Raw genomic sequence first — 144,179 nt, forward strand, 5'->3', positions numbered from 1 at the left:
TGTCATTTCAACACGGTTGTTCTAAATAGTTTTCCCACCTTTACCTTCCAAACTCCAAAAACAACAACAACAACAACAACAACAACAACAACAACAACAACAACAACAGCAGAAGCAGCAGCAGCAGCAGCAACAGCAGCGAAACTCAATTCAGCCTCTCACAGTATATCCTACAGACAGAATTTGTGGGTGAGGCATCACACAAAGTGTCAGAAACATCTGTTCAATCTGTTTTGTGCTCCAGTGGACAGTATGCCAAGATCTCAGGGCACACGGCTCTAAAAATGAAACACTGACAAGGCTGTCACACTTGATAAAAGAGGGAACAATAATAATCCTGTTGAAACTGCCGAGCGAAAAGAAAAATGGAGTGGATGTGGAGCTTTGACTCGACACACACACCCACACACACACACACATGCCACTGAAATGTTTCAGATAACACAAAATAGATAATTGTGTGCCCTCCTCAGCCTCAGAGGTATTTCATGCTCCAGACAAACCACCCCTGCCGTTTGTCCTCTGAGGGGTGAAACACAGGGGGAGAGACAGTCTCACTGGCTCATGACAACACTGAGGAGTCCAGTCACCGCTGATAGAGTTCGCTAGGATGTGAGAAGAACTGTCTTCAGGCAACAAATGCAACAGTTCAAATACAAACTAGCCTCGGCCAACTGCTCGCTATTTGCCATCATGCCCTTAAAAGTTATAAATACAACTAATTAGTCTTCTTCAGGCCAACTAGAGGTAACGGCCTCCCCTCCGCACCCATCACCCCATGCCCACACACCCTACTCATGAGATCGGCATGAGTGCTTAATAAGTGCTAAAGCAGAAAGGAGAGGTATATAAAGCCCCTCTGAGGTTTCTCCATCTCACCACCCTTAGCTTTTCTTTATCGCTCCCTCGCTCACTCAAGGAGATTTTAATTGCTGAAAATTCAGCGAGGCAACGCAGAGGCCAAAAGATTGGTTTTTATAACATTTTTTATTTCTTGAATCATGAGTGAAAATTCCAAAACACAGTCTTCATGCGGAGAGCACGGCGGAGGTGGCCCCTGGTTCCCCCTGAGGAAATGGTGGCAGTCCAGCAGGCTTTTCAATCAGGATGTTGGCCTGCCGCCTTTCCTGGAGCCAGGGGACCCTCTGTGGATGGATGTGGATCGGGTCCAGAGGAGCTTGGCTGCCTGTTCCTGGCCAGGGTACATACCCGCTCCACTGTTTGTGCCCTACATCGCTGGGTTGATGCATCATCCCGGCCAGGAGATTAGCAAGGAGGAGTACAAGTGGAGGGTCAACCTGGACGTGGCTCACTTCTTTCCCTCAGAGATTTCTCTCGCCGTGAGAGACGGATTCCTGGAGGTCAGAGGTACCGAGCTTTTGGTGTCCAGTTCTGTTAATTAAACACTTCTAAAAAGTTCAATTTATTAGCATAGTCAATTAGTTTTTCCACACAAAATACTTTCTGCTAAAGTATTAATAATCTTATCATAATGTTATTATCTCTCGCAGAGTTATCTGAAAAGACTTCTCTCACAGTTCACAGAATACAAGCCCTTAAAACTAAACACTAATGGAAAGGAAAGTTGATTGAAACGAAATTAGAAAGCTGCTGAAATAAAGAGCTTGGGGAAAATCACAGCACTGTAGCAGAAATTAATTTCTGTGTTGAATGGTTTTTGCTGTGTCTTGATTCTTGTGTGTGTCCTCACATCGGTCCCCAGGGAGACACGAGGAGAGGCCAGACGAGCATGGATTTATTGCCAGATGTTTTACGAGGAAATACAGGTATGCAAAGTAAACACTGGTATTAACCTGCAAATATACAGTTTAAGCCATTCTAAACACCAGCCACCAACGCAGCACTGAGGGTCTGTTTTAGACAGGAGACTGGAACCGATGAGACAATATCAACAGACTCCTGTTGTTTTCAGACTCCCAGCTGAGATTGATGCAACCAAAATGACATCCACACTTTCTGTTGATGGCATCCTGACTGTGGAAGCTCCGGTTTCTCAAACCTCCATTCCTGCTGCCATCATCATTCCCATAAAGGTGAGCTTAACTATTTATTCACATTTAAGGCAGGATAAAAATATCTTCGTGTTTATGAGGTTTTATGGCTTCCATAACACATCTTCTTTTAGACTAGTGGAAAGAAAACATCCAGAACACATTTAAGGGTTTTTAGTTTTTTTTACTCTTTGTCTATTCTATAGACTTCGCCTAAATCATTAAAAGTTAGCAGCAGATAATGCCTCATTTGTATATTTCAAACATCCCAGAAAACTTTAAAAAAAGAATCATCTAAATGTAAGCAATCAGCTGAGGGAGTTGTATGGTGATATCTATTGAGATGTTTCCCTATTCCCCTGATTTACTTTAAAGACTGTTTTCTCAAAATTAGTTTTATTCTCAGACTCTGAGCCAGAAAATCTCCACTTCAGTAGCACTTACATCCACCAAACTTTCCAGTTTCATTTCTATCAATATTCTGTTTTTACAGAGAGGTTCTTTTTATTTAATTCCTAAAAAAACATGGCAACATTTGTTTTATGGTTGTTGACAGTATATTCTGATTCATGGAGATACAAAGAAATATCCCAAATTCCCTCTTTAAACCCTTGACTCTAATATGTCAATACAATGAAACAGGTATTTTGAACCTGGCTTATCCAATGATGGGATTCTCTTCTGGAGAAGCACGTATTTGAGAAGATCATCATTTGCATATTTGAACATAATATTTCAGAAAAACCCCCCCAAAAAAACAACCTTCATGTAAGTAATCAACTGGGGAAGTTTCATATTAGTTAAAATTATTTACCTCATTAGCGTCTATAGTTTGACATTTTGGAATGCTTATTTGATTTCTTGCCAAAGTTAACCACATTTCAACCATTCCCTTAATTGAGCTACAGATTTTCAAAACATGTTCTGAAAAATACCTGCTGATTGCATCCAACTAAATATCTCTCTTGAATTTCCTCTTATGAAAGGACTGGTATGTACATTATTGAAATGTTTTACTACATATACACAATACAGGTGGAGCTGGAGACAGCTGAAGAAAAACAGGAGAAAGAAGAAGCCGCTGATTCAGAACCAGATAGTTGCAGAGAACCAGAGGCTCGATGTTTCCCTTCTGCAGAGGACGACGGGGAAGTGCCTCCAGCAGAAGTCTCGGGTGATCAGGCCCACCCTGCCAGCACCACAGCTGGGACTCAGCAGAATGAAGAAAAGAGGGAAGAGGAGGAGGAGACCCACGAACAACCAGCTGAAGAGTCCCACCCTTCAGTGGCTTTAGATGGCGAAGGCACAGAGAGTCTTCAAGATGCTTCAAAGCACCAGGAAGCCCAGGAAATCCAAGAAAGCTCATACACAGATACATCCGAACTGCCAGAACACAAAGAACCAGCCGTGGATGTAGAGATCCAAGTAATGGCAGGCTCGGGGGGGGATGCTGAGGAGAACGCCCTCCTCGTGGAGCCGGAGCTGGGCAGCAGTCCACCGAGTGAGGTCCCGAGCCAGGAGCTGGAGGCCGCTGTCGTCAATCAAGAACACTCCAAGTAGAAAAATGTTGCACGCACCACATTTGAATAAAAAATACCGAAACAGCCCGCAAAGCTTGCCTTCGCACCACTCATACGCACGCAGGATTTTAGTAAACAGATAGCTATATATAACCACGCTTTGTTTGGAGCTCCAATAAAGCAGTAGCATGTGAAAATGTTCAATACTGTGTTGTGGTACTCATTTTTTCTTTGTTACTTCCCATCAATCTGAAAGACTGAGCGTGTGAATTTGCAATTGGTCATGAATAAGTGATCATAATAATCATTCACATTTCTGAATAAACACGAGTGAAGCTTTGAGAAAAGTCATTCATTATCATTCTGTTCAAATAGTTCTGACGTGAATCAGATTCTGAGTATACGTTTCAACAGCTGTACATTAGTCCCTTTACATAAGCAACTTTTCCTGATTGTGCTGTTGCCGTGGCAGCGATAGTTCACACATCATCTAACAGTAAGTAGAACCATTTATGTGACACAAAGTGAAGCCTTTAAACAGCCAAAACAATGGAGGCCTTTTGTAGCTTCCAAAGTTTGGAAACTTTTTTCCAAAACCGATCATCCCTCTTGATTCCAATACACCGAGCAGATTACATTATTTTGCATCACACAACAGAAAGGAACTGCCCCAATTCTTTTTTGGTTTTGTACTTTTTTTGGTCCGTGCGTTCGGCCCGATCCTGCAGCACAGCACGGCGCCAAACGCACCCAGCACTAAGCCCGACCGCTAATCTGCTGCCCAATGCCTTCTCTTATCCAACAATAACACCATGGGCTCCCCGGATCCCTGGTACCAGGCCAGAGAGTGGCACGGCTCTCAATAAAAGACACAGATGTTAAGACACACTGGGAGATTGGCTGGACATTGTTTTTTATTGCGTCAGCCAACATAAAAGACATCGACGGAAAAAAAAAAAGAAGGCGGGAAACAAACAAGTCGGGCCGTCCGCTCCAACAATCGTGCAGCCGCATACCTAGATGCTCAAATAGAAAAAGGAGAAAAATGCAAACCATGTTGCAAAACCTGGAGCACTTGAGCACACTCAGATTAATATTGAGAATGAATTGGCACATATTAAAGTATATTTACAATACACTTTGGTAGAAGTCAGTATCAGCTCGCACAATTCACCCCATAATTAAGCCACAAATGGTAACTTGCTTTTTGGTTTGGTTTTAAATGACATTCAATAACACAAAAGTTAAAACAACTGTAGAACTGAAGGAATTCAAGGCACTCAAGTAGATAAAGGCACATTTGTCTTCTTTTTTTTTTAACCAAAGAAATCACACACACACAATAGAAACTTCCACTAAATTAAAAGCACATAATACAAATTTGACAGTGTCACATTAACTTGTAATATATAATAATAATATATATAAAATGTATCATATTAAAGCTGCACAAGACAAGTTAACACACGGCTGAATCTGATTGAACATTTGTGATCGCTTAAAAAAAAAGAAAAAAAAAGAAAAAAAAAAGGTCATTCAAAAACACCTGCTGCAGATGTGAAGATATAAAGGTAACGAGAGGCAGCAGGAATGATAAAATGGAACATCAGTTCCTGTTTATCAAAGCAGCTGGTCTGTAATCATTTTGAAATAAAAAGACACCAATGGAGCAAAGGGGGATATAAACACCTTAAGCTTTGGGTTTTTCTGGAGATTTGGATTTCTGAGTTAACATTCAACAGGAAAGAGCTTTTGAACTTTTCCTTGTGCAGCTCCAATCTAACGGGACTTATCGAGTATATTTTACACATTTGTATTCAGGGTGTCTTACGACATGAAGCTGAAGGCCACACATTTCATATCAAACTTGAAATCAATGGTGCAGGATGATTTGTTATATGAGCGAGGAGATGGGGAGGGGGGGCGGGGGGGTTAGACTACAGGGGCCTCTTGGGGCTCCGCCTCCTGTGCGTCTCCACCCTGCGGGGAGCCCTCGTTGCTGAAGAGGTAATATGGAGGCGTCTGGCGAGCTTCGATGATGAGGACGCCCTCGGGGGACAGGGAGGCGAAAACGGTCACAGGGTCCACATCTACCGGGATCCTGATGAGAAGACATGAGAGGTGAGAAAGTTTATACGAGGGTTTGTTTATTTTTTTTTAATGCAGGGGTGGAAGTTTAAGGTGTTAAGCATGGCAGACATTTACTCGGTCCTCAGTTTGAAAGCATGAGTGGGAGCAACAAAATAAAAGGAGAGCGGCGAAGAGAAACAGCCTCGAGAAACACTTCACCTCCGCTTGGAGGTCACGCAACACTGTGACACTTTCCTCCTTAAGAGCTGCTGAGCAAACATTGCTAAATTCTGGGATTTGTTTTCATTGACAAAATACCAATAAATAGCCTGCAGTCGGATCTTAGTGCTGTATTTCTAGGAGAGAGAAAAAACTAAAAACGTATTCATCTTATCAGACCGAGGAGTTGAGCTGAAAATCTTCCAGCTCCAAGACGAGGGAGATAAAAACACCAAAATGGATCCAGATGTGAGGAAAAAAAATTACACCCGATTGAATTAATGAGAGCGTCTGTCTGCTGAAGTTTCACATCTGTAATTCCATCGGTGTATACTCCTCTAATCTGCTGCTCTCATCTGTCATAAAGGGCAACACCTAATTTTGTGCGTTTTTATTTTTATTACGTTTTTGTCACTTTTCATTCTCAAAGTGTTATATTTGCCAGAAAAGAGTGTCAGAATTGGCTTCCAGAACTTAGAGGAAGATCAGCCAGAGCTGCAGTATGTAAGGGTTTAATTAAAAACTGGATATCCGCTTTAGGAGAAAACATATTTAATGATGTTATAGTATCAAACTGATGGGTATTTGGTTATCAAGCTAATTTCAAGTTTCATCAGAATAATAACCATTTGATTTGGAACCAAAACCAAAACCTGCTGTAGAGGGAAACACAGAGATCCAGAGTCTGCTCTTTGACAGTGTGGCCTAATATGGGGATTGTGGGTTTTCTGTGTGAGCAGCCAAGTGTCTCTGGGAGTTAATATAAACATCAGGCTGCCCTGTTCAGATGAGGAAACAGTGGGTTCACCCTCTGTTTAATTAGAGTGGACCCTTCACTGGCTTCCCACTCCACCGAGAAATACAAGTCAGGCGAGACTGAAAACTTCACCACACAGAAGCAGACAGACAGAGAGGGCGATGGGGGTCAAGTCAGGTCTATTGGTGTTGCCAAATGTTATCATATCTTTGGCATCTACAGGTCCACTGGAACAACAATAACCTCCAGACTCAGTCTAAGTTCACAAAGCAAATGCGGAAAAACTCACAAAAAGCTAAGGAACACACGGAAATAAAACAAAAACTTGGAGACAGGAAAATTAAGTAGATGCCCCCAGGAGGGCAATAAGATAGGAAAAGGGCAATTACAAAAAAGAATAGACAACAAAACAATAATAGAGATAGTCTTAACAGTATGGTCAAAGTACATCCTATTTACTAGAAAGGGCAAAGACCTCCACAATGTTAACGGAAGTAAATGTATTTGTATGTCTGCCCTGTGATTCAGATCATCTCTAAAATCTAATGGGTTCTTTTTTAGCCCATACTAAAAATTTCATTCAGGTTCATAGCTCCGATTGCATCCCACTGTAGGGATAATGTGTACAATGTTTACCATAATTACACGTGTTGGCATGCTACAATTTGTCCTAATTATCACTAAAAGCTAAGTAAAGGCTTTAAAATTCACAAGAGGGGCATTTACAAACGTATTTCATGTTGTAGAACAAAACGTAAAAAAAAAACATTATTTCAGACATCTAACCAAAAACCCATTGACTTCCAGATGAGGAATTCAGCAAACATGAGCGCTAACGGTGTCCCGTTAGTGCTCTATACACAAGCCGACACATGTGTCAGTATCAAGTTGCCCCTTCTATAAAAAAGTAAAATCACTCAGCCGGCCCATTACGTGGGACTCCAGCAAAATCCTTATCCGTCCAGCTTGAGGAGTTTATTTACCTCTGGCAAGCGCACATTTTATCTCACACATTGATTTTGTACAGCTTCCAAAACACCATCCAATATGCTTTTCCCCCCCAGAGAGGCTGAGACAGACGGAGACAAGATAGCGAGACCAGACAGGGTGAGTGTGGACCCCAAACTGTGTGTTCCTGAGCTGGGGATTTCTAACTAACTCTGGAGCAAAACATAGTTAGTTAATAACCAACAGATTTAATGTTTAACAGAAAAGTCCTTGGGCCCTGCTGTGCTGTTTACTTTACATCGGTGTATCCCATGAATAATTGTGGGTCCCAGGAGTAGACTGGGAGCCTTCAGCTCTCAAGCTCCCCCTCCTGTGGAACCAGTCCCATTTAAGAGCAGGGTTAAGACTGCTTTTTGATGATGCTTATAGTCGGACCAGCTCAGAGCCGGCTAAGGGCCGGCTCAGGGGCATACTTTAATCTGCTGTCCCTCCTGCTCGTATCCGCAAGAACTTAGAGAAGAAGAAAAATAGTCTCAATTAATGCATATTTATTGTTAATAAATATTTATTGTTATTTACAGTGTGAATAAATGAGTTAACCCATCCAGTTCACCACTCACCCACTATAGGTGATCTTTCTCAATATTTAATACTGCATCAGTAGTTCTGGTAGATGCACAGTCACATGGATGCATTTAATTCCTCAATATCCAACACAAGAAAGAATCCTAATTGACTTTCTACTGGCACCTATTTCACTCGCGATACGGAAGATATTTTTAAATGCTGTTTTGGCCAACTTGAATTGCTTATTGTTATTATCAGAAGAAACAAGAGTGAAAACATTGTCGTGCTTCAATTAAAACTATACTTCCAGCTCTACAAACTAGTACTGTTGCTTCCTCTGTGCCATCGCCATAGAGGATTTGGGTATTGAGGTCAGTTATTTATATATAAACTCAGTTATTTATATATATATGACCCCCTTCTCTATATGTCCAGTCATTGGTTTTAGGTTTTGCAGAGCTGAGGAGCACAGGCCTGATCTGAGAGCTTTCCAATTAAAAAGCTTGTGACATGAACAACTTGCACAACTGCTTACTAATTAGCAGACAGGAAATTAGCAGAGCCGGAGTGACGCGCCCGCGACACGGCGATGTGCACCAGAGATCAGCAGCACCGCTGTTTGAAGTCTTCCCCCTGCCCAATTAAAGGCTGAGATCCGGGGTTGTGTAAAAACTCATGTGGCCCGTTTGTCTCACTACTTTCTTCAAGAATTCAGGTAACGCACGGTGAGTCTTTGATATACTAAGGGTCTTTTGTGAGTTAAATATTCCTTAAAAGTGGAGCTCTAACAGCATTTCAAGAGGATCTAGCTTAGAGGACATACCTTTGGGAGGAATACGACTTAATCAATGAAAAGATTTGCTCACAACCTCCTCCATCTCAGCCTAAGTTGCCGATTGATTGACAGATGGATGTCATGATATTATTGGTCGGTACTGATGTAAGCACACATCATATTTGGTTTTCCAGGAAGAAAAAGCGGTCTGATTTTTGGCTTACCAATACAACAAAATATATTTTTTTGTATTTCTTTCGGCATGCATTGTTAAACAGTTGCACAATATGACCGGGGATGTGATCTCAAAGGGTTATGGGGATTTGTCGATAAGGACGAGACCACAGTGGATTGGGACTTTGACACTGGAGGAAATAAAAAATGCCAGAAAAAGGTAAAGGGCTTCAAGGTTAGCTTCTGATTAACTAGAGTTTAGTTTTCAGTCCATGTTGTACACATCAGTATTCAGCTAGCAAAGTTAATACACGTAGAACTTCTCAGAACAACGGTTTACAGAAATTGCAATTACATTTAGGGCATTTAGCAGAAGCTAAATTATTGTTTTAAAAACCACTATAATATTAACGGAATGAGGGAAAGAAAAAAAGGCTATAGCGACAGAGAAGACACACAAAAAAAGATATCGGGAAAAATGACAAGATCCATAAAATTATAATTTTATATTATTATCTCTTCATTCATCATTTCCTACTCCGGGATTCAGATATGTTCAGAAGTATCCATCTCATTGTGGAATTGTTGGAAAGCACTGCTGTATATGATTCAGATATGAATCATGCGGCTTAAAGGGGTAAACTCTTCAACAATCAACAGATATTAAATATGTGACTAAAATATGGTTTGTGTCCATAATGTGCAGAAAGACAGCATGGAAAACATAAAGTGCAGCTCTGAGTCATCACTCATACTCACTGTATCTTCTTTGTGAAGTTCTTTGTCACTATGCCTCCTTCTTCCTGCTTCTCTTCATGTTTCCCTGTGAAGAAAAATACAAGTGAGTGAGAGGTGTAACTTTAAATTACCTCAGATAGTTCAACGACTGCAAGCCTCATAAATGTTGCATAAAACCCATCTGGATATCCTTTGAATGTATGGAGGAGCTGCATAAAAAAGGTGGCGACGACACACTGAGCTCAAAACACATTTCATTTGACAAACACAACTTTCCATTCAACCCCAACAGTGTGTTTTCACTTTGGGGCCACAGGCTGGGATGCAATGTTGAAATAATGAAACACCCTTTTCCTCCAAGAGTGATTCTGCAGAAAAACTTGTTGGTCTGGGGAGAAGAGCAAAGCCCCCCACCCCTCCCTCTATCTTCTCCTCCCTGCTCTGTTTATGGCCGTTGTCTCTCTCGGGTTTGCTAGCAGCTGCTCCGGGGCTGCTAAATATCACCGCCGCCAGCAGCTTGGCCTGCTCCACCCCTCAACCCCTGACTATGCTCTACTTTATACCCCCACGGTCACGTCTCCGCCTGCAGAAGGTGCTGGACTCCACCAGAGACCAAGGGCTGGACCGGTCCAGAGAGAGCTGCTAAGATCACCAGTGACGTCATACGGCTAGAATTCAAACCTCACCAGGACTTAAAACTGGTCCCATTTCATGAATAATGGAGGGTTGGCCAGAGGGCAGTCGTCCAACAAGATGCAGCCTCTCCTCTTACGACAGAGATGCCAAATTCCCGATGCTCTATGTAATGCTCACAATACTGAATGTTCTTACCGTGACCTTACCGTCATGCATAAAGGCTTTTCTGTCAAGGTCTCTGCAAGGACAGAGCTGCAGTTTTCACATTTGTACATACAGCTTTTTGATACTATTGTTGTGTGTGTGTGTGTGTGTGTGTTATGTCATGTTAAAGGTACACACTGATAATTCTGTCTATGGAGTGAGCACATAAGACGTGGTCATCCATCGGTTTGTGGACCGCTGTTGAAGCCTCGAGTTTGGCATTTGGCCAGTGAACTGAAAACACTGTGAAAGGGTTAAAGTTGTAAGACGAAGACACACACATTTGTGTTTGTCAGATCACTACTCCTCCGCTGTCCAAATATGTTCAGCATTATGTAACTATGTAAAACGTAGTTCTCAAACAAACTGATGATGTCACGATGATTATGTCCACTTCTTATATACAGCGTTTGGTCTGAACTAGGCCCATAAAAGCACCATTTATAACATCCATAGTGTAGAAACTATGTATTCTGAAATCCTTCAGTACGAAACTTTCGATATGATTCAGTAAAATTTGAATTTGACTGAATTTTGGCTCCGCTACTCAAACATTCTGTGTTAAACATTTGTTCCTGTTCCGAGCACCTCCAGCCAAGCTTCTATCACTCCCCGTGTCATGCTTTTAGAATGGAGGTCGAGTCTCGGCGGCAGGCAGGCCGGCCCAACTTAGCGCTGATTGAATGACCCAACTGGCATACCAACAATGTGCGTATAAAAAACTCAGGAGTCGGGGGGCCTGCCGTCCTAGGTGCCCTCCTCGACCCCCGGGCATCCCTGGAATTCATCCGTCTCTCAAGTTCCGATATGAGGAAGCGATTTCTGCAACTTACTCCCGTAATCAGTGACTGGGCTAGAACGTGACACCGGCAGAAGACAGAAGGGGCCGCTGGGTAAAAAGTGATCCAGAACATTCTCTCCAGCGTTTAGTGGCAGCTAGCGGCTTGTCTTCCTGTAAACAGAGACTGTTGTCACGGGCCATGCCTTAAATCTAAATCGAGCTCGTGGGCGACTGAGGGAGTGATTCTGCAGGAATCTGAAACAGGTGTCCAAGCTTGAGGATCTGCCTGCCAACGTGCAAGTCCCAGTCCCCAAAATCTGTTCAGCTCCTCCATATCAAGACTCATTAATGCCGAGACCACCACCGAGGCGTTCGTGGTTCTGCTGTCAGAGAGAAATTATATTTCTCCTCCAGGTTAGAGTGAGGATCTGGAGGGACATGATTTTGGCTGAACAGCTGTGTTTTTAATGGCTTTTACTTTTGCACAGATGTTGTTTTGTCCACAACTTTTAGGTCTCACATGATGGCTGTTTAAGATGTGTTGTCGATATGCGACTCCCTGATGAAAGGTTTATTAAAAATAACTATATTGAAGGGACAAGCAATGTTTTATAAATATTGAGTACAAATTTCCTCAATTAAATCCCATTCCCCCAAAAAAGGTGGTCAGATTTTCCAATTATTTAATTATTTTGTGACTATTTTAAATCATATCGTATTTAAACATCTATCTCCCTAAATGTATGTCTAAATGCTGTTTTATTCCAATTTCACACAGCTGGAGATATATTTATCGTTCAGTATTATCTGCCGAAGAAAAACCATCTTTAAAACAAAATATATCAGGTAAGATTTCCCAACACAATACTGAGAGCATGCCCTCAGTGTCAGTAATGGCAGTTGCAGCACTGCATTTATTTTTATTGTTCTCTTTTTAAAGTGTTTTTCACAAGCAGATGACATCTATTGCCAAATACATTTTGTTTCTATTCCATTTGATTTGTTTTCTGTGTAATTTGAGTTCAATTTAAGCTATTACTTCCATGCTGGTTTACTACTTGGCCGACTGTTAAAGGGCATTTGGACAGCATTTGCTGCTTTTAAATGTGGTCTATAAATAAAACTCAGCTGATGGTTGTTGCGGTGGGAAATTACCAGGTGGGTTCACTTTGACCTCCAGTCATGGATCCTCAACAAGTAAGAAGCTTTCCTTCCCCCCAAAGGCCCCGATCATCAGTTAACTCGATCATAGTAGGAGACAGATTTCGTCCCAACTCACCTGACACTTCTACAAATCCGTCTCTCGTTTTGACGCTTAACTCCTCTGGTTTGAAGCTGTGGACGTTCACGCAGACTTTCCAGGGCTCCCCCCCGGTGGTGGTGGGGGAGCTCCGGGAGGAGGGCTCGCCGTACCTGCTGGTGTACAGCGTGGGGCCTCCTCCCACGGACTGTCGCGAGGGGAAACCCGTGCGTAAACCGCTGCTGAAGGGCGACGTGCTGAGGCGCGTGCTGAGCCGGCCCGGCCGAGCCCAGCCCGGCCAGTCCATTGCCAAATCATCGGGGAAATTTGGCATCCCAAAGTCATCGTCCATAAACCGAGACCCGAGCTGCTCCCTGAACGGAGACTGCTCTCTGAACGGCGACTCCCCAAACGGATCCCTGGGAAACCTCTGCCGGTTCCCCATCGTGTAAAAGTCTCCCTCTGCCATGTCCAGCGGTGTTCAAACCCAGTTCAAGTTTTGCTGTTTTGGGACAAACAACCCCGAACCCCCCCCCTAAAAACACGATAAAACAAAAATAACTTTCTATGTGGCAAAACTTGATCTATGTTGGATTTTGCGCATTACCGATACGCAACAGGTTCGCCAGTTGTTCCAACAACAAACTGTCAAAGTGTACACAGCTTTTCCTGAAAAAGTGGATCCCTCCTGGCTGTGGGTTTTATACTGGGCGGTGATTTTCCCAGACGATGAGTCGGCACAGAGCAAGTGTCTGGAAAGTGCTGGGAGGATCCACTGCAAAAAATATCCGTCCAAGAAGTCAAACTTAGTCTTCACATATTTAAAAGTAGAGAATGTGATAGAAACAACGACCTTTTCTGCTCTAAATAATCTGTATCATATGTTAATCACTGTAAAAATAACTGTTTAAGGCTCATTTAAGATTAAATCACGTGTTGTTGTGGATATTTTTTGCAGCGCGGGCGCAACAGCTGACCAGAGACCAGCCTCCCCCTTTTGACCAAATTAAGTGAGTGTCCACATGTCACTCACACGGAGCTGGAGCGCCCTCCTCTCGGTGACTCACTGGCTTGTTTATAGAAAATAACGCAGAGCTCCGGGTCAACACTGATGTCACCGGACGGATAAAACAACACGGCTAAGAAGTCAACGCTGCGCGGGGGCTCCTGCGCTCACGTTACGGGAAAGAAGCGCGTCTGCACGACATAAACAAGACGTTTTATTCCGAACATGGTTTGTATAGAGCTTATTCTAAACACAGTGGAAGTTGATCTCATGGGGTGGGTCACGTGATTACAATGTGGCTTTCCCACTGACACAAGATCAAATGTGACAGGATGAAAAACCCAATATGCTCTGGAGACAGGGAGACTATGCATGACACTTTGACATCACTATTGCTATATGAGTTTTTGCAATTAAAACAACAACGATGTTTAGCATGACGACATCTAGACTCCAATGATTGATGCCTGACAGACACATTCTGTCATTCACACCTCTTCTCACAGGTCACTTCCATCTTAGCCACGCTAACAGTTTTAACATCCCACAAGGCCATTGATCTATACACGAATCAAATAATCACACCTCGTGTGTATAATCTATACAATGCAGATGCATATTTACACCACAGTAATTACATTTTACAAGAACCGATGTAAACTTGACATGATGGGGGAGAGGGCCGCTGTGGCCTGGGCGCCCATCCGGAAAGTTAATCGACTTGACAGCACAAATCTTCCACCGGCGACCCCGTCGTCACTGGTTGGTCATCAGTTTTTTAGTTTATGGATGACTTTTTTTTTTTTTTTTTGCCAAGTCCCTTCCTCTTCCAGCGTCACATTTCCCTCATTCGTCCAATTGAGTTGACATTCAGGGAAATAAACTGAGAGTATTGAGTGCATAGAGAGCAGTCTGTCACGCCTGGAGCAGATACACAGACAGGATGATGGATTTGAAATGATGGAGAAATATGACTCTCTTAATTATATGCAGAGGCAGCTTCAAACTCCCTTCGCGGATCCAAACTCTGGAGGCAAAGCATCTGAAGAAACAGTTTGACATTTGGGGAAAATTCTCTTGTTCACTTTCTTGCCGAGAGTTAGGGGAGACGATTGGATTAGAGCTCAAATCTAACGGTTAATATGAAATTATGACCAGCAGCCAATTCTAATCTGATTCAAGGTAAAAAACAAAATAATCCATGCACCAGCACCTCTAAAGCTCACAGCATGTTATATCTCGTTAGTTCAATCAAAAACAAAGTGTAAAATCAAAAGTTTGTGATTTTATGGAAGTTTTTATGACAGATTTTTTTAAATTTCGTTGCCGGACAGACAAACAGAGGCGACTTCCACTCACCTTGTACGTATTAAAACACATGAGATAGATTTTAATTAGTGAGCTTTGGAGGTGCTGGTGGGCAGATTTCATTACAATTTAACAGCTCGTTTCCTGTCTTTATGCTAAGCTACATTAGCCAGCTGCCGGGTGTTGCCTCATTTTTAGCAGTCATACATGAGAGTGGTATGAATCTTCTCATCTAACTCTTGACAAGAAAGCAATAAACATTCCCAACATGCTTTAAAAAAAGCCCAAAACAAAAAAACAAAACATTTCTTCCACTTTGAGGCCTATGAGTACCGTGGCTGAGCCTGATAGTAATTATCATTTCAAGAAAGCAAACAAATCACAGCAGTGTCATTATAACTACAAACTGACAGTGTTGCATAGAAAGATTGACCACTGAGGGACAGCAAACCAATAAATATTAAATAAGTTATATAGTTATAATAAATATGGATGGTGCTGCACAATTTCAAAACTTTACCTTTCGTTTGTCATATAATTCAAGAACAAAAACACTGTTGATTTATACGTTTGGTTCCAGTGTTGTAGCAAGAACATTATTCAAGTAAATCGAAATCTTTGAAATCACAAGAAACAAATAAAAACTAAAGACTCGGTACAGACAGGCCGGGATGACGGTTTACGCATTAAACAAGACAAGAAGTCCATTATATTTACTTTTCTTTTTCTCCGCAAAACAACTTCATTAGCTTTTATTTGCCACGAGTGTCCTGTGACATGTGGAGATGTTGTCCCCAGCTTCGACAGCTCTCTGCTGTGTAACATGGGCTGGCATTTCTATTGTTTCCCACTTGATCAGAGTATAAATTAACTTGACATTTGAGCTGACAGGCAGTTTGCTCGCATCAGGCTCCCCTCGCTTCATTTTCAGGAGGGAAGCATGTTTGTTCTCCACCTTGTGAAGTGCAGAGATCAGAGCAATAAACCTTTTCCTTATATTCCTGACAATGATCCCTCTGGAGCCATTTGTAAACCTCCCAGATCAAAACGGATCAAACGGGTCACATCAATCCTTCAACTTCTGGGGGCCAAAATCCACTACGTACACACCTGACAACGGGACAGAAAACGCACTCTTATGAAGTGTTACACTGGTGCATCTGCTCTTGCATTAGCCGACACATGCTGTATATTGGCCAAAAGAACCATCCATTTTTAAAATAAATATTAAGCATTAGCGTAACAGAATAATTTAATAGGAATTGCATGGACAAAAAATAAGGTCAAACACACTGTTTCTGTCTCATGTGCAGTTTCTCCTGTAAATATCGAAGGGATGAAGTCTCAGGGCGTCGTGAGAGTCCATGTGAGAGGACGCAGGGCAAAAACACAGACCGACAAACAAAACGACATTCAGTCGTGGGGGGGGGGGGGCATTTCTATTCAAGCGTCGTGACGAAGCGTGGAGATGCACACAGTCGATTGCTCCGACATCTGCTGCGGGAACGTGCCCCCTTCAGTGTGCTCTCGGAAACCCTAATGCCTGGTTTTGGTGCGTTTGATCAGCGAACTCCGACTCCGGCTGCGACTGCAGGTCCCGAAAATGGAGTTCCAGGATGAACTGCGGCTGTAGCTCCTGTAGGAGGAGTAGCTGTGGCTCCGGCTCCGGCTGATGCTGTGGATCGGGCTGCGGCTGCGACTGCGGGTGAAGAGGCTGCTCCAGGACGACACGCTGGTAGACCGGCTGCAGGAGGAGGGGCTGGGTCGGAAGTACGGGATGGGTCGCTTCCTGGCACTGTGGAGAGCCAGAGAGGTAAGTGGTGTGCGGCTGACATTAGGGTCATTAAAGCTGCAACGTGTTACTAAACCTTTAAGCTGCACTTATCGTTAGCTTTCAGATGAACAACGTGTCAAATGGCCAACTCTTTCCAGCAGCTTTACAGAGCAATTTATTGTTTCTGCCACGGCAGGAAACAGCTCACATAAATTCATTGCTCTGCATCGTTTGTAAATGTTGCATTAACAACTTGTTGTGCTGCCCCCTAGTGGCTAATTGTGCCGGAGAATCACAAATAAACGTTGCTACAGCTATGTGACCTAACAAATCTATCCACACATTCTGAAATATATAGTAAAAAAAAGGCTGCCCTCGTGGGCTTTGGCCCAACCGCCAAAATATGACTGTAAATATCTCACTTAATTAAAGCCTTAAAAGTTTTTTACAGGCATGTCCTGTAGGAACCAAAACAGTGAGCTGAAAGACACTAAAACGCTCTGTAGAGCCGATGGGAACTGCAGTCGGTGCCAATTCTTTGTGGGTTCATCCATGAACAACAAATATACAGACATCGAACAGTGCAGCTCTAAAGCAATATAGATGAGTGGAGACATAACTAGACAAACGCTGTTCTCTGTCATCTTTTTCTACTTTTGTGTTCTTTCATATTTCTGACTGTTTATCATTTGCTGCAATATGAAATGAAAGAAAAGTAAAGCTAACTACGTGGCAGGCAGGATCTGTTAAAAAAAAAGTCACACTTTGCTTGTTGTGTTTTCTTTTACATTTCCTGTGTTGCACCATCTGTTTCTCACTGCGGTGGCTTCAGAGCCGACGGTTATCTCATCCTCTGGCTGAATGCCATTTCAAGGTACGCAGCTCATCAACACGAGGAGAACGATTTCAGGGGGCTGGAGGGTGGGACCAGTAACTGAGCTGCCTGTAGGCACAATAATGCATATGTAAACGACCTGGCTGGGAGAAGCCCTACCTTGTGATTCTGCGTGCTTCCAGATGGCTCGGCGAGTCTCTCCTCCTCTTCTTCATAGGAGAGTAGGATTTGCGTCTTTGTCTCTTCCCACTAACCTTATGTGCATGCTTCACATCTGTCTCTCTGGAACTGTGCGTTCTCTTTCTGTCTCGTAGTCTGGGGAAGCAGACGCAACAAAGTGAACAATTAAACAGTGTGTAAACGGCGTGCTGGCTCGTGTGCACCGCCTGCGGAGGAGGCATCAGCAGCTGAAGCGTTTTTGTCCAATTCACCTGTCGGCGCTGTATCTGGAGTAGCTTCCTCTGGAGCTCAGGCTGGACACGCTGCCTCGCCGCCTCGGATCAGACGAATAACTCGGTGAACGCGAGTACGAGCTGGCAATGAAAAAAAAAGAAGACAATTAGCCCCCCTCCGAACTCAAGCAAAGCAGCAGCAGTGATGTTTCCATCAGATGCTCTAACTTCCTTGTATCATGACAGTTTTTGTTCATGAATGAATCCGTCTCTTCTGATCCACGTGTCCCAGTGGTGTTTTATCATACAATTATCAACATATCATTTGTTGTAATTTAAGTTCCCCTGGTAAGCAGTGATGCCACCTATATGTCGAGGGCTTTTATTGTGAAAGGAGCAGTATACGCTCCTGTTAATGTGGAGGCAATTCATAAATTCAAAGTAGTGACCGTCTGTGTTATGATGTTCTACTCACATTAATACATGGCGATCAATGGTGTGAATTGCAATAGTGGAGTTGTATTAACAGTAACGTGGGTATTACTGGATGTTAGCGTTACCATAGTTAACCCACCTGCAGGATGACAGCGACAGGCTCCGAGAGTAGCGCCCGGAGTATCTGGAATCCCCTGAGGATCTGCTCCGGCTGCTGGATGACCGGGTTTTCCGTCGCCTTCGAGATGACTTTCTCCTCCTCTGGGGGCCTCTGTGAATCTTTGGGGATTTCAGCACCTCTACCCGGCACCCCAGGGTTATCTGCTCTCTGTAAAGAAAAACATGTTTCTTGATTGATAAAGCCCAAACCGTATCCCCCCGTGTTGCTCTCCATTATTCTCACAGAGGAAGCAGAGCGTGGAAACAGAAGATAAACAGCTTGCAATGTTCCAATGGATTATTTATTGTGAACACAACATTACCTCTTGCCGTTTCCACTAAGAAGGCCTGCAGACAAGCCGTCCTCCACGTAAGGCTTGCACAGGGAAGCGTAGCTGGTCAAGGAGTTCCCTGAGTCGGAGGCATTGTCTCGGTCAGTGAACCTCAGCTTCTCTGGCGAGGCCAGACGTTTACAGCGGCTCCTCTTGGTGTCAGTGACACTCGCCTGAAAAATGGCAGTTTTGCTCGACGGCGGCGAGGATGTGTCATTCCCGGAATCGTAGTCGCGAGGGCCTTTGGTCTGGCTCGAGAAGTGCAGAGACCCTTTCCCGTGTAAGAGCTCGCTTCCGGGTTCGGATGACAAAATCTGCAAACAGACAAATGAGCTGCAGCTTAAAACCAAACGCGTGTCGATAAATGCAACCTGCAATCTGCTTTGATGCACTGTGAATACTCTAGTAACAAAAGGCACATTATTCCCTCAAAAACACAGAGAAGGGATTTCTTTTCTTTTTTTCTTTCTCAGGACAGAAAACTTGGAAAGGTAGAGACATCATGCAAATTTGAAGCATGCGATTTACCCCGAAAAGAAAGTCTGAGCTGAAGTCAAAGGAACCAAGAAGAAACAAATTGAGGCAAAGTAAGTCTAAACTAAAACAATTATATGAAAGAAAACAACAAAAGAGCAGAGAAGAAAGGAAAACTATGTGTGGAGGGATCTACCGGCTCTAACTCGAGTGAAGAGAAAGAAGAGTAAACAATAGCCCCATTGAAAAAGCCTCATTTAAAGAACATTGAACAAACATCACAAAATGGGTATTATGTAGAAATGAAAAGACTGCAGACAAAGAGAGACCCCATCAGTCTAAACTAAGAAAGCCCTCAGAATGGGACAGATGACTGTGCTCTTTCTCCTGTAAGAAGTAAATCATTTGCCTGCACCGACCTACAAGTAAAGCCCTAAATCTGCGGATAGCAGCGACTTACCAATCAAGATTTCCTCCTTAAGTAGGTAAGGTGTAAGAAAAAGGGAAGAGCGGGCAACATAAGTGCATCATTAGAGTTGTAAATTGCAAGAAAAAGACAATAACCCTCTCTTCAAACCCAGAGCCAGTTAGATTTAGAGCTTTTTCTTCCCTTAATGGTGCATTGTTTTGGGTTTTTAGGGAGCCAAACGTCCCAGAATACTTCAAACGTGTACTCGAATGTGAGCACAGCTACTACACATTAAAACTTGAACGGAAAAAGATAGCGACTGTCCGAGGACCACGGTTGATCAATCTTGTAAAATTGTAATCTGTCTTTATTTACTGATTATGATATTCAGACGTTTATCCGGTCCGTCCTCCCCAAGGTCCCCCATTATCTGGTCTAAAGTCCACACGGCAGACTGACCCTGAGGGAAATTTAAACAAGTTCTTCTTCTACCACTAGCATCATACTCAAGGGTAAAAGACTTCCCTAAAAAGAGAGACACGTTTTAATCAGAGACATTCTTCACTGTCACCTGAGATATTTTGATAAGACTTCCTTCAAATAAACATTTCAAACCCCCCTTTGGTTTCCAACACAAAACAAATTCACCAATTCATCAGTTAGATTTCGTTGTTTTTTTCTGTCCGGTCATACCTACCTTTCCCTTTTTGGCTTGCTTTTTGGGGGAAAGAAATATTAAGCAAAGATCATTCTGATTTTCCTTCGAAACCCGTAAAAAAAAAATTCCAACACCACTGAATAATTGTGATACAGTAAAACTTCCCCTCAGCAACCCGCCGTGGCGTCCTCCTGAAAGACTTTGGGACACTGAATGCAGGCATGCTTCAATATATGGACACATTTATTGAATTTCAATTAAAACCCTGCGGTGTGTAATTAAAAACATTTCTCTGTGCAATTAGCATAATTTAATGATTGCTGGAGAGAAATTAAACGTATTTCATGCTCCAATAAGCATGAGACAATGAGTTTAAGGACAGAGCTGTATTTATGAGGCCTCTTTGGGAGAGCGTCACTTTAAAAATAAGGAAAAACTGCAATAAACAGCTCGAAGCCATCAATAACAGTTTAAAGATGTTGGTTTTCCGTTGGTTTCATTTCGGCTGCAGGTCAGACCTGCAGATCTGATCAACTGACGCTGCTGGAAGTATAACATAAACCAGATGCAATGACCAGAGGCGACTGACAAGGGCTGAAGTAAAAAGGCCGTAGTTTTACTTATTTTATTCTATTAAAACCTGGCTGTGCAAGTTTTTGGATGTTTTATTACTTCAGTGTACGTTTTTTGGTCCGAAGTGGCAAGAAAATACGACGGCGTATTAGGGTCACTGTATATGACTTTGGTCATCCGATCGTGCCAGGACGCATAAACTGACAAAGAGATGGGAGACCACCGGATCTTGATCTGGATTAAGACACTTAGTTTTCGGGCCTCCTTACATACATTGTTGAAGAAGAGAGGTTGTGAATGCTGCTTGTGCTTAATTTTCTAAAAACCAGGTCTGCAAAAATGTCTCTCATCACGTGGGAAGAGAAGAGGAAGACCGGACTGTCTGAGTTGTGTTGATGCTGATGATAAAAACCCAAAATGTCTTGATTTTGCTGCTTCATAATAAAAATATTCCTAATATTAAACATATGAGGGGGACTTTTATTGTGAAGAATTTATCGGAAATGTGTCCATCCATCACCGAATTAGCCGATCAAGTCAACTAATACTGCAAAGAGGAAGCAAATATTACCACTTTTATTGTGAAGAATTTACAAGGCCACGCATTGAAAAGACAAGTGGAATTAATACACGTTCTTTTATAATAAACAAAACAAAATTCACTTCCTGAGCAGCGCTATAGTTTGTTACCATTGTGCTACGCCACAGATCTAACCACAGACGTATTACTATTATATTTAACTAAACTACCTTTACATAACAATACTTTCGGCTAAACACACAAAGCTGTAACCAATATTGACACTGAATATAAAAGTGTAGTGAGAAATTGCTCTGAAATATTTATTGTTGGTGTTCATATTCACTCATAAACTCTTCTTAAAACTCTTTTCTTTGGCTGGTTTTATGATTTTATGTGTATACGTGCATATTTTTTTTATCTTGTGCGGACAGTGCATTTTATTTATTTTATTTAATAGTATTACTTATTTTTGTACTATGTACTTTATCTTATTATTGTGTTCTCTATTTATTGTGTTTTATCTTGTTGTGCAGCACTTTGGAAACCTTGTGTTTGTTAAAATCGTGCTTTAAAAATAAAGTGGATTGGATTGGATATTCATGTGAATTTGTCATTTCATTTCTCAACAGCAGGCAACATGAGCATTCGAAAACACTATATTCACATTGCCATTATAAAGAGAATGTGCCATTTTTTCCAGCGGCATCATCATTATTATGGGGAGTCTTCTATGCCAAACACATGACACTGTCAGTTTTAAAAACAGGACAACAAGAACTGACAAAATGACTGCAAAATAAAGAATGCATAAAATGAGCTCAGAGTAAGGCCATGTTTAGCTTTTGGATTTAGGAAATATTGATCCTTTAGAGGAACGGCTAAATGGCTTTAGATGCATCATTTTGTGAAGAATACTGTGGAATTTGAATCTTAACAGTGAGCTAAAGAAGATTTTCTGAACCCATCTCACTGCTCTTTTACATGGCCATAGCTGAGAAACCAAACTGAACCAGTGGCGGCAGCGTTAAGAGTCCTGAAGTGTACTTACGGTAGCGGTTGAGAGGACGGAGCGATATTTTGGAGCCGTTTTACACACTGATTTGGTTGCAGGTCTCCACTTCATGTCCGTGTGGTCAAGCACTCCATTGGTTTCCTCGACTGCACCTGCCAGGCCTCCTAATGCCTGATGCACCACAGATTTCTGCAGATGGTGTCTGTGGGGGGAAAAAAATGCTGGATTTAGTTTTCATGACACAACATCATGATAGAAAACGATTATCAGTCACAGCCAATTTTGCACTTGAGAGAATGGGAAAAAAAAAAGCACATCGGCTCATTTTATGTCAATGAAATATCTGGATTTACTACGGCAGCATTTTATTTTCCGGTGTTTTTGTTTTGGCCACCTTGAAAAGGAATTGTAAACCTACAACCTAAATTCTACCTGGGAGGGTAATCTGTGACTGAATACAAGAATAGTTTAAAGAGCAATATATCTTGATTTCTATTGTGATTTCCTCAGATTTTTTTTGCGATAAGTTATTATTACAAAGTAAATGTTGATTGCACAATGTAGGCTAATGTATAGAATAACAGTCAGCATTAAGAATGGCTCCCTATATGCCTGGGAACAAGGAGGAGGAGGAGGAGGAGGAGGAGGAGGAGTAGGAGGAGGAGGAGGAGGAGGGAGCTTGAGTCTTTGCCTACATAAGTATAGTCGCAGACAGAAATGCTAAGTGAAAGCAAAGTGGTATCCTTTTAATAATAACACAGACGCTCCATAGTCTGAAGCAGGGTGGGAAACGCTTTATTGCCTCCCACTTTGCCAACGGCAGCGCTAACAGCTACACTCCTTCCCAAGGCAGCAGAAAATGGCAGACGTTAACTGTGGAAACTCTACCCAGGAAAAGAGCCCCGTTGACGGAGGAGATGAAGACGGCGGAGACGGAGAGTGATACTGTTCGGAACTAGATCAGATTAATACTTACTATCGGGTGTTTTCCTCTGCCTGCATTGAAAAGAATCGGAAATTGAACCTCAAGTGAAGTCCAAACTGAGATAAATCAAACTGATTTAAAAAATAACGATAGCCTTTTTTTGCATTATTGATTCCAATGCCTGAGCTTACGTATCAGCTGATACGGAGTGCAGATCTTATACCAGTGTGTTAAAAATAAAAGTATATATTTCCCTCTCTAAGATCTACTTTTCCTCCACACAACTGTATGTATTCAAGTATTTACAAGGTTTGAAATGTACATTTGTGCAGTCCTCATTTTTAATGAACAGAGCCTGAATGCATCGTAGTGTAACTCAACACATCCTTCAGACTTTAGCTTTAGGCCCACAAACTCGTGGATCCCTGATCCCTGAATCGTTTATGCTACGGGTATCGGAACGTCTCTACATGAGTCAAAGTTGACTAGCCAGTCATCATCCCAGGATGAATGATCACCACTGGAAGTGCCCAGTTATTCCACTAGTTAGAGATGCTGTCAACAGCTTGCGGTATGATCCATAAACCTGTGAAAAACAACATCCATCATCTTTCAAGTTTTCGCAGTACGTCATTATAATTGAGTGCATCGATCTGTGGAGTGAATGCGGGGCCACTTCCTGTGAAGCCGTGATAAGGGCCCGGCCGTGCCCGAGATCAGGAAGTCACCTCTGCCTTATCAGTCATCACTGTGGTGTGACCAGGCACTCGGCAGACACCTCCAGCTGATAAGATAAACTGAGGGAGTGAAAGGGGGAGGTGTGGGAGGGAGGGGTGGGTTCCTACCTGTCCTCTGTGGACGATTGGTATGAACTGTCCGATTCTGACCTCCGATAGCGTCGCCTCCGCCGAGAGTGAGTCCGTGAACTGGAGGAGGTGAGATGAGACACGAGGGGATGAGGAGCCGGGAGAACCACCATTCATCAATCAACAGGAAGCAACGTTTTTATAATGAATGAATCAATCATGTTATTTACCAGGTACAAATTCACCAGCGACTGATATGTAAGTATTTGCTGCTTCTCTCTGTTCTATACCATCATACATCTGTGGCTGTGCAGCTGATATGGTCTATGTTCACTATCTGTTTTGTGATGAGCTTAACTTTGTAATCATTGCTTTAATCCGTTGATTTATTTTGTAGATTACATTAGTTAGTTGGGGCTGCACGGTGGTGTAGTGGGTAGCACTCTCGCCTCACAGCAAGAGGGTCCTGGGTTCGATTCCCGGGTCGGCCCGGGTTCCTTCTGTGTGGAGTTTGTATGTTCTCCCCGTGTAAGCGTGGGTTCTCTCCGGGTTCTCCGGCTTCCTCCCACAGTCCAAAGACATGCAGGATGGGGATAGGTTAATTGGTGACTCTAAATTGCCCGTAGGTGTGAATGTGAGAGTGAATGGTTGTCTGTCTCTACATGTCGGCCCTGTGATAGACTGGCGGCCTGTCCAGGGTGTACCCTGCCTTCGCCCAATGACAGCTGGGATTGGCTCCAGCCCCCCCGCGACCCTAAATACAGGATAAGCGGTAGAAAATGGATGGATGGACATTAGTTAGTTTGGCACTTCCTACTAACAATTTGCCGAATCAGAACTTGTTGGTCTAGAGTCCAGGTTTACACCCAGCATTGTGATTTAATTTAATTCAAAATGTCAGACCTACTGTATTTCCTCCCTACTGGATTTACTTTTTTCTTCGTGTTTCAAATGCTCTCACTTTTAAAGTCAATTCAAATAGGTCTGGGGTTGTGATCACTCATGTTTTCACCCCAGCTGGAGAAACAATTGACAAGAGCAAGAGTATCATCTTCCTACATAGCTAGATATGTCTACCAAGGGATATAAACACTGCTTCAGAATAACATCTACACGTGTGGATGGGATCAATAATTACAAAAACAAGGTGTACATGTAATAAACCAGAATTATCAACCAATCAATGACTCCAGATAGTGGCTCTATTACCACGGCGTAATAGAGGAGAGAGCCGAAGTGAGCGGCAAAGCAGTGGTTTCTGGGAAGCAAGCAGCGGCCGAACTTGGCCTGGCGCTAACAAACAACGGCCTGCTCATCCAATTCGAATTCGTCGAATTCTAAAATGGTGCAGGATCACAGCATGAAATTGGTTTCTCTTTCACCCCTTTTTTCTCTCCCCTCTCTTTTGAGGCGCACGCTTTCAATCGGTTTCCCTCTTAAAACGCTTCGTTCACGCTTTGCTCGGACAAATAAAAGCCTGCACGTTTCTGTATTCACCCCTCGGAGGACTCTCTTGCCATCTTCCTCAGCCATGGGTGTGAGGAAGAGGAGGTGGGTGGAGGAGGGGTCAAAAGAAGCACATAGAGTACATCATTCTCATGCAACAATCACAGACTGACCTTTTCTTGTGCTTGCGCTCATCCTTCCTCTTGTGTTTTAAACGTGAAGAGCTGCTGGGATGGAAGAGAATAGAATCATGAGCCACACTAAGACAGATAAAGGATTTATTTCCAACTGACACAGTTAGAGATCTACCATATTTATTCTTTTAGAAAAACCTTGAATTCCTCATGCTGTACACATACCTGTGTTTTGACTTTTTAGACGTATACCTGCAATGGGAAGAGAAAAAAGAAGATGATTTCAGTCACCTAAAAATAGACGTTGTGCCATTGTGCCAATATTGTCGTAGTGAGCGAGAGCTACCTATGCCGCTTGCTTTTCTTGGAGCTCTTCTTCTTCTTCTTTTTCTTCTTCCTCAGTGGCGACAGGCTGCTGGAAGGAGACCTGAAGCCGGAGGACAAACAAACGTGAACTCCAGAGAGTGCCGAGCATCCTCCCGTACACCCCACTGTGTATTTATTTCAGGAACTGCAACAAAGGCATGCAACAATACACCTCACTGCGGAGTCATCTCATTTCGGGGGAACCAACCTTTTCCTTTTCCTCTTCCGTTCAGACTTTCTCTTCTTCTTCTTCCCCTTGAGCCGAGGGAAGAGTTCCTCATCAAAGGAGGGGCTGCGAGCAGAGACAGAGCAGAGGGGACACTTCTTTATTCAAGCGGGTGAAATCTCTGCAGCGAGGGTTACGGCTTCTGAATCCCAATATCTACATCTCACAGCGTATACTGAATCTGCTGAGCTGAACGTTAAAGGGTTAGTACACCCAAATTCCCCCAAACTTTATTTTCTCGCTTATCTCCAGAGTTATCTTACCATGGAGACGACTGTAGTTTTATTTATTAGGAGGAAAATGGAAACTCAACAGCCCGTGCGCGTCAGACACTTCTGCAGCTCATAATTTACGACCAATGCCAACGATCAGCAGCAACACAGGAAGTTGTGTGCCCGTTGAGTAAGGGTGTGACAGTCGAGCTGGTGGATCAGGGTGCAATAAATAATGTGCAATTTGTATTAACTTTAACCACGGTGGTTCACTGAAAACGGATGTCGGTGTGTTTTGCTTTCTGTTGCTTTTAAAAGCCTTTTAACCTACACTGTTGTATTGAGGCAAACATCTGGAAGGATCACACACGTGTATATATATATATATATATATATATATATATATATATATATATATATATATATATATATATATATACACAGGGTGCATCAAAAAACACAATTTTTGAATTTTGATATGGCTGGGTGCTAAAAGTGTTCCAATATATGTAGAAACAACATATGCAAAATATTTTTCCAGTACATGATGATTTAGGGGTGCCACCGCACATCTGTTTTTGTTGGATAAAGTGGTAAAGATATATATGTGTTGGGTATGTACACTCTTATTACATAATTACTACTATATAGTTATGTTTTTGTATATTTATTATTATATTTACATACTTAGAATGAAATGTAGTCATATTCATAGGTATTTGGTGCTCATTACATCTAGCTAATGTTAGCTAGCAACACTTAGCTACAGTTAGCTAGCTATGTTAGCCAAGCTATTAAGCTTAACATCAACAGTATTCTAGAGTAAACATTAGACTATCGTATTCTGAGTATTGATGTCTCATGTTTATTGAGAGTAGCATTGTAGTTGTTAAATTAAAGTATTAAACTTCGTTTTACAGCTCTAGAAGTGTGTTTTCCAGCCGTTAAAGATGACCTCTGACCTCTGATTGTACACGATAAGGTGAGACACATTATAATAGAAACTCAACACATATTAACATATGACACTGATATCAAATGTTCATTTATGATTTTTATTTTTTCATTAATGATTAGCCTAATTAATTTTTGATTCAGGGAAAAACCGGAGCACCCAGAGAAAAACCTGATGATGTTAGTTAATTAACTTGTAAGGCCAAATTAAAATATATATACAGTATATATATATATATTAGGGGTGTGACGATACACTCCGCTCACGAGACGAGACGAGACACGATATTGGGTTCACGAGAACGAGACGAGACGAGATTTTAAGAAAACTACAATGACAAAATATATGACTGGACCAACAGACTTTAATTTAACAGAGTTGCACATGCATTTTGAAATATTTTATTATAACTCTTTACATGCATGATGTAAGCATGATCTTTTAATCAACTTCTTCTTTCACAAATTTAAACTAAAACTAAAATTTAAAAGTTAAAATAAAATAAATAAAATATTTATTTTTCCCAAGTGTAAATATGTGCAAAACCAAATCAAAGTTCTACTTTGTCAATACAGAGTGCAAATAGTGCAAACGGAGCCTGACCAAGTATGTCATGAACAACATGCTGCAACTACAGCATCTTCAGCATCTCTGACATCGCAGCTGTCAAGTGTATCAATGCTTCGGGAGTTTTGTCTAATCTCTGGGCTGGTGATGCTGCTATGGCAGCTTGCTGCTCAGGGTAACGAGCCAGCATATCCAACGTGCCCGTGATTAACTTGTGTGATGGCAATTGTAGCCGTTTCTGCTTGGACATTTTCACCGCGGTAGCCGCTGAACTACGATGAAAAAAAGCAGTCACACGTCTCACCCACCCGAGTAAACGAGCGACGGCCACGTCCATATTACGTGCATTGTCGGTAACAATAAGCGATGCCGTGGTTGGGTTTTTTAAGCTCCCCGTCAGTAACAGCTGTCTGTATAGCTCACAAATCTCGCGAGACAGATTTTTAACGCAACAAGAAATATCGTCGACTTTAATCTCGTGGTACGAGATCTCGTCACACCCCTAATATATATATATATATATATATACACTCCCTGGACAGGTCGCCAGTCTATCACACGGCCGACATGTAGAGACAAACCATTCACGCTCACACCTACGGGCAATTTAGAGTCATCAATCAACCGATCCCCATCCTGCATGTCTTTGGACTGTGGGAGGAAGCCGGAGAACCCGGAGAGAACCCACGCTTACACGGGAAGAACATGCAAACTCCACACAGAAGGAACCCGGGATGTGTATGTATATATACAGTATATGCAAACAGCACCTACAGGCTGCACTGACATTTTACATGATTCTACTGTGTGAGGAATTCTCTTTCACAATTCACCTTCTCTGATTACGTGATACTTCTCTCTATTTGTTTCATGCCTAAAGTGAAACTCTCTCTATAAAAGTCCTTTTCTCTCCGGGACAGAATGGGTGGGCTAAAATAACCCACATGACTCATTGCCGGCATTGCATAGCTGCCCATAAATGCCTCCTGATTCCCCATCACGACACACAGCCGAATGTCCCGTACGAGATGATCCCATCACAACAGGAGGATGAAATCCTATCAACACTGGTGCGGAGAACAGATCAGATGTGGCAACACAGCCTCGCTTAGAGGAGATAGAGCTGCGACGCATCCCATCCACTGAGGTGAGAGAATGGAGTGCAGCCGGAACGTTTCTGCACGTCCGGTTCCATCGTGCCGACGTCTATTGTTTTTTTTTTTAAATAGGCTTTGATCCGTCTGTTGAACAGCTTGATTGTTGTCCAGAGGTCAATTTAATTTTCTCTTTAAAAATGACTGAATGAGCCTCTCAAGTGGAGGCCGACTGACTTTCATGGGAAGCAAAGACAGGTGGGAGTGAACGAGTGTGTAGGTGGATACATAGAAAAGGAGATGGGCAAGAAGGTGCTTTTGACTGCAACTCACCTTGCCTTTGATAATGAGGTTGAAAACAACGCCGTTTGGTGCAGACTTGACATGAATTTGCTCATAGGAGTGATGGAGTGTTTACATCATTACTGGTAGTAAACAAGGCAGAGGAGGAAGCTGGCATCGACACATGCCGCACGACTATTATTGCACCGACGTGCTAATTTACTCGCTTACCGACAATGAAATAAACATAGGGACGTGCATACTGAACTACATTGTGATTTAATAATTGAAGCCGATGGCGTGAATGAGGGATCGGTCCACTCGGTCATCACAGAAGCTGATGTGATGACTCTTCCCCCCCAAAAAACAGCAACGCATCCTTTCTCTGCCAGCCTTCTTTTGAAGACGTGATGTGTTGTACTGATTTTGCAGCTAAAGCAACGAGTCGATCAATCGGACGACAGAAAACGTATCTGCAACACCTCACTTTTTAAGTCTCTCTAACATAATAAGTTGCTGCTTTATTCACATCGTTCATTTGATGTCTCCGTGTTTTCAACAAATGTAGCAACATGAAGATGTCACAACGGCACTGTTTTCTGATCTTTTATGAACAAAAATATGCAGATCTAATCCAGTCAATAAAGGGTTGGTGATTTCATCCACAGTGGTGGATCGGTATGTTTCTAATACAGTTATATGATTTCATACTTAAAAAACATAAGCATTTCTGAATTACACGATAATTTAACTTTGCTTTGTCCAAGGCAGAATACAGTCAGACGTCTAACACATGGCGGCGGCGTCACACGCATTCATAAGCACCTTCATGTTTCCTGGAGGGGATTCCATTTGACTTTTCATGTTAAAAAATTCAAGGAAATGTGCCTTTACGGTGCACAAACAGGTGAGTGTGATCAGAAGTGATGCAGACAGTGACAAACTGCACTTCTGCTTGATATATGCGACCACAGAGCTCCGGAGACAATGTGCCTGTTTCATTGGATGCTGAAGACGATCTGGCAATAATAAATGGCCCTGCTTGGTGCAGTCGGCAGTTTGGGAGCATTAGGAACTGAAATGCATTAGGGCTGATTAGACCAACCAAGCCCAAGTACCCTCTCCAGGTAATGAGAACGCTTTGTCACTCATTAACACTTCCACCGTTCTGGCCTTGGAGAAAGGGAGCACAAGGCAAGCATTTGCATTTTTTTTCTTGCCAGCAGAAACGGTTTCTTTTGATGAGGCGGAGAGAGTAAAAGGGAGAAAGCAAGAGAGAGAATCAATTGCCAGCTTCACTGGGAATGGTGATGGTGCGAAACAATGGTGTATGAAAAAGGGACTTGGGGACATCTGATGAGAATATGCTCAACGATCAATGCAGCCTATTCTCCTGAAGAGCATTTTTGATTTTTCCCCAGCCGCAATCACGCAGAAATACCGAAATGTATACGTGAGGCTGCATCAGATACGCCGCTTTATAAATAAGACATCACATGCAGCGAGAACTGCATTGAAGTTTCTTCTGTTTTCAGGTAATTAAAGGTTTTCTCTGATTCGACGTAGTGTTGGGTTGGTACCCGAGATTAATGGATGAATCGGCATTCTTCATTACGACATGAAATATTCAAAGATATTCAAGGCTTTGACGGGGCCATCGAGCTGGAGCTCTAGTAAGAAGGTCATTGAAATGGAGGGTGGGTGACCACGACACAGGCTGACATACTTTCCTAAAACTTCATTATTCACTTGTGTTGTACTTTATGTTCATATTATTATCTAATGAACGATGAAGACACATTTCAAGGATTTTCCTTGTTATTGAAATGTAAACGGCTACAAAGTGTACAATAATCAGAAATTACAGCGAAATTAATTTGCTCATATGTAAATAAAAGAATGTAACTGTGGGACTATTCCTTATTCTATGGTCTATTAGGGATTTGTGTGGTAATGTATTTTTACAGTACATATATATATATATCAAATACTGATTTGAACGTTGATTACCATGGCAAGTATTTGGTTCATCCTTGACCTCATTCACATATTATTATTATTATTATGATTATTTATAGACGGGCTAACTGAGCCAGCACACAGCTCTCAGTCATGGACTCTCAGTCTCATGAAGTGTTTAGTTAAAATGCTCAAATATTAATTTGGTAAACCAGTCGGCCTGGTGATTGGCTGAAGTTAATCATTATGATTAATTAAGTTTGAATGGAACTAAAATGGTGCATTTCAGTGGCTCTCTCTCTGGTGAAGCAGGTTTGGTAATGACAGCCGGCGCCTGCTTCTAGAAGGGAGCTGGTGTCAGTGGACTTCTGGTCTCACGTTGTGCTGCCGGCCAATTAGGAAGATAAAAATCCAAAGAACAAATGGCGTTCTCAACAGAGGAGAGCTTTCTCAGGCAGCAACTCGGACTGCTTTGTACCTGAGACAAAGACTTCAGAAATGAATCTGCCTCATTAGCCACTTTTTTACTAAGTGGAGATGAATAAACAGAACATTTTCTCCTCGCTCTATTTTAATCCGTTTTTTGAGCCAGACGCATCTGTGGAGCTGTTTACGTCTTCTTGGTCATCGTCTGTTGTACTCGACTATCAGATCCTCCTCATTACAATCTCATAGGTAACACTGTCTTTTAGAGACGTGGACTTTGTGATTAGTGATCATCAGATAGAAGCAGTCAGAAAGTTGGAGGACTTGTGACGGTGTAGTCAAAAGCAATCTCTTTTAGAGCTCATTTAAAGTACGATGAATCACTTACAAGGCTTTGCATAGTCTGACACCAGAGTTGGAACCCCACGTCAGGTTCAATCTCAGCTTGACTATCATATATTATTTGTAAAAATTACTTTTTCGTGTCTAACAATGTCTTTGTTTATATATTTTTTTGGTTTGAATTGAGCATTTAAGGCTAAGTTCAAGCCAGACAACAGTCATGCGTAGGAAACGCAGCCTCTTCAGTGATTTCCATCAGACTCAGGGTCATCCGGAAGCCACACACAGCCGCATCATCCACATTGTGTTGGCTGACGCATTCGTCCAAGGACACATATCCAGGTAGATGACTTTGTAGCACGACGGACGTGATCCTGTTGTTTCTCCTGACATTGACGTGTCGATGTTAACACATTGCTGGTGCCTTGAAACCTCCTGATTCATAGAGGAACAGTATAAAAGAACAAACTGTGCAGTGTTTCATCATCTGATGCACACACCCAATTCACAATATTATCCTCATCTGTAAGTCGTGAGAAGAGTGCCTTCATGACCATTTTTAGTTTTATAGATGTGTTATCGAAAACATACAAATGTTAAATACCTGAGACCAAATAAATTCTCATTCTTTTAATTTCCCCTCATCTTAACAAAGAAAGCATTTCCACAAACAGAAATGTACGCTAGCCTTTCATATTCAATTGTCTTACAATAATCAGAACATTAAGAACACTCAGGCTCCCCCGTGTGGCCTAAAAGGTGTACTGCACATATAACTGTTAAAGACTATGTAAGAAATGTACCCTGAATACAGGATAAGCGGTAGACAATGGATGGATGGATGGGAGAAATTCTGCACATTTATTTGGCGACCGTTAGAAAATCTCCTGCGACCTGATGGCAGAAAAATAAGCCTTCGGTTTCAAACGTAACAACCACCGCGGATCTTTCTCCTTGTGCCTTTGTCATTCACAAAGCAGGAAAAATGATTATCACAAGCCGGCGTGTCGGCATTTTCTTCGCGCTCGCTGTTTAATTCAAAAACAAAGAGAGGCAGCCGCTGGGTAAAGTTCACCCGAGTGATTCATGTTTATGATCCTCTCTTACAACCTCAGATGCAGCTTCAGCCGTGTCTTACACATCGCTGGCTGCTTCTGCGTCGTGTAGCTGCAAAAAGGCTTTGAAGGTGTCAGATTAATTGAGAGTTTCCTTTTTCTTCTTTGAAATATATATTTGTCCATATCTGTTTTTTTACCACCTCGGGATAAGAAGCCTGAAAACTATTCACAGTATGAAGGAGACTTTTGATTCAAGGTGCTGTTGAGAAGAGAAGATCTGACGAACACAGTGTGGAATTCCTCACACTGTGTTTGTATTTCTCCACTGGGCCCGACCTGATAAGACTGTTTACGTTCCCCGCATCGGAATATAGAGATTAGCTCTGTTTTTCTCTCACAGAGAGTCAAGCCCTGGAGGACTGTTTGGTGTGCTGTTAAAATGCTTTATCATCATCGCTGAAATCTACAAAGGCACCCCCCTCCCCCCGCCCTAAAGAGTAATACAAACTATTCATCATCACAAATGTTCCACTATGATGAACAATCCTAAACTTTAAAAACCTTGATTTCTCGATTTCCTCTGACATCAGAAAACCCTCCTCTGGGTTTTTTGTAACGGCTAACTCACCTCCTGGCTCTGCGATGGCCGTGGTGTTTGCGTCCTTTCCCTTTAACGCAGCCGTTCCTGTCCGCCGTGTCCACCCGGGTGTCGGCCTCCTTCCTCTCCTCGGTCTTGAGCGGCTGGTAGGCTGCTGTCCCTAAGCTGTGAGGAAAGCAAAAAGAAGAAAAGAAGAATTGAGTTCTTTTTCCCTCTTCCCTCGTGCCTTCTCATGAGAACTTTCTAAAGTGATTTCTCCAGTTGTCCACACAGTTTACACTTCCATCATACAATAGTGGGGAGGATTTAGCATGCTTGGTTAGCCTTATTCCCTCTGGTCTGCTGGATATGTGTTTTATTCCCCTCCATTTATCCCTGCCAGCCATTCTCCGGGAAAATTGGAGGTCAGCCATTTACCGTTCAAACCGAGGCGTCAATTGAAATGTAGTTATTTACATGCTTCAGTTGCCCTGACATTTTTGGAGAATGGTGTTTTCTTTCTGGCGCTGGCAGACGGAGCCATGGGAGATGGTCATCAGAATAGTTGAAGTTGTCCTTGAACTTTTTCTGATAAAACACATCTGTGGTTATCAACATATATTGAAGTTACAATATGCAACAATATCCTATCCATTTTTTCACTTCCCAGTAGTTCCTCTTTAACAGAGGCCTGAAAGCAAAAGCAAGAAAAACTATAAATCACATACTCAAATTTTAACACCTTTTCTGCAGTTAGGCTAATTATGCCTGGCTTCCCAAAACCGATGCAACACTGCTATAAGACAGGTGTTTTCTAATTCAACCGTTTCCACCTGATCTGCCCCAAAAGTGTTAATTCACAAGTCAAACGTGTCTGCAGAACTAACGGCTAAATAAACTGAACGATGAGATGTGAGCACACAGTTCTAGCCCTTCTTATTATCCTCTGTTTTAGTCATGGGAGATTTGAGCGTAATTGCACATTCTCCTCTTCTTCGAGTGGCTCCCGTCTGATTGTAATGAGAAGATAATCAGAGCCGGAGATTAGGCCGTCAACACCGCCTTCCTCCTCCTCTTCCCCCCGGTGACGAGCAAGCTGTCGCTTTCCATCTTCCTCACCTTTGCTTTCCCCCGTGTCCCTCTGCAGAAGAGGGGGCAGCCCCCCCGGCAGGGAGCTAATCATGTAAAACGGCAGACCGGGTGCTCCGACATGGCAGAGTGTCTGAAAGGTGATCGGGGAGATAAAGACGGCCACCAGAAGGATGATTAGTCTGATCAAAAGGGACGAATGGGAAAGAAACCTTCACATATTCTGGTTCATGTTGTTGGAGACGCAAATAAAGGTTTGCTTGTGTGGGGCGTTCTTCACCACACAAACACAAGCCTGGTGAAGTGAAAAGAGAATGTCATCGTCGGCACCACGGTGACGAAGACTCGGGCACCTCTTTTTCTGATCACATGTACGCAGCAGCAAAGTGGCGGTCGATCAGTCGCCATTCAACGTTTTTCTTCTCGGCAAGGATTTACAAGTCTCTGATCACCTAATTTAAAACAGTGACCTTCTCTAATGGAAAATAATTTTCCAGACGCACTGATTTGGTCACACCGTTTTATTCTGCATACACCAACAATAAGCGCTGCATCTTGCCAACGCTACAGCCTGCCTGCCTCCACCCTCCACGCCTCCTCCTGTATTTGCATTTAGATGTATAGAAATGTCACTGTTTCTCACCACATGTTGTGCTGTTCATTGAATGAATATAACTACCTGACAACCTAATCAATCAACGAAGAATATGGAAACCGTTGGAAACCGTGCATAGGTGTCATTCCTTTAGCGGTAATAATGGAAGCCATCATTTGAATGTAATTTACTCTGTAGCTCACAGCTGTCCATCCTCAGCTATACTGCATCCAGTGGAGACGCTTCCTGTGAAGAGCTGAACAATAAGCAATTTATGTCCTTGGATAAAGAGGGTCCAAAGCTCCTTTAACTGGCCCCCATCATCTGCTTTTCTGTTTTGATTTGCTGTCACTCTAACAGCTGCTGTCGATGAGGTCTTAATGAAATAGATTTTTGCCAGCTCGGATGCACGTTCCCTTGATTTGGACCTGTAATACTTTACAAGCTATAAGCACCTGGATTTACCACGGCTGTTTGTATCTCTCTCCATCTCTCTCTCGCACACACAAGCATAGACAATCCTTTTAGTAGTCCTTCTTCAGCGATGGAACATATTTAAAGGGACAATTCAAAGCACCAAACTTGAAAAAACTTGAAATGAATGAAAATCCCCAACAATGACAAAGAACTCTGTCCTTCCCACTCCTTGACTTGTTGACCTGTCTCTCTCTCCTCGTAGGTGTCTCACTGTACACGTTGGCTTCGGGGCAGCTCCCTCGGCGAGGACTAAATCTGTCGCTGCGACTCAGAGCAGCGCTGTGACTAGCTCTCGTTTCCGTCTTTGTCACAGAGGGAGCGTCTCGCTGCTCGACAGGGGGCTCCTCGGCTCCGACATGCATGGCTGCTGTTCGCTGTCACGTGGATCGGTAACAAATGCTGACAGATGGTGCACAAAGCCACACTGCACACAGGAAGACGAGGTTTTTAAAAGAGGGCGAGGGAGTGGTTGTTACCTCTCTTTCCAAATGTGGATGCTTAGATGGGTGCAGTGCAGGGTGTGTGTGTGTGAGAGTGCGACTACTAGTACTAATTTTTCTATTACATTTTGAGTATTGCTGCCGTGGAAATGCCCAATTAATTTATTCAATTAACAAGGATATGCATTTTCTTGTTCCTCGGAGCTACAGCGCTCCTTCGTTGTTCAAAAAGGCCTCACCACTGAACTGAGTGACTACTCCTTTATTACGATGAACATGGGAACTGTAGTTTATTTTGAGTCCGTCCCAAATATACCATCCAGGTGCCCAAATCCGCAATTAAAAATACCCATTTATTTGTGTTTGAACATAATTCTTATTATAATTCCCACTATACACATTCTCATCGACTCAAGACATCTTTGTCGGCCAAAACAACCGATTAGGCCGCCCTATAACCTTTAAAATGTGTTCCATCAAACTGTCTGCTTGTCTGTTGAACTTCTAGTTATACTCATACAGCATCGACTGCCGGATCGTCATAGTTTGTGAACAGTTTCATTGTCCACACTCCGTTTACGTTGTCAAATTGAGATAAACTGTGACAATATCTGCCGGGAGGTGCTCTGCAATCTGGCAGCTGCTTTACACAACGCCGGCTCGCTGTGGGAGAACTCACAACATCAGCTGACATGGTACAGGTGTGCAAGAAGCACGCAGGCAGCCATTAAACCTAACCAGCAAAACAGTGCTAACACAGTCCCGATGTTTGCAATAAAAAAAAAAGAAGAGTGTAAAAATCAAACCAGCGATTAACGCAGATTGCATTCTCAGCTGCCTCAATTAAATTCTGCAAAACATGTTTTCTCCCGTCAAGTGTTTACTCGGAGCGGGTGAGGGGAACCTGCCTGACAGTTTGCTTCAGGAGGCTTTCTGGGATGTTTCAGTGTTTCAGTGACTCTAGAGCATCTGTGACCACAGTGCAACCTCCCCCCCCGCCTAACTTGTGTCTATAGAAGCCCCGCTGTGGGGCTGTTTTTTTCCCTCCTGTGTAAATCAGTGTACCATCACAACCTTTGTTTGGAAATGACCGAAATGATTGGTTTGAATTTTTTTGAAATGGGCTTTATATGTATACTGCCGTATTCTGCAAGGTAGAATTTCTGTTTTTGTCAGTGGAGTGTTGTGGCTTTGAAATTCCTTCTGAGGATTTTTTAGAGGTCTGAGAGGAAAAAAAAGACGTTAATACTTTTTTATCCTTATTTTCATTTTATGACCCTAAGAATGGAAAACATTGTAATCTGCTCAGACTATGATCAGTAGGCTACTGGTTTCAGTGGATGGATTTTGAGTGTAATCCTGATGATCAGTGGGAAACTTGAAGAATCTATATTGGTTGACCTTGAGTCATTTTGGTTGCCATGCCATCCTCACATGCCTGCTGATGGCTGAGAAGACTTGCGCCCAACAGAGCAGGTGAATAACAAATGGTGCTAAATGAGTTTGGGGACACACATGGAAGGATCAATACATCTGACCAGAAAACAACATCACTCAGAAGTCCTAACAACAAAAATGAAGGAGCCAAAGAAAATTAAATGTTTTCTTTATGTGGAGAAACTCAGACTCAATTATAACATTATGTCGAGAACACAAATCAAATACTTTCAAGCCAGTAATCGTCAAATAACGGACTGACATTAACTGCAGAACTCTTGAAAGAAACTTTACTTCTACATTAGTGGGAGAAACAAAAATCTGATTTCCTCGGAGTGTCATTCCTCTTTACAGCGGAGTGGCCCTCAGTCTAACAACCCAAACAGCCTGCTTATTCAAAGTGGAGGGTTGCCAAATTGTGCAAATTAGCACTTAAGGAGCTCTGTTCTAAGTTACAAGCTTGTAAACACGTCAAGGCTATCGGAGCTGATAATGGAGACTGAGGAAGGACTTGCATGACCTTCATGCTCTCAGGAGAAATTTGTGCAAGTGACAGTGAAGTGTGCAGAGCTGGGCTGCATTTATTTTATTTTTTAAATGCCCCCCCCCCCCCCATTTCCACAGATGATTTAAGAGTTTCTCCTCCACACTCGAGGTTCAGGGAGGATAATAAACCTTTCATTATCCCTGTCAGAGCCACCAGGAACAATTGATTATCGTTATTATAGGAGTGATGATAGTTGGGATAATTACCAAGGAAAGAGATGATCTACTACCACAATTAAAATCCAAACAGGGTGGTCCCGGGGTACTTTGCTTTAATTTACACTGAGAGTGTTTATCCAAGTTTTTAGACTCGAGATAGGAATAACTTTATCCCCGACAAAGGACACACGCGACACATTAAACCTAAACAGAGTGAATCTAACACTTCCCTCACAAGGCAAAACTGCTCAAACTTTTCAATGCAAGATGGAGACTATTGAGAGAAGTGTTATTGATTCAATGTTAAGAGATTTTGCGGCAAAACACTCAGCCGAAGAACTGCACAAAAACAGGTCGTGTGATCAAGCAGTCCCTGATCAATTAGGCACATAAACACAACATCCGACCGCTTGAACACGGAGGATTCCATTAAAGTGGCAGTCCGTAAGATTTGAGATGCGTTGCTTCTAGCGGCCTCTCTGGCAGTAGATGGAACTGCAGGCGAGCCTCTGGGACCGAACAGTATCAACTGCCTCTCATCTGCGTGATGCCTTCATATGCTCCACACTGAGAGCCTGTTCACACGAAAACGTTTTCAGTGCGTAAACGCAGAAGTCTTGTGCGTTTCGCCCTGCCGTCCATACGGATCCGGCATTTTTGCGGCGTGAAAACGCACTTTGTTGAAACCAGCTCTCAGGGTGGAAAAGAAAAAAACGGCACCCCTCCGTTTCGTTTTCGTGTGGACGGTGAAAACGAATACGCTGACGTCATCGGCCGCCCCTCGACCCTCGAGCCTGACTTCTTCCCCCGCGACGTCTCGTAACAACAACAACAACGGCGGCCTCCGTGCTCGTAGCAGATATTCTGCTCGTCTGTACGACGCCGTATCAGGGCCACTGTATGAAAAAAAAAACGGCGCCAAGAGAGGGGGGCGATATTTCGGGAAAAAAGTCGCAGATATGCTACTTTATTACCATGCTGACAAACAACCGCTAGCTAACTTCCCATGAATGTAGGCATTTATTTGTCTAATTAATCCATCCCAACGTGTGACAACGCCTTGTCAAGGTCCTTAGGGTGACGGCTGTTGATGCTTATTGTTGGTTTTATTTATACGGGCCAAATTGTCATCTTATGGGTGTTTATTGATCGGGTGGTTGGGCGAAGATTAGCCGTAACTCTCACGTGTTGCCATAGCAATGGCAAACATCCGGTCAAGCTCCCTCTCTTCTTCTGCGTTTTTGTAGCAGAAATAGCGTCGCATAAGGGCCTGGAATATGTACTACAGACTGAGTCGTTTTCAGTGGATTCGTCTGGACGCGGATTTTCTTGAAACGGCGCCAAGGCAAAACGGAGAACAAAAGTTTGTTTTGCTTCGTGTGGACGGGGCCTGAAAGGAGGTCCGTAGTTTTCCCTCGTTCGTGGTCACTTTGCTTCTTGATGACTTTCCTTCTTCACTTCCATTAGATTTTGTTTCTTTTTCTTGGGAGTGGAAGTTGAATGGTCTTCTTTCTCTGGCTGTTGATCCTCCATTGTGAGTCAGCAGTAATGAAATGTGCCCAGCTGTGCCGGTCAAAACACAAAAATGGTAAAAAAAAAAATGGTTAATGGCCTCATATATATAGCGCTTTTCTCCAAAGCGCTTTACAGGAATGACTGACATTTACCCATTCACTCACATATTCACTCACACATTCACACACCGACGGCGGAGTCAACCACGCAGGGCGACAGCCAGCTCGTCAGGAGCAATTGGGTGAGGTGTCTTGCTCAGGGACACCAGGCACTCAGCTTAGACTAGAGGGAGCCTGACTCAGCTGTTGGAAGTTACCGAAACGCAGCATACTTCCGTGAGTAGCAGACCAACCGCTGCTGACTGACGGAAAAAGAGTCACTCATTTTTAATTTTGCGCGGGAATGTCACCACAGACACGGAGATCCTATTTCTGGGCAAAGCAGCAAGTACAAGCACTTTCATTAGTGGGTCACATGATCAATCTCCATTGTTTTAACTCACTGTTTGATCGACAGTAACTTAAAAGACAATTAAAAGGATGCCACTTTAAAACTGTGCCACATTTAAATGAGCTCCTGCGTGAGTTCACACAAGTCAAATATAAGATATCTGGGTAACGGACACTGGTGTTGCCTTGCAATTAATCCAGCTGCTCTAGTGAAAACTGTTCTGGGGGCTGCTGTGTCCCCTGGAACAAGTCTGTTCATGTAAAGGTGTTGTTTCTTCTCTACGTGGGAAGAAAATCACCTCATGAACTCCCCCCCCCCCAGCAAGGGGAGTTTTTCTCCCAAACGTACGGAGATGGGTAATAGATTTTCTTTTCTTGTGTGTGTGACATTCCTCCTGCTAAAATAAATTGCAAGGATGGATGCAAATCCTATTGGGTCAGCCCTAAATTGGCTGCCTCTTCTTCCTTACAATGCATGATGGGAAGGCAGAATGATAGAAGTGAACATCAAAGATTTAATGGCTGTTCAGCCCCCGTCAGGAGGTATCAGTGGCTCCAGGCAATTTCCCGTCTTCGCTAGTTTGCTCCAAATGTAACATCCAACTTCAGCATTAAGCTTTGACAGTACATTAGGCTGTAATTGTGCAACGCCAGGAATGAGTCTTGTATTCTCCATTTTAATTTCAAGGTTCGTGATTTATCTATAAATGAATTCTCCATAAATGAATTCCCTCAGCAATTTGTATTGAAGGGCATCACATGTTTGCATCAAAGAGCAATGGTGGGAAGTAACGTTGTAGCCTACATTTGCTCAAGTAGGCCAGTACTTTACTTGAGAATTACATGTTGTGGTGTTTTATACACATACTCTGCTTCATTTCAGTGGAAAATAATCTTCATTTGTTCTTTTTACATAAAAACACACAAGCTTAAAAAAATATTGTGTTCAAGATATAAACAGTGTTTTCCAACATTTTGGGTTGTGACTGCTGACCAGAAAACAGTTTGAACCTCTCGTCACATGTCAGATCTCTGTAAGTTGTTAACAGTTCCCCCAAAGAAAGGTCGACCCTCTCAGCTTCTCAGTCAGCCTCCTTTTAATTCATGTTTGAGGCAAAAAACAGGTAAATGTATCCATCATTTCACAAAATGCAAGTATCTGTACAGAGCTTCTTCAAGTCAGTTCAGATTTACCTTGTGGCCCTCTGAAAGTGACTCGACGCCTAGGCTGGGAACCACCAGACTACACGACCTGACGTGCTCCACCCCGACCAGATACAACAGAATATATGATATTAGTATGAACAATTAATGTCATACTACAATGTCAGAGGAGAGTACCTGTGATACTATAAATACATTTGCTTTTTACTTAAAATACAGGACTTCTACTCGTGAATGAGTCATTTCATATAATGACATACTTTCACAGAAGGATCTGAATACTTCTCAAACCTGTGAAATCAATGTTATTTGTTGAAAACAGCGTGGATTCATTGATTGTACGTCCCGTGTATGGGCGATAATGTGGTATTGTGATTACATGCAGAACAACTGGCCCTGATTATTTCAATCAAAAAACCACTACATAGTCTTTCAATATTAAATAAGCTCGACATCCTCGCCCCGCTATCGGCCAATCAGCAATAGCGAGCCCTCTACCTTTCGAGCGGGCCAGCGTGCCGCCAGGCAGTGACTTTGACGACGAGTGAGGTTGGTTTATTCAATTATTGTGTCCTGATGATAAAATGGGAGCAACATAATGGCTTGATTAATTTCCTTATCACGGTGAGCACAAAGAGTAATTACAACCAAATCCACCGCTTGGCAAACCTCAACATCAATCAAATTAAAGCAGTCTCCACTCAGTCGCAATCACTTCCACACAGGACAAATGAGCCGATTGGCTCGGGCCGCCGCCTCCGGCTGCGGGAGTGTTTACCTAAGAGCTGCAACTCCAAGCAAAGGTCACGGCGGGTGATTAGAAAGCACGGAGCATGTCAGAAATCAGAACTTGTATGCACACTCATCATGCCAGTGTGACAGCGGCCGTGCACGACGTTAAAGCAGGCAACACCATCATGACAACATGACGACACGTCATAACGCACGAGCAGCTCCAATCACACGATCTAATCACGATACACACAGCGGGCTGTTCACGACGCTATGATTGTATTCTTGTAAATTCTCGCTGGTGTAACGTTACACGCGTGCATTTTCTCCACCAAATACATGTTTATATGTGGACACTAGACTCTTGCAAATATATTCTACCCACTTGCTAAAAGCACACAGAGACGTCTGTTTAGGTTGGATCTGCTCACGGAGCTTCCACCAAAATACATGCACACATTTAGAATAGGCCCAACTGCTCATTTTAAAGCCAGATAGCCACAGTTTGTGTCTCTTTTCCCATTTCCATTAAAATACAAAAATAAACAGTTAGAAGGTCATTTAACCAGCTACCACTGTTCTCACGGCATTTCCATCATCCTCAACAATCCTCTTCGACCCATCAGGAAGATTCTGTTTTTAATCTACTGCATGAAGGATGAAAAACAACAATTTTCCGAAACCTGTAATAATAACTAAAATAATAATAACTTTATTTATAAAGCACCATTCAAAAGCAAGTGCTTCAGAAGAGCCAAGAAACCAATGCAAAGTGCATTAAAATGCAAGATTAAATAAATGTGCCAGCACAAATGCAATAAAAGCACAGAATGAAACAATTTAAGAAAGTGCAGTCCTTCAAATAATGGCCACATCTACCGAGGTCTTTAGAGCCACGGAGACCTTGCACAGGATTTACAGGCTGTACTCACATGGAGCAAGTAAACAATACAGTCAAGGTCATCATTGCATTTTTAAAAATCTATTTGCACAAGCGTCCAATGTAGAGATGCTACAACTGGGGATCCTCTATGTGCAATCTTCTATCTGATGTAAGCGTTGCAGTGAATTTTGGAAATGTTCCAAAGATGAAGGGACAAGATTTGTACAACCTGCTCACTCTGTCAAATGTGACACGGAGATTTCTGCAATGAAGCGTTGACTGATGAGTCTGAACATATTTCAGCCTGCTTGCTTTTCACGGTTGTAAAAAAAAAAGAAAAAAAAAAGACATTTAAATCCCTCCCCATTGAAGCAGTCCACAGACAGCTGTTTAGTTCTCTGATACGGCTCTGATTAATAGCTATATTCTTTGATTCTGAAAAAGTACCCGTATGGTCCGTTATTCAGCCTTCCTCAGGCCAAGATGCTGCTGCGATGATCACCAGCAAATTTGGATGGTGCAAGCCTGTTTCATTCAGATTTGTATTAACTGTATTTTGTATCCGGTGATATACATAGAAAAATAGGCTACATATCGTGATTATTTATGAGAACCAAATCAATTCTAAGTAAAGTCACCCCCATCCAGCCCTAATGGAACGATCTGTTGTCTCATGACCACATTTACAGCCACTGCGACGTTTGGACTCCGAGATTTGGGATTTTAAGCAGTAGAATCCGGCTCCTCGGATTGAATAGACTACTAGTTGGATTCTGTAAATACCTTCACAACAATGGTAGGTGTTGTTAAAGACCTTCAGGTTTTTTTTTTTGGTGATCGCCCAGAATGAATATTTGGGCAAGTCAGAGTCTTAGAGAGTATATGAATCACACGCTTACTGAAACATTCATTTTAGCAAACAGACCTCACAAAGGTGTGGAAGTTCTGACATTGCTTGGTAAGAACTGTAGCTCATAAGTTTTATTCTGCACTGGCTGATATCCGGCAGCCCCCAACCCATCTGTTTCTCCCTCAACCTGTCTTTCTCTCTACGTTTTGGAATTGGACCCTTTATGTCCTGTGTGTGGATGTTTTATTGTAAAAAAAAAGAAAAGACCTCCGATAGTCCTTTTATGATATCCACAACCAGACATTTAAAACCAGTATAAAATACAGTAAACATAAAGAAAATATTGCCTAATAAGTTATTCAGTATGTGCTTCTGAAGTTGGGCATTTAATCTATCCTCCCTGCCAGCTCTGGCAGCAAGTATTACTTTTGTTACTTTATATAGACAGCCTGGGGCTCTGCTGGACCGGCTGGTGGCAACTCTTTCTATTTGCCGACTCTCTGCAGAGTTCAAAATCAAATCACGGTGCTCAGGTTCACGAGAGCAGTTAGAGTTGTGGTTCATTATCCGCTACAGGCTGAAAGAAGGCATCAAGGAGAGAAAGTGGAGCAACATTTGAATGGAGTAGAAAATGTCTTATTGGATGTCAAAGGCGGTCACACGTGCGTGTGTCGGTGCTGTCGCCGTGGTGATGTGCCGGAGTGTCGTGTCAGATTCGGGGGCAGCAGCACTTTCCCTGCGAATCGGAGGCAGGAGCCCCGAGGCTCCGACAAAGGTGGCAACATTCCCCGCGGCTGCCGCTTTACATTTTATTCCTGTCACAAGCCGCTTTAGCTCGTGAAGCACAATGTGAGGCGAAGTTCATTCTAGCGCGGCGCCGAGGCCGACGGAGCAATCAGCGGCAGTTCCAGTAGCAGGGGGGAGGGGAAAAAGAGGATTTTCATATAAAAAGTGTGCCCCCCAGCAGAAAGAAAACATGCACAGCAAAAGGTCGCCTGGCTCTTGATTAGCCCGGAAAACCTCGTGTGAATGTCAACACTGTGGTTCCTGCCATCATCGCCGAGCTGCCATCATCGCTGTCATCATCAGCAGCGGCGTTATGCCCTTTGTGCTCATAATCAACGGTGCAATTTCGGAGGCATTTAGAAGTGGAACAAGTCCGGTCGTCACACGCTCCTCTTAGCCCAGATTGTTAACGACAGAAGTGTTCCTCCTCGTTCACGCTTCATAAAACTTACGTGGGTATCACTTATTTACTTCCAAATCGAGTTAAAGAAGCGATTAGCGGTTCTTTGTATGAATGCGGAGGGAGGGACGGCATCGTTGGGTTTAATTAGCGGCTCACGAGGTGCACTTCCTCGTTGCACTTCTTTCCTGTGAGATTACTGAAGAGCCTCCTGCAGATGCTAATGTGGCTAATGTATGTGGAGTGCAGCGAGCAATAATCCTCGTGCTGTTTAATTAGCAGCACTATGGCACCAGAGATGAACAACACGCCGGGAGGAAAAAGGGCTGTGGATGAATGATTGGCAGAAGGCGTTCCTGCAGAATTTGACCATAGAAGAAGACAAGAAAGAGTCGAGCATTTGAAAAAGAAAGGAAGAAAAAAAGTTGGATCAGAGGAAATGAGCCTGCAAGTCTTTGCTGTGAAAGGAGTCTTATTTTTTCCCAATGGAATCTAATTTGCTCATTCAAACGGCAGCTGACAGATGGATCCGGGATTCAGGATTGGACATTTCATTTGTTCCATTTTTGGTTTTGCTTCTTTTTCCAAACTAAACAAGAATGACCAACTTTTGCAGCACACCTCTCTGAATAAATTGCAGGAACAGACAAAAAAAAATAAAACTGTCATCTGACTGAAACTTGACCGGCCAATTAAAACAAGCAATATTTACCAGCAATGGCAAAGAAGAGCAGAAATTGCTTTTTTTCCGTGACACTGAAGCTAATTTAAAATCAGCTTTGACGGACCACAAGCAATAGCTCTGTTGCATTAAGGACACTGTTTCCTCATTTCTGCCTCCAATTATCCACCATCACGGTTCCGTGCGGTTGCTCTGAAATCATTTACAGCATTAAGTTGAGGGTTATTTTCCACACACCTGTCTGGATGTGCATATCTGGACCCCTACTGTACACTTTCTATTTCAGCCTTAATGAGCTGCTGGAGTTCCACACTCATTTGTGTCAGTAAACATATCAGGTTTGCAGCCGGCCATGACAGGCGGAATGAAACTCAATGGGCCAATCGGCATCTTGGTGCAGGGCGAGAGAGAGAGAGAGAGAGAGAGAGAGAGAGAGAGGGAGAGAGAGAGAGAGGGAGAGAGAGAGAGAGGGAGAGAGAGGGAGAGAGACAGAGAGAGAGAGAGGGAGAGAGGGAGAGAGAGAGAGAGAGACAGAGAGAGAGAGAGAGAGCGAGAGAGAGAGACTCCTGACAGGATGCGGATATACGCTTGTAATTAGAGAAGCGGTCCAGGATGGACAAACATGTCCCCGTTCCCTTATTAGATAGTCAACGTCACTAGACGAAAAAAAGGACCAGCATGTAGAAAAAGGAGAATTCCCCCTCCCCTTCCTGTTGCTTTTCCTCACAATCAGTCAGGGAGGCTCGAAATTATGTAACATCTGGATTCCTAGATAACAACACGTTATCACGCTTTCCTTTCATGTCATGTCTACATCATCCCATATAAATATGTTTATAATAAATTAGGTCGCAGTCAGAAAATGACTCAACGGCGAGGTTGATGATTGGATTCATGGAATTCAATTTATTCTAAATTGTACCTCAAATTGAGCTGCCGACCCCTTTCTGGAGAATTTTTTTTTTAAACCAAGGAACTTGCTCAGGACATTTTTTCTTCCCCCAACAAGAACAAAAGCACCAAAAAAAAAAGTGAAATAAAAACAGTAACACTGAAGCTGCACAACATAAGACATAAATAGCATCAGGATTTCCCCCCCATGGTTCCACACCTGTCCTTTCCCCCTCACCTGAGCTCATCACAGTTTTCACACAATGCACTCTGTCTCATCATGGTGCTTTTGGCACGAACATGTGATACCTCCGCCTTTCTTCCCCACGTTTTCCTCACCCTGCCACCGAGCAGGAGCGCTCCACCAGCAGATGGAGGCGTCCAACCGATCCAGCAGATCTACCTTTTCTGCTGCCTTATAAGACTATCATCACAAGTAATCTGCAACTAACTCCCCACTGTCTTCATACGGCGGCATCAGACCTGCAGGCTTGTTCGCCTTCGTTCCCGCGCTGCTCTGACCTTCTGTCTCTGTCTATTTGAGTCTCGTCCAAGAAGCCGAGTCTTGGTTTTCTGTGAGTGGAGCTCCGCGGTCCCGTAACACCCGCTGTCTGTGGTGAATCAATGTCAAGACCTCCTCCCACGTCTGCTGCTACAGCCTGTGGGCTCTAATGCGGGCCACGGGTGTCATATCCTCCGTGTAATCTCTCTTTCTCCATCTTCCATCGTTTTTACTCTTTGCAAGAACAGCTCTGTGTCTTTTTGTTGAGTATGCCACATCAGATTCAGCAAATCAACGGCAATAATACCACATAAGGCTACAGGTTCAGACCTATATTTGCTTTATTTAAGTTCAGCTTTTGGAGATCCATAAAGGAAAGACTATCATTTTTAACAGCGTCGCCAGCACATTAAGGGACCTGCTGCAGACGAGGAAGAGGGCAAAATAACGAATGATGTTAATGCCGTGTCACCTGAGGGTCGCCCTGTCTCTGAAATAAAAATAAAAACGGGGGGAATGAATGAGAAGTTCACATTGATATTGTGTTGTTATACAACAGCATCAATAGTCAATTTAAATGCATGCTGATATTGTTGGGCTATATGAAGACATTTAGTATTATATTAGCCTATGAGCCCTTACCATAACCGGATAACAGGAGTTAGACTGCTGAGGGACGGTGATAAAAAGAGATTTTTAGCCACCTCCTCTTCCTTTAGGAGTCCATACAAAGGACGTTTCTGTTTGCACATAAGTAAAGAGCCGGGCAGATATTACGATATAACTATAAATACATAAATGTGTTACAGTGACATCACCACTTGGAAGAGAAGGCAAGATTTAAATCGAAGCGTTTCAAACTGTTCAGGAGCACAAACAAAAATACAACACAGGAAAGAGATGGAAAAGCATTATAGGTACTCTTTAAGAACTAATCATACAAGTGATTGTTACATAAGGCTCAGTGTGTCGAACTCTCAAACGCCACTCAGATCTGAGTCCAGTTTCTGACAAACCATATTCAATGTTTATGTTTCAATTATTACAATCTCACAGCAGCATCTCTGTTACTTTCCCACCACCACGTCCACCATACAGCCACACCATTTGAAGGGCGTGATCCACTGCTGACAGGCACTTATACTATATCCATGATGCTCCACATGACTGTGCCTTACAATCGCTACGAATCCCTGACATCCCATTCGCCATGCGACCCGGCATTCACATGTAAAAGACTCATCTCATAAATGGAGCAGGGCATGCAGAATGTAGCGACTACGGAGAGCAATCAAGACACCCGCAGAGTTCCCCGTCCTCCACCCTCCTCCCCCCCTCCATGCTAATCAGTGCGAGTGCTGCTGGCTGTCTGCTCGATTGGATCTCACTCAGACAGAAACGGCGTTAGACTGTAAAAAGATAAGCAGAGCGGTCTCCACAATATACTATAATCAGAGGTGGCATGATGGTCCAGTGAGCTTTTTATGCTACATAGACTTTATATATGAAGTCTGCAAGCCTCTCAGCTAACTGTGATTTCTCTTTGAGAGAGAGTCTTCTTTTAAGGGCTCTCTAGAAAGTAGAAGTTTTAATTTGTTCTTTGCCTATAAGCTATGATAAAGTTCAGCTGGACCTTGACTCTAGCTGGGGATCACGTTGTAAATGTTGAAGTTAAAACGATAAGTTAAATACATCAGTTTGAATTCTTCATCTTATGTGAGACTAAACTGAATATCTTTGTCGGTTGGTTTTACCTGAGAGCTACGCAATTGCGATGGACACTTTTTAAAACCGCTTTGCTACAATTCGTTGATTCAACAAGAAACCAATTGCCGATTAATTGATGAAATAAAACCAATTATTTTCAGCTCGATGGGTTCATTCACCATCTCGCATTCTTTATGCTTTATTTTTTTTAAAGCTGTAAAGATAGATGCCAGACGGAAATGTTTCCTAAGTATGGCCTCTCAATGAATCAAGATTTGTGTCGCAGTCCAACATCATGATTTAGGATGGTGTGACTGGGTTTGCATAACAAGTGTGTTAAATGACATTTTATTTACATTTGAAATTGTACCTTCATGCACAACATGGAAAAGATAATATGAAACAAGTCTCAAGTTTACAATTTAAATAAGCGTTCTTTTGCCTCTTTTATTGTGTAAATTATATCTCTTCACACTTTCTGTCAGTGTTTAACAATGCATCTCTTTGAGCGGAATGTTTTGCCACGTACTCAACCGTAACCTTCAATTCAAACCCGGTCTTTGAAAGAACATAAATACCTGTTCGCCACTGTTTATCATCAAGACCCAGGACTTTTTCACATCACCGTAAAAATCAAACAATGACATGCAGCAGATTTAATCCAAGCGGAAACGACACAGCCCCACCCCCCTGGAGGATTTCTAACCCCTCCTGGTCATAGCTGGAGGTGACCTCGGTCCATGTTGGTACACATAATTATCATTTCCCTACAGGGGGACGGCTGATCAATGAGAGAGTGACCTTCCCCTCCGTTCGCACCTTCTTCAAAGTCAGATAATAAATTGGTTCCTCTACCGTCCGTGTTATTTAGAGGGCTATCCGGAGGAGTCCATTACCGTTTTATGGAAAGGAGGTTCATTCAATTTGCCTGCGACCCAATAAGAAGTTCTGTATGGATGCACGGCCAGGGGCTCAAGGGCAAGTGAATTATTCCATTATCTTTAATGTGTGGGAAGACAAGCCGCTGTCAAGGTCCCGAGGGGATTTATTTAGTGACCTCTGTTCCTCAACAGGAAACAATGAGAGTAAATAATGAAGTCACCAATCGGCTCCCTCGTGCTTCTACGCTGCTGTGCTAATTGATTTAACATAATGCATTTCTCTATAAAACAAGTTTAATTTAGATTTTGACATCATTGTTATCACCTTTTTATTTCTTTGACATGCTGCCAACCAAATTAACACCTCTTATTTCGTAGCTGTTATAAATGAAATTTTGCTTGTATAATCGCCTTTTTAAAATGTATTTTACAAAATGTTTCTTTCCTTCTGCCCGTTTGTCGTGCTAAAATGAAAAAGATGAAAAGGTGTCATTTTTGTCCAGTCGTGTAAATGGCCGGTAACCCTCGTCTTCATTCCCTTTCTATTCCTGGTCGGAGGCTGATGTGAAGAACGTTAAAATCTTAATGACGTTTAATTGAAAAGCATCACAGCCACATGGCTTGAAAATGGTTTGCTTAATTAAAGAGTCTTCTTATATTTGGCTTAAACCTTATTAAAGGATAATCCCCCTCAAAGTCAAAGGTGGCGTTTAAAGGATTCACCATGCAGTGTAGTCAGGCTGCACATAATGTACTGTATTATAATGAGTGGAATAAATTGTGCAGTGGCGCCAACATATGGTATTGTAATGTTGCGTATTACTTAAAGTGAATGTAGGTTGTTGCGTCGTCCAGTTGATGATTATACAACAAACTGTGGGAAGGTTACTCATAAAAATCATTATTATTCATTTGTTTTACAAATTACACATTTATCCTTGAACACTATAATACTTAAAACAACACTTTCTGAACAAATTCCTCAGTTGAGTTATCTTGGCCACATTAATTTATTATGTTGTATTTGCCACATGAAATGGTGCCTCGGCTCTTTTCTCCTTAAAAATGAATATTTTATTTCATAACGGTTATATTAAATACCAAGTGGGACACCCTGATTTTAAGTGTAGATGAGAGAAATAGTTGAGACATGTTGGGAAATATGTGTTTGAGAGAAGAATGATGCCACACTCAGCGGTAGCGTGAGTAGCTAGTTAGCCAGAAAAATGCTTTATAAATGCAGGTCCATTACCACACAGCCAGCAACCAGTTAGCTTAGCTTACCATACAGGCTGGGGAACAGCTAGCACGGCTGCATCCAAAGGTCTTTAAGTTGCTGAAGGTCATTCTGGGTAATGTAGGAACACTCTACAAAATGAGTAGACATTCAGATGATTCTTAGTATTTTCCTTTATCATGACCAATGCGTTAAAGACCCGCCAGCTCAGTACAGCAACAACAACAGTTCTCTATTTCTAGTGCAACACTACTCGAGCTGAATAGGATAAACGCAGCAGGACGTGCAGTGTGTTGGCATACGGAGCATGTTGAGTCCTGATCTATTTTGAAATCTCCCTCTAAAGCATCACCGCTTCATAACGTAGGTAAACAGGCGTAATATTATAAATTGCATATTTTCTTATAATTTTCCACTGTGCAGGACATATTGGGAAATATGGTATGTTCAAAAAAAATTATAATCCCTCAAGGCATGTACGAGGCATCCGGCACAAATCCTGTCATCCGCTTTGAGTGTCGTCAGCTTCTTGACAGCATGTCTTTTGTCATTTCGCTGGCAAACGCAGCCGTTCTCCGAGTGAACACGAAGAGCAGCGCAGCCTGAGACGCGTGTTGTCACTGAAAACGACAGCACATTTTCCAGAGAGGAAATAATGGCGAGGGGAAGGGCAGAGTGGAAGTGACTCAGGAGTGGGGAGTCCGCTCTCTGTTCTCGGGGGAACTGGAGGAGACAGAGTTTAAAAGAAGGTGAGTCTGATCTTGCGGTGTTTTGAGCGGAAGCAGATTGAAGAGGCCTGATGGAGAGTGACTTAAGCCTTATTCACATGGGGCCACTTCAGTCGCAGGAAAGTATGTTGGGAGTTCTATGCAATTTATAAATTACCCTGTCAACCTCTGTATCCTTGACTACAAACATCAAAATATGCATGTTTTGATTTTGTGAAGCACAACTTTTTTCTCTCTCAGTTCACAATATTGGAAAAGGCAAAGCAGCCATTTAGGAGAAACATACTTTGTTTTCTGCAAGGTAGCCCCGCCCTAAAGCATACCTTGCTTTATGGTCTATTTAACTCTACACGGACCATAATTGATTGATTTGAAACTAGAGATTGTGACCTTAGACTCATGTTGACTGAGATAATACATCAAGTGAGAAGTAGGCTCATTTTCTCACCGACTTCCAGGCAATTTGAATTAGTTTTGCAACCAGAGGAGTCGCCTCCTGATGGCCAGTAGAGAGAATGCAAGTTTAAGGCACTTCAGCCTTGGCTTCAACAACAAGCAATCAATAATGTGTAGTTCACGTTGCAAATTAAAGGAAAATGTGTCAAAACAAGGCGGTAAAGATGTCAAACGGATGTATGATTACGCGCCGCAATGGCGACGCTGGTATTATTTTCACCTTGCAGGTTTGTGTGTAAGTCATCATGGTAAAATGTAGTCCAGGACACACCTACTGTATGGGGGAAGGGGCAAGCAGGGACCTTTTTTCCATTAAAGATATTTCATTATTGCTATTTATTTAAAATTGTTAATAACACACAACTAAGGCAATTTCATTTTAATGTATACTTCTCTAAGACACTGGTTTCTATATCAGTGGCAATTTTAGATGTAATTGTTTGGGATAGAGGAGAGTGATGATCTCTAATGAGGTTTTCCCATCATCCCACATCCTGTCCCTGTCATGCTCATGCGCTCTTGTAAAATAACCCTGTGACATGAGCTGCATATTTTTTCTGAGAAATCAGGTTTATCCAGCAGATATCTTGCTGTGTTAACACGACTTCTCTAATCCACTATTCCAACGACATAGATTGGGTTTCTCATTTACATGACAGTTAAGAAATCTGGTTGTGGCAAACAGCAACTTAATCAAGTGTATGAACATTCAATGTTGTTTTCCACCGCCGTCTCCGTCTTATATGATAGACGTTTTCAGCAGAATTATATTCTGTGGTTTTTTGTTCTTCAGATGTTGCAGGAAGGTGATGAGTCTGGAAAACTGGTTAGATGTAGGTGTCAAAATATATGTGGTTAAGATTGCGATTTTAGTTAAATGTTAATAAAGTAAAGAAGTCCTGTCTCATGCTAGTGACTTCTTTCCCCTAACCATAACCACGTGCTTTGTGCTCCTTCACATGACTATGAAAATTATGCACTAGCTGCTATACGAGCAGATTATTGTAGGGAAACAAATGAAACACGTTTGTTTGGCAGATATGATCAGTATAAACATTTAGTGACTTGGCAGATATAATAAATGTCTCCCAACATGTATTTGCAAATTATAGCAAACAATTCTAGGGGGACACGGTTGGAACAGAGCAATTGTCAATTTCAAAAGGAGAAAAATGCCACAGAATTTGATGTGCAATGGATTAGTATGACCAGTTTTTCTTCGATATGCCGCCAGGAATTTGACCTTAACTTTACAAATGACAGATTTGCACAGAATTAAGAGTGCCATAAATCTTTGGAAATTATTTCAGAACCGCCTCACGTCCCAGAGCAACATTGGTCCTGTGGAATTGGGAGCGAAGCTTTAGGAGCCGGGATTAGAGGCAATAGCGCACACGGTCGTCCACGGCGATGACCCGAAGGCTCAGACCGTACGCCGCCGACTGGCTTTCAGACTAGCCTCCTCCAATCTGACATCCCCTCACCTTGGCGGCTGTCAGTCAGTTAGCGCCGCAATCTGTCAGTCAGGCTGGACGACTGTCCTCTCACCTCGGAGTTTATGAGAAATGATAAGGTGTCTGTCGGATTATTCCTGCTTTCCAAAACCACATCGGCCCCTAATATCCCACCTCTCGTGGCCCATTCTCAACATGATGAGGTGTCATAAAAGGGCAGCGACGAGGCGATGGAGAGAAGGACGGCGGAGGACTTTGGGAGTAAATATGTCAATCACTCAAAGCGCTGAGAGCTTTTCTTCAAGAGGAGCCGAGGAGAGTCAACGAGGCGACTCTCTTCCCCTCGCAACGTCTCTACATCCAAAGCATTAAGATGTTCTGCTGCACCTGAATACATATCTGCTGCCGGATACTTATTATGCGGAATGAGTTTGAATAAAAATGTTTTCTTATCAACGCACGCACACAGTGGTTTTGATTTATGTGCACCACCTGTATTTCAAAAGCATTGCATTTCAAAAGCATTTTTCATCAGGATGAATAATGAGGCAAATGTGCAGAAAATAAAAAACCCACATTCTATTCTGCTGTTTGACTTTGACGTTGCTATCTCAGTGCATTAAGTTTGCCCTTTGGCCATCATGAGAAGGATTATGCCACCAGTCAGGATCTATTTATTTACGCAAATCATCACTTGATGGGCCGGCGCTCCCCCTACCTCGGCTGAATACTTCAAACAAGATCCTGCAGTCAAATTGTAGCTGGCAGCTCAATGTCCATCACACGGTATTGTGCTTGTGCTGTATTCTGCAATAGCAAGTACTGAAATCGTATCCCAATACATACTATGTAGGTTAATGTGGAAGTTGATTAGATGAGGCAGATTTTCTGTATCTTCTGTCTACAAGGCATCGTGAATATTGCAAACCTGCTTCCGTTCTATTTTAAATCTTTGCATTCTTTCCCAAAGGTTCCCTCGGTGCAATTAGAGAAAAGGGAAATCAAAAAGTCAAACTTCTGGCACAGCCTTAATAATTTAGTCTTCCACAGAAGTAGGAACTCATCTTGAGGAGGACAAAAGGCACTCGTGCCCTAGTCGGATCAAAGGCAAACCATTAATTCCGAGGCTCCTGTTGCAGTCAGATCTGGTGTTTTATTGGGACTGGAGTTCCTTAAACTGTCTTCAGAGTCAAAGAGAATGCTGAGACAAAGCAATTCTATTTCTCCTACAAGGGCACTGGTTAGCCCGAGTTTGATTTGAATGCCCCAAAATAACAGTTTAATTATGTGGCTATCGGAGAGTCTTTCATGTTTTTCCCACCGAATCAGGGCGACTGCGATAACCGATTCTTTCATCGAAGACGGGGGGGGGGGGGCCTTCCTCCATTTTAACAAAAGTGATAGGAAGCCACTGAAATGAGCTCATATGCCACAGACATTAATTATGTTTCTTATAATTAGGTAGAATATCCCCAGATCACCCTGATCCCTTCCAGATAAATTTAATTAGCGGACAAATTAAACGGCACATACAGTGTCCATATCTTTACAAAGCATTCCTTCTGAGGCTGCTCGATGTCTCAGTTTCTAATGTTTTACTGTCAAAGGTATGGTCAAAGACAAATCTTCCCCACAGCAGGCGAGGCGATAAAGCTGTATGTATAGTCGATTTCATCTCTCTGCTGTAATGACAAATTCTTTTTGAAGGGCCTTTTCCCCCCCACTAAGGGATTTCAGCTGAATCAAAACATGGAGCAATAGGACCATTTCACAGATGTATAACTCCATGTGATCATTACTGGACCTGAATACATAACGCATCACCTCTCCACGATCGGGAACAAGGCTGACTAAAGAGGACAAGCCTCGCCGACGGTACACAACTTCATAGATTCATTGATTATTTATGGATTCACAAGACAAACAAGACAACATGTTACAGTGAAACAAGGGCGCTCGATTCCCACGTGGTCTCAAGGTGCTGAAATCCAAGAATCAGAGGTGGGAAGTAAGGAAGTACTAATACTTTGTTACTGTACTTGAGAAGAATGTTTAGGTATTTGTAGTTTTAAAACAAATATCTGTACTTTCTACTCCTTACATTTTCAAAACAGACTAGTAACTTTATTTGAATGCATTTGAGGAGATTATCGATTCTTTTTTCTTATTAATATGATGCAAGTTTTCAGTTGGCTTAGCAAAAACAGCCAGTAAAAGTTTTTCATAGGGAAACCTTTTACTTTATACTTTGGGTACATTTCAGAACCTGTACTTTTTCTGAGCTGTGCATGGCTAAAAACAACACAGGCCCAACTTACAAAATGAAATGAATTAATCATCAACAATGAACACAACAACATGAAATGCATCACCTTCCTGCTAGTTCATCACCCTAAGCTCAAACTACTCCTTCACACTGACTGTTTAACGAAAGTCGGATGATGAAGGCTCCGGCTTAACTTAATTAAGGAAAGAAATAAGCAAAGCAGTGTTTGGGCAGTGTGTTGATGTCATGTAAAAATTATGACTTTCTTTAATGATTTTCTGTCGTCTGCAAATATGAAATTGCAAGGTAAGCCTTTACTTGAAGTCATAAGTTGAGAGATCATCCACTTATCGATAATAAAGAGGATCTCAGTGACCTAAAAATCCTGATGGCTAAGATATTCTCTTTTCTTTTATGATAAATAATGAAAAAAAAATAAAGCTGTACAATGAAAAAGTGGTGATCCCAGTTTGCTAAAAGGATCATATCTCCCATCTCGCCTCAGTGTGATCCGTCCCGACAGAACAGGAGATTTCTACTCCACTTCCTAGCATGTCCCTCTCACTCCGGGAACAGAGACAAACCTGTCAGCTCCATTTGTCCCGATCAGTTCTTGGTGGGAAGCGCCGGCTACTGGAACGTCACTGGGAATAACACTCACTCTTGGAAGTAGCACACTGGGAAGACGAGGCTTTCAGCAACAGCCTGCGTCCTCCGTGCACAGCTCCCGACCTACTACGCCCTCACTCGTTGACCTTGATGTTGACCTTTGCGTGGCAGCGTCTTCATCTGCTCAGAATGCCTGATCTATGTTCATCTGCTTCAGGGAGTGTGCACGCTGAAATGTGACCGGAGGCACAGCGAGGCGGCTGCTCACGTAGATGAGGAGCGGCACCGAGAGCATCCAGATAAAACTTGAACCCAAATATCAAGAAATTGTGTCACTTTTAAAGTGGAGGGAAAAGTTTCCATTATGCGATATCGTGGTACATTTGACTTTGTCAAGCTTTATAATTTAGACATGCTGCATAATAAAGAAATAATGTCAAGATCCGGTCAGCAGAAAGAGCGTCATGAAACAACCAGTGCTAAAGGTTTAGTGCTGTAGAATCACAGGGCAAATGGTAAATGGCCTCCTTTAGCGCTTTTCTCCAAAGTTCCACATTCACACACCGATGGCGGAGTCAACCACGCAGGGTGACATCCAGCTCGTCAGGAGCAATTAGGGTGAGGTGTCTTGCTCAGGGACACCAGGCACTCAGCTAGGAGGAGCCGGGGATCGAACCGGCAATCTTACTCTACCTCCTGAGCTAAACCCCCCCACAAGTTGGTAAACTACTCTAGCTAGCGAGCTTAGAGCTATAGCTACTAGCTTTTTAACCCCACACTTGCGTCTCATTCATTTCTGAGTACACACAACAAACACTCCAAACACAGGACAGGTGAGGCAGTAAGATGCACCTGCAAACACGTAGCAGCAAGCGCATCTCCGGTGTTACACGTTACCAAGCTGGCAACATGCTAGTGCTAGTCCGTTCCTATAGCATTGGTTTTCTTTGTCTTTTCTCTGTCCTGTGGCATTAAGTCCATTCTGACATTTTTGTTCTCAGGATAGCAAATTATTTCATTTGAGAAAGAGTTATTGAAGAGGGGGAACAAGCTCTCCAAGCTAGCTAGCTTACTAACTTTCAGCTAGTTTACCGCCATTTAGCAAGCCCATTAGCATTGCTCCTGTCTCACAACTGTTAACTAAAACCAAAGGAGGTAACACCTAAGTAAAGTTAGGTAAGGAAAGTTTAGTTTTTCACACTCTTGTTCACCTAGTTAGCCAGTATGAGGTGATTAACATCATAACTGAACAGAACTTCCATCCAAAGAATACATGTGTAACTTCAAGACTCCTTCATTGCTAAATGAATCCAACTCCAACACAACAAACCAATAAGTTGACAGACTGAACCAGGAAAATTCACATACAACATATCTGTGATAATATATGATAATGACTAACTGTGAAGGGCGCTTCACCGTCTGTGACACTGTGTGTCCTTGTTAAATTAAAAAGATTCCCCCGAGCGGCTATAACGGCACTAATGACGGTTGTTATATGCTGAGAGTGTCTTAATCGGGAGACACTGGTATTGATCAACAACCCTGTCAACCCCTCAGATATAATATAGTCATTTTACTGCTAAAAGGCAGTAAAAGTTTTATTATCGCTTTAAAAAAAAGCATGAACCCTGGCCGGTGGGTATATTTTCATGCTCATACCAGAACGTTAAACCACAAAAAGGGCTTCTTTATTTATGCCTGAACACTGAAAACAGGAAAAATAACATAACGAGGCCAAAGTGTTAGGAGTACTTAAGCAGAATCATAGGAGGCTTACTGGCATACATTGTTAATGTTGACATTATGTGATATATAAATATACATAACGATAGAAAAGGGCCAAAGGAACTTAAAACAAACCTTTCAGACTCTCAATGAAGCAGCCATTGCTTGATGCAATATCCCCACAATGTTTCTACATAGAGCCAATTACAAAGCATACCTGTCTTCCACCTGGTGTCAACCTTAAAGGTGTTATAGTTTTGGAACAGCTTGTCATTGCCTCCAGGCATTGTGACATTTTGTGTCAAGAAGCAACGGCAGAGGGAAGGGAGTAATGCCGCGGGCCAATTATTTCCTCCACTTCCATCTCCGACGCATGTGTGACATCCACACCGCTGCAGTTTGCACTCTTACCCCTGCGTCATCTATGCAAATTGAGGCAATTCCATATGAATGGCAGATCGTCCTCCTGAAAATGAGGATGGGCAGGAGGCGAAAATGAAATATGAAGGAGGAGGCCGAGACGTGGGAGCCAGTCAGCCTTGAAATGATTTAATTTCAGCGATGAGGAGTTGACTTTGATACGTTTGCATTTTAATAATGGACACTATCACCACTTCAGGGTTCCATTTACAATGAAGAAGCATACTTGGCGAAAAAGGAAAAAGACAAAAATTGAGACCAACTTCACAGTCTGTGATCGTCTGAAAAGGGATCGTCTGTGTATGTGTGTGAGAGAGAGAGAAACTATCGTAAACAAGATGCTCCTGTGACTTTTTTGGACTTTGGAGTTAAATTTGCTGCCAGGGGGAAACGGCTTCAGCCTATTATGTAGGATTTTTCAGATTTTCCAATATGCCAACTCCGGGGTGTGTATGCATATTTAATGAGGCCTTTGCCTCAGTGAAGGTTTTAGAGGGATTTCAGCCTCCTGTCATTATGAGTGATTATGCTTCTTCATGGCATATTCCAGTTGGATGTGGCAATAACTATCTGTCTATCCCCCAAAGCACCACTGATCTTATTATGATTATGACTTTTTTCAGCTGCATATTCAAGACTTGTCGCATTATATCATTTATGCCGTGGATCTCACAAACTCGGGGAGTTCGTCACGCAGGAAGCATTTGTTTATTGTTGTATGTGAGAGGGTGAGAATAACTTAGCTCTAATGGCTAACAACAGGTTTCTCTGCAGCAGGGGCCGGATTGGATGTGTTTTTCACACAAGAACACATTTCTCCACAAGATAAAATGTAAGAAACTAAACAAAGTTTGCACTGGCTGTGTCTGTCCTTTAACCTTATTGTGCACATGTTCTTCAGTGCTAAACAAACTCCACAATATCTCCTTTTGAGCTATGCAGCAGGAAGCAAAGTCCAGTGAAGTATCTGTGGCAACATGTGTCGCTGTGCGTTACAGAACCCCAGATAAAGTCAAGTAGCACGGACATTGCAGGGTCACAGCTCAGAGAGATGGAAAACTCTTAACTAGGGTTGAAAGACGAAAGCAACTGATTGTTGACAGTCCCTCGGAGTCTGTGTCAACCAAACTACAGGGGAAATATTTCCCTTTTTACAGGAGAAATCAGTGTCTTTACATTTCAGAGACGCGTCACGCGTCGATGACAAGTCCCGATGTCTCCATCTGTTATTTATTCTTGCGGAGTCTGCGCTTGGCAAACTGACAAAATCACACACACACACACACACACACACACACACACACATACATACACACACACACCAACAAGCAAACACAATGTACTATGTTAATGGACTTAAATGTCACGAGCCTTTGGAAATGTCAGTGCACTCGGTTTTAGCATAAAGTAAGTGCAACCAGGTGCAGAACAGATCCATACCATCCTGCATTTGTAAACGAGAAATTTCAATAAACAAGACAGTAACTTTCAAATGGCTAATGTTTTTCTCTCTGCTTATGATTAATGGAATTAAAGTATTTCAGGCGTTAAAACTTCAAACTCAAATTGTTTCACCTCTCTCCGCCATTGGAGCAGAACATTTCTCTTTACAGTGTGACAGATTACATTGTTACCTGTTTACTGAAGCCGACTGCACATCTACATCTTTACACACGGCTTTAATAAAACACGCTCTGTTGTCTAAGTGTCGGTGTCAATGCTGGAGTTGGAAAGGAGACTTCCTCAACTGCTTTCGTATAATCAGAAGCACTGACACTTTGTTTTATTTGGGTTGTACGGTGTCTCAGAGAGATTTATTCTGCATTTACACTTCACATTTACATTTACATTTACATTTCACGTTGGGTGTCAAAAGTGTTACATGCAAAACGCATGATGAGCTTGTAAAATACGATTCATCGTTAAGTGTGGAAATTGTTGACAGATGGAAATCTCGGAGCGAAATGAAGTAAAGATGGAGTCATTCGTGTAAATATGAATATGTTATGCAGTCACTGACATCTTAATAAACTTTATGCAGTATTTAATAGGAGATGTATTTAAAGTTCAGCTAAAATGAAAAAGTCACTCAGTTAAAGTCCCACACTGGGAACACATTCACATGTAATAGAAGAATGTGTGGGATATGTCGAGTCAAAGATACATCTCTAAAGATAAGATACCTGGATAATGTATCATACATGGATACAAATAACTACTCATGTTCAATGTAAACATTGTATTGTGGATATGAAGTGCAATGAAATGGATAGTAGTGTTGTTTAAGGAGTTGAATTCAAATAAAATACAATTCATTTATTTGACTATAAAAATGTCAGCGTTGGCAGTCGATGTCCAAAATGACCAGAAACAAGTCAAAATGACCTGTCAGATTGTCATCTTCATATTTGTAAGCAAAGTTTTTTCCCCCAAAACTGAAAAGTGATTTCTGGACTCAATGAAAACGCTGCAGATGAAAACGTGCTCCTCTGGATGTGACACTTCACAGCCGCCAGCAGCTCAAGAGGACGGCAGTGTTCGGACTCACTGAGGTGGACCATGAACTGGGAGCCGTGATCCCTGAGTGGAAATTTCACAGCAGCTTTGAGCTAATGTTTGGAGGGAAGGGTTAACTCTCGGCTCTCTGCTTTCATCTTCGAAAATGCTGCTGCTGCTCCTCGGCTCAGGAGGTATTATCGTGTTGGACCCCCACTATGGCGCAATGTGTGTCAGCCTCCGTACTGTATGTGCATCCCCATATGTGTTCGTATATAGGTACCTGCACATGCGAGCAGTTTGTGCACATGCGTTCGGTTGCATTTGAGTGCCGAATATCCTTGAAGAAGCAACGCAAGATGAAAATCCTCCAAAGTCCTCACTTCCTCAAGGGTCGTGGTGCTGAGGATTAAGGCTCAGGTTAAGGATTAAGGCTGTATATATACATATATATATATATACACATACATAAACACACACACACTGGCACGGCTTAGAAAGACCAACAGGTTTGAAAACATAAAATGTAGCACTATCTCTGCAGAATTAATATCAGATGTTCTTTCTTGTGACAAAGTGTCACTTTTCAGGCAATTACTTTTTTTTCAGTGCCACCGTTTCATAATCAGTTCTTCAAAAACGCCTAGCGGAACAAATCAAAGGTTGCCCATGTAATTATGATGGATTCAAACTGCTTCTAAAAGCCTCACGCTTTGCCAAGCCGCCTTTGTCACTCTTTCAAGTGCTGCTGTTGTTGTTATTCCGAGTTGAAGTCATTTCTATTCACGTTTTTATCAAGATTACATGAACACGTTTCATATCCATGCTTGCAGAAACACACAATGCACACAATCGCAATGTAACAACTGTAACACTATAACAAGCATCAATAAAAACAACAATGTTACGTAACAGGCATAAAATCTACATTTGCTTTTCCCACGGGACACGTCCAGCGGTCTCCTGGGTGAAAGTCCCTTAAAGGACACTCTCCCTTGTTATACTCATTACCAAATACCTTTATTCCTTGCAAGTGAGCTGAAAAACTGCAACGAGAAACAGATGTTGTATGTGCTAATATGTCGATTCTATTAAGGCATGTTCCTCTTCGATGCTAGCATGTTGATGCCTTCAGGGTTTTTGATGGACTCAACCACTGGATATGGTAATAATAATGCGTGTGTGTGTGTGTGCGCACAGAAGGATTCAGAGCAGATACTGACGCACCACCCTGATCAAGCACACAATGTTACATCTTTTCATCAAGTGTTTGTATAGGAACAAAAAAAGAAAGCGATTAAAATATCAAAGAGCCTTTTGAGCTCCTCATTCTCAGAGATCGGCTTATTGTTCCCCATGATGCTGAATCAAGCATCTATCACAAGTTAGCAATCAAGTGCAGCACATCTTCTCCCAGAATCAATGGGAAACGATGTCATTAGAGCTGAAGTATTACTCTCGTAGAAGGTTGAGCCTTTGTGACTCAGAAACATATTACATTATATATTAATAAGAATAAGATCACAACAAAGAGAGCACCACACTGTAGCAGTACATGGAATGGATTAGACTTTGTACAATAACACCCTGCCCGTCGTGCAGTTCGGCTATTGGAAGGGTGGAAGCTAATTGGAGGGCTGGCCTCTGCATGTTACCTTTGCTGTAAACTACATGACAGCATCGCTTCATTTCTACTCAAAAACAGCAAGTATTTGTGATAGCCTGTCTGGTGAGTGAAGTGAAGGACAGAAAAGGATTTTCTTCGTTACTCATTCAACGCACTGAAAGCGATAATTGACACCTCTAAATGATGTATATGTATAATGTATAAGTATATATATATATATATATATATATACATCGAAGAGGAACATGCCTTAATAGATATACCACACCAAAAATCAACCACACCAATATATATATATATATATATATATATATATATATATATATATATATATATATGCTGAATGCTATATGCTGAAGTGCCTTAAACTTACATTCTCTCTGCTGGCCATTAGGGGGGGGAAATTATTCAGATTTTACAGAAGTCTATGAGAGAATGAGCCTATTTCTAGGGATTTATTATCTTAGAAAACATCAGAAACATTGGTTTATGATCTATTACTACTTAATTATCCTAGAGTAACATTTTTTTAAATACAAGAATAGGAGTTCTTTACATAGCAAATACTTTTTGCTGCTATATTGACGTTCTGGATATCATAAGGAGAACCATTTAGTGCTCTATAAATAAACAATAAATATTATTGTTTATCTTGGATTTCATTACATGCACGACTACATGCTGTGACAGTATCATGAGACTCTGATTTGATTTAAATGGATTAGCTGTGCAGAAATCAAGGCCAAATATAAAAAAAAAATAAAAAATCAACCACACCAATTAGCATCTCTTTTATAGTTGCTATTCCCGTGACACACAAAATGCATCCTGCTGTAAAACATGCTGGAATGCTGCATTAAGCCACAGACACTGGTTTGATTTTAATGGATTGGCTACGCGGGGAATCGATATCGAATGTGAATCCATTGCGGTGATAAGTGGGATTCCTGCCTGGGGAGCCGGCGTCGCCGCGTACTCTCTTGTCAGCATGCCTCAGCAGACGCATCCTGGGCGCTCGGAGTATATGACACAGACACAGCGAGGGCGAGTTACCGCACACTGAACAGATACCGAGGGAAGGAAGGAGACAGATACTGATGTGGGGAGAGCAGTAAAGATACTCCATGAACAGAGGAGAACTGCACACAGAGAGACGTATAAGGTCTGTTACTAAATCATGTTTGTCATTCTCACAGAGGGGAAGGAGAATGAGATGATCCTTCCAAGGGGGCTCTGACTGCTACTCTGTGATGTTATTCAATCCATTTGTCCTCTAATCATTTATTCTCTGCTAAGATCAATATTATGTCTATATTCGTGTGTAAACGCAATAATGTTTTCCCACTTCAACCAGACACTTTCTCATCAATTTGGATTCTGGTCATACATACTGTAAACAAACCCCATATTGGCTTGTATTAACAAAAAATTAAAGGAAAAGTGTGACATTTTTACTGAAAACGTCCATTCATCACACTTTACAAGTTCAACTGCCATAATTACTGAAGTTCTCTTCATACACAGTTTTCCTTTGCAATGAGGGACACTTTGTTATGCAGAGTGGTAACTACTACAATACCCATGAGCCTCTGCAGTAGCAAATCCAAAAGTGTTTCTGTCTTTTGCTGCAGTAAAGAACAAACCATGCAACAGTCAAAGCCAAATGTAAAAAAAAAAATATCAATTTAAGCTGCATTATATTTTCAGTTTCACAACAGCATAATATTTATTATTATATAAGCAGTCAAGCAGCTTGGTGATTGGATATTTTGTTACAGGAATGGACCTTTGGGAGACTCCTCTTTGGTTCAACCAGGAGTGTTTTGTGCAGATCCAAGCAGAGTCACGTCACATTAACTTTTACTTCCAAAACAAAGGCTGACAAAAATAGCTTCTCCTATTCTATAACAGTCATTTCAGGTCTACTCACTTCCAGTTTTACCCCTAAATGACGTTTTTAAGATGATGTGGCCTGTTTACATCCTGTCTAATCTTGGGTATTGCTCTTTCAGATCTTGCTTAGCTCTGCATGGGACATTAACCAACGCTAATGTCCCGATTATCCTGAAAATATTGTGAATCACAATGTTATCCCGATAACCAAAATAACTATAAAACTGAAAACATCTTTTTCTTACAACACCGATAGAACAATTCTTTTGTATTAGTGAAAAGATCGTAAAGGACAAATAAAAGATAACGAGTAAAATTTAAAAAAATAGCAACATCGTGTGAGTGTTCTTTCTGCTAATTCCTTGAAGCCTTTTTTGAAAGAAAAAAAAATAACCCCGCTGTATATTTCACTTCTCCACCATGATAGCGAGCTAGACGGCTTCCTGTGTTTTTAATCGCCATCCAGTTCTAGCTGTATGTATGCAAAGATGTCCGCTATTAACTTGGTGAGTACAGTGGTGTTATTACTGACTTAATAGCCAGGTTTATGAAAATAACACCCAAGCTGTAATAGGCTACACCAAATTATCCTTTCATATAATGCAATGATTTTGACAGCGTATGCCGAGGTATTTTAACTGAAACTTTTACAGACAAGACATTACATTACAAACGTTCTACCGAGCTAAACGATCACATTAGGGACATAAAGGAAACTATGGGAACGGAGAAAGAAACAAGAAAGAAAAGAGGAGCTTAATGATTCTTTATGTGCCCTCAGAAGCCAAATGAGTCTTGCAGTCTTGTATAAAACAAGCAAATCATCGGTATGATTCCCATCTGTTGCCTCCGAAAGACACGCTCCATCCAGTATTGTATTACGGACCATTAAGTCCTCTGAGCCAGTTCCCTCAGCCTCCTCCTCATCAATCAATCAATCAATCAATCAATCAATCAATCAATCAATCAATCAATCAATCAATCAAACAATCAACCAGGCTACAGATGTATCCACCTCCATGTTAATGTGACATCTTTTCACTCCTCTTCCTTCTTCCTTAGTTTTCTTTTGAAAATCGTTTTTCCACACCACTGGAACCAAATGTATTCCCATTATTAACTGTTCTTTCCACTAACATGTTCTCATCAAGTTTTTTTTAAGATGATTTATAATCAGTTCATTACTTATTATTTAAGTAAAATAATTTCAAACAGCTGCCAGTCTTGAGAAAGTAATACATGCCTTTATTTTGTCAGCTGCCCGCCTCCAGCTCACTCAACCCAAAAATGTATTTTAAAAAAACCCTCACAAATCAGATCTCATCACTCCCATTCTTGCATCTTTGCATTGGCTCCCTGTGGGTTTGAGATTTGATTTGAAGATGTTGCTTTCAAAATGTAAGGGCTTTGCGTGTGCAGGCCCCTAGTTATTGTTGATATGTTAATCTCTTATGAGCCACTGAGATCTTCAGGCAAGGATCTCCTAATTGTTCCACACTTGCTTTGTTACCCGAGATGACCGGGGCCCCTCACCTTTGGAACTCCAGCCTCGGGATTTCAGGCTCGCCAACTACGTCACTTTTATCAGATAGCCTTTTTTCTGTCTGGATTAGGAATGTTGATAATGAACCTTTTAGCCATTTAAATGATCTTAAAAGACGGCGTTGTCACCAACTTCGAGGCTAAATCCCTTCACTCCAATTAGGAACTTGGTTTGAGTCTTGATGAGTAGCGGCATTAATTCACTGACAAATATCTCTGACAGTCAGGCAGACACAACAGACGACCCCAACCACAGCACCCTGCATGCAAGCCGTTATTTTGTGGGTTAAAAGTGAATGATCGGTTAATGAGGGTTGTTATTGGCTGGAAAAAATAAATTCTTAATGAGGATGCTTAGCCTGGATCCTCGTTTGGTGTTCCTTTTCTGCACACTTCATTGTGCTACTGTTGTGTTCTGAGTTGTACCACTAAATTATTCTTGTAATCTAATTAGTTTAGCATTTTTTACTGTTTACTCTGCTGGTTTTTACTGTTATTTGAAGCACTTTATATCCCTGTTTCGGCAAGTGCTACATAAATATCATGTTTATCGTCGTATATTATTAATTTGCTACAGCTCTGCAGTAAGTGTTCTTATAGTGATCTATTTTTGATGAGGCCATTTTGGAGATGTGCCGATTCGACCGTGCGGTCCTCGTAGAGGCTGCAGCTGGTTCGCACTGCGTTCTGTTCCAAGGTGTTCCCGTTATTTTGTCCACACCACTGTATATTCCCACCGGTGCTGTCAGTGTACAAGCCCCTGCAAAACCTTTTCCTCTCTTCCTCGTTAAACCAGCATCTGCTGAGGTAAGAGGCCTAAAACCCCCCAACACACACACACACACACACACACACACACACACACACACACTCCCCCTCCCTTTCAATGCATTCTCTTGGGCCTGCCATCTGCCACAGAGTTGGACAAGACCCCACTAACAGGGCACACACACACACACACACAAACCCCCTCATTTCAAACCCTCGCAGTAGCTGGAAAACATCTCCAGTACAGATGCACATGAATGCACACAACACACACACACACACACACACACACACACACACACACACACACAACCCAAAGTTAGCCAGGCTGCATATTTAATGAGGAGCCCCCCCCCCATGAACAAAACAGCTTGCAGGGTCATAATGGTTTCGAGCATAGCCCCACCCCGCTGCACAGAGCCAGTGAACTCCTCCCCTCCATTGTGTGACTGGCCTGAAGAGGAGAGGACGGGGAGGACGGAGAGGGGAGGACAGAGGGGGAACAACAAACTCTAATTACTCCTCTGTGGCTAACAGCAGCCTCCAGCTCTTCCCCCCTGTTTCAGGAGTAAAGAGAGCGAGAGAAGGAGGGTAATAGAAAGGAAGGATGAGGACAGCGCAAACAGGAATAAAAAGAAGCCCCGCACTGATTGAACATGAAACCTCTCCCTGTGGCTCCCCCCTGTCTCCTCTCGTCTCTCTCCCCCTCTGCTTGTTGTACATAATGCCCCCTCACTTCCACCGCAATTGTTCATCACCCCTCAGTTAACCACTGTGAATAATGATGTCTCCTCTTGGAGAGAAGGAGGCAGAGGAGCAAGCCGTAGGCCATGCATTCTGATGGTCTAAGCATTCCCCAGTTGCCCTCTGCTCGGGCAAAATAAACAGTGCAGCGGGGAGGGAGGGATGCCTGCACCTCCTCCTGCATTCATATTCTCTGGGAGTTGTGTTTGTTTGTTGTGTTCTACTCATTATTTACAATCTGTATCATCCATAAGTCCTTCTGTGTTTCGCCCTCCTGCAAATATGCAGGGAGGCAGGCCCCGAGAGGAGCAGCGGACGACGGAGACGCCCGCCATCGTCTTTGACAAACAGACCTGGGCAATTTGGCAACATTATGTCTGCTTTCTGGGGGGACGTTGGGTCTCGCCTGGCCCTGCCATGCTGCTGCCATCATCGTCACTGTCAGCCGGACGGAGCCCGTGGAGGGGCAGAGCCACTTGAGGAGAGCATCTTTCTAAAGCTGAAGAGACAGCTGGGCCCCGCTCCAGAGTCTCCAGCTATTTTCAAAAAGAGGCTGCTCAGTTTGTCATCCACATTGAAGTTCTTCTCTTTTGTGGATTTATTTGCACTGTTTCTTTTTTGTTTTTGTTTTTGCCAGTTTCCCCAAATAGATTTGAATCTATCGCCTGTACAGGGCTATGGTTGACTGATGGCTGCAGTCAAGATCACTGAGCTGGAGGGGGGCATATTTGGTTATATCCATCCAATAAAGTGTTATTTTTTGTCACATCCCACAAGCTAATAAAATATTTTATAACCAGGCCATGTGCAGCATTACGGTCCTGCTGAAATAGAACCCATTAAAGACACATTATCTGGTTCAGTGTGTTCCGCTGCCTGTGCCGATGTAGGATGAAATGGGCCATTCTAATCCTCATTAACATAGCTAATTTCACATAAGAGAAAGTTGATAGTGGGTGTCAAAACCATTCAAAGGTCACCCGAGCAAGCCGCATCATTTCATATGCAAATACGCGAGTGTACGCCTCCGAGAGTTGGCCTCGTCGCTGCTCTACCTGTGTGAACACATCATGACGAGCTCAGGGACATGCCTTTTCTCTGAGGTGTCATCGCCAGGGTTGTGCAGCGTTTGACGAGCTGGCACGGCGAGGCAGAGCAGTGTGTCACACAATGGATAAAGTTGTCAAAAGCCAGCAGGTGGAGAGAGGATGAAGAGGAGGAGAAAGGGCAGCAGATACTCATCCGTCCTCCCCTCTTTGGCCGTGAGTGCTACAGCTAACCCGGAGGGATGAAAGTGGAGGAACAAACATGTGACAAGTTGCTCCTTCAACAGGGAGGGAGGGGGCAAGTATGACATTAGCAGCATGAAGATGTCGTCACGTGACCATTCACCATGTGAATAACTGAACACACTCTTGGTGCCAGCTGCAGACGGGAGGGAAGCGGAGCTGCACAAATGTGGGTGTTTGGAGATAAATCAAACACCAGATCTATATTTTGAGTTGTTTGAGTCGGAAAGCATTGATCTGTGGGTCAAAATGTGTCAGTGTCCGCACACCACATTCAAATGTAGTCACGGAAATGCTCTTGAACCTATCTAAAATAATGACTTTTCAACTGGACGATAGTTGCTTTTGACTTGTAAATCACCTCAAGCCTGGTCTTATTGGATCTTCGGGAATGTCTTGACGCGTACACACAGAAATCATATGAATGTGACACAACAGATGATTTTGGCATATGGCATCACAACATTTAGAAAATTGCTGACAGACAAACATCCTTCTTGGCAATAACTTCACAACCGCTTGCTGATGTCTCGCAACTAAACAAGCCTGTAACTGAGAGATACTTCCTCAAAAACCAACAGCTCCACAATCTTTTAACACACACAAGATGTTTTTGTTCTTCGCTCGCGATTAAAAAGCAGAGGACTCACTTGGTCACCCTCCTGTGGGCGGTGATGCTGGCCACGATGACGCTCTCCGGTCTCGGGGTGGCCACAGCCTTGAAAGTCCCCTTCCAAAACTTCTCAAAGAGCTGCTTCTCTCCAAGATGCTGGAAGCCGACGGTGCCGCTCGGTGATCCCGGGGACGGAGAGGGGCCACAGGGGCCCGGCAGGAGCGAGCACGGGGGCTGCATCTGTGGTTCCTGGTCTCCAAACCCCAGAAGAATAAAGTGCTGCACACTGATGGAGAGACGCACAAGCTGGGGCTGGTTGTCAGGAGCTGTCCAAGTACTGAATCAAAGCGGCGCACAGCGCAACAACTGTTGTGCACCGACGTCTCCTCTCTCAGCAGCAGGTCAATGTGTCAGCGCGTCTGTCTGCTCCTCGCTCTCCAGCGTGGGGAGAGGGACAAAAGCTGACCCTCTCCAACCGGAGGCTGGGTATTGTTCTCCCAGATGAGGGAAGGAGGGGCGGGAGGGATTGGGCTTCTTTCTCTCCGCCTCTCCTCTTCTGTCACATCTGCTGCTTTTGGGGGGACGGGGTCGGAGTTGGGCAGTCGGAGCGCTGCTTTCTTTTTCTTTTTTTTTGGTTTCTCCTCCCGCGCGCTCCCGTCGGCAGCCTCACACAGAATTACACTCACGAGAGACGGAGCGTGTTTCCGTCCTGGAGTGAGGGAGACCAATTGTGGGTGTTTTTTCTCCCTGTTTGCCGGAGTGCAATGTTTTGGAGGAGAGAGATGACTGTACGTCTACGCGCGCGCCGGGCAGGTGTCCAAGGCAAGTGTCGCGGCGTGTCTGAGGGCAGGCGTGGACGCGCGCCGGAGAGCGTGCGAGTGCGAATGGACTGAGGAGCTCAGCTGAGAGCGGCTTGTTTTGTGTCTCTCAGGCTGTGACGTCAAAGTTGGGGGCTGGATGCGGGGAGAGGGGCAACTCCTGTCAACCCCTCTCTCTCTCTCTCTCTCTCTCTCTCTCTCTCTCTCCCTCTCTCTCTCTCTCCCCCCTTGAATCACTCCACTTTACCCTTGATTAGGTTCAATTCTCATCCTGCCATGTGCCGGCATCAGTTTCTCTGTCTCTCTTTGTCCGTTTCTTTTATTCGGTGTCTTTTTCTCTCTCACTCCCTTTCACTTCGTCCCTCCTTTTTCCTTTAGGAAAAAAACCTCTTCGTGCCTTCTATAATTAATTCCTTTCCATTTCTTTCTCCCAGTAAACACTAGAGCCACAACAATTAAGTCAAATAATCAATTATTCATCAACCGAAAATTCATGTGCGACAATTTTGCTCTTTGATTCATCTCGAGTCATTTTTTTAATTCTTTTTTTCCTCCAATGTGAGGATTTCTTCCCTTTTATCATTGTAAACTAGCATCCTTGCTAGTCAATCATGTATTTTTCTATTTTTTTTAAATATGATCAAAACAAGGTTTTGAAACCTGTTGCTTTTATCCTTATTATATCGTTGCATGTGCACTAGAGTATACACAGGGTAGACACAACATACTATATAATAATGAATTAATTCCTAAAGTTTTGACTTGACCTGCTTTTAGTGTCCTCATCTCTTTTGTGAGTGACAGAGCTCCATCCTATCAGTTACCGTTCTGTAATGTGTAATGTTGCTGTTCATTACTGCTTTGTGATCGAACGTTAACTGTCGAAAGAGCTCAAAACACAAACAACCTACAAAAAAATTAAGAGCACACAGTTGGACTTTCCCATCCAGTCTCATGAATAACTGAACATTTTCAGTTTCATGAATGTGTTTGCCATGATGGTAAGACATTGTAAGCTCTCCCACAGATGTGATTATTGATTTGTCTACATATTGTCTGCAGTATGTTGTAAACTCTGTCTTTCTCTCTTTCTTGTACTCTTCCCCTCCGAACACACACTCCATCAGCGTCTTGGACAAAGGGCTGAGTAAATTAGCATAACAAAAGGCCTGGCTCGGCGAGGACCAGCCAGAGCATGTGGCTGACACAAACCTCCCCCTCTGAGGGGTTTCAGCTTTTCCCTGACGTTGGATACCTCCTCTCCTCTCTCCTCAGTCTGCTCCAACACGACACATAACACGGAGCAACAGCTTGGCAATCTCCCCCCGCTCCCCAAACCTCCCTCTCCCCTCCCGTTCTCTTCTGTGTCTCGAATGCTGCGAATCATCTGCTGCTTGCAGTCGCTTTAACATGTGGGATGCTGCCTTGAGATCTCCAGAGGGGATTCTTGAGTACCACAGGGATACAACCTTGTTTAACGCTGCAACAGAAAGGCTGTGGGATATTTAAAAAGGATAAATACTACTCATAGACTTATAGACAATAAACCTAGCTGATTATGTAACGGCCTTCATGTAGCTTTTGTCTCAGTAACAAGCTTCCTGCACACGGGTAGTGGACATTCAAAAATAAGTTATGATTGCTTTCCAAAATGCAAATCTGTAATATTTTCTTAAAAATGTGCCTTTATATCACTGACTGAAACAAAAATAATTCCACACACTCAGTTCATGTCAGCTTTTACACAGCGTGTTCCCGAGGAGGGCTGGACTAATACATGTCTTTAATGTGCAGGACATCTCTGCAGCACGGCCATATTTAATCACAAATGGTGTTTTGACACTTATTATTCATAACAAATATTGAGCCCATATTGTGATATCGATAGAGTACTGTTTAATTGATCGACCTTCAGAGAGTCCACAGCATCCGCCATTTGTATGGTCATGTGTTAACATGGTTAAGGATGGTACTTTACTTAAATATTTCAATTTTATGCTACTTTGTACTTCTCCTTCAATAATCTTCAGAGGGAAGTATTGTACCTTTTTACTCTTTTCTACTCTACTTTTGCAAATGTTTTACTTTTAATCGCTCCCCCGGCGAAATTCACAAACCGATGTACACATTCATGCATCAATAATTCTAATTAAAAAATATGATAGCCTAAACATTATTCTGAAATGGACCATTCTACTTGAAACAGCTTAGTTCTACACTGTGTTATTACTATTTTAACTTTAATAATAAATATATTATCCGAAAAACTCTTCCACCACTGTAGGTATTAAATTAGAGCACACATTTGTCAAGTTGTGTGACTTTAATTATGGCTTCAGAAGAGCGATGTGAATACATTTTTACATCTCACTTAGTCCCGTAAATGATGAAATTCTGTGGAAACGGTCGCGTGATACAAGTCTTTAGATCGATTTATGATCCGTCCTTCACTCTGCTAAATGCTGATGGTAATTACATGTGCTCTGGATCAGTGGACCTTGTTTCTACAGGAAGAATCAGGATCCCCAAACAAGGTGTCACAACACCGTCTCCACACACTGAACAACATTGTCACGTGAACATTGTCAGTTGTAGGCATGGGTAGAAATTAATATCCCCCCACTAATAGGTATGCATGCAGACGTAGTGCCGTACCTTGTCTGGATTAATATTGCATATATTAGCTGATAACATGAATCCTTGATGTACAACAACGGCAGCCACTTAATGATAAGTGGCTGCTTCGTCAGTGTGCTTTGCATAACGATGGGGCAGAGGCACTCTGGAATCAAACCACAGGGCAGAGACGAGCGGGTGCCGCACAACACGGAAGGTTTCATTTGTGGTGGGGAATATCAAACAGCCGTTTTCTGCGGAGAGATGAATTCCTGGGTTATATTGGAGGGCTGCGCCGAGGGCAATGAGGTGGACTTTCTCCCGCTGAGTGTTTTTATGAAGTCATTCTGCTCGCGGTGGTTTTATATGGAAAGTTGAGCCGAAGGACACCGAGCGCTTGTTGAAAAAGACATGACACTGGAGGGACGATCATTTCATGTTTTAGCCTTGCTGGTTTTCACAGAGAGAATTCACCTGGTGACAGTAGCTGGATTTTGAAGTGGAACATGGAGTCACATACATGGAGTATAAAAGTACTATTAAATACTAGTTATCATAGTTGGTGTACTGCACTGTATATGTTTCTGTGGTAAAGACATCAATATAAACACCAAAGCTATAATCATTTCCAAGCCTATAGCTCTGCACACCACTGATGGCAGCATTAAGGTCGGGCCTTTAGTTTCTGTCATATCCACGAGGATCAGACATGAATTGGGGAATTGATAATTTACAATAAGATAAAGCCCAGCTTCCAGAAAGCATATCGGTTATGGTCGTGTCTAGATGGTAAGCTACAAATTAATCATTCAAGGTCAATGCCATCAGTTACTGACAGTTGGGCCAGCTAGCGTAGGTTGCTAAGTAACGTTAGCTTGTGAACTTGAAGTGTGAGGGTAATGAACACTGATCTCTTATCAGCTTTTTTAATTACGATTTAACCAAGACGCCCAACAGTAACTGTAATTGCAATACAGTATACTGGCCATTTTGTTGTTTAGCTGATAAACAACAACAGCTGAGCAAGAAGCACATCCATTCAAAATACATTACAAATTAGTTGATGCTTCTTATTTAAAGAAGCAGAATACATGAAATATTGTTGATGTTATTAAATGGCTTTGTTCTGTCGGATCTCAAGTTGACAGTAATTGCAGTTGTTAGCGCTGATGGATTCATATAGATTTTGTTTTTGAAAGTCGCAACTATATTCAAAGGGGAAAGGCAAATTGTTCAGGAATGTAATGTTCCTTTCTCTTGTTTAATTATAATCCAAGTCAATAGGTTTAGGCTACTTGTGTGCAACTTCTTTCACTGATGCATAATTTGAAAGTTATTTTTGTTTTTATGAAGGAAATAAAAGAAAAATAATAGGAAAGAAAAGCCTTAAAACCTTGAGCAGTGTCATTTCATAGCATTGTTCATTTCTTATTTCATTTTCTCTTTCATGATGCACACCTCCACATGACTCAACGTTGGTATTATCTGAGGATAAGCTGTCAGCACAGCATTCAGGACAGCCGAGCTTACTTTGTTAAAAAGTTTTGAACAGATAAGAAAGTAATAACTTTCCTTTGCTGCACTTTTCTACTGATACTGTATGTTTAGTTCCAAGTTCAGGATGTAGTTGTAAACTTTATAGTTCCACTAATAAGCCCCGGAAACCAAGAGAAATGTAAAAGTGAGAGAAATGTGCTGCAACTTTTGACAATTTCTGATGTCTCAACATTTGTGATTCATGTTGTGATTCATCAGATGCTCCTCTGGCTTGCTGACTTGTTTGCACTGGTTTGTTCGGAGCTGCTGGACATCCGTCTAAGTGATGAAAAAAAGCTGTACTTATTTCTAAGGTAAGTTGGGGAAAATTGGACAGATATCAATTTAAAGAAATTATGTATTCAGTGAATTCTGACAAGCATATTTTGTGAAGGCGAATATAGCATGCAAAATTCTATACAAATTGCCTTCAATAAAAATGTGCATATTTAAGAATTACGTTGGTGAAAAAAAGTGTGGGTGTTTCATGTGTGTCTTTTAAGTAGCCAATATGCAGTTAATATGCCTTCTTAAGCAGATCTCACATAATCTGATTCAAGAAGCTCACAGATGTCGGGTCTACAAATGTTTGATCCAAAAGAAATGTGGTTATCCTGCATCATGTACATGTGGATGATTTCTCAATGTAGGATTACCAAAATAAATAAATAAATACCGCACAGGCCACAACTGATCAATAATCTATTCTGTTTTTTTTTTATTATTCCTGTTTCCTTCAAAAACTTTAATCAATGTCTTGTCCCATTTATGTGCCAGACCGAACTGTTGTTCAAAGAGTGGCTTAAATCAATGAAAACTTTATCTGTGACCCATTTTTTTGAGCGTCAGTCAACTTCCTGGAGTTGCTGCTTCATACAAAATAAGAGAACGTACGTTGTTGGAAGAAGTTCTAAGATATTTTACTTTTTATCATAATGTAATCATCAAAATAGCATCAAAATATACTTAAATTACCAAAAAGTTAAAGTAATAATGCAAAATGTCTCTTTGCAGAATAATGTATATTGCGAGATTATAATAATTGGTGCATTATTGTTTTCATCACTTTAATGTTGCATAGGCATGGGCAGCATCAGGGTATTAAAAGTTATAAAGGGGTATAGACATCATAAAAATACAGATGCCACTCGTTCCATTAAACTGATACTGAGAAGATGCAGCTGATCTCGGTCAGTGGGACTAAGTTTAATTTAATTTAAATTTAATATAATGCGTTAGATGAGTCATCAACAACTTTGGTCCATTCGTGTTTTAGTAACGAGCTGCTGAATTCCGTCATATCACTTATACCTGTCACGGCTTTGCAGGAGCAAAGGAGTTCAGCACCTAAACACAGATACAAACAAAGGAACTATACAGTTTTATTAAATTAGAGGGTTGGAAAAACAAACTGAAGGAGGCCACAAAAGCAAAACATATCAAAACAGAATGAGAATAACCCAACAGAAATCAAAACTTACAATAGACAAAAAACATTGGGAACACACATCACTGGAGATATTCAGTGGGAGGACTGCAAGGACAGCACGGTGGTGAGCCGACATTAACAGACGAACCAGGCTGAGGTGAATTGGGAGAACAAGAGGCAAGGCTGACGAGACAACCAGACACAGCTGGGACACTGAACAAAGGAGGGAAACCGAACAGGAAGCACGACAACACAAGACAGAAGGATTACAAAATAAAACAGGAAACCAACAGCACAAGAGACAGAAACTACAAAACCAAGATCATGGCTGCGTTTCAAAAACAGTTTGAGTCGCCCTCGCTCACTTGCCCTCAGCCCTTGCTATGACGTCACACGGAGGCCACTTGGAGGGCGGAGGGAAAGTGGGCGGAGGGGGAGTGAAAGAGGTAAATGGAACACACCTGCCCTCGTTCACTAACAGCCCAGACAATCATGGATCAACCACACGTGTTGGAGTAGCGCTATACTGCCTATTCCAAATTACACAAAATATGCGGAGACTCATTTCATTGAGACGAAGACGTATTCTATGCTGGATGGCAATACGTCGGCTTATATACTTACACTTGTAAACGGTGGGCTCTGCCATAACTCTGCAACAGACAGTCTAATTGCACAATTTAAGAAAATGAATTAAATTTAATTCATTTTCTTCTTTCTTCTTCTTCCTTGGTGGTTAATAGACAGCAGACAATGGTGTTTGAGGTTCATTATCGCCACCGCATGGACATATTTTTCGTGCACCACTGCAATGCATTGTGGGTGATATACAGCTCTGAAGTGACCATCGTTGTTCACTCGATCACTCAGCCCTCAAGGGTCGATCTCACGGAGTTCACTTCAGCTGTTCAGGGAAATGGAACAGCCCTTAAGATGGCGGCGGGGATTCCCCCGAGGGCAAGTGCTTAGGGCAAGTGAGCGAGGGCGACTCAAACTGTTATTGAAACGCAGCTCATGACAATACCCCCGTGAAATGTCAGAAAGATGTGAAAAAATATGTTAAAGCTTGATGCTTTCAATTACTGAATATACATACATTCATAGTAAATACAGTGGGCCCTATAGTTTCGTAGCGCAGCGCAGGGTGGCGCAGGGTTCGACCGACGCAGCCTTGCGCACGGTCAGTTTGGCAGTTTGGTGGATCGCCTGCGCCAAGATGGGTATGGCGCCGCAGCAGGGGGAGGCGTCAGAGATTCAGCTTGGTGCAGCGGAAGTTTCGTGGCAAAAGGCCTCGCCGAGACTTCGCCGAAAGCACACCAGCTCCAACCTAGTCTACTCTTGGCGTACGGTGCAAGGCGCAAATAAAGTCCATTCATTCAAGGCGAATCACAGCTGGCGGAGTGGAAGTTTGGCTGACCTGCGGCAGTGCGTACACGTCACCGAGGCCTCACAGGCAGGTTTCCACAGTTCCAGGCACATTTAAATGCAATAAATAATCACAACAAACACTCTTTAATGCAACTAATTGAATCAACACGTGAATTTATATCTATATAGATTGTCCCGTCACATCTGACGTCAGATCAAAGGCGGATGGGCACGCTTAACGGAAACTCAGGACCAAAACATCTCCCTTTCTCTCTCTCCTGTATTTCATATCTATCCACTGCTAATAAAATGAGTCTATGCCTGAAAAAATCTTTCAAAAAAAATACAGCAGCGCGTGCCTGGTCTCGCGCCTCCGCAGTATGGAGAAACGCGCAACTTTGCCGCGAGCTGGAACCGGAGTTGGGGCTGCAGCTGGTCTGAGCGGCACGTGAGGTCCCGGTGTCCCGCTGTTCTGGTGTTGGACGGGGAATCCGGTGCAGCTGTGGAGCGCAGATGATGAGCTGTGTACCCTGACCCTGTTTTGTGATATACATGCCTAAAATGTGCCTACAATTTCTAAAGTGATATAATATCGGCATTATAATTATTATGACTTTACGCACGCACAGCGGCTGCTCTAAAGACAGATTCAGCAACTGCATAGCTTATTTCTCGCTTAAAATGTTTTCAGAAGTGAAGAGTCGATCGTCCAATCAGGTGCAGCCATGAAGTGTGCGCGTGATTGTATGAAGGAGAGCGCCTGTCAATCATCCTCTAGTGGCAGCCTGCCAAGCGTGCAATACTGGGAGCGTGCACCTGATTGGACGATCGCTTTCACAGCTGTCCTGTCTGCTCCGGAGTTCACGCAGACCAACATGGCGGCTCGTTTGGAAACTTTCTCTTATTCTACGAAAATTGTTCACCGAAAGGTGTTTCTGAAAACATTTTAAGCGAGAAATAAGCTATGCAGTTGCTGAATCTGTCTTTATTTCAGATCGACAACATTCAGTTTAGAAGATTTTCGCGAGGCGGCGAGTCGAGCCCGGCGCCTCTGATTAGCATAAAGTAGATTCGACTTCAACTTTATGCAAATGAGGAGCGGCCAACTCGCGCGCCGTCTCTCGACATTCGCCGCTACGCTACCAGAATGCATTGCACGGCTTTTCACATAGACAATGAATGGGACGCGGGGAAACACCGCTGCCTGTGGACACGTACCGCACGTACTAGGGAACGCTCGGGAACAGTCGCGAAAATCTGTTAAACTGAATGTTGTCGATCTTAAAATAAAGACAGATTCAGCAACTGCATAGCTTATTTCTCGTTTAAAATGTTTTCAGAAACACCTTTCGGAGAACTATTTTCATAGAATAAGAGAAAGTTTCCACACGAGCCGCCATGTTGGTCTGCGTGAACTCCGGAGCAGACAGGACAGCTGTGAAAGCGATCGTCCAATCAGGTGCAGCCATGAAGTGTGCGCGTGACTGTAGGAGAGCGCCTGTCAATCATCCTCTAGTGGCAGCCTGCCAAGCGTGCAATACTGGGAAGCGCCGCGTCCACTCGCACTGTAACGAATTGCTGTAAATTTAAGGTGGATTTACAACAGTATCCTACTGTATTTTATAATAATTGTAAAATACTGTTAAATTTTCATTCCTTGCATGTAAATTAACAGTTAAATCAGTAATTTAACAATAACAGTAGATAACTGAAATTTAACACCATAAAACAGTATTTATACTGAATTGCTGCAAATTTACAGTGGATTACAACAGTATCTTACTGTATTTTAAAATAAGTCTAAAATACTGTTAAATATTCATGCTTACATGTAAATTAACAGTTAATGCTCAGTTAAAAATAAGAAACTGTAATTTAACAGCATGAAACAGTATTTTCTGTCACGGAGACATGTGCCCTTCTCAAGTCCAGTCCATGTGTTCACCAGAGCAGGTAAAGTAAAATTATGCTTTTCTTCCAAAATTGATAGTGTCCAGTGTTGTTTTATCTGCATGATTATTGAACTGTTGACATTTCAGATGTTTCATTAGGTCTGTTTCATTAGTTCAGGTTGCTAAAAAAGGGCTAAGAAGCAAGCTCTGTAGCTAGCTTGAGCTCAATTAGCCATGGTCATTAGCCAGGTGTTGTGAGCAGTTAAAAACGTATTTTTAGTAAACTCTGTGTACACAAACAATGTTCTCACCTCGTGTTCATGTGTAGAGACCCTGGTGATACTACGAGCATAAGTTTCATGTTGTGATGAGCCTTCTTAGTGATTAAAAAATAGCAATTTTGATGCTAGCATAAGAGGGCCCTTGCACTCAATTGAAAATTAGCTTGCCCGAAAACGAAACTACGGTAAATCTTAAAAGTGAATCTTTCGTCGTAATTATGCATTTACATGAAGGTTTGACTCGTATACATTCACAAAAAAAATGTCTAGGTTGCTTTCAGGCAAGAGTTTAACTTGAACAGGCATTTGTTGAAATGACATCTTAGAGATTGTTCTGTTATTAAAGTTAATCTGCAATTTTGTGAAGATATAACTAACTTGTGTTAACTTGTGCTTTTATAGAACTTACTGTGCAACCACAAACATGAAGGGACGGGAGGACTTTCCAAAGGGACTGAGTAAGGACCTACAATCCCTCCATTAGTCTTTCTTATTTTTAAATTTTACCAGGTACGTTGTGTTGCTAATTTTATAAATTAATTTTTTTTCAGGCACTCATCATCGCTGACTGACGAGACCAGTCAAGTACTCCACATTCACTTTTCATTGTTCACATGCAAAAGACTTGTTTGTTTGCAATAAACTACAGCAATGTTATGGAATGTATATTCGCTTGTGTTCTATACCAGGGTTCCCGAACTTATTACTTAAAGTCTGCATCTGATTTTTATTCAAGTGAGAGGTCCGTGTCCACAGGTTGTCCTGCTACTTTTCTTCAGTTAGCACACACAGATGAACAGTGATAATTGCATGTTGTTGCTGAATGCGTTTCTGATCTGCTCTAAGCACTAGAAGACAAGACATTAGTAAAATACAAGAAAAGGACTTTTGGATGTTGACTGTTTGTCTAGATGAATGTGGTACGTCTGGGTATTTGAGAAGCCCTGCATACTTTGTTTTTAAATTGGTGCAAAAATAGCAGATTTTATAACACACTGGCATATACTGTAAAATAACCACAACCCCTACTGTCATGTACTGTAAACCAATATACGGTAATATACCGTTAAATAAATAATGGTAGATGCACTGAAAAATTACCATAACCCAGTTATCCTACTGTCATGTACTGTATATACTGTAAAAAACGGTAATATACCGTTAAAGTAAATAACAGTAGTTGCATTGTAAAAATAACAGGAAATTACTGGCGTCCCTGCTGCCAGTTATTTTACAGTGAAATTTGTTACAGTGCGCATTTAAAATCGCCCCTGTGGAAACTTGCAAAGTCGAGGCGGACACACCCCATCGGCGTGGCGCAGGTGCGCTGTGTGCTGACTGTGCCTGGTCTACGAAACTAGGGCCCATTGTGTTAACCTCTAATAATACAGCCACATCTATCTTGATTATTAATCTGAAAATCTGCAAAGTAACTGAAGTTATCAAATAAATGTAATAGAGCCAAAAAAGTACAGCATTTCCCTCCAAAATCATGTGGACTAGAAAAAAAGTAGGAAAAAAATGTGATAAATATACCAGAAAAAGTAATTTTTACTTTCCACCACTGCTTATGTTTGATTGTTAACAGCAAACACATTCTCACAACAATTGCTTAGAATAATGAAGCTTGTTTGGAGATCCAAAACTTCAAACTACTATGCCTTCAAAATAAAGTTCTGTCTTCACAGGAAGTTAAGTTTAACCTTCAAAACCACCCAGTTCAGTTGAGATAAACAGTGTGGTTGATGTTAACTTTACTGACAAACAAATGTTCCGAACGAAAACATTCAGAAAGTTGGTCCAGCAGTTTCAGGTGACACAGACAAGTCTCCTTCACGTTCTATATTATAAACCACAGATTACACAAACACATTTCAGGAAAAATCCAAGCATGCACCATCACAACTGCGTTGTTGGGCGGCTTCCAACAAAGACACCGGCTCTTCGACGGGTTTAACTCTTTACCCACAATCCCCCTCATTAACATGTAAACCCAGAATTCTCGGTGCTTTGGCTCAGGCTGCTCTACCCTGATAAGATATTTTCATTTCCAGGCGACTGCAATTTCGGAGAAGGTCGGACTCTATTGTGTGCCATGGCGCTGGGGGGCCAAGGTGCGAGGAGGACATCCGATTAAAGTGGATTGAACAAAGCAACACTGTTGGTATGTTTGTTCAAATGAGCATCCAAACGTATAAACAGGCTGATTGATTTCGCTAAGACAATAACATCAGTGCAAACTGACTGATGTAATATGTGCTTTATACTGAATCTTTCTAATGTCATATCACACTGAATATAAATGGATCCTCACCCCGGTTCTATCGCCCTATCAGCACCGCAGACAGAGGGGCCAAAGTGTCTCAGGTTGAGAGACGTTGGATAAAACGAGCAACGCAATCAGTCTGCAGTGTTATTACCCATCATGCTGCAGCTCACCGCCCCTGCTCTTCCCTCTGGGTGCACGACGAGATAAAACGCAGGTAATCCCAACCCAACTCTACATCGCAGTGCTGCTGCCGCCACAGAAATGTGGAGCTTAATACATGTTAAGTTAAGATACTGTGAAATTGCCCCGTTGTAATCTCTACAGTGTTTGGAATAACGCCGTTTAAAATAACGACGTTAGGTAACGCCGTTATTTTTTCGGTAACGGGGTAATCTAACTAATTACTGTTTCCGTCGTTACAACGCCGTTATCGTTACTGTACGTTAAATGCGGTGCGTTACTATGAATTGAATTTGTCGGTTGTCGGTTAAAAAACAAAAAAGTCAGGATCGTGTTCTGCTTGCGCGCCGCTCGTGCCTGGTCTCGGCAGCCTGTTGTCCGTGGAGAAACGTGCAAACTTGCCGCGAGCTGGAGCCGGAGTTGGGGCTGCTGCTGGTCTGAGCGGCGCGCGAGGGCCACGCGGGCCCCGGTGTCCCGCCGTTCTGGTGTTGGACGGGAATCCGGTGCAGCTGTGGAGCGCGGATGGTGAAGACGGTGGTGATGATGATGATGATGATGATGAACTGCCCCGCGGCTCGAGGCACCGGGGTCTCGCCGTCATTATGTCTACTGCTGTGCGCTCTGACCCTGTTTTGTATGACAGACACAGCGTCTCCCACTGTATAATTTATCCTCAAGTTTTAATTATTCCCGCATGCGAGGTGCGGAGAATGCGATCTCAATTATTATACACAAGACTACACGCTACGCGGCTATAGTAGTAGACTACAAGACTACAGTTTGCCATCTCATTACAAGAAAAATCAAAATTCTTTGAAATAAAGCAACTTTTTTTTTTTTACAGTAACGCAAATAGTTACTTTCCCTGGTAACTAGTTACTTTTATTATAAAGTAATTCAGTTACTAACTCAGTTACTTTTTGGAACAAGTAGTGAGTAACTATAACTAATTACTTTTTTAAAGTAACGTTCCCAACACTGAATCTCTACTTTCACCAATTAGCAAAGAACAAAGTTAAAAGATGCTCTTTTATGAAGGCAGTCATAAACATAACTCCTATATCCTCTTACTGAATACATTTTGATGGTTGTTGAGGGTTTTGAAGGTAAAACGACTTCATATAAAAGCACAGTGTGCTCAGACGTAACACCAGTGCACATAACATGCACAACAGAGCAACTAAACAACATCCTCTGTTCACATACAGCGATCTTCGTCCTATGTCTGACATAGGTTTACCAGATGTCCCGCTTTGTGCGGGACTGCACAGAATTTTCATCACATTTTCCGCATCCCGCATATTGAGATGATGTCCCACAATTTGATTGGCAGCTGTAGTTTTTTTATTTACGTCTGGCTTTTATCCAATGGCTGTGTAGAAAACAGAGAAGGCTGTCATTACCATCATTACGGGGCTGTTTGTTTGATGCTGATGCTGTCAATCAAACTGGGCACACGTTCGTTTCAGAGATTGCAAAAAAAATGTCCTGTGGTCGCACAAAAGCGGCGTCCATAGTTACAGATGTGCTTGCACCTGCCTCTGTAGAGACTTGTTTGAGAGAATTAAAAACACCAATAGTTCAGCTCCAAAGTGACAAAAACACACACGCCATTTTTTAACAGTTAGATATACATTATATCAAAATGTTAGACTCCCTCTAAGCATTGGTAATGTGTCCCACATTGTCCCACACAAACATAATCTTTGTCCCACATTTGGTTTGTTGGGATCTGGTCACCCTAGTCTGACATCTGCACACACTATCAGCAATCAATACATCTTGTCGCCCTGATAAGCAAAGATTGCCGACCAGGTAAACAAATTGAAAGAATCACTGCTGCCATTAAAATTAGATGATCGTCATTTTCTCAGTGGCATGGAATAACCTTTGCATACCGTGTATCTAATAATCACCAGCTGGAAGACATATTTCTCTCTTGACCAATCATGTTTGCAGAAATACTTTAGAAAAACATTGACTAATGCAGAATTAATTTAGTCCATTTTTGTTAAAGCTGGTAGCACTCGAAATGAAGAATGTCCCGTCGTCCAGGAGACAGTAAAAATAGCACCTGGGACACAGAGATACAGGACTAGGACAATAGGTCAGGAGAGAAACGAGTCATTCCAAATGAAATGATTACATTCCTGCATCATGGTTGAATCATCAAGCTGCCGGAGAGTCATTTTGTCCAGCACTGTGGTGGATGCTTCACCAACAGTAACAGACAAGGAGTCTATGTTCCCTCAGATTAATAATAAAATAAAGAATTTCCTGACCCTATTTTTCAAGGTATCAAAGTCAGAAATGTCAACACAACATCCAGACCCGGCTGCAGAAAAAAATTTAGGGGGGGCATTACATTTTTTCTGGGAGTTTTTCAACCTACATTTTATTTGCTTCAGGCAGAACAATGGCTTCGTGACCACTGCTACAGTGCGGAGAAGTCATTTTCCTCTTACAAAAAAGGGGCAGTTCATCCCAGAATCTAAAAAACAAACAAAATAGTGTAGTGCTGTGTCCATTTATGCAACTCAAGCATTTATTCAAGAAGACCGGCAACAAGGGTTGTGGCATGCAGATAGCACCATGCAGCTTCACTTCTACTGGAAACAGAAGCACTGATGTGAACCTGAACACTGAACTCATACCTAGCATGAATGTTTACTCCAGTGTTACGGTTGACTTCGGTGCTGACGTTTCCAGTAGAAGTGAATATCGCTGCTTCCTGCTCGCTCCCGTTCGCGTCGTCACTTCTTGTCCGCATATTTTCTGGGGAAAAATACGGACATCCATGCCGAACACCACAGCTAAATAACTTGTTAACTCAGTGACCAGCCTCCCCAACACCTGTAATTGGCCAGCTAGTTGCCTTGGTTCGTTGGTGGGATTGGTTGAATTGTATGATCGACAAACCGAGATAGGAATAGTAGAGCGTTGGCCACTCCGAGGTAAAAAACAAAACCCAAATCATTTAAACAGCTTCCAGCCCAGGGCGGGCACGGCTGACTCTGTGAGTGGTTATAATATAATAAGATTTATTAAAATCAGTAATAATGATCACAATCAATAACACTGCAATTAACAAAGCCTTATTACTTAACTACCTAACACACAAAGCTAAGCTAAACAAAGGAAGAGGCACGCGTGGAGTGCGTGTGTGTGTGTGTGTGTGTGTGTGTGTGTGTGTGTGTGTGTGTGTGTGTGTGTGTGTGAGAGAGAGAGAGATGGCCAGGCGTGACCACCAGATGGAGCTATTCATCACAGCGTTCAGGGGCGGAGCCACTGACGTCAGATGGAGTAGCGAGAGAGAGAGAGAGAGAGAGATATGGCCGGGCGCGACCACCAGATGGAGCTATTCCTCACAGCGTTCAGGGGCGCAGCCACTGACGTCGGATAGAATAGTGAGAGAGGGAGAGATGGCCGGTACAGCCACCAGATGGAGCTATGTCCTTAGCGTCCGGAGACGGAAACAGCTGGCGGAGGATACTTGTGGGGGCGGTGTATGTGTGCGTGTTAGCGGGACACAAACAAAGAGAGGGGGAGAATGCGCACGCAATATTCGAGGCTCAGGAGGCATGTTTCTATCACACGGGCGCTCGTGAATGAACTGGCGTTCGTTCAGCGGGACCCTGGTCCTTTAACTGATAGAAGATGCTTACTGAGCTCGCGAATATGGCTGAGGTTAGTCAAAAACACCGTTACAGAAATCAACCCAGCGGCGTGGGTACACAATCAGCCTTCGAATACAACAATACAGAAAGCCATGGACTCGGCGGTCCGTGATCAAAACTTAAAAAACGTTAACAAGAATTACAAGCATGTCCTACACTATCGAATCTCTGCTTCTGCCCAGACAAATAGCCTCTTACTTTGCATCGATGTGAGGTGTGTCGATGTGAGGTTTCCGTCCAGTGCGGTGATGGCATTTCTCGCTGCCGGCGACGGCTGAATCCGAGCGAGTTTGGGGCGTATAAGTTATCCTCCACGCGGATCAATTTAGTTGAATAAAAACAGTTAGTGTTTTCTCCCTTCTGCAGGCAACAATAAAATTGCGGGGCTCTGCGATTTAGTCAGCTGACTTCAGACAAGAACAGGTCGTAGAAGTTATCCGTTCTGCTGGCAGCTGGGACGAAGAAAGTGTTTTTCTTCCTTCCGCGGAGTAAACAGGAGAGTCGCGCGGTCGCGCGGTCGCGGCGGTCTCCTCACGATCCAAAATGATAAAAAAAAAGAAAAATAAAGCGAGTAAAGAAAAAGAGAGGGAAAACAGTCTGTTGCTCGTCCAGCGAGTTTGGGGGGAAAGACTGCAGCCTAGGACAAAGGAAAATGCTGCAGACGTAAAAGTTCACCTCCTGTTGTAACGTGTGTCACGGTGGAGAGAGGAAGTCCTTAAGGCAGCGTCGGTTTATATAGCTCACGGCTGCTCCCGGGGACCCCCTGGGGTACCTGTGGTTGTCAGCCAATAGGGCACCAGTTGTGTGACGTTGCACTTCGCACCTAGGTGCGAGGTGAAGCCAAAATGGCCATTGTAGTTTTTTATCTCCTTTGTTCCTTTGTTCTGACCGCATGTGAAGGCTTTTGTAGGCCGCATTGTGTAGTCCTAATGGTGAGGTCCCAACACCGCCCATGCCGCCGGGACTGACAACATCACACTGAATATGACGTTTTTTTGGGGGGCAAAAAGTATGTTAAGTAACACAAAGGACATAGTCTTAACAATGTCTGTTTTTATACACAATGGAAGAAAGGATCAAATATCGATATTTGTCAAGGTTTCGTATCAGAGTTAGAAATTCTGAGATATAGATATTCTGACAACGGGACATCCAACTGAATTACACGTTTTGGGGAAAAGCAAAAATAATGTTTTTCTAAAACTATCCAGCCATTTTTCTTCTCCACACAATGCAGCAAAAAAAAGCAATCCTAACAAATGAATGCCTTTGCTCTTATCGTTTATATGAACAGGTGCACTGGTAAGTGCTGAAATAATTGTGCTGCCAGACAAAAGTAAAAAGATTCCTGGGCTGCAATTCAAATGTTTCTCTTCTCCCTGGCATCTGCAGCTCCCTCTTATAAAGAATGACCACATATTCATTCTCTTTTACTGTTCAAAAGGTGATAGTGTTCTCATGCATATCCCATCATTACATACACTTAAATTACATCCATGAGCAAATAATTTAATATCGGTCAGATATCACGGTGAAAGAACAGAGAGCAAAACAGGGACAACAATCATGTCTCCTTCTGGCTCCTGTAGAGCAGACATGCATATATGTTCATGACTCAGGCAGGTGAAGAGCCGGTCAGGGGGGTGAGGGGAGGAGGAGACTCCCATCTTGCCAGATTAAATCACGCGTCTCTATCAGGGTTTATAAACCGTAGGTTTGGGCGGGTGGAGTCTGCGTAGATCTGTTCCCCCTCCCCCCTGGCCCTGAGGATAGAGAATAACCTTCATCCATGGTGATTGGGCGGCAGGACGCGGCACCTTACGCAGAGCCCCCAAAGAAAAGCGTAGGGTCACCTCGTGAGCTGTCATCAGGGCGGACGGCGGCCATGTGGTGAGGCTCAACCACAATTCACAGACCTTTGGCACAAAAAATATTTTTGTCCCTGTAAGGTTACATTAACAGCTGCTTTTTAATGTATGTATTTATTCTTAATTAACACTTAAATATTACAGCATACTTGCAGGTAATGGTATGAGAATATCTAACAGTCCAATTAATGAGGTATTGGATAGTGTTGTTTGTGACTTTTATACACAGATGCTACTCAGCATGGCCATAAAGTGCTCTGAAAGATAACCCCAGTACCTCTTGGCTGAGTCCTTTAGCTATAAATACAGTTGGCAGTTAAGAAAAGATGCTAGGTGAGGCCACACGTCTGTGCAAGGCAAGGCAATTTTATTTATATAGCCCCTTTCAACAACAAGGCAATTCAAAGTGCACAAAACATTAAAAGCATTGGAAAGACGCACATAAAAAATATAAAAACAAAAACAAACATTCAAACAAGTAGTAGTAGTAGATAGTGAGACTTGCTGCCCCCGAGGGACCTGCTGTGATCCCGGCCCAGGCTCTGTCACTCTCTTCCACTGTACCTCCAGTGTGTACTGGAGGTACAGTGGAAGGCTTTTGACTTTTCTGAGGAATAGTTTAATTGAGCAACATTAGTTAGCAAAGTTACAGAGCAACATTCATTTGGGTCAACATTCTCTCTTTTAGCTCTCATACACAACACAGGTCAGGCCAGTGTGTGACCGTGAGTACGAAATGAGAATTATTATCAAGCCGGTATGAATTTTTCAACACCAGCTGTCGGTCTGCCATTTGGTGCTGAGCAGGTTGAGCTTTTGCACTAAAAACAGCTGTGGCTCAAGAATAAGGGGGGCTGTGTTGCTGCAAATGTCCGTATTCTTTCATATCATGTAGTCCGACAGCCCATTCAAATATACAGTCAGCAATTCTGTTTGTTTGTTGGCTTTTGGAAGCATGTTTTTGTCACATCCGTGCAAACCCCCTCTCAAAGAGTCTGCAACACCCCGCAGACGCTGTGCAATCATTCACACGCTGCCGATAATCCTCGGGAATTCACGTCAATGAGATAAAATGAAAACGCTCACGCCATAAAAAGACGCCGAGGAGGCTTTTGAAACAAACAAACTGAACGAGCTTGAGCTGTGAATAAATAATCCTCGTTCTGCAGCATGCAAGTCCATTTAATTGCATTACTTATCAACTTGTCAGAAGAAATCCATAGCTGGACGGCAGAGGATTGGCCCACAACAAACACGCTCTCTTATGGGCCTCGGTTTCATAGCGGCTGCGTTTGGGAGGTGTTCGTCGGATTGAAAATGACTCGTGCATGTAGAGTAGAATGTGTTGATGGAAGATGAAGAGGGAGACAGAAGAGTGGCAGTGATGGTGAGAACGCACAGATGTAGTAAAATGCATTCAAGGTACATGAGAGGGAGGCGGGGACGGGGAGAAACAAGAAATACCTCCAGGCGATGCCTTTTTCAAGTCACTCCTTCTGGCGTTCGGAGTCGACCCTGTTCAGCATCTTTATAAACAGCAAAATCAATGAGGCTGCTGCTCTGACCCCAGGGCTGGACGAGTCCATCACTGATGAAACACGTTGGTCAGGGAGGGCATTGCTCCACAGTTTTCAGAGGGGATGTGTTTGAGTTAAGGGTTACACGGTATACTGATGGCAGAGAGGTACTGCAATAACCAGCCGTTAAAAGTGGTACAATGCAACATTTTATTAATACCGATGTACTTTAATATCAGGGCTGGAGGCTGATTCCTATGAGTTGGGTGGATATGCGACAGCAGGGCAGTCGCATGTGTGTGTTTGTGTGTGTGTGTGTGTGTGTGTGTTTGTGTGCGCGCCAACTAGAAGCATGAAGTCAACAAATGAGGTTAAAAGGAAGATTAAAGCAGGTCATGAAGCACTCACAGGGCCGTACAGTCCTGCTCTGAGCTGGTCTTTGTATCAGTATCAGCAGAAGTCTGTTAAAAAAAATAAAGAAAATAACGATGCGCTGTAACGTTGCTCTAGTAAATATTTCAATTTTTGAAAAAAATTCTCATTTGTACCGCCCAGCACAAATTTGCATCTACTTGTGTCTTTGCATTGACTTTCTATGCAAAACATTTGCAGAGCATTTGGTGTGAATGCATTCTTAAGGCAGGAACACACCGGCCAAACCGTTGGACGTCTGAAGCGTTTGGAGAGGCTCGGACGAGGTCGGGACCACATATGTTTGGTGTGTACAGCTGCGTCGGAAGCTTTCGGAGCCGCGCGGACGTTGTCTGATCAGACTGAGCATACGAAGTCTGAGGAGGTGGGCTGTTGGACGTCTGAGCCATTGGATACTCTGATTGGCGGTGTGCTAGCGAATCAGAGTATCCAATGGCGGTGTGTGGGCGGGGCGGAAGTGACGATGGTAAACAACAAACCACATAAATTACTCGTTCCCTACTGAGACGACGTCTTTGTAAAATAATGAGCCCGAGAGCACACAACGCGAGTGTCACCCTAGCCAGAGTCATCTTTCCAGAAATGCCAAGTATTTAGTCCACAAAGGTCTTCTCGAGTCGAACGAATACTGAACCAAGACTGTGTGTGCATTGTTTTTATCTGTACTCCGTTCCGTCATTTCCTGTTTTCCTGTTTTGGAGTACTGGCACGAGACTAGCGCCACCCGCTGTTAAGGAGGCTTATTGCATCTCGCGCAAGCAGCGCGCAGAACGTACACGCTGCTGTGTTGTCGGAAGCACGTCGAAGCGGTGTGTACAACGCAACTTTTCTGCCGAACGGGTCAGACGAGAGGCAACAGAGTGGGCGGAGAGTGGTCGGATAAGGCAGTTGGACGTCTGGGCGGTGTGTGGGGGCCTTAAGGGTCTAAGCCCCTGTTTGAGTTAAATGCTAACATCAGCACTTATTCAACCAATTATAAGGTGCAATTGTGCATTTTTTGTGGACTCACTGATGCTGCTGAAGAGCAGTGCACCGCCTGGTGCAGCTATAATTTAGTATTTAAAGCTATTTTACGACATATTCGGGTTATACATTACACAAACACCAATCGGTAATAGCCTGTAGATGCACATCACAGTGGGACACAAGCTTGTAAACAGTGAATAGGACTAGAAGTCAAAGACAGCAGTGGGAGCGCGGCGTGTATGTTTGTGTGTTGTGCCCGAGATGACACCTGACAGCACAAGGTAAATGTAGCTCCCTGACGAGCATGACAACCTTCGTCTAGAGGACAGCCAACAGCAGAGGTACAAAAGCAAAACAGAACCCGGCACATAAACACAATCTGAAGGCCTCAGCTTTGTTCTGCCATTCTCACGCTCCCCACAATACTCCTCCTACTTTCACAACTTCCCTCCTTGACATATAACGAGAACCACTCCCAATGATCGGACGGAAATCTGGGATTTATTTCTGCTTACGTGTCTAGAAAATAGACTCTTATGCAAGTGCTCCAGATTTAAAGTGCTCAGAGGGGCCGAGAGTCCGTATTGTGCCACTTCTGTGCACCGAAGGGAGGGAAAAAACAAAAGAAAAGGGGAAGATGATGATGACTTGACTGAAGCCACTCTAATTGATGGTTCCCTTGGCCTGAAGCGCGCGTGTGTGTGTGTGTGTGTGTCCGTCATTCAAGCGCACGCTCATTCTGTGCCGACCAAATCATTGTAATGGAGCTCTTACTCCAGGAGAACTCAATGGGTGAGGACACTCACTGAAGATGGCCCCAGAAGAAAAATCATTTGAAGGCAAATCGCTTTTATGTGAGGTTCCTCATTGAAATGCATTGACAATGTGGGCTTTTTGTTCCCCTCCATTCAAATAGCATAACATGCTCGACTTCGCTAATGGCATGACTGCTTGCAAAAAAGAATGATGTGTTCATCACGTTATCTTGGGGGAAAATCGGATTTGGGAGCCCAAAAGGTGTTCTCCAGCAGAGTGTTGTATTTCTGCTAAATAATACTTGGTTTTAGAAATGATGATGATGATGGTAGAATTTTTTTTTTGTTATCTTGTTTCAAGCAGCACTTACAAGAGGTATTCCTTTGTTTGCAACACAGAAGATTGCGAGTATTAAAGGCGATGATTTGGCACGTTCTTCATCAGCACTGAATAAAGACATTTCTTTTTTATGTATTGACTGCTGTCAATCATATACTAATATAATTTGATATGTGATCCTTGAGCATTTAATATGTTGTCTAAGAAAACAAAGAGACCATGGGCCCTAGTTTCGTGGCGCAGCGCAGGGTGGCGGAGCCGGTGTAATGCAAGTTTCGACCCGCGCAGCCTTGCGCCCGGTCAGTTTGGCAGTTTGGTGGATCGCCTGCGCCAAGATGGGTGTGGCGGCGCAGCAGGGGGAGGCGTCACAGATTCAGCTTGGCGTAGCGGAAGTTTCGTGGCAAAAAGCCTCGCCGAGACTGCGCTGAAAGCTCGCCAGCTCCAACCTGGTCTACTCTCGACGCAAGGCGCAAGGCGTAAATAAAGTCCATTCATTCAATGCGAATCACAGCTGGCGGAGTGGAAGTTTGGCGCAGTGCGCACACGTCACCGAGACCTCACAGGCAGGTTTCCACAGTTCCAGGCACATTTAAATGCAATACATAATCACAACAAACACTATTTAATGCAACTGATTGAATCAACACGTGAATTTATATCTATATAGATTGTCCCGTCACATCTGACGTCAGATCAAAGGCGGATGGCACGCGTAACGGAAACTCAGCCTCTCGGACCAAAACATCTCCCTCTCTCTCTCCTGTTTTTTATAATATCAGCATTGTTATTATTATGATATGCACGCACAGCGCGTACTGAGCACTGAACCTCCCCTAGGCAAGGCAAGGCAAGGCAACTTTATTTGTATAGCACATTTCATACACAAGGCAGACTCAAAGTGCTTCACATCATAAAACAAAGTGAGAAGAAAAAAAAAAAAAAAAAAAAAAAAAAATAGAAGAATTAAAAGAAAATAATAAAAATTTTAAAAATGCATTACAGAAAGAAAATAGAATAAAAACATATTTGCAATAATTAAAAACAGTGCAGACATTAAAAGATTTAGCAGAAAGCTATGGTGAACATAACAGTTTTCAGTCTAGTTTTAAAAGTTGTCAGAGTTGGGGCAAGTCTTACATCTTCAGGAAGTTTATTCCAGCCATTTGTTGCATAGTGACTAAATGATGCTCTCCCGTGATTGTTGTTTACTCTGGGAATCACTAACAGATTGGTCTCAGAAGATCTTAGTGGTCTAGAAGGCTTATGTAGTGGGAGCATATCAGTGATATACTTCGGTCCTAGACCATGTAGTGATTTATATGTGAGCAGGAGGATTTTGAAATCAATCCTCTGACATACAGGGAGCCAATGTAAGGATTTAAGAATTGGTGTAATGTGCTCACATTTTTTGGTCTTTGTAAGAACTCTAGCAGCAGCGTTCTGAACAAGCTGTAGCTGCCTGGCAGTTTTTTTCGGAAGACCTGCAAGGAGACCATTACAGTAGTCTAGCCTACTAGTAATAAAGGCATGTACAAGTTTTTCTAAGTCTTGAGCTGACATGAGCCCTCTAAGTCTTGCTACATTTTTTAGGTGATAGTAGGCTGATTTTGTTACTGATTTAACGTGACTGTCGAAATGTAAATCAGAATCCATAATAACCCCAAGATTTCTGGCTTTGTTTGAGGTTTTCAGGGACAGAGAGTGAAGGTGTTGAATTACTTTAAACCTTTCTTTTTTAGCACCAAAAACAATTATCTCAGTTTTGTCCTCATTTAGTTGTAGGAAGTTTTGGCACATCCAGTCTTTGACTTGCTCAATGCACTGGCACAGAAGATCTATGGGGCGATAGTCGTTTGGTGATAGTGCTACATAGATTTGGGTGTCATCGGCATAGCAATGGTGGTCAATGTTATTATTTTGCATGATTTGTCCTAGTGGGAGCATGTAGATGTTGAATAAAGTTGGCCCCAAGATTGAACCTTGGGGGACTCCACACGTTACATTGGTAGGTTCCGATACAAAGTCGCCAATGGAAACAAAATAGTTCCTATCTTGTAGATATGACTTGAACCAGTTTAAGACTGTGCCTGAGAGCCCCACCCAGTTTTCCAACCTGTCCAAGAGTATTGAGTGGTCGACAGTGTCAAATGCAGCACTGAGGTCTAATAGCATTAATATTGAAGTTTTGCCAGAGTCTGTGTTAAGACGGATGTCATTTACAACTTTAATAAGGGCCGTCTCGGTGCTATGAAAAGGTCGAAATCCTGACTGGAAGTTGTTGTGGCAGCCAGTTGAAGCCAGGAAGTGATTTAGTTGTTGGAGGACAACTTTCTCAATTATTTTACTTATGAAGGGTAGATTTGAAATTGGTCTGTAGTTGTTGATAATAGAGGCATCTAGGCTCCGCTTTTTTAGAAGAGGTTTAATGACTGCAGTTTTGAAGGCCTTTGGGAAATTGCCTGATTGAATGGAGTTATTAACTATTTGCAATACGTCTATTGATAGGCAGTCAAAAACATTCTTAAAAAAGTTGGTAGGTAAAGCATCAAGGCAGCAGGTGGATGATTTTAGATTTGTCACCGTTTCCACTAGAGTTTTAGAGTCTATGGCATTAAAGCTTGCCATCATTGCTGTGTTACTTTTGCCTGAACAGGGTGGTGATCCAACTTTTTTGTTTGAGATATTGATGGCGCGTCTGATGCCTTCAATTTTATTAGTATAAAAGAATGCAAACTCATTGCATTTCTGCGTGGAATGGAGTTTAGCTGGTATTTGTGTTGGGGGGTTGGTCAGTCTGTCAACAGTTGCAAATAGGGTTTTCGCCTTATTAGTGTTGTTGTTTATGATATTGGAGAAGTATGTTTCTCTCGCACTTTTTAAGACTAAATTGTAGGCCCGGAGGCTCTCTTTATAGATGTCATGGTGAATATGAAGTTTAGTACTCCGCCAGATTCGTTCAGCCTTCCTGCACTCTCTTCTCTGGGCTGTCACAACAGCAGCTTTTCCCCAGGGTGCCTTTTGCTTACCAGAAATTGTTTTAACCGTAGCAGGTGCAATGACATCTATGACATTCAGAATTTTGGAATTAAAGATGTTTACAAGATCATCAGCATGACATGGGTTTAGAGGTGGTAACGAGGAAATGGCATTTTTAAAGAGTACATTGGCATGTTCATTGATGTACCGCTTTTTGACCTTATTTGATTCTGTTTGTGTGTCAGGAATGAAAGAAATATTAAAGAAAACACAGAAGTGATCAGACAATGAAGGATCAGTCACAAAAACATCAGAAACATTGAGACCTTTTGTGATAATCAGGTCCAGGGTGTGTCCCTTACAATGAGTAGCCTCTTTCACATGTTGAGAAAGGTCAAATGTGTCTAGAATATTAAAAAGTTCTTTTGCACCCTTGTCATTCACATCATCAATATGAAAATTAAAGTCACCGGTTATAACTAGGCAGTCAAAATCAGTGGAGATGCTAGACAATAATTCAGTAAAATCATCGAAAAAATTTGACGAATATTTAGGTGGCCTGTAAATAATTAACAGGAGAACTCTGGGAGAGCATTTCAACACAGCACAAAGATATTCGAATGATGGAAAAACACCAAGGGACATCTGTTTCCCCTGAAATGTATTTTTAAATATAGCAGCAACCCCTCCACCTCTTTTCCCAGATCTACAAACATCAATAAAATTATAGTTGGGGGGTGCTGTCTCGATCAGAATGCTTGCACTGTTATTTTGTTCTAGCCATGTTTCAGTTAAAAACATAAAATCAAGTTTAGAAGTGGTAATAAAATCATTGACTAAAAATGATTTGTTATTAAGAGACCTTACATTTAGCAGACCCATCCTGATGGTGTTATTGACAGGCTTTGAGGTTGACTTTTATTTTGAGAGAACAGGAATGAGATTGTTTAGGTTAGCAGTGTGTTCAAGTTTCCCAATGTTTACTCTCTTAGTAGTCACAACAGGAATGCAGAAGGTGCCATGTTTTGATGTAGGCGACCTTGGGTCCAGCTGATAATGCGGTCTACTGCTGAACCCTTTTCTGTCTCAGTAATATTCAGGGCTGCTGTCAGGGTGGGGAGGGGGTGGCCAAAAGGGAAGAGTCTTGGAGGTCTTGGATTTTAGTGACTTAGTTGCAGCTTTGAGAGAGGGGGTCTTGGATTTTGGTGACTTCGTTGCAGCTTTGGAAGCAGGAGCTTTGGAAGCAGGAGAAAAACGCATTAAAGGTGAGGAGAGGAGCTCATTTGATTGGTGAAGATCTGAATCGGCTGTATTAATCCCAGTCCACGCCTCGTCTCCTCTTCCTCTCCCACTCACGCCTTCTTCTCCTCCCTCTTTCCCACTTGCGCGGGTGGGAGTGACGGGAGGTGTGCCTGCGCGAGCCTGCGCGGTGCACGAAACTTGCAAAGTCCAGGCGGACACACCCCGTCGGCGTGGCGCAGGTGTGCTGAGAGCTGACTGCGCCTGGTCTACGAAACTAGGGCCCCATGCCATTATTGTAAAAGTGTAACATTGTTGCTCCAAGCAGACATAAATAATCCTCCGATTAACACAGAAATACGTTGAAAAAAAATGATTATACAGAACTAAACTACAATCCAACAACGCCGTATTAGGGCCACTGTAGGACAAAAAATGGAGCCGAAAAATTCGCAAATTTGCTAGTTTAAAGTGGCAAATTTGCTAGTTTATTGCGATGCTAACAACCGGCATTTATGCTAGCTAACTTCCCATGAATGTCGCTTTTATATTTCTAATTAATTCTTCCCAACGTGTGACAACACTTTGTTAAGGTCTTTAGGGTGATGGCTGTTGATGGTTATTGTTGGTTAATTTTATATGGGCCAAATCGTCATCTTATGTGTGTTTATTGATCGGGTGGTTTGGCTAAGCTAGCAGTAGCTTTCATTTGTTGTCATAGCAACGGCAAACATCTGGGTCAAGCTACGTGTTTAATAAGGTGGAAATTTTAATTATTTCACAAGTAATGAACCTTATTATTTTATATTAACATTGAAGCCATCATTTCTCCTGCGATAATGATCTTTTCATTTGATTCTTGTAAAGTGTGTTTCACTACGGCTGAGACACATGATGAATTAAGCAGAGGCTAAATAAAACAGCCACAGTCGTATGTAATGGTGATGACGCTCACTGTGCTGGAGAATCTTGCAGATGCAACATGAATGCATAATTGCATTCTGTTCCTTTCATTGGTAGGTCCAATCAGTGTTGGAGCAAGCACAAATATCAGTATGTAAACAAGTGATTGAAGGCATATCTACGTCCATTTATGCTAACTGTGGGAGAGGAAATGAGGCCTGCGAATATACGTTGCATAATGTTTGAGATTTATAAAACAGAAATCGGTGTACTGATGAAAAGAATATGCACATTTATCTCTTTGTGCAACACAAACGCAGGTTTTAGCTGACCCCTAACTTAGCCAGTAGGCCTACCACTCTCTGACTAGACCTGCTAGATGGAGTCTGATTGGTATCCCCAAATTTTAGACCTGGCCATAAACTAAGATCCTAATGATATCTTTATGGTCGGTTTAATTTACAGCCGCCAGGTGGTTCACCAGGTAACACGAGGCATTGCTCCCCTGAACTATATCTTCTTACGGCACTTCTATGCAGGAATGCACATGAAATGCAGAGAAAAACATTACATTTGAAAATAAATAACCCCAAAAATGCACTGCCACTGAAACTTGACCTGACAAAACAACAGGCACCCAACTGGAAATCCAATACAAAGTTTGTTTGACCTGATACACTCAACGTGTTTCAGTAAATATTAACTGAATGGGAGCAGAAATGTTGCATGTTTGCAATAAAATGCCATGGGGCGATTTGAAGACAAGAAAATAAATAAACTCCAGTTCCTGTATCATAAAAACAAGGCAGTTTGATATTCCAATAAAAAATATGAATAAAACCCTCCTTGTTACAACGCTGATAGAATGCCACTTACATTACATTGCAGTGGCTCTGCATGGTACAGTGGTTTAACAACAAAGCTGAAGAACAAGAAAATGCATGTAGATGTGCCTGTTGCTGGTACAACTCAACGTCCCTCAACCTGTTGACCTCAACATGAAACGTTCTCCGACAGATTGAACAAATGGGACGTGATGTCAGCATATTCGAAGATAATAATAATCCTGCTTCAGATGCAAATTGTTTCCTGAATAGGTAAATGACAGAACACAGGAATAGAGGAGCCGTGCCTGACAACTCGAATGACAACTTGTACCATTTCAGATGATGGTGTTCTGGAGACGTCTACGTTCTTTTTGTATACCGTGTTGCAATCTAAAGTAAAGCTAGAAAAGTCAATAAAGACAGTTTGGAATTCATGACATGGTGATATGAGGTAAATGGCAAAGAATCTGTATTTTCTTCTGCACTTTGTGTTTTCTGATAACACATTTTTGGGTTATTCCTAAAATAAAGGTCAATCTGTTCCACATTTATGATGTTGAAAACAGAAGATCTATAAAATTAACTAAAAATCTGAGGTTTAATGTTTTAGTCAATTGCTCAATCAGTAGAGTTCATTTGTTTGGAGCGTGGCTAACAAATAACTGAAGACCAGCTCCTCCTGTTATTCTTGTCCGACACAAACTTACGTTCGATACATTTTTTGTCATTTTCTGCGATAGGTCTCAGATATGTCATTTCATGCACCCATATGCAGCTTGTGTGCCGTTATTCAAATGAACAAGATGTACTTGTACGAGTTCCAACACATTATGTTAAGAGCCACCCACGTTCTCACATCATATTTTATTTTTAGGTTATTACCTCTTCCAAGGAGGTGATTAAGAACCAGAAACAGATTAAAACCTTACTATTATCTATTTTTGAAAAAAGCAGCTTTCTGGTTCACGGTACACTGAAACTAATATAGTTTTTACAGCTGAAAGAAATGACTACAAGATGGACTGAATAACAGAACTACCTCGCGATATAATTCAATTCAAAACAACACAAACTACAGCTTTTAAAACTGTAGAGGAATCAGTACGTCTCCGATTTTATTCTTAAACTCAAAGCATTTGCCAGCTGGGGGAGACAAACAAACATATAGAGTACAACGATGACACATCACAACTGATCATAAAGTAATTTGAGGTTGTGAGTTTGATGAAGAAGCCACGTAGCTCGCTTGTTGAGCATTATAGCATCCATGTACCACATTAATCCCTCTATATCCCATAATGCCCTTTCAGGGCCGTGACAAATGAAAGCAATATTAAGAGAAGTGTGCAGCCATTTGCCTTCTTGCTTGATTTTCTCATCAGCAATTATATAAAATATATTTGGTTACATATCTTATTATGAAGCCAAATGCAAAGTGACAGTTATAGTGAAGGACATGTGGTGATGGTTAACTTGAATGAGGTTATAAAGGCATACAAAGACAGAATCATAAATATGGTTGACGACAGAATTTGCTATTAACTTTTTGTCTTTTTGTCTTCAAATCAAAGGAACCAAATAAACGGGCGCCTCCTCCCACTGAGATCTGATCTTCTTCATTTTGACGGCCTGTCAGTCTATAAACAAACATGTTATGTTCATTACATTGTCCTAGTGTTGCCAGTGTAATAATGACAAATAATGCCAACTCAGCTGGTTTGCATAACATCAAAAGCGGCTTAGGTTTGTGTACCGGGCCGGAATAAACCAACTCTAGCAGAAACCCTGCTGTCCGTATGACAAATCAAGACTGGGAAGTTGCATGAGGCCACATGTTTTTAATATTTTCAAAGGAGATCCAGACACTATTGTTTATACGAAGACAAGGAACTTTACTTAACATTAACTTGACTTGCTTGTTTTGCTGTGAACCAGCTCTATAGTGATTGGTTCAGAGGCGAAGTGGCGACCCGCTGAGCCTCACGTTGAAGCTGCATCAGTTGCCATGGGATTAATGATATGCTGTGGCTCCCCGAAAGAAAGAAAACACTGCCATTGTTGCACACTGTTCATTATAATTAGCTTTAGATTGCCTCTCTGTTCTGCGAGGGCATGAAGGAAATGGAGTGTTTCTGAGCAGCGTTGGAGATATCCTCACGGAAGGAACGCTTCAGTGTTAACTGCTTGTTTCGTGAGGCTTGAATTCAAAGAAACAATAAATATAATATATACACCAAGCTGTTGCAACAAACACAATAAACAGTGGGTTTAATGTCACAAATATATCCCGACTGTGACTCGGGGTGACACGGAAGCCACTTTCTTTCAAGCAAAGTAATAACACAAATAATTAATAAGCACAGCCTGCTCCTCACTGACTTCAGACATGATATGCTAGACTGTCAGAGACACTGAGCTTGCCGTGCTGTAAAGACATATTAAAGTCAAGAATGCACAGTGTGTAGGGAAAGCTATTGTCAAAGCACATCCATCCATGAAAGGCTCGACACAACCCTCACAGTTGTCATCATAACCAGTAAAAAGCTGTTGTTAGGGTGAAGTTTAAGGAGCATTTGAGGTGTGGAAAGGTAGCATGAAAAGAAGAGAAACATCTCCACTGTGTAAAGTACCATAGAAATGTACTCATCATTAGAGTCAACAATGACCTTGAAAGTGTTTATTTCTAAATAAATCAAAGAAGTGGCATCACAATTTTTATATTCCAAATGTTTTGTCTGCTTGCTTTAGGTATTTGCAGTGTGATCTTATGATGTCTTGATCGTGACGTCTCTAAATGTTCCAGACGTGTTTGCCTCTTCAACAAAAATAATGGACAGAAAAATACGTGTATGAAATCGACACAGCAGTACAGGGTGTTTACACTAATCACCATGACACTACTGATTAATTAGGGGGAAATATTTCGACCGCTCATGATACGAAATTGAAATTAAAAAATTGGCTAATGCAGGGTTTGAGCCAGAATTCACAACTGCAACAATGTAGATGAACATTTGATTTGTGAAATTCAGTGCTGGATAGTTGATGAACATTGACGATTGACCGCATCATAATCCTTAGGGTCACATGGTCCACTAGAGTGAATATGTGCAATATGTTCATGGGACGACTAAAACACTGGCTGTGTTACAGAGCGAAACTTCTCTTTACCTCACATGATAAGCTACAAATGTAATTCACGTTTAGTGATAGCTGTGACGACCGCTGGCGCCGTTTGTCATTTGAACCAGTGAAAGTGACAGAAGTGATTTCTTTAATAAAATATCCTCTGGGGAAAAAGCCTTATCTTTTTATGACTTTGAGCTCTCCCCAGGGACTACGGCAGCAGAAAAAGACTGCTTTTATCCTCATTTAACGCTCTAAAATCAAAACAAGGTCTGGGGGAGGCATCGAAGTAAGTTTGATAACAATCTTATCTTTCTGTACTAAAAATCTAAATCTAAATACATTAGTGAAGAAAATTAAACTCTATAGAATATAATATGAAACAGAACACATGAAACAAACTTTGATTGAGTTTTTGTATTTTTTCTACAGATGGACTGATCATGAAAAGCTATGCTTCTTCAATTCCTCTGTTATCGGCAGGATTTCCCCACGCAACACATTGCAAAATTATTTGCAGTCAAATTTGGCTTTTTTATTTCAATTATTATTTATTTTTTAAAGATGGAAAAGGTGTACTTTGTGCATGAACCTGCCTCTGAATGGCCGTGGCTCTCTTGCCCTTTTAAGTTTACTTTTCACTCTACTGAAAGTTATATACCGTTGATTGTTAAAAGGGAAACATATGCTGCCTGAAATGACAATACGTCCTAAATTAATCTATTCACAATGTTTCCAACTCATCCCACCCTCGCCTGCTTCAAACCTCAAGAATCAATGATCTCTACATTTTACTGGAAGATGAAAACACCAAGAATTAAACTGGCAACTCTCCTAAAAGCAAAGAAGCAAGGAGGACTTGAAGCATCACATTTCTACCATTACTCTACTTACTTCAATGCATTATTATATGGGTCCACCCCAACCAATAAGATGACACATGGTTAGACAAAGAACAAACAGCTGGCAAAGACATTTAGACTTCAGATTGACCATTTCTCAGCCCATCTACCAAACATTAACAAGAGCAGAAACTCTGACAGCCTGGTGGAGACTCCACAAAATCACAAACACCACTTTTGCCCCATCCTACACCCATCTGGAACAATCCTGAGTTTGAAGTTTAAGAAACTTAATTTCCATAAATGGACCCATAAAGGCATCCATACAACCTAGACCGTCCTCCCTCAACCTCAGAATTAGATAACATCCCAACTCCTCACCAAAATATACAATACAATATCACACTTGGACCAAAAACTACCCATACGTCAATAAAACGGGAATCAGAACTATCCATCACACCTGCCGACTTCTGGGACCAAATTTGCAAAAACATTAAGGGCCCTAGTTTCGTGGCGCAGCGCAGGGCTGCGCAGGGTGGCGGAGCCGGCGCAATGCAAGTTTCGACCCGCGCAGCCTTGCGCACCGTCAGTTTGGCAGTTTGGTGGATCGTCTGCGCCAAGATGGGTGTGGCGGCGCAGCAGGGGGAGGCGTCACAGATTCAGCTTGGCGTAGCGGAAGTTTCGTGGCAAAAAGCCTCGCCGAGACTGCGCTGAAAGCTCGCCAGCTCCAACCTGGTCTACTTTCGGTGCAAGGCGCAAGGCGTAAATAAAGTCCATTCATTCAATGCGAATCACAGCTGGCGGAGTGGAAGTTTGGCTGACGGCGTGCAGTGCGCACACGTCACCGAGACCTCACAGGCAGGTTTCCACCGTTCCAGGCACATTTAAATGCAATAAATAATCACAACAAACACTATTTAATGCAACTAATTGAATCAACACGTGAATTTATATCTATATATTGTCCCGTCACATCTGACGTCAGATCAAAGGCGGATGGCACGCGTAACGGAAACTCAGCCTCTCGGACCAAAACATCTCCCTCTCTCTCTCCTGTTTTTTTTAATATCGGCATTGTTATTATTATGATACGCACGCACAGCGCGTGATGCGCGTGGTGGGAGCAGCGGCGCTGCTTCTGTCATCGGGTTGTCAAGTGACGGAACTTGCACTGAACCTCCCCTATAGGTCCGTGTCCACAGGGGCGATTTTAAACGCGTGTGGACGCGCCGCTTCCCAGTATTGCACGCTTGGCAGGCTGCCACTAGAGGATGATTGACAGGCGCTCTCCTTTAAACAACTAATTTTTGCGAGCGTTCGCGAGCGTTCGCGAGCGTTCCCGAGGCGGCGAGTCGAGCCCGGCGCCTCTGATTAGCATAAAGTAGATTCGACTTCAACTTTAGGCAAATGAGGAGCGGCCAACTCGCGCGCCGTCTCTCGACATTCGCCGCGACGCTACCAGAATGCATTGCACAGCTTTTCACATAGACAATAGGCTTGTTTCGAATCAAGCATGCGCATGCATTTGCCTCGCAAAACAAGGCATTCTGGGAAAAAACATCACAAATGCTGGTGATAACTTCCCTTTGCGACATGTCACATGACTTTAAAAACTCGCGGTATCTCCAGGTACCTCCCTTCGCATGCTTTTCTCTGCAGATGGTCTGAAATAAGTGCGGACATAAGACACTCCCCTCAACGTTGCCCTAGTTGGTTAGAATTATCACGTGGTATTTCCCACGTGAGAAAATTCCTCAGCCTCCGTCAACAACGGGACTTCAAATGCCTCGGCTCGAGTTCGTCAGCGACGAAGAAAACCAGCGCCACTGGGCAGGCCATATTCTTTGTGCAAAGTCCGTGAAGTTTCCCCTAGCTAGTTTTTGTTATGTATACAATTATTAATAAAGTTAAAAAAAAAAAAAAAAAAAAAAAAAAAGCCCGTGAAGTGCACCTGTGTCCGACTTGACGTGGTGAGAACTTGGCGTGTTTATGACGAGTTCCGGCGGATCCTCTCAAGTCTTGTGCATGCATCGGCGCAAATGCATGCGATCCGAAACGCGCCCAATGAATGGGACGCGGGGAAACACCGCTGCCTGTGGACACGCACCTTAACGCATTAAAGGTGAGGAGAGGAGCTCATTTGATTGGTGAAGATCTGAATCAGCTGTATTAATCCCAGTCCACGCCTCGTCTCCTCCTCGTCTCCCACTCACGCCTTCTTCTCCTCCCTCTTTCCCACTTGCGCCGGTGGGCGAGACGGGAGGTGTGCCTGCACGAGCCTGCGCGGTGCACGAAACTTGCAAAGTCCAGGCGGACACACCCCGTCGGCGTGGCGCAGGTGCGCTGAAAGCTGACTGCGCCTGGTCTACGAAACTAGGGCCCTAAGTCTGAAAACGCCACCCTGCCACTCATCCATCCATCCATTTTCTATCGCTAATCCTGTATTCAGGGTCACATGGGGGGGGGGGGCTGGAGCCGATCCCAGCTGTCATTGGGCGAAGGCAGGGTACACCCTGGACAGGACGCCAGTCCATCACAGGGCCAACATGTAGAGACAAACAACCATTCACACTGACATTCATACCTACGGGCAATTTAGAGTCACCAATGAACCTATCCCCATCCTGCATGTCTTTGGACTGTGGGAGGAAGCCGGAGAACCCGGAGAGAACCCACGCTTACACGGGGAGAACATGCAAACTCCACACAGAAGGAGCCCGGGCCGACCCCTGCCACTCATTCAATACAAAATGCTTCACATAATTCACTACACTGGGCAAGTCATGTTTAAAATGGGAGACATTTCTTCACACTGCACTGAAAATAGCCAGGATAATGTCACGTCACCTGGCCCGCACACCCGTTCAGCCTTTTTTATGCTGTCAACGATTAACACTCATATTTCTTGTTTTCCAATCTATTTATTTGTTAATTTCCTCATCTCTTCCTTCTCTTCTTTGTGGATATCCCAATCTAAAACTGCCACCATATTATTTCTCTTAAATAAACCCAGCTATTATGTTGGGCCTGTTCCCTGCCCTGGCCCTGGCAGTGAGGGCTCCGTTCAGGGAGCTCCAATAAATCTGTCTGGAGCGGGTGACATGGGGAAGGTGTCAGGTTTTCATGTAGGGTAAAAAAGGGTTGGACCCAAATGCAGGCATACACAAAAAGATTTAAGGCAAAAATATTACTATCAAAACAAAGTTCAACTGAGGGAGGCCATGAGGGTAAAAAAACAACACTCAAACAGAAACACTTACTATAACCAAAAAAGGGAAGTGCAGCATGCAGGGTCACGAACAAACACAATGGCTGCGTTTCGGATCGCATGCATTTGCGCCGATGCATGCACGAGACTTGAGTGTTTCCGCCGGAACTCGTCATAAACACGTCAAGTTCCCACCATGTCAAGTCGGACACAGGTGCACTTCACGGACTTTTTTTTTTTTCACGGACTTTGCACAAAGAATATGGCCTGCCCAGTGGCGCTGGCTTTCTTCGTCGCTGACGAATTCGAGCCGAGGCATTTGAACTCCCCTTGTTGACGGAGGCTGAGGAATTTTCTCACATGGGAAATACCACGTGATAATTCTAACCAACTAGGGCAACGTTGAGGGGATACATACCCTCCTGTGTCGATCATGCTACGCCTGTTGAATTCTGAAGGGTGGTTGTTGCTGATCATGAATCATGATCTTGGCCAGCATTGGCAGACATTTTAAATAATTCTAATGTGCACATTAATTTCCACGTCCCACAGTGTCTTAGAAGCTTTTATAAAAGAGAGAGAGAGAGAGAGAGAGAGAGAGAGAGAGAGAGAGAGAGAGAGAGAGAGCTCCTGCCTGCTCAGCTCATTCCAATCTCCAAGCATAATTGCACGGCTCTAAATACAGATCCAGAAGGCTAGCAGGGTGCCTATTGTTCTCATAGATAATAACAGTGTTCTTATAAATATTCTTGTCCCTGACGCCCAGCGTGTTACAACGGAAATCGGATGGGGGGGGGGCTAAAGCAGACATATAGAGCAAAAGTTATTATGTTTGTTATCGTAAATTGTTGTAAATTGTTGTTACGACGCTGCAACACCAAGGGGAAAAACCAGTGTGTAATTTATTGCGGTAATAAAAGAAGCATCAAGAGATCTATAACTCCTATCCAATTTAACTGTGATTTTGAAGAAACTGCAACAATAGTATAACGGCATCTTCTCCTCTTCTGTCTACCTTAATTTACAATGGGTTATAATTGAAAATCAAATAAATTGCATTTATAGACACACGTAAATTGGCTGATCACAGAAAATATTCAACAGGAACCTCAAGTATTATAGCTCAGCACAAACACTGAAAAAAAAGAAAAGAAATGTAGAAGTAAAGCTGCTTTCTTTTCATCCTGACAATGCTGTTACGCTTTCATGGCAGTACCATTATTCTTTTAAACGACCAAATTAACATTACATGCATGTTGCATGTATTGGCTTTCTTTGTGAAAAGGAACAACTCTATCAGGCAGGTATTTCCTGTCTCTGCTGGCTTAGCTGTGCTTTGTCTGGCTGAAAACCAGAAACTGCACACTGCCATTATACCCCTGCCAAACCTGGCGAGATCAGGCTGAGACCAGGACTCAAGACCTGGCTGGCGACAGCCTCAATCAGTTTTATTTAACTCTCGAGGATAATTATCTTAAGGCACAGGCTTTAGGTATTCAGTATGTATTCATCCCATCCTCTTTTTATTCCCAATGTTAAATGTTAAATGATTATGGCTTCCTTAATTTTTTAGCTTAATTATACAGAGTATATAATCCTTTAAGTTAAAACGCTATTGATAACCTTTTCCTTAGAGTACTCAAGAGATTTACTATTAGAATTTCATGAAGTTGGGGCTCTCACAAGAGAGGGATAAACAAATAAATTGAAATTGCAGAGGCTGATATATCCTGAATTTTAGTCACTGATTCACACATTTCCCATAATGCAACCCAACAGTATCCAGACCATCCCAGTCTGAAAATAATTGCGATATCTGATATATCCCGATAATCATCAAAATATGCTTTAAATTCTGGCACTACAACATACCAGAATATAATAATATAAAATAAAACAATCATACTGGGTCACTTCACATTTTGTCAAATTCACAAATTCAAATAAACGCATTACAGACCATACCTTTGTTTTACCTAAATTCAACGAGCATGTGCTTATCTTCACTAGAGGAAACAATACATAGGAACAGGAACAGTCCTGGGAGCTACAAAGCCCTCAGCCACCTTTACCTGTTATTGCTGCCTACCTACACCCAGCTGAGTAAACAGGTCTAACAATCAGAAAAGAAAAGCCCATTCTGATGAAGTGCTTTGAGAAACTGGTTCTCCAACACATCAAAAACAACATCCCAGCTAGCCTGGACCCTCACCAGGGGCCTGTACTACGAAACAGGATTTGTGCTTAGCGAGGTAACTTAAGCGTTAACTCTGGGTTTTCCGTCCTACGACGCTGGTTAACTTCTTACCGGGGTAGATCGCCATGGTAACTTACGCTGTGGAGCTAACCTGCTCCGGAGCAGGTTATGTTCCTGATAAGAGATCAACGTGGAGAAACACACCGCCGACTGACCAATCAGCTGTCTTGGTGCGCGGATAAGAAAAAAAAAGAAGCTAGGTGGATCGTGAGAGGGTCTCGTAGAAGAACTATAGAGTGTACAGAGACCGGCAAAACCCTTTTTCTGTCCCTGACGATGTTTTATATGAGAGATACAGATTCTCATCGGAGGGAAAGATTTTTCTTTGTCAGCGTACAGCCTACTTACCACTTTGAATTATGTTTTTATATTTATTTGATTTGCTCCCAAGTCCGTTTTACACCGCCGGGATTGCAGCTGAAAGAATGAGGCTGATATTGTCATAAACCACGTTATAAGAATACATCCAAGCAACAAATTCATTATTTTAAAGTTATGTGTTCGGCCTTTTATTGCTGAAGGACATCATAAGAGTTAAAGGGACTAAAGAAAGAGTGACGACATGATTTAAAAGAGGACCGCAAAGCGGATTCGAACTGGGGCTGCTGCAAGGAGCCTCGTAACATGGCGTAACTCTACCACTGACCTATCAGCGAAGTTACTGTTGTACTCAAATCAGTCAGATCTTGTAGTGTCCTTATGATGGGGCAGTCATATTATACAACTATTAATACTATTATTACGACTTCCGCATTCACACAGTCGGCAAGTTTTTGCCAGCTGTCCTTCCTGCATTTGGCAAATGAAACTGTTGCCTTTTGCCTGCATTATATGTTTAACTTTTTCGTATTTCTGTATGAGTATGGTTCGCTCCTCGTACGTGAAATACGCCGCTCCGCTGCCGTAGACTGATCCATGTATGTGATTGGTCAAATGCTGCAAACGCCGCCTCTTTCATGTGCACGCGCTCATAGCTGGACAGGTAAAACCTGGGTTGAGTTAACGAGTTGATAACCAGCTTCGTGTGACCGCTTATCTCCGATTGCCTTTGTTAGGGTTACTTAAGCTGGATAACTGAAAGATACCCTGGGTATGTTGAACTTGCTTCGTAGTACAGGCCCCAGTTTGTATCTGCACGAACAGATCCACAGAGGAGGCCATCTCCACTGTCACACATCTTGAAAATAATAACATCTACATCCGAATGTTGTTTGTTGACTTCAGCTCAGCATTGGACAAAATCTCCCCCATGAAACTGATTGGTAAACTCTCTGCAACTGGTTATTAGACTTCTGCACAAACAAACAACAGGCAACCCGGATTGGCAGCCACATCTCCTCCACTCTAGTGTTGAACACCGGAGCCCCACAGGGCTGTGTGCTCGGCCCCCTCCTGTTCACGCTGTACAGCCACCACTTCATAAAGGCAGTAAACAATAAACAGTAAACTATCTGGCAGATTGGTCCCCAGACAACCATAGTGAGAGCTGGGAGCTGATTGTTGATTTTTTCTTTTTTGGGGGGGGGGCAGCAAAGACACACACACACACGCACACCCACACACACACACACACACACAAACCTACATAATTTGAGCTGAGGTGGAGCAAGTGAACAGTTTTAAGTTGCTGGGAATCAGAATCACACACAACCTGAGATGATCATCACTATGGGACGATATTAAAATTGAGTACCAGAATTATCCTGATCAAAATAACTGCGATTCATGGTATTATCTCGATAATTAAATTTTTTTTAATCCAGATCTGCAATAACATCTTATATTGTCCCACCGCTAGTCACCACACATCGGCATCCTGGTGAAGATTTTGTTTATTTCAAATTTTTCTTAAATGGGACCACAGACTAAATTGTTTTGTGCAAATTGTACAATGACAATAAATTGAACCTTAACATTGCAAATCACCTAGAAAATCAGAAACATTCACTGCATCTATGAAAGCAGCTGGCTGGTGATGTGGTTGTTGTTTTTTGCTTGTTGTTCCCGTTTTGTGACAGACTGAACCACTGATGTGAAAGAACGTGTTGCTTCTTTATTGGAAAGCTTAATGGTGTCTGTATTTCATGCAGTACAGGTAGAGGTATAAAGCGCGTCCCTGAAGCGAGCCCCCAACTGTGGTGCACAAAATGACTTTTTAAATGTTTCCAGTAATTGTTCTCACTTCACACAGAGAAGAAAAGCAAACATTTGTAAGAAAGAAAAAAAAAAAGCTGTGTCGCCTGAAAGGCAACTGCTGCCTTCTTTTCCCATCCGGAGTTTCTTTTGAGATCCTGAGGATAAAAAATGAGCCCGGATCCTGTCGTCTTGTCTCTGAGGACAACGATATAAAATGGCCCCTGGAAGGTGTTTATTCTTACAGGAACTCGTGCTGGATGAATCACCAAACACATTTTCTGGCCCCCATCTTCACACAGCAAGACACAAATTAATTAGTCAGCCCTTTCATTTCTGGCACTTTTCATCCCGGAGACGGTGTGGCCATAAAAGACGCAAAAGGTATACCACTGAGTTTGCATGAAAGATGAATGAGAGAGAAGAGAAAAATGTAAAATTACCACAAACGAACACAACAGACCTCCACTTAAAGTGAAAGGGGTTCAAGTTTCACAAAACAGTGCACCATAAGAGATAACTCCAGCAGTTTCTGAACAATGACCAGGTCCTGCCAAACAAGTGAGACATGCACTTCAACGCATTCTAACAATGATCCTAAAATAAATTCTGCAATTCCCTCTTTAGCTCTGTGCAAAAAACTTTCAATGACTAAATTATCTGGGTAGTTGACTGATGTTGAATTTCTAAATTTCATTTTAAACTGAGCTGCATGTTGAATCAGTAACGCTACGTCTAGTTCTATTTCCTCACTCCTACCATTATTCATCTTGGACAAATCAGGTAAATCTACAGGTCTCTACCAATCCAGTTACTGTGATTTATTGTTCCTTTGTTTTTCTCTTTTCTTGTAAAGGGTTTACTCCATTTCCTTTTTTCAATTAGTTTATTCAGTAACTGTTTTTTTTCTTCTTTTTATCTCTTTGGACACACACTACTAAAATAAAATTAAACGTTGTCTAAAACTTCTTAAGTAACTGCATAAACACCTTTTTTTTATAAATGACAAAAACTTTTTAACAAGGAAACAAAGGTTAATTGATCGAAAGCACCTGAAATCAGGCTCAACAACCCTCAACCCAGCCTGGATAAGCCAAATTTCCATTTTTTTCAGTTTTTTGAAAAATGTAAAATAGAAATACAAACTGGATAAGATAAGATAATATGTTATAAGTCCCAGAGTGAGGATCCAGCAAAAACAAATCACTCCAAGAGTCCATGGCCACATTTCAAAATCAATCTTTGGACATGTTTGTGAGATATCTTTCAATCAAATACAATTATTGCCAGATTTAATGACAATAAGTTAAGGCCTAGTATCGATAACATTAATCAACATTATTCAAGCATCCATCTATCTCAGCATTTATCTGAGATGACACAAGAAGGAATCTGAAACAGTCACAGAGGCTGCATTCATTTGTTCAGAGTTGTAAACATGTTGTGAATAACATCATATCCTGAAGATACAAATCTGAATATGAGGTGTATGAAATAATTTAAACACTTTCTTATTAATTCTCTTATTAATTTGGGGGTTTGGCACAAGTATATTCAGAGTCACAAGGATAAAAAAAAAAAAACAGTCCACTAATGAACACAGTTTGAATGTCAGAATGTAGAACAGGAGACTCATTAGCCAACATGACAAGAATGCAGCATTATGCAGAATGAATGGCAAAGATGGGAACGTTTCTCATGTTTACAACTGACAGCTGTTTGTGGTGTTGCTGGTCTGTCCTGAAATGATGGACTGGTTGGTGTGACGCATCCATGTTTGTTCGGTTTCCAGGCCAATTCCTTCTCGCTGCCAAGGTGTCCAATAAGGCAGCTTGGTCAGTGCTGCTTGGCGTCTGTCACCGGCATTTGTGTGTGATGCACACATGCATTATGGTTAGAACAACAGACATAGTATAAAGCAGAGGTCTAATCAGAGTAATTTAACAAAACCTATGTGGGAGTTCAGGAGCCTACATGATAAATATGCTGCATCACACATACTGTAGTCTCTATTTTTAACCCAGAATATTGAACTTCATATCCACAAAGTTGTAGAAAGTTTTGGAACAGAACTCACAGCAAACTGAACCTGAACATCAGCACATTGTATATCAGTGCTTTATGTATTACATCCTGCCAATCTTCTCCTATTCCTCATGAATTCTAAGAGAAGAGTGTTTGGAAATCTGTCGTTTAGTTGTACCTCGAGCCGTCACCGTGACAGTTCCTTGGCTTGGCGCCTGTTGAATTGGCAGAGGAACTTCATTGTTGTCCCAGTGCAAATCCCAGATAATGGGAAATGAGCATTTGCCCAGTTTGCTTAGCAGTTATCCTCCCCGGTAATGTGTTTGAGGAAGTGGGGACGGCAGGTGGCAAGTGACTATGACGCTTGATAATTGAACATTTTATGGACCAACTTCCTTTTTAATTTGAACATCCCACCGGCACCACAACCTTTTGTTGTCCATAATACCATCTTGGTGACCTGCCATTAATGACTTTAAATACAACAACACTCCACAGTTGTTGTTTTAAATAAACAGATGAATTAAGCATGGATGGTGTTTGCCATGGCAGGAAACGGCATCATTTACACAACTCTACCCAGTGGGGATTTAGTAGGAAAAAAAGAAGTATCGCAGCCACTCTGAACTAAAATTTGACACAAAATCACTCTTTTTTAAAAATCCGACAGAGATTAGGCAAATGTTTGCATCCACAATATTAACAGCCCACCTCCCCCACACTTCTACCTTGGCCAGCAGTGTGCATCACATTTGTGTCCTATATTATACAGACCCACCTTTTAATATTCACAAGGAATCCTCAGAGTGGATGCTTGGAAATAACTTTATTCAGACTCCAACTGCTGTATAATTCTAAATCTCAAAATGCAATTAACACAGGGGCCAGCCCTATTATTTCTTGGCAGTCGTAGAGTACTGCTCCGAAATGAGAAGATTGGCTGATACGAGGAGCCGTAAGATATCCTGTGTATATTAGGTGCGGTATTTACTGCTTGCACCTGGAATTGTGACTGCGGGGGAGGGGAGGGGAGGTCTACATTCCTGTTGCGGTCTATGGTGGTTGATTCATCTTCCTTCCTGAAGGGTTATGTGGTTGTCACCGAAGAGGAAATCATTATTGAGTTACCAGGAAGCATATATTGAGCCTAATTTAATGGTGTAATGCTGCTGAGCAGTGTGAAGCATGCAGATTGTTGGTTGTATGGTAGCTAGGCTGCATTTCATTTTCAAGTAATTATTTTCATAATGAAAATGTTATCATCATCCACTTAAATCCCCAAACTTCTGCTGCAAATGAGAAAAATATCCCATTCCCTTTAAAAGAAATACTGTATAGTTGATCCTACCTAGGGGGCAACATCCGGTTCTGAAAAGTGAAGCCAAAGCTGAAGCGCCTTAAACTTGCAAGAGCAGGTCCTCTTCACGGAGCAGGCCACCAGGTTTCAACAGTAGTTCAGGACGGACAAAACCAAGCACTGGACTCTAGATAGGGCCATTCACATTTTCGTGTTTTCACATTGGCCACCTTAGTCCGCTTGGCACGCAGGAGAATTAAGTTTCAGTTGTTTACCATCTGCAACGTTAGTGATCTTACAGTCTTGACCTTTAAATGAGGTCATGATTTTGTGTGTTTGCAGCTCTTCGGAGAGACAATTAAAATATAGTCGGTCAGAGAAAGCTGGACTAGCCCTTATTACATCTCTTATTCTCTTTGGAGTAATCCGATCATGCTTCCCAATTATGATTCCAAAATAACGAATCAAGAAAGAACAAAGCCATTACTCGCACCGAGACATACAACAGGTATGAATAGCAGCTGTGATGTGGTTGCTCACAGGCCAAAGAAAACCATTCGGGCCACAATTCACATTCATTCTCTCGCTACAAAATAGCTTGAGGCAAAATCTCAAATTAAATATAAATAACGACTGTGTCTTCTGGACAAAAACAATGGCAAAACAAGAGAGGGAGAGGGAGAGAGAGAGAGAGAGAGAGAGAGAGAGAGAGAGAGAGAGAGAGAGAGAGAGAGAGAGAGAGAGAGAGAGAGAGAGAGACTTCTTCTTCTTCTTTGTTTCCAAAGGTTTCATTACCACCAACTACTGGATTTCAATTCTAGTCTTACCTGCGTCCTTACATGCCTTTTCTTAGATTTAGCCCTGATTATTTCCATCTGCTGTACTCCCTCAGTTGGCCTCCCACGCTGCATGATTCCCTTTGCAAAGAAGACACTGCGGAAAAGCTCAACACGTTCTCACTCCAATGTGTCAAATAATGCAGCGTGGTCGGCTCCAAAGTTTCAACCTATGAGGCTCTACTTACCCCTCTAGCGTCACTTTTGTCACACCATGTCAATGTACGCTCGTTACATGCAGTGTCTTTTCAAAATACTTCCATCTTCACAAGAAGTTAGGTTAAGACAATAAAACCACTCAGTTAGGTTGAGGGACGGAGCTTGTTGACGTTAAGTTCACTGACCAATAGTGTATATTGAATAACGGTATGTGACACCAGCATGATTCAACATTTGATCTGGTTTTGCACACAAACAACAGTCTCTTTCACCCCAGCCCAGGGATTTCTAAGTAAGTGGTGTAGTTTGGCTCTGTGTGAGCCCTATCTTTCTTTTTTTTTTTTTTGCTTCATTTTTGGGTGAATTTTTGCAAAGCCGCATGTGAGTCCTCATGCCTGCCAGCTCGGCCCCTAACGGAGATAATTATCTTATCGCAACAACAAATTTAGTTGCTCATGATAACGTATTAATTATCTTGTAAACACAACATAGTCCCTGTCTAGATTACAAATGAACATTATAATTATCTCATCACCTAAATAAAAGGAATGTCCTCATCTGAAATGAAATCATTCATTAAGCTGTCTTATACGGGGAAATAACCACAATGTCAAATCCTTTATTGACCCCTGATTGATTAGAGCAATGGACTGCACAATGGCTGAAGTAGCAGTGACCATATCTAATTCTGACTTCTCTCCATCAGCAGGGATTTCATTGTCAGTGTCTGCAGTGTTTACTTTAGTAGGGCTCAGCCTCCCTGTTTCAACCAGCGTTCACTTCCATTCATGTTGAAACTGAAATTCACACAAGCTTGACTCAGCCAATCGTTGGCCTCCTTTATACTTTGGTTCGGCACTCTGAGCTATCAATCATAACAGAGCCAAGACAGCCATTGGGTTGAATGTTGTTACGCCTGGAAAAATAGTTCCTTACAAGAACTGAATTTTGAACTGGAATTTGAGCTAAGAGGGTTTTAATAACAAGGTGAGTTTAAACTATTGATAAACATTTTCAGGTACACTCTGTAACTTTAATGAATATGGACAAAATGTAAATAAATAAAACATCTCAAAAATCACGCAATTTTGCTAAACATGGTAGAGGTTTATGTAAGCTACATGCCGAGGTTGTCGATTGGACAATGGCATGTAGTAACACTGGTATGGTGCTTTAAGAAAGAAAGACTGACTAGTTATTCCCAAACTTTACTGATGTGTTTATATAAAGAGATAGAGATAGATAAGAGGATGATATAACATCTCATTAACTCATGATAGCAAGATAATTATCATATTCTCAGAACCAACATCCTTTCATCTCAATAAACCTGTTTTGTAATCTCGAGATAACATTTAATCATGATTCTGAGCCAACAAGATTTTTTTTAACGACTTCTATGCTAATTCAATTTCCAGAGTTTATACTTTATGTAAAAGCAGAATTGATATTGCTACACAAGCATCTGTCAGTATCTGATAGAGGGGAAACGTTCACCACAAACAGAAACAGGATTTGAAGGGAAAGAGAAGATAAGTGGACTGTAGGGATAAGCAGTCTATTTTGTTATTTCATCACACAAGCACATATCACACACACGGATGCACACAAACACACACACAAACACACAAGCTCATCATTTTCATTCAGCAGTGCAGAAACGGTGTTCTTTCCTATTAATTACAGAAGAGATAAGATGTCTCTCTGCCTTTAATTAAAATGGGAGGGTGCAGGGCCGTAGTCAGGGTTTAGAAATTAGTAAGGTCCAGAATTTTTTCTTTAATGGATGGAGGTTATTTACTGCATTTCTGGAAGAGCAAAAGTCATACCAAAAAGACAAGAGTGTGTGTGTTTGTGTGATGTTTGGTTGAAGAACACACTAACTACAGGCTGATAGGCTCCCTTGTGTTGATTTCCTGCATACATCATGGTCCCTCCACTTCTTCACTTCTTGGCTCACTGAACTTACATAAAATAAGAAAGACAGATGCAGAGACACATATATGATTAGTGCAAATGTGACAGGGACATCTTGGTATAATAATCTTCACAACATGCATTACCTTTTGGAGGGCTAGTTGGATCCTCCTGTGGCCAGAGTCACCCCACCGCCTGAGAACGCTCTCCTTGTCAATTTTCACTTTCCAGTGAACATACATAAGTGTACTGTGAGCCGTTCATTGGACATGCTGGCTCTGAGCCATGTTTTGAGCCTTCACAAGGCAGAGAATGACCTTTCGCAGGAACATGTTGTCACTGGAAGTGTTAGAAACATTTTCCACATTCATTTTATGTTGGGAAAGAAGGCCGTTTGTGTTGCTTGCAGAGTTTCAAAGCTGATGTAGGCAGGGACTCAATTTCCGAATGAAACTTGTGCCTCCAGCGTTTTATTTCCTGCTCCACTGTGTCTGGGTGACGTAGGTCTTCTCTGTACCACTCTACCAGCTCTTCCTCCCTTTCTTCCATCCACGTTTTGAGAGCTTTTGGTACCAGGTATGCTGCTAGCATCGCAGGTTCATTCCTTTGAGAGAACCTGGCATCAAGCTCACTAGTGATGTGGAATATGGAAGGATAAAATACATTTACCCTGTAGTGGTCTTCCAGTGACTCTGTGGGTACCTTAGGCCTGTAGTTCTGCTTCACAGATATTCTCTGCTTGGCTGGGACCATATCGACAGAGTTGGCCAGGGCTGTGGCCACCCCGGTGACCTCATAGCTGGCTACAGCCATGGGATGGTGGTTCAATATGAAATGCGTGGGTGAGTTTTAACCCTCATGAATATGCTCAGCTCTCTCCTAGCTTTAAAAGTTAACAATGTTAACCTGATATGGAAGCACTGGTCAATTACAGTAGTAATAGATTAAAGCATACAAAGGTGTTTAATAGACTGGAATCAAATGGAAATCTCTAGAACAGGTTATGACATTTTAAAATAGACCAGATCTGCTGTATGAAAATTACATTTGAAAAGCCTGAAATTACTTAACTAGGAATGTCAAATAATAAAAAAACTAATTTCACCTATGTTATATAAGATAACAAAATTGAAATGCTATTCAACAGTCCTGTGTTTCGAATGAAAGAGAGAACTTGTAATACCATATCTAAGTGCTTTTCCTCTGGCTACAGAAGATGAGTGGATCGGCTCACAACAGAAAGCATTCATCAGTGTTCAGTGGCACTGGAGTGGAAAGTCAGCACCAGTAAATAACGTCCTATTTCTTTAGGGGGGTGCACTTTCACATGTGAAAAGTGCAAAGTTTGGTGAATCAGTGGCCTCATTGCTGATTTGTTATTTTATTGTATTCTGTTAGCTGCTGCCAATACAATACGTTACATAAATTGCATTCTCCATATTTCACTTCTCAGTTTGAAGACTACATGTGGCTGCCATTTTTTAGGGTGGTGAAAAAAACTGCAGTTCTTTGAATGACCTGACTACAATGGCTGACTACAAAATCTGTCAACGATGACACTCAAAGAAAGTAGGATCACCAAAGTTATTAGTGTTAATCCTGAGGGAGAAATGAATGTCTCCAAATCTGATGGCTATCCACTCATTTCACTTAGTGGTACACGGAGCTTGACACAAACAAGACAATAAAAACCCAAATAAAGATCAATCAATCATTAAAAATCTGCTCAACAGATAAATTAAATTTTTTTCAACTTGAATTTATAATGTTCACCGGTATCATGTATAATAATTTTGGGGCAATGAAGGTTGCAGGAGTAGTTTTCTCTTCCGTTGTTCTTTTGTTCTTTTGTAAATGGTTCCCAGGGTGGGATGTCACACATGAAGAGTAAACAAGAGCAGGCTCACTTCACACTCTAGTTAGTTGTAGTGAAGGGCAAAGTTGACAGGGGGGGGTAATATTAAAATCAATCGCAGGTCTGAACTGATCGATCCGCCTCCCCTCCTCCCTCCACAGACACAGCAACTCATGCAGCAGTATGGATCAGCTGTCGTCGGGGAGATTTGTGGCCTTCTCTTTCTGTCTCTCTTGCAACCATCATCAATGAAAGTATGACGGCAGGACATTTTTTATGAGCACAGATGGCTCAGCTTTCATCCATATTTGTCTTAATAACTATTGACTTTATTGTGAGTCTCAGTTCATTTTTTCTCATTTTGCGATTTGACCAATAAAGCATCTACAGCAGGATATGATGAGATAAAAAACCTGCAGCTACAGGGGCCGATCACGTCGGGCCGCATCGCCCACAAAACCTCTGTTTTCCTACGGGCCATATTTGTGGACGGAGTCGCACCACTTGTCACTGTCACACTTGGACAGGCAGCCAATGAAAATAAGCAAGAGTCGGGCTTTACTTCACGAGTTCCTTCCCGTTTCCATGTCATAGATGTTACAGGTTAGCTATACAAATAAGACCATTTTATAATCTTCCATCACTGTGATTAAGGTTTAAGCACATGATATTCTCATTTAATATTGGTGAGTGATCGTCAACACTTAGTAGCAGGAAACAAACAGAGGTCTCAGTCCCACGCTCCGTTGACACAGCCATCCATCCCAACATCCTTCATGAGACCTTTCACAGCCGCGCTTTATTTCTTCCATTACCCTTTAGACACACACGGTTCCTGTCAAGCAAACGTAGGTCATTTTGGCATTCAAACAAATGACGTACTTGTCTAGTGAGGACGGTTTCCTTTCTAGTGACTGTCAGTCAGTGTAGATGTACAGTGGATGTCAACTATTTTACTGTTTCATAGAAAAAGAAGAATATAATTGCAGCTCAACCAAAGGCGTTTGAAGGAATAATCAAATAGGAGCGACATCAGAACCCACACCAGAAGTTATTATGACTGCCTGTCATCTGTGAATCTCGAATATCACTATATGAATGCAGTTGTGCTTATTTAATATCATATGCTTGATTTTAACAATGAAAAATGGGTTCAGGTTCAGATAGGAGCAGGTTGGGTCATACCTGTCATGGCTCATTCAATATTGTTTCTGATTAATAATATATTGTAAAATATATTATATTGCATAGTTTTCTATCCATCTATTCATATCAAAACATATATTAAGGCATTATTATCTGATTAAGATAGTGGTTCCCAGCAATTACACTGTATAAACATTTGGTTCAACACTAGAATTAATTAAATACATAAATAATGAAATACTTATTTTGCACATCAAAACACCTGTGGGGCGCCATAGCTGTTTTTTTTGTTTTGTTTTGCTGAAATCCCAAAAGCCTGAAGTTTTCGATATCCCTGTGTCTTCTGCTAAAGTATTTATTCCAAACAAACTCTGGATGTTCTTTCTGGAGTTGTAACATGCATCATTTCTGTTTAGCAGAGCAGCGTCTCTGAGAAACACCTCGTTTGATGAATTTAATCTGCACACTTCACACCAGGTACCGCAGTCGGTGTTAACTTTGCTCATTAAAAAAATATCAGTCATAAAACTCCAGCTTTGATTCAGACACATTGTCATGAAATAAGTGAAATGTTGGGATTTGTTCACAAGCTCTCCGCTGCTTCAAAACATTTACTCTATTTTCCACCCTCGGATACAGATTAGTTTCTCTGTGATCTTCTACCAACCACTGTGAGCTCAATGGGGCTTTGCAATGTCTGTCGTGCTTAAGAAGATATTGCAAACAGTGGGTGAAAAAAAATCCTTACAATGGCAGTGACTTTTTTTTTTTTTTTTTTTGCAGAAGAAGCTCTCCAGGAGTGAAAAAGCCAAAGATTTACTCTTAAAGGGACTCAGTGCCCTTGTGTGGGAGCGAGTTAGTCGTATCTTCGCGGCGAGTTCTTCGGGAGGAGATAAGGCGTCCTGCCTTTCCTAACGCCTCGTCTCTGACAGGACCTCCGGAGAACTGGAGTCAAATCTCAATCAGCCCTGCTGGCTGCTGGGAAATACCTGGGGAGAGGAAGAAAATCGATGCCTGGCCCGGTTTCCTGAACACCTAGGAGGTTTTTCATTTGATCTCTATCACTTCTCATTAACTTCAAAATATGTTTCAGAGACTTAACGTCGGCGAGGCGCCGTCCCCTTCGCTGAATCTCTCAAGGTGTCGCAGCTTGAATTCAAACAAGCTTTTGCATTTTCCTCAATCATGCAGCATCAACATCCCTGCTCCATCTCCCTTTTTGCTCCATCGGTGTACATTGAGATGCCAAATCCTTGACATTATATTAATCTTCCATTATTGAAATTGCTGCTGCTGAAAGCCAGGTTTTGCACCACGAGCACACCATCATCATAACAGAGAGGAAGAACTGTGAGGATTCGTGCAGAGCAAAGCGACAGGAACAGAGAAAGCGACCCTACTGTGAGAAGAGCAGCTGACACTTAACACAGGTCTGCATGTGGTTTCACACTTTTAATGGCAGGGTTTTGAGTAAACACGAGGTTACATGTGCTTTGTCGGGAATATGTCCACCCATATTCATTATAATGTTCAATAATGACACCATTACAATTACAACCCGTAAAAAGTTCTTTGTAGAAGTGAAACAGTGTCTTAATAATACCATCACTGTGTAAGAACCACACACACGTGGTTTCTAAAGGCCATTTATGAGTTTAATTTTCTTCCAGGTATGATTAATTCCCAGAATAGTTTAATCTGCTCTGACAGTGTAGATGCAGGCGTTTTAGCTCTTTACCACCGGTCAGGATCGTTCCCAGCAGAGCCAGGGGAGCTAACAGTCGAATCAACGTGTTGCAGGAAATGGTAATGTGGCATTTACTCAAATAATGAAACCCCCTCTAAAATCCACCACCACAATTTATGCAAATGACTTGTAAAAGCACACTTTAAAGAAGTAAATCCTTAAATAGCCGAATAAAGTCTTTTGTGAAGTGAGGGGAACAAAGCTGCCTGCCATTGCATCAACTGTGTGTGTGTGTGTGTGTGTGTGTGTGTGTGTGTGTGTGTGTGCGCGTGTGTGTATGGGGGTTAGTTATGTCTTCATACACACATACACACACACACACACACACAGAGTTACACACTGCAACACACGCTGTGAGTCTTTGCTGAAACTAATCCTGTTACAGCGTCTGGAAATGTGTCTGCACTCATGCACTGTAACCTTGATTTTGCTGAGACAGAGTTGCCCCGGTTACAAAATCAGCTTTTCCTTTTTTTTAACCTTTTTTTCTCTCTTTTTCTTTGTCCTTATTTTATCTACAAGTGGCATGCGGTTCTCATCACTGGGCATCCTTATCAATGGCTGTCCAGAGCCCCACCCCACTTACCATCCATGGCCCTGGGACCAAGTGCACCGGATGATTTCTCACACACACACACACACACACACACACACACACACACACACACACACACACACACACACACACACACACACACACACACACACACACACACACACACACTCGCACTCGCACACACACACACAGCCTCCATGGTTATGTGCCTATGAGAGGCTGAGGGGTTGAAATAAGGTGATGGGAAGACTTTGTGGTTGAAGGCTTTGCACCATTTCTCACCTTAATCGTTCAACTCAGCTGCAGCTGCACAGGAGTGCAACAATAAAACGATTCACGAGAGGTCACAATGAAATATCTACACCCAGTCACACTTGACAGCACACTCTTCACCACTTTGACAACATACATTTTGTATATTTCACGAAGAAAAAAATTGATTTATGCTGCAGGTCATGCAGAACCAAAAGTAAAAACAAGTTGAAACCCTTACAAATGAATGACCCTTAGAAATAACCTCGTCACCTTGAGACTTTGTTTTTCACGCATGCCCGTTTTTAACATATAAAAAAATGCATCCATTCTCCTATATAAAACTCTAAATAATTTGAGTAATATAATCCAGTTTGCAATTATCTTTTATAAAATATTTCCATTTAATAATAATAATAATAATAATAATGAATTTTATTTGTAATGCACTTTATATTGAGCAAACAATCTCAAAGTGCTACATAAAAAAAAGAAAAGTAAAAGTTAAAATTTGGAGAGAGAGCGTCTCTCCAAAGGAAACAACTAATGAAAGGCTTTTTTAAAAAGGTAGGTTTTTAGGCCTTTTTTTAAAAGTGTCCAGGGTCAGTGGTGCTCTCAGGTGGTCAGGGAGAGCATTCCAAAGACAGGGAGCGGCGTGACAGAAAGCTCTGTCTCCCATGGTTCGGAGTTTGGTCCTTGGGATCTGCAGGAGGTTTGCCTGACCGGAGCGGAGGTGTCGTGAAGTGGGCTGAGGGGTGATTAGCTCCTTCAGGTAAATAGGAGCATTACCATGGAGGCACTGGTGGGTCAGTAGGGAAACCTTGTATTCAATCCTGAATGGGACAGGGAGCCAGTGGAGGGATTTGAGAATTGGTGTGATGTGGTCAAATTTTCGTGTCCTTGTAAGGATCCGGGCAGCACAGTTTTGAATGTATTGGAGTTTTTGGATGTTTTTGTTGGAGATCCCGGCAAGAAGAGCATTACAGTAGTCCAGCCTGGTGGAGACAAAGGCATGGACGAGTTTTTCTGCATCTGGGAGAGAGAGAGTGATGGACGGAGTTTTGCAATGTTTTTTAGGTGGTAAAAAGAGTTTTTGCAAAGCTGTTTGATGTGAAGTTCAAAGGTCAGGTGGGGGTCCATTATTACACCAAGGTTGGTGACTGATGGAGAAAGGTGGATGTCGTGGCCAGCGAAGGTGATACTGGTAATGGTGGATGACCGGGTCTGATGTGGGGTGCCAATGAGAATGGCTTCAGTTTTTGAACTGTTAAGCTGCAGAAAATTCTCCTTCATCCACGCCTTTGTCTCCCCCAGGCAGGTGGTGAGTGTGGAAGATGGCAGGGTGTCAGAGGATGCTGGGTTGATTTTAAAATAAAGTTGGGTGTCATCAGCATAGCAATGGAAAGATATTCCATGCCGGCTGATGACACGGCCAAGGGGAAGCATGTAGACAGTGAAAAGGGTGGGTCCGAGGACTGACCCTTGGGGGACACCACAGGAGACGGGGAGTGTGTCTGACTTGGCTTCTCCCAGGGAGACGTATTCAGTTCTGTTAGTGAGATAGGAGGTAAACCAGTTGAGAGTTGAGTCAGATAGTCCGATGGTGGAGTGTAGGCGATGGAGGAGAATGTGGTGGTCAACCGTATCAAAAGCTGCAGTGAGATCAAGGAGAATGAGCAGGGATGGTGAGCCAGCATCAGCTGACATCAGTAGGTCGTTAGTGACCCTGGCCAGAGCAGTTTCCGTGCTGTGGCCAGGGCGGAAACCAGACTGAAATTTTTCAAACATGTTGTTTGTTTGAAGGTGGTCGTGAAGTTGGGCAGCAACTACCTTTTCCAGCACTTTTGAAAGGAACGGGAGATTTGAGATTGGTCTGTAGTTAGCAAGCACTTCCGGGTCAAGGCTGGGTTTTTTAAGGAGTGGCTTAATGACTGCAGTTTTCAGGACAGATGGGATGTGGCCAGTCTGGAGGGAGCAGTTTATGATTTTAGTAATCATGGGACTTATGGCAGAGGTGTGTGTTTTTATCAAAGCTGAAGGGAATGGGTCGAGGGCACAGGTAGAGGGTTTCATCTTCCTCATGATTTCCTCAGCCTCACGCTGTGTGATGTCCTGGAAGCAGCAGAGAGGTTGGGTCGTCCCAGGCTGAGGGCTGACAGTTGGGATTGTGGGGGCAGAGGGGGTGGAGAGGATGGCACGGATGTTATCTACCTTTGCCCTGAAGAAAAAGATGAAGTTGTTGCACTGCTCTAAACCCTTCGCCGACTATTACCTCATGCTTGTGCAGGTGTGCTGCCAGTCTGTGCATTACACTGTGTGATATAGTTTGTTTTTATTGAGGATGCATGTGCTTGAGAATTACTGACTATACTACATACTGTACATGAGACTAGGATTATAATGCACGCCATCCATGCCTCTTAGTGCATGTTCCTGTATGTGAGCGTTCCCCACTGACTGGCTCATGGTTGCCGGTTCGCCCTCAGGTAAAGACATTTTGGATTGAGGCCATACAACAAACTTTTACAATGTTTACAGAGATAAAAAGAATGTTAATGTTCTCATAGACTTCTGTGCAATCACACTTCTTTTTGTAACCAGTAGAGTCGACCCCTGATGGCCAGTAGAGAGAATGCAAAGTTAAAGGCACTTTAGCAATGGCGTTACATTTCAGAACCGGAGGTTGCCTGCAGGTTTTTCACATTGGCAGAAGAATATTTTTAGCATTTAAAGGCTGTTATACAACCTTACATTATACAAAGTGCTTCTCTGTGTGATTTTAGATGAATTTATTGTGGCTTTAAGAAAAAGGAAAAGTGCTTTTTGATTCCACATGCATATCAGGCTTTAGGTTGTATTGACAGATCCAATTTAATCTTACATTGTCATGCTTTTCCTTGAGCTGCTCATAGGATGGTATATATGCCTTCATGGTGTGACAATGAAATGCTCTGCGTGGAAGATGATGAGGGTAATGGATGTTGTGAAGTCAGAAAATCACTTCAGTAAGCTGAACACACACAAAGCATTATTTGCTTCTTTTTTTTCTTGAGCCTGTGAGTGTATAAATGCATTTCATGTACAGTAAAAGGCATGTCTATTCATATTTGAGCGTGGAAAAATGTGACATGCGACAGGCAGCGCTGTCACTTCTGGCTCAGATCCCTTGATCCCGTTCACCCTCCAGTCGTCTGACTGACAGCTCCTGTCGGTGGTGGGAGACACATGGAGGGTAGAGTATGTAGAACATCACTATATACAGTATCCTGTAGATACTCACTGTTGTTATGGTAATAATATATCAGATGGGTTGCCTTATTTTCAGTTTGTAAGAATCTTTTTTTGGTTCCGACAAAATAACAACTGTGTGCAGCCTAAATGTGCAGAAAAAGTCATGTATCAAATGTCAAACTCACAGAGATGCAGCAGCGTAAGGATCAGCTGTGGATTTCCAGCAGTGGAAGAGCAACGTGGGATATAAAGAGGGTGCATTACAAACTCCACCAATGGTTTCAAATGGTTTGCACTTCCTGTCTCCTCAGTGGGTGTGGTCATGGCGTGTTTACTTTCCCCCCGGTCCCCTTTCCCCACCTCATTTGGAAGTGTTGCATGGATAAAAGCAAAATTGTTATATTTGCATAACATATTCATATTTTCTGTTGCTAACATGAGATATTTGCTGCCAGATCTCACAAACATTACTGAGACTGAGAAAGAAAAATGCCATTTTAGTGTAAGAATGTTCTGAAGATATGTGGCTTGTGAAAAGTGGTGCAATGTTGGTTGGGTTCTGGTGCGACAATAAGGAGGAATTTATATTATTATTATTTTGCAAATATTGTTAAATACGTGTACAATATGACTAGGTTTTTAAAAAAGTTTTTCATTTCATCTCAACTGTGAACAACATTTTAGCTTCCACAGTATGGGCCCTGAAGGCCACTGAGAGGGGGAGTTTACCTACACTTAAAAGATTCAGTTAAGAGGAATTTTTATTCATATTTTTTGTGTTGAGAAAAACCTTCAATTCCTCCTTTCTCAATTTAATACAATCACAAGCTCTGCCAACGAGTGCTGATGAAGAGAGGCACCTACGTCTGTAAAAGATATCAGTAAAGTGCACACGCCATTATCACAACGCCAGCGCCTGTTTCCAGTGGATACCAAATTAAAATCAAGTGAAGCAGACGGGGGTTTGTACGCTCCGTCTTATACCCTCAACCTTCCCAAACCTTATCTATATATCCTAGTGTGACATTGTCAGAGAAAAGTCATGCAGGGGGAATAATAAAACCTCAGTCAACGGGGTCAAGAATTTGTCCGAAAACTATTTTGTTCCTGTAGAGATCAGAGGGAGTCATTTGCATTTGCTCTGAAAATGAAGAGACACCTTTTTATTTTCAATATCACCATGTCAATTGATGGCGGGGAAAAAAATGGAGAGAAGGAGATCTGGAGGACTATATGCATAAATTATATTTAGAAAATTGTGGGGTTCGATGGCATTTAATCAAATCTGAATCAAGTATTGAATTTTTCATATCCAAGTCCCTTCCGATTCCCTCTCATTGGATCGGACTGCTAAAAAGTGGGCTTGCCAAGAATGTAGCACGATATGGAGCTACAAAGGACTGTTGCGAAATCACACTGACCGATCAACGGATGAAACCGATTTTGAATATATTGTTAAATAAGTGCACAAAGTTACAAAGGATGTAATCTAAAATCTGTGATATCTGTGAATCTGGGTATTGACTCCCTTTTGGAGCCAGCCTCAAGTGGCCATTTGAAGAACTGCAGTTTCACTTTGGACACTTGTCACTGTTGTGACTCTTGTTCTGATATGAATAGATGACCATCAGAATATATACAAGTGTATATGGGATGAGCGCCAGAAAGCATAAAACTCAAAACACCCCGTCATAATTGATGGCACTTATATTAAAAATGCCTCTTTAACCATCCCCGGTCATATTGTACATCTTATTACAATTTACATTACCATCAGATTTTATATCAAAATCCTATCTTTTTCTTCCTGGAAAACAAAATATGAGGCATGCTTACATCAGCTAGTACCAGCCAATTTCAGCCAATAATATCATCTATCTAAGATTGTCTGTGAAGGTTCTTAGTCATCCAGTCATGGTAGTCCTTGAGTGCTTTTTTGTAGGCTACTGGACTTGCTTTAGGTTTATGAAGACGTTTCGGTCCCTTGAAACCATCTTTGATTATCCCCTAAATAACTAAAAGGCATCACACCGATGTCTTCTCCTCGGTGGAGGAGTGATCGATCCGTGCACGTCCCGTTTGCATGTGCTTGCTCCAGATGAATCTCACTCTGGGCAGCGCTGAGTTTTGATTAATGGTGGAGGTGATGGAGGATGATAGCCGGAAAGGCCGGAGAGGCGAGATGAGTCAGGGAACCCGCCAGTCTCTTCCCAAATGATGACATTTGATTTCTTTCTGGTGCCTTTTCTTTCAGCACGGCAACGATCGATAGCTCTCTTGTTCTCGCCTTCCTCACCGTCTCTTCCTCCCTTCTTTTCTCCCTCCCCGTGTGCGTGCACGCGCATTTTCATTTCAATCTCTCCGACTCTATTGAGTTCTCTCTTCTCATTGTTTTGTGTCTCACCTCTCCTTCCTCCTCGCCATCCCCTCGCTCCATCATCCCCGACTCTCGGCAGCACATATCGGTGGATAATTAATGATAATGGACGCTGCTCCCTGATGTGGGAATTCTGCAATCAGCCACTCTGTGTGACATATGCGGCCTTAATTTTCTCAGACTTGAATGCCCATAAAGATCATCAACAGCGAGGACACAGATAAACACTGCTAGCGAAGGGAGAGTGATTAATTCTAGTGTGAGACGACAAACCCATCAGCTACGGCGATTCACTGATTTCACTAAGATATTGGGGAAAAAAATTGTTGATCATGTGTCATTAAGGCATGACAAGAACATGAGACATTTGGGGATGTGATTTTCTTCTCAAAGCATCATCCATTACGCCAGATAATTTGTGGTGACTCACGTAGTCCTACGGGGACAGTGTATGAATTTATTAGGCGCTGATATTTTAGAAGCAGTATTCATCTTTTCACATGCATGAAAGCGTTCCGCCGTCGATATCATTATACACTCGGAGAGAAAACAGAGTTAACAAAGTGATGTAGTGAGCAATCATGGAGATGTGTCCCTCACCTAATTTAAGAAAGAGTTTTTTAATTTTCCAAAGTGAAAAACAATCCTCACAGTCCTTCCTTCTGATGAAGCATTTCCACAAGGGTTCGTAAAGAGACACATCTCAACAGGTTATGTCAGCACCATGCAAGTGTAATTATTTATAAATGAGATGTCTTTCTTATTTGTCTTGTTTCAAGCACAGGATGTCCTCATGTGTAATTAATAGATCAATGACCTTGATCTATTAAAGGTGTCCTAAGGAGCTTTCTTGTAAACAAACCAAGTGACTTTCCATTCAGTGTTTCTCATCAGAGCATCATGGTTTTTTCTATTTATTTCATAATGCGTCTAAACTACTGGTCACCCTTCATGTGTGGCTGTAGGTTCTACTAATAATTAACCCGATCGGCGTGGCCGGGGGCAATTGACATGCAGCATCAAAATGACATGCTGACCCACTTAATGAGCATTGGTGTCAGATGCCAAGAAGCACCGACCAAGCTGCATTATGGGACGCCTTGGCAGTGAGAACGGGTTGCACATTTCCTCCATGAGGCGTCACAGAAGGTCGGCCTGCAAAGGTCAGAGATGACAGCGGCTCAGGCTCTGACTCAGAGCTTAACCACCTTACTAGGCTTTGCCACTTCCAGAAGCCGTGGAATCACTGCAGGGAGAGCAGGCACAGCTCCGAGGTTAACAACGTGGTTATAGGTGGACGTGTACGCTGAGGAGACTTTTTTGTGTAGAGCAACTCACATTTTTTTTCACATCTGGACATATCCAAAGAAAAGTTTGGGCTTCATTGCTGGTTGAACCATCAACCCTATCTTCTCTCCCACCTAAACTACAGGCACTCACTTCCCCCTTCCCCCTCATTATTGTGTAAAGATGTTGTTTTAGTACATTGTTCTGCCTTAGGATTTAATTAGCTACTCCATACAAAAAGGCCTTCCCTTGCCTTTAGTAGATATGGGACATCACATCATTTAAAAATGACTCTGTGTTTTTATTTCAAGAGGATTTCGCCAGCCAGTTGCTTTTGTTTGGTCCGTCTGTGGAAGCAGATTCTTATTAGTGTAAGACGAGTGTGCCAGCCATGCAAGAGCTGCTGTTTCTGCAGCCAGGGGAAAAAAAGCTTGAGCACCGAGCAGAACAACAATCCAGGTCTCCATCCTGCTCCACTCCAGGTGACATCAAAGCCGGCTGCACTGCTTTTAATCTTCTGGGCTGGTCTTGTGAGGATCCGGTCCACCTGACCAGCCTGATGGTGTCATCCAACTGGAAATTGTGTCCCAGCGGACAGAAAGGAAGTGAGAGAGCTCTGGTTGGATACCTCTCCACTCTCTCCTCACACAAACTTCTTTTTGTCTTTTCTCTGTCATGCATCCTCAATCGCCTTGTCCCATTTTGTCTTTAATCTCCCTGTTTATCCCTCACACACACACACACACACACACACACACACACACACACACACACACACTCATGCACATCACTGGCAGAACACAACGTTGGACGTCTGATTGCCCATGGGAGGGAGAAGGAATATGTTTGTGTGACGCCACAATGGAATAATGGCAGCTAATCAGAGGCATCTGCTCCCTTATAGTGCCAGCCTCATCTCAACACAACACAAGCCAAACTGAAGAAAGAGTGAATAAATATCTGTATTTTTTCACCTCCAGAAAATAGAACCACCACATGGTCATCTCTGGCTTTTCCACTGATGTATTTTCTGTCTATTTTTTTTCTATGAAATGGAGCTTGCGTCCGCGCTGCCAGCCATCAAATCTTAAAACAAAACACGAAGCCTCAGGCAGGATGTTATTTCTGTCCGTGGCACCCGAAAACACACGTCCAGTTCCTAAGAAACTTCTGTTTTGTGAATGCTGTTGTCACTGTGTTTGTGATTTATCCACCTCCTGTGAAAGGTACAATCCTCCCCCTCGGTGCTCTCCAACCGAAGAAAAACATGTTGTCTGTGCTCAAGTGGAAATGTGGGATGAATGGGGAAAGAAGGCATCATTTGCTCGCCTCCCAGAGTCAGATAAGCAAAAGTGAGATAAACCACTCTTTGACTCTCAGGTGCTGCGCTTTATAATTGAACTAGTTTAGTTACAGACACTTAAGCAAAGGAATTGGGCATTTATTTTCATACTTAGTGAAGGCTCTGCAGTTGCAAAGATTCTGCTGGAAGAACTAATCCCACAGCATAAATCACACAAGGAAGGGTTTGAGGTGCCTATATTTAATACACGTGAAAATGAATATGAATGTGATGGGCTGTCTCTAGTCAGCTGTTAGCCACACGGATGAGAAATCGTATGATGATGCCGAGCTGGAGCCAATCAGATGATGTGCCTGAACTAAGACCAATTCCAGCCCGGCCTCACAGCAGGGAAATAGGCACAACATAGATATCTAGGGATTTGTGTACATGGACACTAATGGAAAGTCAATTAGGATCATTTTTAGTGATGGACACACCACTGTAGCGAACATTTCTGATGCTGAACCGTTTTTTTCAGGCTACAATCTGAACAATAACAAAAAAGAAAACTGCTTTCCCGCCTGGCAGGTGCAGGTAGACCGTGTCCGTACCTGCTGCCTGCTTCTCGACAGCCTCTTCTGCTTTTATTACTATTAGTCATTCTATTATGCTCCTATTTCTGCTTTATAATTATTCTCATTTCATGATATCAATGCTGCTGTTATCTTTAGTGGTAATAATGGCATGATTCACATCATGGCAGCCCCTCCTTCTCCCTTTTGGGCAGCAGCAGGTGATCCCATCAGCAATCATTCCCTCCTACTCATCACCAGATCTGTCAGTTCAACTAAGTAGAGCGTATATTGGCTCCTTAGTGTTTGCTCTTTTCTCTCTGTGTTTTGTAGCTTGTGTAGCTAATGATTCTCCTGTGTTTCCTTCAACCTCGTCTCAGATCATCATGTTTGTCCTGTGATCTACCAACCTATTTCCCGCTCTCCTGTGTCTCCACGCTGTATGAATACGCCCGAGACGGACATCACTGCGCCGTGCCACAGAGCCGCCATTACCACGTGGCAGACGCCACGCCAGAGACACTCGCACTGGTGACTTTACTGGATCCTGGGACATCGCACCACCTCTCCCCCTTGCACTTGTGTTGCATTTTTTGACATTAAACTTGTTATTTAATTGTTTCCCTGCTGTCTGAGTCGTGCATTTGGGTCCAGTCTACATTCAAACCATAACAAATTATTTGCTACAATTATGTCTGACATGTTATTGTTATTACTGCGATTACTGTCATGTGTTGCAATTATTATGTTATTCTGTACAAATGTCATCTATTGCACTTCTGTCCCTCCTTTTGCTCTCCCTGAGCTTTTGTTTTTTGTTAGCAAATGATTCCTGATTAGATGGAGGGAGAGTATAAAGCCCTCTAAGACAAATTGTATGTATAAATAAAAATGTATTGAATTGAATGAAACATCTTGAAGTTATCAATAAGTGAGTCAATAGACAGAAAATTAATTCACAAGTTTGATAGTTTAAATGACTTTAAATCTGTGCTGAACATTTGCTAGCTGGAGCTTTTCATATGTGAGGATTTGTGGGGGTTTTCTCAGTTTTAAATGAAGACATATTTGGATTTTGGACTGTTGATCAGACTAAATGCAATTTCATTATGAATTCAACTGTTATTTGCAGCCTTACAACAGCATAACTCTTGGAAATGATTGGACAGGCTAATTACAGTCTTTTTTTTTTGTCAGATTATTTGATTTATTGGTCTCTGTTGAGATTTAATTACAAATATAACAAATATAAGTAAAATATTGTAGCGACCCTGCAGTAATGTTACTGTTATAATGTGTTCTGTGTTCTAAAGTTCTGTGATTTCTGACTGTCAGTGAATGTGTTTGGTATAGACAGGTATGTGGTTGGATGAGTAAGCAAGGGGGCGGGGTGAGTGTAGGAAGGAGTGTGTGTTTGCATGAAAAAAGGGTGGGAGCTCTTGAGGAAGGAGAGCTGTAAGACAAACTCAGCACTGTTGTTATTTTGGCGTAGTTACGGCCGACAGTAACTGTTGCGTTTCTAATAAATGAGAAAGGTGAGACCAACTCCTCGTCATTCTTCTGACGTCCGGTCGGACGTTACAATATGTTTCCAAAATACAGTAGCCACCCGAGCTTTAACCAATCATTCTAGCAGCGTAAAACTAATCGGCTGCAGGATGCAAACCGTGGTGTCGGTGGTCAAAGCTCGACCATCTACCCTGACCTCCTCCTTCCACGCACTATAATAATGTCACACTTTCTGGATCAAACTAAATGTGGACAGTGAGCCTAATCCGGGCAGAAATTACTTTTCTTCTAGCAAATTTGTTGCGTACATTAAGACATATTCTGGAAGTAAGATTCCATTCTATTCTATCCAGATCACCACCAAAACATTTAAAAAAGATGTATAGCATATTTGTTGCTTCTGTTCTCACTGGTGAGCTGGGATCATCAGTACATTTGCAGGGAGCAGGGAAGCTGTGTCTCGACAACATGAACAGTGTTTGAAGTGTGCTTTGGGGCTTCTGCCAGGCTTTGGTTGTCTCCACGAAACACAGCTGTCCTGTTGCTGATAGCTCCAGAGGAGCACTCTGCAGCTACTGGATGGCCATTTGTTTCTGTAATCTCTAGGAAGGAGGGTGCAGGCAGGATGCCAACGGGTGTCACAGGTGAATTAGGGTGCAGGATGTGTGCCAGAAGAGGGAGGACACAGACTTTAAGGTGGTAGATGGCGCTTGGACTATAAACACATTCAATATAATGACCTAATAATTCATTAAGTCCTGCTGCAGTGTCAAATCATAGAGCACAGATGGTGGTGAGCCGGGAACAGTGTCTTCCTCACAGTTTTATGCTTTTTATCTGGTTGGAAACCAATTATGCTTGACAGATTTAATATTAGGAGTTTCAGTCGGGGTGAGGCACAATAAAAGCTGCTTCCTGCTTTTTGACACGCAATATTTGTCATGGCATCCAAACAGTTCCCTGCACAACAGTCAACATTTTGCCAAATCCAGGATATTGGATGGCGCAGGTTCGTTGGAATTATCTCTCTGCTGAGAAATGCAATAAAGGGAATGTGCTGGAAATCAGAGGAAGGCTGAGTTGTTTATAATGTTTATAATACATTTGTTGTTGTTAAACTGAAAAGTTTGGATTTCTATAGTTTGCTATGATTTGCTTTCTGCAATTAAATTAAGACTAATGAAAGTTTATATGGTGCTGTACATACCAGCACAGTGGATTTAACATTAGAAACTGTAACTTCAGTGTTTTGGTTTATGTGACTTTGGGAGGGACGAGCACGCGCACGGCACTCTACTGCTTATGGCTACGGGGTGATTTGAGGTGAGTAACTCCATGCAAAAACACATATTTATGTTGTTTCGCAGCACTCTTGCCTCACAGCAAGAGGGTCCTGGGCAGGGGCGTTGCTAGACATAAAGCTCTACTGGGGCACAGGCCCCCTATTAAATGGCCCCTATTACTCAAATCGCAAAAAACATCCTTGAATGCCTGCTGCGTCTACGAAATGTGCTATATAAACTTCCCTTGCTTAGCCCACTATTACTGCCACAGCCATACTGCTGCTGCTAAAACTGAAAGGTAAAAATGTAGAGATATTAATCTCTAATTCATATTTATTTCAACATACATTATGAACATGCTCAACATGTTTTTGATGATTTTGGAGTATCATTCCCACATTTGTGAATGAAGAACATCAGATGTTTGGGGTTGGGGAAATCACTGTGACTGTAAATCTTACTTTAATGCTGAGCCATCACTCGGTTTACAAAGTACTAAAAATGAAATTGTTTTAAGATAAAAGATAATCGGGTAAACCGTCAGCTATCTAACTCCTATGAAACAACACAAAGAGTGATCTGTGATTCAGGGCAGCAAACATGAGGACTGGTGGTGATTATTGAGTGGTAAAAGAAATGTGTACACGTCGTTGTTTGAGCTACTTACTGGGACGACAGTCAGAAACTACGCGCACTGTGCCGCTTCATGCCGGCTACTGCGGGCATCGGGGTGAGCGGGGCAGGTGGGAGAGAGAAGTGGATCATACCGTGACGTGATGGGGGGGTCTGTTGTATTTTTAAAGTAAACCATATCCTGTCTATGGTTTTTTGACCATGTTTAAGCTTGTCAAACACGGACATGCGTTTAAAAAAAACGACTGTTATTTTTATATTGCATTTATCTATGCAATATTTGTTAAGGGTGCTGGGAAAAGCACCCCTAAAAACCGACTTGATAGGCTGATGGTCTTACCTCTCAGTCTCATCTCTCCTTACTCCTTCCCTGTCTCTGCTACTATGTCCAAATTATTTTCTGATGTCCATCTACAGTTAATAATGTTTGAGTCACTCAAACCAAAATCAAAATAAGATCTGTATTATTTAAAAACACTTTAGTCCCGTGACGTTGTGTTACCATTCCTCAATCCTGATTCTTGTTTCACGCCGATTGCTGTGTGCGCGCCGCAGACATGCACACTGCTGTGCACGGACGTTATGTGGGCGCCGGACCCGGACCGCAAGGTGCGCGCCTCAGCTTGTATTTAGGGTTAAACTGCTTTGGTTTGATATTGTGGATGAGAAAGAAAATCCATTATTTTACCGTTATTATCAATATAAATGAATCCACTGCCAAATATAGTAGCTCGTTAAAACTCGGAACGTGAGATTTTACTGGGGCACGGCAGATCAATACTGGGGCACGTGCCCCAGTAAAAAGTGTCTAGCGACGCCGATGGTCCTGGGTTTGATTCCCGGGTCGGCCCGGGTCACTTCTGTGTGGAGTTTGCATGTTCTCCCCGTGTAAGCGTGGGTTCTCTCCGGGTTCTCCGGGTTTCTCCCACAGTCCAAAGACATGCAGGATGGGGATAGGTTGATTGATGACTCTAAATTGCCCGTAGGTGTGAATGTGAGCGTGAATGGTTGTCTGTCTCTACATGTCGGCCCTGCGATAGACTGGCGTCCTGTCCAGGGTGTACCCTGCCTTCGCCCAATGACAGTTGGGATCGGCTCCAGCCCCCCCGTGACCCTAAATACAGGATTAGCGGTAGAAAATGGATGGATGGATGGATGGATGGATGTTGTTTCGCCACACTATTTGAGCTAAACGAGCACTGTCATGTCTCTTAGGACCCAACTTGTGTTGCGTAGGTCTTGGAATTATTTTCTGAGGCCCATAAAAGCAGATAAAACTTGCCCCTATGGGTTAGCATTGGAGCTATTCTGGAAGGCTGGCAGGCAGGTACACATCTCAGGCTAGGTCAAGTAAATTTTTGTCTTTTTGTTTTGCTTCTAATAAGTCAGGATGACCCTGGGGACAACGAAAATGGGGTAAAAAATGACTGGATTAGTACATTCGTAATAGTCATAAACCTGTGAGGAGATTATGCTTAGTTGTGTGTGTCCATGATGTTGTATCTGTTACTCTGTCCACGGCTAATCTCACATACCACTGGACAAACCAGCCTAATATTTATTGTACTTGATTATAACTGTATGCTCAATGACCTCCTGTAGTTGCGGTGATTCGCAATTTCATCAAAAATAACAATGTTATTGGCTGTTTTACCGGCATTGACTGCAGACTCTTCACACCTCACTGTTGGAGCCGCAAGTGATCCACAACTGCTTCAGCTGCAAAAGGCTTTTTCAGCAATCGACTCGGCCTTTTCAAAAATGCATCAAACTGCATGACCCCAGATCTTTTACAGATTGTAAACACTTCTCTTCTTTCAGGTGTCTTCCCACAGGCCTTGAAAACTGCTGTTATCAAGCCTCTCTTAAAAAAGAACAATTTAGACACTTCACCAATGAACAATTATAGACCAATATCAAACCTCCCATTTCTGAGAAAAATCATTGATAAAGCAGTTTTTAAGCAGCTGAACGACTTCATGGTAATGAACAACTGTTTTGATGTCTTCCAGTCAGGATTCAGACCACACCACAGCACAGAGACGGCTCTTGTCAAGGTCTTCAATGACATCCACTTAAACATGGGCAATGGTAGAATTTCAGTCTTGGTATTACTGGATCTCAGTGCTGCATTCGACACAGTCGATCACAACATACTCCTAGACCGTGGGACTTTCTGGCACAATATTAAAATGATTTGAATCCTACTTGAAGTACAGGGACTACTTTGTGTCTATAGATAGTTACACATCTGTGCGGGCAAAAATTACATGTGGAGTTTCCCGTGGCTCCATTCTGGGGCCTCTTCTGTTCAATATCTACATTCTTTCACTGGCTCAGATCATGAAAAACAACAAAATATGTTACCATACGCAGACGATACAGAAGTTTACATAACAATAACACCAGGAGGACTAGTCAATACCAGTACTGATTAGATGTATTGAGCAAATCAATAATTGGATGGAGCAGATTTTTCTCCAATTAAACAAAAACAAAACTGAAATCATTGTTTATGGAGCCAAGGAAGAACGGTCAAAAGTTAGCACCCAGCTGTGTGGAGTTTGCATGTTCTCCCTGTGTAAGCGTGGGTTCTCTCCGGGTTCTCCGGCTTTCTCCCACAGTCCAAAGACATGCAGGATGGGGATAGGTTCATTGATTACTCTAAATTGCCCGTAGGTGTGAATGTGAGTGTGAATGTTGTCTGTCTCTATATGTCGGCCCTGCGATGGACTGGCAACCTGTCCAGGGTAAACCCTGCCTTCGCCCAATGACAGCTGGGATTGGCTCCAAACGTGAACACATCAGACACATATTGCTCACCTACACAAACAAAGTACGAAGCATGTCCTACAGTTAGAGTCATTAAAGAAATGGACAACCTATCACTTTAAAAGTCTATTCATTTATTTATTTACAGCGACTATGCACTTTGATCAGCATTATTGTCAATGTGCCATGTAAGCCAAAAGGCAAATCCTCAACTGTCATCCTTTGATCAACTGTGTAGGTATCCAGAATGTGTGAATTACTTCCACACTGGACAAATCTGCACCTCAGGATTTATGTTCAATACCAACATTCAATGCCAAAGCAGCGAGTGTGTCCTATACAGCGCGCAGCAAAGCAGAACGCAAATGTACAGCAAGATGGATGTGTGCTCTCAATGAGGAGCCACAGACCTTTTTTGATTGGGTAATTCATGGTGGTGATTGGCACTGGAAGAGAACCAGGATGCTGCAATTTAGCATTACAATGCTTGTGTCCTCTACGTAAAATAATGTAAAATAATAAAATAATAGTGAACTGATCATTGTAACTTTTTTTTATTTGTGTACAAATATAATTTATGAAACATTGTTTAAAAGTTGCCTGAATCTTCTCTTGATTTTACAGTGCAAACGCTTCCGAAGGGATTAAATGTTCAGATGAAGTCTTTGATATCTGTGAAGTTTTTTGGCTGTTATAATGGTCCAACATGATGTACAATATTTGTTTTAAGTCTTAAGAGTTCCTTTTTATCTTGGGGGAGGATCCCCAAATCTAATGTGTCCTGGTATTATATTAATTGTAGAAATGATTGTGTACGAACATCCTGACTGAGGCACTCCTCCTAAAAGCTGAATGGCTAGCTCACAGCCTCGGTTCTGCATACCTGCCTGTCTGGTGTTGATCCGAGGAGGTTGGTATCTCATATTATAAAGTGATGCTACAGGCTTCACATACCTCAGGGAAGCATTAACAGTATTAACACTGTTGCAGAGGCTCAATAAATACACTCAGTTACAATAGCGGAGTGTACAACTGTTAGAATGCTCTCCCTTTGTTCCCCCAAGGCTTGATGTGAATATTGATTTACCATGATTTACTGTACTTTGATACAATACATGAAATAGCATTCAATAGCTGCAGATATTCAGAGGTTTACAGCAAACAAAAACTCACAAATTAAAGTACCCTCGACAATATAACCTAACCTTGGAATGTGTTCGAAATTGTAGAAATTGTAGAAATTGAAATATCAGTAAGACTGCATGCATCATTGTCAGACATAACATAATATTACCAGACCAGGACGGATAGGTGCTGGACTTAATCTTCCTCTTGATACACACTGTAATAACAGAATCATAACAGTAACAATGACAACAATACATCTGATAAATAAACATCATCACTTACATTTCTCTGGACACACACACTAATGCAAACAATGGATCAACTGTAAATCTGCCAAGCACAACAAACCTGAACAAATAAATAAACTGATCTGGAGAGTGAAGCCACGGTGAAGTGCCTTAAACTTGCATTCTCTCTACTGGCCATTTGGGGGCGACTCCTCTGGTTGCAAGGAGAAGTCTGATTGCATGGAAGTCTATGAGAAAATGACCCTACTTATCTTTTGATTTATTACCTCAGTAACAATAAACATGAGTTCATGGTCTCAATCTCTTCTCAAGTTTCAAGTTTTCTTCAATAAGGCATGATGTTCATTTATAAATCTGCTTCACATTTAGAGTCAAATAGACCATAAAGCAGGGTAAGATTTTGGGCGGAGCAACCTTGGGTTTGACAGGTCGTTACCACAACGTCGCTTCCTCCTTACCAATGCAATTAGCTAAGATGACTTTAACACAGCTGTAAAGTTGACCTTGAATTATGAAGCTAACTTATCAGCTTCACACCAGAAGCCAGATGGATCCAGATCCAGCAAGGTTGCTGATCTGGACCTGCTGCTTTGTGTTCGTGAAATCCACCCATCGCTCCTCCACAGTCCATTTATAGTCACTTCCTTTCATTGGTTATAAAAAGTCCACAAACCAATTGGTGACAATGACTGCCTCCACTTCTTATCCAGTCTATGGTTGAATCAAGCTGCACCCACTTCACTCCCATAAGATCTGGAAGATTCTACACAACCTCCAAACGACTCATCCTCAGATGATTATGACTGACACACTATAGCATGTATAATGATATAACAGGTTAGTACAATTCATTTTTTATTTTTCATAATTATACGGTAGCGTAGTTTATTTACAAAGAGAACACTATTTCCTTTAACTGTAATGTAAGCAGGAGTCATCATGCGCAGATGCTGCAGAAAGTAAAAATTGCATGAAAGATGGCATCAGATAGATTTTGCAGACGTGTATCGTGTCCTTGTGCGGAGATGTGGTCGGTAAACAAGGCGTCAGCCTTGAATTCAATAAGTCAAACACAGTTAGACTTAGCTCAGATAACTGACTGGTCCAGCCACGAACATTTTTGCTATTTGACCCTAAAAGAAAACCTTTGATTGATTGTTATTAAAAGGGCTAAGAGTGCTGTTCACTGTTCACCCAAGGTAGATGTGAACACCCTGAACCACACTCACTAGAAAGCTGTAAAGTCAGCAGCTACCCTGCAGTTATTATTTCCTTTCAAGTCTAATGTGCTGCAAAGGAATAGGGAGACTGTAATAAACCTCATCATAAGAATCTTGGACAGGATCTAAAGCTGAGTGCTTCATCTGAACAAGTGACTGGCTACTATATATTCAATAAAGAAAACAAAACATCACTTGCTTCATTCACACAGTGAATTGCTTCAGAGGCTTTCAGATATCTTATCGTGGCAAAAGCTTATATGCTTCACTGGTTGACTAGTCGAGGCAGACATTGTGTGTGACACTGTTTGGTGTTAAGCAAATTGCTGTTTGTTTTTTATCTCAAGCATTCAACATACTGTAAAAAAAGGAACTTCAAACATAAATCAGATTCATCCAGAAATTGAAATTGAATACATTGAGAAGGAACAGACATATCGGGCCCTAGTTTCGTGGCGCAGTGCAGGGTGGCGGAGGGTGGCGGAGCCGGCGTAATGCAAGTTTCGACCCGCGCAGCCTTGCACACGGTCAGTTTGGCAGTTTGGTGGATCGCCTGCGCCAAGATGGGTGTGGCGGCGCAGCAGGGGGAGGCGTCACAGATTCAGCTTGGTGCAGCGGAAGTTTCGTGGCAAAAAGCCTCGCCGAGACTGCGCTGAAAGCCTGCCAGCTCCAACCTAGTCTACTCTCGGCGCAATGCGCAAGGCGCAAATAAAGTCCATTCCTTCAAGGCGAATCACAGCTGGCGGAGTGGAAGTTTGGCTGACGGCGCGCAGTGTGTACACGTCACCGAGACCTCACAGGCAGGTTTCCACAGTTCCAGGCACATTTAAATGCAATAAATAATCACAACAAACACTATTTAATGCAACTAATTGAATCAACACGTGAATTTATATCTATATAGATTGTCACGTCACATCTGACGTCAGATCAAAGGCGGATGGCACGCGTAACGGAAACTCAGCCTCTCGGACCAAAACATCTCCCTCTCTCTCTCCTGTTTTTTATAATATCTGCATTGTTATTATTTTGGCCGCGTTTTGAATCATGCATGCGCATGCATTTGCCTCGCAAAACAAGGCATTCTGGGATAAAAACGTCAGAAATGCTGGTGATAACTTCCCTTTGCGACATGTCACATGGCTTTAAAAACATGTCATATATATATATACTGTATATATGCTTTAATACATTAACAGTACAATTTTATAATTTACCTACAATATTACTCTGTGATTTTGTTTGATCAGTAATCAAGGGAACTGGAGGGAACTTAAATAGCAGTATCTGTGAATAAATGCGCAAGCATTGGATTTTTGGTTTCGTTGTGCAAACCTGTCAATTAAAGACCGTAATAGAAATGTGAACATACTGGTGCGCAATATGTTAAAATCATGTTACATGAATTGAGGGTAATTTACAAAAATACATTTTATTTCCTGATGCCAAAAATGGTAATTTCTGTGAGATCACATTGGACCCCTCCGAGTTACCACGGGACCTCTTGAGGGATCCTGACCTTTAGATTGGGAACCACTGTCAAAAAAAAGTACAACATTAGGACCTCCGGCAGTCAGCTGGCTCCCAAGGGCCTGCTGACAGAGAAAGGAGGGTAAACACTGCTTCAATTAAAGAAAATGCAAACAAAGACAAAACAAAACCTCATAAAATAATTGGACCACGGATTGGATGTTATTTGTCACCACTGCAAGGAAAACTCACCCACCATAAGACCTGCTTTTCTGTCTGTTTTGCCCCGTCATGTTAATTCTGTCACTGCATGTATTAAGTAATGATAATAGATAATAATATAATAATAATAAAGTACAAGATTCTTCTCTGAAATATAACCTCTAAAAATGCAAATACAGTACCTGAGTAAATGTAATTTTCACCACGAGTGATGGGGCTTGAATTTGAACTGCTGCCATTTAGGAGTCCCGTCCTGCAAAGATGCTTTGTGTAGCTTTGACAAGCAGCATCGGCAGCCATTAGTAACAGTAGTTAATTTCATGGATGGCTCTATTAGAGTAATTGCTTGGAAAGAACAAGGAGACTATTTCCCAGAAGTGGACACCTGTAAATTCCTATTGATAGATTACACTGACGAGAAACGTCTAATATGACATGTTGCTAAGGAGCTTTTTATACGAGAAACTGAGAGCAGCAAGTGCCGAGTTATCTTAATTTCAATTTTGACGTGTAATTGTAATTGTGGGTGAAGCAAAACCAAGATTTTATTTTGATATATATATATATATATATATATATTTGATTGAAGAGAAACTTAGTTTTACATTTCTGTGAGTTTTCTTGAACAAATAAATTATTGGTTGGAATTGAGACAAATGCTGATGAAGAAAGTGAGTAACACTCCCTTTATAAAGTGAATGCCAGACCCATCCGTCTTACACTGATTTATAATTTAAACGAAATGAAATGATTCCATCTGAGCCATCAAACTAGGTGATCACCATCAAGGACGAGAGGGCGGTTATGATCTCCCTGCCCCTTCACCTCCTCCTCCGCCTCCTCCACCACCTCGTCTCCTTCAGACGCTGCAGGAGACCGTTAATTTGAGTGTGTGCGCTGTAGACCGAGCTGCAAATAGGCCCTAACTGCCTCCCTGCAGTTCCTGCCACCACAGATGATAATCATGGTGACGATAAAAGCGCTGAGTAATGCGTCCCTCAGGGGCCCCGACTCCTCCGTCACCATCACTGACCCTCTCGTTAGCCCCGTCCTGCCGTGGAAGGGGCGGAGACAAGTGCCGACGGTGCTCTCCTTGCCAAGAGGCGGTCGACTTTTGTGCCACGTGAGCGAACAAACTTCGTGGATTACTTTCGTCTTTGTCAGATTCCACTGATGTCTAGATTTGGCGCCAACATTAGACAATTTTTTCCTGATTAGTATTTTTGTTCTGATTCAATTAATTGAATGGTATAAAGCGCACATTACTCCTAGATGTGTTTTTTTTTTGTTGTTGTTTTGCTTCCATCGCTTAAAGAGACAGTGTGTAGGAATTACTCCCATCTAGTGGTGAAATTGTATTTTGCATTCAAACGAATAGTGCTCTCTAGCGCGTCGCTTTGTTGCAACTACGGTAGCTGTTATGTACCAAGAAGCTATGACAATATGTCATCCAATACCACTTCACCTGTAAGTAATTACTCCTGGAGCAAGATAGTGATTTATGTTGCCATGTTGATATTGGTTTAGTTTTGGTAGCCTTCCAACAACTAACAACTAAACACACAACAAACACAAACAAATGTAACTAAAGCGCTTATATTGCTCTACAACACTGACTAGGCAAGAGGTCGTCCACCACGGGCGAATAACAAAGCTCGGTAAAAGTCGCTCTCTGGGAGCTCCAGGGGGAACAGCGGGACGTGGGTGCGCCAGTATCCGAGATCTGTGCCCCACAGGCGAAAAAAAAAAGTCAGTCAAAGTCACTGTCCACTCCAGGGGGGAGAGCCGGTCCTGCTTTCGCACCCTACGTGTCTGGAAGCGCCTCTCGCTGATGTGATCTCCTTTCATTCACGCTGGCTCTGAACGAAATCGCGTTTAGGTGTTTTGTCCCTCTCCGGCGGTTATAGTCTTCAAAATGGCAGAACTACATGGAAGCCTGCTGAGGATTTACCCGTCCAATGTAAATACAAATAAGAAATTCTTTGCTTACGAGGATAAATCAGATTATTGGCAGAGGTAATTATACACTTATGAGGACCTATTTATGAATGAAGGTATTGATTTTAGCAAATAAATTACTTAAAATGTTACACACTGTCCCTTTAAGGCTCAGCACTTCTCACTTCCTCAAAATGTTCTGAGGAGCTTCACCCGTTGACTAACTTCTCAGACCCCTCTTATTAACGGGATACTTGAGAAGTTTATCATTACTCAGCAGCATGCTTAATCATTTCTCCCTCCAAATCTGTGAGTGTGTTTTTTGGAGTGTGAAATCACTGAGATGAATTGACTCTCATTTTTTTTTTAATTTCTGCAACGTAATCGCCGGATAATGGGCTCAGAGCTGAAGGCATGGATGCTAATTTCACATCAATTAATGCTATTCAGGGAGAACCCAATAATTGATTGCTGCTACACTAATACAACCCAACCATATTGCTTTCATTCTCTGTGTAATTAAGGGCTTGTGATCGGAGATCTCATCATAAATCTTAATCAGGAATCCTTGCATTTATAAATGGAAGATGAACTGCTGCATGTATTTTTATACTGCATTCGTTTTGCTGCTTGGAAATAGGGAACGACAGTCGAGCTCGACGGGAAAAACGTTAATTTGAGAAAACTGAGTCTGAAGTCTTTCATGAAGAATATGCAACATATGAATCCAAGGCATCCAATACATTTTCATATATTATTTAGCAGATTCATGATAACATTTTTGCTTCCATAAATACGTAATAAAGAAAAGACAGACATGGAAACAGTGAACATGCCCCCACTTACACAATGTTGCCACATTGGCTGCAACTTTCTCACTAGATTTGATGACATTTAGTGACTTTTTAAATACCATATAGAACAAATACATTTTAATGCTTTATTATAAGTTAAGATAAGACTTTATTTAGTTCTGAGGGTAAATCTGCAAACTAGCCAGCGATGCCGTTGCGATACATACGGGGAAATTCTGCATAATTAGTACTTTTACTTTCGGTACAATAATATACACTTTGTACTGTTAAGTAAAACTTTGAATGGATAATTAACCCTTCAGATTATTTTTCACCATGCTATTGCTCCTCCCACTTAGGATTTGATGGCATCTTTGGTGTCTGGTGATTATATGCTAATAAAAACATATTATATTTAATTTCTGCTCTCAATCCACTGACATGCTACTTATTGGCCCTTTACAATATTTGAGTAATTCTTCTACTTCGAGGGAAGGTAAACAAAAAAAGACAAGATTCTACCGAGCATCTTGACAGACGCGCTACGCTGATTGGACGATGGTGGTCCGGGGGAGAATAAAACTCTCCCCGTTCATTCCAGAGATTCCAAGCTCCAGTCATTTTCATCACCGCGGCCATTTGCGTGCGCGTACCAACGGAATTGCGACAGCGTACACGAAAAAGGTATTTTTCTCGATGTTGTTTTGTGAAGCCAAAATTGGCCTTCAATGTGAAACTGCACATGCGGTCGTAGCGGAAATGAACCGGTTAAATTTCCCAGACCAAATGAGTCGAACACATTGAATAGTGAAAGACAGTGCCCTTATGTTGACGGTTCCATTCGTCATCGGATGTTTAAGTTAAAAAAATTTGAGCATCTGTTTAATATTCCCCAAGCTGAGTGAAATATTGAACAATATTAGAATTAATAGAATTAATGATAGTCAACCTGCAATGATTCCTGCTGGAACGCTCTCTTCCCGCCTTCATCTGTGACCCTC

At 42.3% G+C, this 144,179-nt stretch overlaps 3 protein-coding genes across 4 annotated transcripts; 1 reads left to right on the plus strand and 2 right to left on the minus strand.

Moving 5' to 3' along the window:
• Window positions 1-1,001: 1,001 nt before the first annotated feature.
• On the plus strand, window positions 1,002-3,572 carry LOC311023733 (uncharacterized protein; the record flags this gene model as incomplete). The annotated part of the gene is made up of 4 exons (XM_084025721.1): window positions 1,002-1,368; window positions 1,724-1,787; window positions 1,934-2,054; window positions 3,048-3,572. The coding sequence occupies 4 exons, from the start codon at window positions 1,002-1,004 to the stop codon at window positions 3,570-3,572; spliced, it is 1,077 nt and encodes a 358-aa protein (XP_083881847.1).
• Window positions 3,573-4,428: 856 nt separating this feature from the next.
• Window positions 4,429-13,321, minus strand: hspb8 (heat shock protein b8). Its single transcript, XM_084024374.1, has 3 exons — window positions 12,681-13,321; window positions 9,802-9,865; window positions 4,429-5,633 (listed from the first exon to the last, which is right to left on the minus strand). The coding sequence occupies exons 1-3, from the start codon at window positions 13,108-13,110 to the stop codon at window positions 5,465-5,467; spliced, it is 663 nt and encodes a 220-aa protein (XP_083880500.1). The 5' UTR covers window positions 13,111-13,321; the 3' UTR covers window positions 4,429-5,464.
• Window positions 13,322-16,446: 3,125 nt separating this feature from the next.
• On the minus strand, window positions 16,447-70,831 carry srrm4 (serine/arginine repetitive matrix 4). 2 transcript variants are annotated; one of them, XM_084024825.1, is made up of 13 exons: window positions 69,999-70,831; window positions 33,958-34,092; window positions 26,417-26,500; window positions 26,189-26,269; window positions 26,068-26,094; window positions 25,882-25,932; window positions 24,302-24,382; window positions 22,568-22,733; window positions 18,874-19,196; window positions 18,531-18,719; window positions 17,996-18,097; window positions 17,724-17,879; window positions 16,447-16,750 (listed from the first exon to the last, which is right to left on the minus strand). In XM_084024825.1, exons 1-13 carry the CDS (start codon window positions 70,199-70,201, stop codon window positions 16,492-16,494), a joined length of 1,857 nt encoding a protein of 618 aa, XP_083880951.1. In that variant the 5' UTR covers window positions 70,202-70,831; the 3' UTR covers window positions 16,447-16,491. The 2 variants fall into 2 exon arrangements, with proteins under 2 accessions (XP_083880951.1, XP_083880952.1); XM_084024826.1 differs by lacking the exons at window positions 25,882-25,932; window positions 26,068-26,094.
• Between the last annotated feature and the right edge of the window lie 73,348 nt (window positions 70,832-144,179).

The sequence above is a fragment of the Eutrigla gurnardus genome, assembly GCF_963514095.1.
Source record: "Eutrigla gurnardus genome assembly, chromosome: 13".
Classification (NCBI taxonomy): domain Eukaryota; kingdom Metazoa; phylum Chordata; class Actinopteri; order Perciformes; family Triglidae; genus Eutrigla; species Eutrigla gurnardus.

Bases quoted from the DNA above. Each gene is read 5' to 3' on its own strand.
- srrm4 (XM_084024825.1), bottom strand. From the start codon at position 70,201: ATGCAGCCCCCGTGCTCGCTCCTGCCGGGCCCCTGTGGCCCCTCTCCG. The intron at 18,098-18,530 runs GTGGGTTAACTA...TTTCATTGCCAG, and splicing joins CTGTCGCTGTCATCCTGCAG to CTCGTACTCGCGTTCACCGA. The intron at 17,880-17,995 runs GTGAATTGGACA...CTGCTTCCCCAG, and splicing joins TCCAGATACAGCGCCGACAG to ACTACGAGACAGAAAGAGAA.
- hspb8 (XM_084024374.1), bottom strand. From the start codon at position 13,110: ATGGCAGAGGGAGACTTTTACACGATGGGGAACCGGCAGAGGTTTCCC. The intron at 9,866-12,680 runs GTGAGTTGGGAC...TTTTCTTCACAG, and splicing joins CGGATTTGTAGAAGTGTCAG to GGAAACATGAAGAGAAGCAG. The intron at 5,634-9,801 runs GTGAGTATGAGT...TCTTCTCATCAG, and splicing joins AACTTCACAAAGAAGATACA to GATCCCGGTAGATGTGGACC.